At 38.4% G+C, this 144,179-nt stretch overlaps 2 protein-coding genes across 6 annotated transcripts; both read left to right on the top strand.

The window, feature by feature from the left end:
- The first annotated feature begins 40,419 nt into the window (after positions 1-40,419).
- On the top strand, positions 40,420-44,525 carry RIPPLY2 (ripply transcriptional repressor 2). The gene is made up of 3 exons (XM_036101033.2): positions 40,420-40,773; positions 41,086-41,150; positions 44,255-44,525. The coding sequence occupies exons 1-3, from the start codon at positions 40,420-40,422 to the stop codon at positions 44,400-44,402; spliced, it is 567 nt and encodes a 188-aa protein (XP_035956926.1). The 3' UTR covers positions 44,403-44,525.
- CYB5R4 (cytochrome b5 reductase 4) lies at positions 40,800-130,211 on the top strand. Of its 5 annotated transcripts, none has more exons than XM_036101010.2 (16): positions 40,800-41,047; positions 51,410-51,563; positions 71,400-71,500; positions 75,435-75,516; positions 84,214-84,243; positions 87,422-87,482; positions 89,101-89,158; positions 90,821-90,914; positions 92,963-92,995; positions 94,990-95,112; positions 110,876-111,016; positions 112,311-112,463; positions 115,225-115,375; positions 115,687-115,773; positions 125,029-125,193; positions 129,685-130,211. In XM_036101010.2, the coding sequence occupies exons 2-16, from the start codon at positions 51,437-51,439 to the stop codon at positions 129,737-129,739; spliced, it is 1,461 nt and encodes a 486-aa protein (XP_035956903.2). In that variant the 5' UTR covers positions 40,800-41,047; positions 51,410-51,436; the 3' UTR covers positions 129,740-130,211. The 5 variants fall into 5 exon arrangements, with proteins under 5 accessions (XP_035956903.2, XP_035956901.2, XP_077911160.1 ...); XM_036101008.2 differs by lacking the exon at positions 40,800-41,047 and adding an exon at positions 46,683-46,900; XM_078055034.1 differs by lacking the exons at positions 40,800-41,047; positions 84,214-84,243 and adding an exon at positions 46,683-46,900.
- Positions 130,212-144,179: the final 13,968 nt, after the last annotated feature.

The raw sequence follows: 144,179 nt of genomic DNA, 5'->3' as shown, positions 1-144,179 counted from the left end.
CCAACAACAGAATTTTTAGAAATGATTTCTTTATGGAGGCCTCACACATCAACCCACAAACTGAGGGATGATAAGGAACCCTTTAATATTTGGGTTCAAGCCTCAGCGGGGGCCCGGATTTAGAGTTTTAACGTAGGATGCCATCTGTATTACCTAATTATTTATTGACCTCTAATCATGTGTTATGTCCCAAAAGATCCTAAGCTTACAAAGGGTTAGAAATGTCTCCTCCTCCTCTTTCCATTTTGAATTCCCAGACAGTGCTCATTAAATAATGGATACTCAGTAAATATGTGCAGTTTAAATAATTAAAAGGTTTTTTTATAAAGTTTATTTTTTTAAAGATTTTATTTATTTATTTGAGAGAGAGAGAGCGAACAAGCAAGAGAGCACAAGCAGGGGAGCAGCAGAGGGAGAGGGAGAAGCAGGCTCCTGCTGAGCAGGGAACCCAACACAGGGCTCGACCCCAAGACCCCGAGATCATGACCTGAGCTGAAGGCAGATGCTTAACCGACTGAGCCACCCAGACATCCCTAAAAAATTTTTTTTAAACATTGAGAAAAATTCTATACATCTGTTTCTTGTCAGGGAATAGATTATGTTCAACCGTGTTTGCCTAAATAGACTTTACAAGCTTAGTACCTATTAAATTTCCAGGAACTCTTGAAACATGGGGAAAACTACTAAGATTTATGAAGATATTGACACACGCACAATACTCCAATTGTTTGGTCCTTCATTAAGATGAGAAAATCTGTCAAACACTACCATCTGCCACCAAAGAATCAGAAGATTTAAAAAAACACTCAAATTAAGTCAATTGATGACTCACAAAAGGGATACAAGTTGAAAAGGCAACACATTATATAATGACTAATAAAGTCTGAAACAATGGCAAAGCCGCAAGGGTAGGGGAGGAGGGGGAGGCCGGGGGAGGCCTGATGGTGATTATCCAGTTGCCATGTCACTGCCAAACTACAAGATAAGAAGATATAGAGGGAAGATGACTAAATTAACTATTCTCTTCCCTCATTATTACCAACCTCCTATTGCTGAGACACAGGAAAGTGTCTCCTTTCAGGAAGACTGCTTGTTGTGTTTCAATAATATGATTGTCCTTCCTTTCTAGGCTAAATCTGTACTCAAAGGTGGAGAAAAAGTGAAAAGGATTGAAACGCGCTGATTTACTCACAGAAACATAGTCACCCCCTAACAGAAGCGTGATGGTCTATGGTTGTTCACATTTTCTCAGGGGATAACCCAGCCCCGAACAAGAAAAATGCTCCTGACAAGAACTGGAGGCTGACATCTCATAACCCATACCCATATCCTGATTTCACAGGTAAGGAAACTAAGGCACAGAAAGGTTAAGTAATTTGCCCAAGATTACACTGGTTTCATGTCTCAACGAAAAATCTCTTCATTCTTACTATATGCTATTATTATACCACAGTGCATTTTAATGTATATTAAGGATATTCTGTTATAATAAAAATAGAATAATATGAATTAGTTATAATTGTATTATTCAAACATCAATAAGACACAGAAGTCAGTAAAAGTGAACCATTATGGGGCGCCTGGGTGGCTCAGTAGGTTGAACATCTGACTCTTGATTTTGGTTCAGTCATCATTTCAGGGTTGTGAGATCTTGAGCCCCGTGTCAGGCCCCAAACTCAGCGTGGAGTCTGCTTGAGATTCTCTCTCTCCCTCTGCCTCTCCCCCATTCCCCACTCGTGCACACACTCTCTCTTTCTCTCTCTCTCTAAATAAATAAAATTTGGGTGTTCTTTTTTTAAATCTTTTTAAAGATTTTATTTATTTATTTGAGACTGAGAGGGAAAGAAAGAGAGCATGAGTGGTGGGGAGGCACAGGGGGAGAGGGAGAAGAGACTTCCCGCTGAGTAAGGGAATCAGATGTGGGGCTTGATCCCAGGACCCTGAGATCATGACCTGAACCAAAGGCAGACGCTTAACTGACTGAGCCACCCAGGCGCTCCTGGATGTTCTTTCAAAAGAAAAAAAGAAAAAAACCGAACCATTATAATTACTTCAGTTTTTTCTAAAGATTTATTTATTTATTTATTTGAGAGAGAGAGTGCACCTGTGCAAGTGCATGGGGGGGGGGGGTGGAAGGAAAGAGAGAGAGAGAGAATCTTCAAGCAGACTCCCCTTTGAGTGTGGAGCCTGACATTGCCCATCCCAGGACCCTGAGATCATGACCTGAGCTGATTCAAGAGTCAGCCGCTTACCCAACTCAGCCACCCAGGCGCCCCAAATTACTTCAATTTTAATAAGAGAAACTGAAGCATAAGTAAACTATAACTGAGAGTCAGTGTAAAATAATGGCATCCTAACATATACACTAGTTCCCCCTTATTTGTGGTGGTTATGTTCTAAGACGCCAACTGGATGCCTGAAACCGTGGTTAGTACTGAGCCCTATATATGCTATATTTTTTCCTATACATACCTATGATAAAGTTTAATTCATAAATTAGGCACAGTAAGAGATTAACAGCAATAACTAGTAATAAAATAGAACAGTTATAGCAATATACTGTAATAAAAGTTATGTAAATGTGGTCTTTCTCTCAAAATATCTTATTGTACTGTACTCACCCTTCTTATGACGATGTGACATGATAAAATGCCTATGTGTTGAGATGAAGTGAGGTGAGTGACACCTGGGTTATGACGTAGCGTTAGGCTACTATTGGCCTTCTGATGATAAGTCAGGAGGATCATCTGTTTCCGGATGGCGATTGACCCTGGGTAACTGAAACCATGGAAATCGAAACCATGGGTAAGGCTGGACTATTGTATCCTGCTTTGTCTCTCAGGTGATCTCAGATTGTATAGAGTTTTACAATCAAGTGAAAAACCTTAACATACTTATGGATTTATCCATTTTTAACTTTAACTCATTTAAAAAGAAAAAGGGAAAGCAGTAACTACACTTGCTGTGAGCACAGCATAATGCAGAGAGTTGTGGAATCACTTTGTTGTACACCTGAAACTAATGTCACGTTTGTGTCAACTAGACTTCAATTTAAAAAAAAAGGGAAAAGGAAATAAAACATTTGAAACATTTATATTCTATTATTGCCAGAAATTCAAATCTAAAAATTTCATTTAGCACCTCAATTCAGAAAGTCTTGAAAGGTTATATAAGATTCACATCTGTAAAGTGCTTAGGAACATCTGGCACAAGTTATCTTTAAACAATTATTTATTTATTCATTTATTTTACAGAGAGAAAGAGAGAGAGAGAGAGAACACAAGTAGGCAGAGCAACAGGCAGAGAGAGAGGGAGAAGCAGGCTCCCTGCTGAGCAGGGAGCCCCATGCGGGGCTCGATCCCAGGACCCAGTCTACTTAACCAATTGAGCCACCCAGGTGCCCCAAAAGATTTGCTTTTAAATAAAACTCATATATTATAAGCCAGATTTGCAATAATCTCCAATCTTAGTTTGGCCTCCCACAGGAGCAGACCATAAGATAAGAATTTAAGTGCAGATAGTTTGTTAGGAGAAAGTTGTGACCAGAGGAGAGAGGGGACTTGAGACAGGGAAGGAAGGTAGCCAGTGCAGGGTGGGTGCATTAGGAAGCAGCCGTCTTCAGGGATGAGTGGAACCTAATCCCACCAGGGAGATCCTGATCATGCACCCCAGAAGGATGAGGGGGTTGGGACATTTACACACCTACTCCCATGAGTCATTGAATGAGGGCTGCTCTGGGGAGGGGCCACATCTCCGCCCTTCCTCAGGCCCTCCGTACGGGGAGGCACAGTGGTCTCCGAGAGCAAGTCCTTGGTGCAGCGTGGGCAACCGGCAGTCCAGCCAGTGTGCAGCTCCAGCACCTGCCCCCCCCTCCCACCCCCCCGCTCCATTCCACCTTCCACTCGGAAGGACATTTGTTTGTCTACAGATCTTTATATCCACACAGCACTTACTCTTGGAAATAATAAAAGATCAACTTATCCCACAAACTCCCAGCATGTGGGTTTGCGTGAGGGCTCCACAGAAGCAAATGTCCAGTGAGAAGATGCAGGCTCCCTGCTTGAAGCTGCTCTGATGATCAAGCACACAATGCCTTGCGTGGAATCATAGAGTACGGGTTAGTGGGAAGAGAGACGAGGACAAGAAGCCAAATCTACTGAGTATATATCACGGATCTAGGGTATCAAGCTGTCCTCTAGCAAGACTCTCTCCCTCCCAGTCCCAGGAGTAAAATGAGAGTTATTGTTGGGTCTTATGGTCACCCTTCTTACTTTCTCTAGTCATGAAACCCTAACATTCTGTGCGCCTCATAAATCCTTAATTTATGAGGCAAGGAGGTTTGTTGTCCAGAGAGAGATCAAGTGGTTTATCCTTGGTTCCAAACTGAGTTAATGGTTCAACTAGAGCTGGGACTGATTCCCCATGATCAAGGAGATGGCGGGATTCTGAGTAGGAAATCTGCTCTAACTCACCCACTCTCCTCTAAGGTGTACATATATTCCATTCTCACCCACCCTCTAATTTGTCTCATTCTTTTCTTTCTTTCACATAAAGCTTCCCAAATTGGCCAAATGGCCAAATGACCAGATAGATGTTTTTCTTCTTAGTGTTCTCACTTCATGGTGGCTATAGGTTATGACTTGCATGCCCTTTTTTAGGAATTAAAAAAGTGAGGCAATGAGATAAACTCATGGGATTAGAAGATGCAAAGAACATTTCTACCTGCTTGTACCATTTTTATTCAGCTGTATATCCACAAAAATAGGAAAATGGATTTATTTGTGTGTCTTATAATTTGCCCCAGTTCTTCCCATATTAAACTTTTCCTTAGAATACACTCTGATGTTTTGTCCTGAAACATCCTCATTCATTAACCAAACACTAATAATCAAAATTATTTAACCTTGAAAAATTAATTAAAAGGATTTACCAAGTTGGGAGAAAAAACATTCAAGAAAGAAATGTCATGTTTTAACAAGAAAAGGTGATAAAAAGTGGGAAATCACGTGCTCAAGTGAAGTGTGATTTTCACCCTCTTGGATGCCTGGCAGGATCGCTTAAAAGAGGAAAAAAAAAGGATCAACTATGTGATTTATATTTGCACGTTGAAATTTGTCCCTAGCTTGAAATCAGATCTCTGTGTTTACTCAGCCATACGATGGAATCACATTACTCCTCTGGCTCATGACTCACAAGAAACACTGGATGATTTTTAAACAGAAAAGAAAGCATAATACTCTTTTCTGAACATCCTGAGATATAAGGAGATAAAAGAAGGATAGAAAATGTCTTCCCACAGTCACCACTTGATAATCCTCGTCAAGTTCTGAAGACAGCAGAAATATTGACATTTTTCTCTGGTCTATGCAATGTGAAGTATGAAAAGATGCCGTTATGTCGTAAGTGGATTTGTTAGGATGTTTTCTTCTTGGCTATAACTCCAGGGTGTGTGTGTGTGTGTGTGTGTGTGTGGAAGAGAAAGGCAGGGGCATAGGACTGGGAAACCAAAACTTACAAATATCACTAGGTTTCTTATGCATTTCTCTTTTACATCTTCAGAGAGAAACATCATGAAGGTCTACAGTATAAAAACATATAGATTATAATGGCAGAATAACATACATTTCTGTAAAATATATGTATATATATATTTTGTAGAATACAACATATGCATACTACTGTGTTTTAATTGCATCAAGAATACTGGTATGCAGCAAACATTGACTGGATTTAGGGTTGCCAAGAAAATCCTGCCAGTTTAGGGTTTATTTATTTACTGTGCTTGGTTATTTAGTTGACGCTGTTTCAATTATTCATATAATGCTCTTGCTAATTTGATCTATAAAAATGTCTCTTTGTCTCTAGTCTGATGGACACTGGCTCTTAGGTATGTACTTAAAATAGAGATTGTATTTTATTTATACTCAAGCATGCTGTTCCTATAAAATGCTTCAACATTCAAGTCAGACAAAAGGATGAGCACCAAATCTTGATTTCCTAGTGAACATTCATGTCCTTCTTTTACATCCTAAACTGGAACTTGAGACTCAAGGAGTATGTAGGGAATTCAGATCCTTAAATATGAATAAAAAATTATGAAAAGATAATATCAACTTTATAGACATTTGCAAATGCCAGAAACATCTGGGAATAGTGGCAAATTACCTTAACTATTTCTAACAATGATCCAATTAGGTGGAAATTTTAATTAATGCCAGGAGAAAAAAGAACAAAAGTATGAGGTTATTCTGGCACTATGTAGCGACATTCTGATCTGCAAGTAGAAAATGTAGCATGCTCTTATCCTATACAAATACGATCTCCTGAACCTATAGAACAGAGTGATCCAGTAGAACTATGTGCAGTGGTGGAAATGTTCTACATCTGCTTTGTGCATCACAGTAGCCGTTATGTACTTGTGGCACCAGAAATGTAGCTAGTGCAATGGAGAGACTGAATTTTAAATTCTGTTTAATTTTAATTAATTTAAATTAAAATAGCCACAGGTGGCTAGTGGCTACCATATCATACAATATAATTCTAGGAGAAAAAGCTCATTTTTCAGCCTCAGAGAAAAATCATGGGGGTAGCAGAAATGAGATAAAATTAGAGATTTTGCTGACATCAATGGACATGGAGAAAATATTTGTAAGAGACACATCTGATAAAGAATTGTTACCGAAGGGGCTCCTGGGTGGCTCAGTCTTTAAGCGTCTGCCTTCGGCTCAGGTCATGATCCCAGGATCCTGGGATCGAGCCCCGCATCGAGCTCCCTGCTCAGCAGGAAGCCTGCTTCTCCCTCTCCCACTCCCCCTGCTTGTGTTCCCTCTCTCGCTGTCTCTCTGTCTGTCAGATAAATAAATAAAAACTTAAAAAAAAATTGTTACCGAAAATATACAGAGAACTCTCAAAACTCAACAATAAGGACACAAACAACCAGACTAAATGAAAAAAATGGGCCAAAGACTTTAACAGACACCTCACGAGAAATGGTATAGAGATGGCAAGTAAGCATATGAAAAGATACTCTACATCATATGTTAGCAGGGAAATGCAAATTAAAACAATAGTGAGATGCCACACACATCTATTAGAGTGGTCAAAAATCCAGAACACAGACAACACCAAATACTGGCGAGGATGAGGAACAACAGGAACTCTCATTCATTACTAGTGGGGAATTCCAAAATGGTACAACCACTTTGGAAGACAATTTGGCAGTTTCTTACAAAGCTAAACATACTCCTACCATATGATCCAGTAGTAGTACCACTTGGGATTTTCCCAAAGGAGTTGAAAACTTCCGTCCACACAAACACCTGCACACAGATATTTACAGCAGCTCTATTCATAATCGCCAAAACTTGGAAGCAACCAAGATGTCCTTCAGTAAGTGAATGGATAAAATCAATGGGTGTAATCTGAAAATATATTAAATTTTAAAGTAGGATCTAACTCTAAAGGTTTGGAGATCCTTTTAAAAACATTTTTTTTCAATTCAGCTTTGATTTCTCTAAGGAAGATTTTATCTCAGCTAAAGATTCTTTGAAACTCTCCTTTTATAGAGTTCTTTGGCACTCAATCAATTCTACTTCTACTCTTCTATTCCTTCTCAGTCTCCATTTCTGGTTCCTTGGTTCCTCTTTTTTTATATGCTTCCCATCTGGGGCTTTGTGCCCTGAGTCCTTAAGACTTCCCTTGTGGGGGGAAAAAGACTCTTCCCTTGATATCAGCTTGTTCTACTCAGTTTCTTCATTCACTTTTCACTCCCATAACTATGTTTTTGATTCCCAAACCAGCTTTTTGAGCCACAGACTTCACATTAGGCTACTTTATCCTAGCTACTAATTTTTTTTCTGCCTGAATGTTACACACAAACCTGACATCGGAGGATTTGGTTCAAAAACCTCTAATAATTTCTGACACTATTAGGCTCCAGGTCTATCATATTATATCCAAATTGATCTTGTCATTGACCTTTTTCCACATCTCACCTTCTGTGGATGGTAACACTATTCTTCCACTCTTGAGACTAGAAATACTGCTGTTTATAACATTATCTTTTCATTCATCCCCTGAAAGCAATTCAGTAACAAATCAGGCCCTCAAAATACCAATTCTTCCTCTGTAAATGTGTCTCATACTCCACCTGCTCTTCCTACAGGCCAGGCTGGAGGCTCAGGGTTCTAAGAGCTAAGGCAGCCTGGCCATGAGAATGAGAAGGGGGTTGGCCATGACTGTGTGATCAAAGCACAGGGCACTTGGGGTTCATGTTCCATGAATCAATGAGAGGTCAAGGCAGCAAGTCTATGGGAGAAGATTGACAACAACAATGAGAAACATGGGGAAGGTGTTATAGTGCAGAACCTATAAGACGGAGTAAGCAGGTTTGAGAGACAATGTCCAGAAAGAGTTCTAGAAACAACTGGATCTAAGGCAAAGGAACTTTTATTAATTTCTGTTAATGAATTCAGGGATAGGAAGGGAGCTGCTAAGATTAAAGAGCCTACTAGACTGGCTTCTTTCTTTTCCCTGATACACCACCCTAATCTAAGCCCTAATACCCCTATTATTACTTAATTACTTTATTACTGTTTTGTCTTAATTGTGTTATCTTTGGCAAGTTAGGAACCTCTCAGGGCCTCAGATGTTCATCTGTTAAAGTATTCACACCTATCTCATAGAGTTATTTGAGGATTAAATGTAGAACCCTTAGAACAGAGTCTGGCACCTAATAAATGCTAAATCATTGGCTATTGTTATTATAGTGTTATATTAATATTATTATTTCAAAACAGTTTTTTGACTGGTCCATCTATCCCCAGTCTCTATCACCTCCATCCTATCCTGCATTCAGTTTTGTAATCATTTTCTTCATGGTACTTCGTGTGGCCTTCTGTGGTTCCCAAATTACCTGATGGTCAGGCCCAAACTCCTCTGTCTATCATAACCTTCAATAATTGAGCCTCTCCCACTCAACATGACATCTCTTTGCACCCAGTGCTTTACCTCTCCTTTTTTCAGCATGACCTACTTCTTGTCTCCTACGGAAATCATGACCTTTCATACCACCTCACCTTTGTTTATGTTGCTCTCCCTCTCTAGAAGGATCTCCTTTCTTACCTTCTACTTGTCTCAGTTCTAACCACTTTCAGGGCCTAGCTCAAGTTGTATCTCTTCTACTATAACAGAAGTATTTTCTGTTGTACTTTTCCATAGTGTATGCCTAATAACATCAAGCAGAACACCTGGCACAATAGTAAGTGTTTGATAAATATTTCTATCTTAGTTATCCTTGCTCTAGTGCTCAACATCATAGATTTTATTTTATTTTAAAGATTTTATTTATTGATTTGAGAGAGAGAGAGAGACAGAGGGAGCACAGGCAAGGGGAGAGGCAGAGCCAGAGGGAGAAGTAGGCTCCCTGCGGAGCTGGGAGCCCAACATGGGGTTTGATCCCAGGACCTGGAGATCATGACCTGAGCCAAAGGCAGACACTTAATATCTGAGCCACCCAGGCGCCCCAACATCGTAGATTTTAGAACTTGCTATTGTTTGAGTGATAGTTTATGAATATACATTGTATCAATTTAGAAAACCTTCAGTTATATGCCATAGAAGATCACGTTAATGGAAGGTTAAACTCTAAGGATATTTATTGTGTGTTTCCAAAGTTTCATCAACAAGTCAAAAAACCCTTTGGTTTCACCATTCTCAGACTGTTGGATTTTCATCTATGTGCTTTTTGCTTCACCGTCACAAGATGGCTGCTGTAGCTCCAGGCATTTCATCTTCACATGAGTGTCCCAAGGTTAGAAGAAAGTACCAATGGCAAGTGTGTCATCCCTAATTAGAGAAGCTAGCAAAAAAAAAGTGTTCTGGGAAAGGAGAAAAGGGATGCCAAAATTGGCTTAAATAATTCATCACTTGGGGCAAGGCACATTGCTACTCAAACAAAACTGGAGTTCTGCTGTGAAAAAGAAAGAAATGCCTCTTGAGTAGGCATCGTGGTTAGTGTCTGCCCTTCTTTTGTATTTTTGTTCTCTACTGTTGTCTCCTACAGAAATAACGTCTTTATTCCCCAGGGTGCACAGTACGGTCTTGAAAACAGAGCAGCCACACAGCCAGTTAATTATTTGATTGTTGAATCTGTAACTGCTGTTCAGGGCATTCCCTAAGCCCTCACCTTCTGCCTTTTTTTTGATCCATTTCAGAGTCCCAAGCAGCTACCTATTTTGAAAGTAAGAAAGGTTCAACAAGCACAGTGTGAGCTACTAGACACATAAATTTAACATGCTTTTATGGATTCCTGCAGAAGCTCAGAAGCCAAAATACAAATTTTGAGAAGTTTTTTTGTTGCTCTCTGCCTGATGTAAACATTATGTGCTTAGCTGAGCTGGGAGTCCTTTAATTATCTTTTCAGGAAGCCTTGCTGAGAGTGTAGATCCGAAAGCGACCAACCAGAGCAGCCTCCTGACAGCCCATGCTCTAAAACAGGAGTCAACTCCAAATAATAGTCCCTTTCCTGCACATGATAGTATTTATCTGAGCACAAAGTAATTAACATCTCCAGCAAATAAAGTCTCTGATTGCATCATATGGTCTCAGCAACTCTCAGGTCGCCACCCATCTGGTTGCATTGATTTTGCCATTTGCCAGCATGTGGGTTTGTGTGTGTGTAGTCAGGGGGTGAGTGGCGGGGTGGGAGGAGTGGAGGACCATCAGGTGTTTGGAGTAACACGTTACCACATGTGCATGCTTAGGTTAGTAACATGGACCCAGTCCCTCTATCCCTCTGCTCAAGTAAGAAAGGGACAGATGCTCCTGGTCACATCACTCTTGGATTTAAACTCTGATACTGTTCTTTGCTCATTACCTCTGGAGAGCATCACAGGTTAGAAGAGATAAACGTTTTACGATTAATTGGAGGAAAAGCTATAGCCTAGCAAATTCCTCAGCTCAGAAAGAAAAATTCTACAGATCAGGGAAATAATGGCTGCACTGATTTTAAGCCATTGGGGAGAATGATACGTAGAAAGAGGAAAACAGATTGCTAAATAGACTCTGTCTACAAATGTATTCCTATATTATGCATATGCAGATTAATTTGCACACATGGCCTAAATATTGCAGTGGAAAGTGAAAAATTCCAAATGTTACCAGATTATTTGGTTGTATGACACTCTACACCAAGATGGTTTGGATCCAAAGTCTTCCTTTCAGCTGCTTTGAAAGTACATAAATGTGATAAACAAATCTGCATACGTGTAAGGAGAAGTGGCCCAATCTATACAAAAGTGAGTGCAGAAGCTAGGAAATATTCAGCTCAGGTTTTGGCTTGTCTGAAGTTGCTGATCAGAAAGCTGTCTTAAGATATCATTGAGTAAACATATAGATGACAGAGTAGCCATGTTACTGTAACTCATGAATGGTCATTCTGTAGATATGTTGAAACACAATAAAAGAAATATAATGGGCTATATATATTCCACACAAGCTAAACATAGTACTTGCAACAAATATCACTTAACAACTAATAAGTGTTGTAAATTGTATTCGTTATTTCAATATGCCTTTTTGTTTAATTTTGTTTTACACACACACACACACACACACACACACACACACAAAATGCCAACTCAAACTGGAATGAGCACTTGATATGCTCTCACAGGGGCTGTGATGATCTTGCTTTAATAGTAACAAATCCCCCAGGCTCACATGGGAGGTGTGGGGTGACTAGGAGGGGCAGAGAGGGAAATGATCAAAATGGTCCTCCACCCCACAGTGTTCAATCATGATTGCTCTTTGCTACTGTTAGCTGGACTCATTTTCTTAGACTCGATTAGCCCCTGCTAATGTTTCCACGGACAGGGACAGAGGGCGTTCGAACAATCAGCATAGTGGTTAGAGTGGAGGTGCTGGATGGGTTGAAAGCTGGCTCCACTAGGCTATAACTTGGGCGAGTTGCTTATCCTTTCAAAGTTGCTGTGAATTGGGGTAATAATAGTAACTGTCTCATAGGATTAAGGGCAGAGTGAATAAAATAATCATATAAATTGTTTTATTTAAAGATTTTATTTATTTATTTGTCAGCCAGAGAGAGAGAGAGAGATCATGAGCAAGGGGGAGGGTAGAGGGAGAAGAAGACTTCCTGCTGAGCAGGGAGCCCGATGCAGAACTCAATCCCAGGACCCTGGGATCATGACCTGAGCCGAAGGCAGACGCTTAACCGACTGAGCCATCCAGGCGTCCCAAAATTGTTCAGCCCATTGTAAGCCATATAAATGTTTATTATTATCATTATTATTATTGTTGTTGTTGTTGTTATTATTATTTCTGTTATAACTCGGGATAAAAGAGAGGGGTATTCCAGACATCATCCATTCACTCATTTCTTCCTTCAAAAGAAAAGCACCTTGATTGTTATATTGAGTGTCTATTGTATTGAGATAAGCATACTGCTTTGGGTGCAACACAAGATCCTGGTAAAATCTCACCTAGGTGAAATTTGCTTTTCAAATTTCTCACCTCCCTTTCAGCTGTCCTCCTCCAGAGTATTGTTTTCTCCCACTGCCCTGGTGATTAAGAGCCAATCACTGGAGTTCACCTTAACAGGCCAAACTGTCACCTCAGTCAGCCCCCACCAAATCTCCTGTGCAAAGTCCCATTTTTTTCAGATGCTTTTTTGGTAACTGGCTTAATTCTTGCTAAGATGTTAAATTTTCTGATCTGTCGGTACATAGTATTAACTCTTTCAGTTTATTATTCTGATGGTAGAGACATAGTACCTTATACAAAAGAGTCCTTCTGGTATGGAATTTCATGGTACAACGTGGGCTTATGGGGTAAAAACAGGGGCAGATAAGATGTTCAGCGCCTCTGAAATCAATTCTCACAGGAAGTTCTGTCTGTATGCAGGAATAGCTTGGTGGAAGGTAATGAGGCCCTGTCCCTATATAAGGGAGCATGCAGTTCAGTTGGAGATAAGAATTATACCAGTTAGACAATAATTCTACTAATAGAATAAAACTCAATGCACCAAATTACTAGATAATAACCGTCAGGTAATATTGTTCTGAGAATACATTAAAATGCCAAAATTATTTAGTAATCGCTGAATGTTTACTCTCAAAATACATTTTATTGTGACAAAATACCACATGTAACATAAAATTTACCATTGGTGACATTCAGTATATTCATAGTGACATGCAACCATCACCACTATCTAGTGCTGGAACACTTTCATCACCCCAAAAGGAAACCCTATGTCCAGGACACTCCCCATTCTTCCCTCCCACCAGTCCCTGGCAACTACTAATCTGCTTTTTATCTCTGTGGATTTGCCCACTCTGGATACTTCATATAAATTGACTCATATAACATGTTGCCTTTGGATCCACTTTCTTATATTTAGTATAATATTCTCAAGGTTTCATCCATATTGTAGCATGTATCAGTACTTCATTCCTTTTTATGGCTGAATAATATTCCATTGTATGGATAGACCACATTTTGTCTGTCCATTCATCAGTTGGTTGACGTTTAGATCGTTTCTGTGTTTTGGCTATTGGAAATAGTGCTTCTCTTTAAATATTCATGTTCAAGTTTTTGGGGGGCACTGTTTTCAGTTCTTTTGGGTATATACTCAGGAGTGGTATTACTGGGTCACATGATTTAACCATACTTGACTTGTTGAGGAACTGCTAAACTGTTTTTCAGTTTCCATTTTATATTGCCACCAGAAACATATGAGGGTTCTAATTTCTCCACATCCTCACCAACATTTGTTATTTTCAATTTTTTTTATATTAGCCTTCCTAAGTGGTATGAAGTAATATCTCACTGTGGTTTTGATTTGTATCTGCATAATGACTAATAATATTGAGAATCTTCTCATGTGCTTCTTGGTCTTTGTGATAGTATTTTAAATATCTTATCTCGGGGCACCTGGGTGGCTCAGTCTGTTGAGTGTCTGACTCTTGAGTTGGGCTCAGGTCATGATCTCAGGGTCATGAGATTGAACCTCACGTCTGGCTTTGTGCTCCATGTGGAGTCTGCTTACAATTCTCTCTCCCTCTGTCTCTGCCCCTCCCTCACTGTGAGCAGATGACTAAACTGAGGCTTTATAATTAAGATGAAATACATTGTCCAAAGTCATGGCAGAATCAGGTTCAAGGGATCTAAGGGAAATGAGCCTGGAAAATGATGGACTTGGGCTACTGAAGAGTATCTGGACCTCTTATGTTAAGAAAACCTTCCAGGGAAAGCACAATGCCCATTAAGGCATGTTGGGAGCAACTCACCCATGTGGCAGGTCAGTTGTCGAAGACAAGCCACACACAGCTGGGTTGCTGAGCCAGTTGTCAAATATGTTGCCCAAAGCAGTCAGCTTCCACAAAAGAGGCTTTGGGGAGCCTCCGTAGGCTGTTGGCAATTTTCCTTTCCATTTTGTTTCTCCTTATTAAAAAAAAGAAGTAGCCTGTCATAATTGCAGTGAGATCTAATTTCTTTCACAAAATGCCATTTTATTTGATTAACTAGAACATTGAGGTCAGGATATAAAAGATGAAGAAGTTAGACTTACATAACCCAATAGGAACAGAATCCAGACTTTATTTCAAAGAGCTTCTGATCACTTAGGATGTTCAAAGAACTTTGGAACAGGACAAGTGAATAAAGAACACATGCCCTGAAGCCAGTACTCTTTTAACCCATGGACTGACCAACTCGATAGCCCATGAGAAGAATGTCTGAGCATAGATGGATATGCCACAGGCTCGTCATGGCATGCCACGTGGCCCTGGCACCTGGTAAGACCTCACATGTATCTTGGTTAACTGCCCTGCCTCCTCTTTAGATTGTTCTGCCATTGGTTATGTAATTTGGAAATAAAGATAAATAACACACACATAGTAACGAGAGTTCCTACACAGTGCCCTTGATATAGTAGTTTCTAGGAAGAGCCCCCCCTGGTAAAAGATGCCTAAAGTCACATGGAGATTGAGCCAAATGAAAGGGAATTTTAAGTTCCAGTCTACTTGACCTCAAATACTGAATAATATTTTACTCTCTATGAGATGATATTAGAGTGATGTATAGCATGGCGTGGTAAATCAGTGAAGAGGGTCAAATATACACTTGGACTAGAGACACCAAAGGTTTAATGTCAATAACTTTCAAGTATATTGGCAAATCGTATCAATGGACAAAGCTTGCTGGTCCTGCTATGTGGGAGCACTGTATTCTCCCAGGTACTTGTGTGAGGAACACTTGTCTGTCATATGGCACCTGGGCCATGTGGGGTGTTTTCATTAGCACTCAGAGGCAGATCTCCAGAGCTTTCTGTTTACTTTAAAGGAAGTGCAAAGTATAAATGTTTACCAAATCTGAACTAGACTGCCTTTTTCCCAAATGAGTTTTGTTGTGATTTCTTTCTTAAATGTGTTTTATATAGAGAGAACAGTTTTGGAGAGAAAATAGTGAGAGTCACTGGATACCTTTTCTCCTATGATCTGAGCCTCTCAAGGAAAGATGAGGAAACTGGCAGGAATTTTCTTATCAACGACGGTGACTGTATAAATCACCCATATAAAGTATACAGAGTTATGTTTTTAAGAAATACTTAAGGCAAGTGTTTTAAAAAATTATCAACCCCCCCCCACCAGAATCTTCTGTCCTCATATTAAATAACATAAACAAAAACTCCCAGCAAAAGTAACATTTATGTAAAGACAAGGCATTAGTGAAAACAACAAGGGAGCATTTGCTGGTGCCAGGCCTGATATCTGGAGCATTTGTTGCCTGGAGAGTGTGGTGAGATAAAATGAGCTCTTTTATCCTCTGGATCCAAAATACAGACGCCTTAAATCCTGTGTTGGTGCAGAGCTTAATCAGAGTTGGAGTCGAACCGCGAAAGCACAGACTCTTGGTAACAAGATCTTTCTATACATGACTGGCTGGATGTTGCAGGTACAACCCAGCTGAATCTATTTGAATTCCCCTGATGTTGTAAAAATATTTATGGACCTTTCAAAAACCGTTATAGGTTTATTTGAGCTATGCGATTCCAAATTCAAAAAAACCCCAAGATATTCTACATTAAAAGCTAATGGAAAATTACAAGTAGACATTACTGACTTTTTAAAAAATCTTCTTTGCCCTAAAACAGACTTCACTAAGAGCAGTACACCACAGAAACACAGCTAATAGCTTATCTCTTTGCTGCTAGTCCTAAAGAACTATAGTAGGTTTTTCCCCTTTTACTTTTCATGTTATTTAGTTTAACTTCACTAGTTTTCCTGATAAGTGGAAAATCAGAACATTGCTGAAAAAGTGGAAAGTGTAGAAAATTATAAAAAAATAAAATCACCTATAATGGCAACCCCAGCTATCACAAAGTTTAATGTTTTGGTGTATTTTTCTAGTCTCTTGTCCATGTCGGTATGAGTATGTATGCACACCTAGATATTTGATTACCTCAAGCTGATTTCATACCTTAGATAGTCTTCGCCCCCAGTTTCACTGAATTATAAGGTGAGATTTTGATATGTCATTAAATATTCTTTGAGCATAAGATTTTAAATGGCTGCATGATATTATCCTTTAACGATATCTGTATTATTGAATAGATTGTTTTTAATTTCTTTTTTTTTTTAAGATTTTATTTATTTATTTGACAGAGAGAGACATAGTGAGAGAGGGAACACAAGCAGGGGGAGTGGGAGAGAGAGAAATAGATTCCCCACTGAGCCGGGAGCCCAACACGGGGCTCGATCCCAGGACCCTGGGATCGTGACCTGTGCCGAAGGCAGATGCTTTAACGACTGAGCCACCTAGGTGCCTCTATTGTTTTTAATTTCTGTTGTGAATGATTCATGATAAGTATTTTTCTACATAAATTTTTGATATGTAAATTATTTCCTTTCAATAGGTTCTAGAATTGGAATTGGCGAGTAAAATAGAAAAGTAAAACTTTTTTAAGGTTCAAACATATTTTGCCTTTATTGTTCTGAATTAGTGTGCCAATGTAAATTGTATAAACTCCCACCACCAGTGGAAAAAAATGTGCCTGTCTCTCACTACATTCTCATCCAGACTACTTAAGAGGGTTAGAAAATTAGTTTCCAGTTCGATGTGCCAGAAATAGCGCTTTGTTGTTGCTTTAGTTTGCTTTTCTTTAAAATTAGTTAAAATATACATTTAAAATTTTTGGTGAATGACAATTTGCGTATTTTCTTTGAAAAATTGTGCATTTTTGTTGACCATTTCTCTTTTTTTCTGTTAAGTTTTTCTTCAGTTTTTTTGTTTGTAAGTAAAAAACATGCCTGTTGTAAAAATTTAAACAAAATAGAATTATGAGCAATAAAAATGTGAAAATTACCTTCTACCCAATTACCTTCTACCCTTCTACATTTTTTTGCACATGCTTACAGACATTTGTTTTTACAAAATATGCCATTATACATATACACGTATGGGATTTTTTTAAGCATAAATTGCATCATTTGCTTTTTCACTTAAAAGCATGTCACCGATTTGTTTACTCTTCGGTACTGACGGTTATTCCTCATGTGTCGAAAAAACTCTGTTCTGAAGTAGCACAGTTTATTCCATTATTTCTTTACTTATGCACACCCTGTGCATATATTTGGATGCCCCTTGTGAGTAAGAGGCTCTGGCTTTTTTATGTATCTTCCCTCTAACCACATGTAAAATATGGACTACATTTTCCATTATGTGTCTTTCTCAAGGAAAAGGCTTCAGTCCTGCAGCTGAGAACACAGTTCTCACTAACAGTTAGAAGAGCCAAGGGCAAAATAAAGTGCTCTAATAGACACCATTCTCCATGCTCAGAAAGGACAGGGCAGAATTCCTGGAAAAGCTGCCGATGACAGCTGACAGCCTTCCCCCATGCTCACTCTGAAACCAGAGACTAGGAGCAGAGTTATTCATGGCTCTAGCCAAGGGAGAAGAAGGGTGAGTCACCATCCTGCAGCCTATCCTCTGGTGAACTGGTGGCTAAATTCTTGGAGCTCTAGAGCAGGTTGCCACTGGCCAGACCTAGGGCCTAGGCTGTCCGTTCCTAGTATAGGAACGAGTATATATGGCAACAAGCCTGTGCAGCTCTATGCAGCTGGTTTCTTCCTCTAGGAAATAGCTCAAAAGGCCAAATGAGGAAGAAGCTACCAGGCTCAGACCCATTTCACCCCTTGCCTCAGAGTGTTTTTATTTTAATTAATTTATTTATTTTAGAGAGAGACAGAGAGAGAGAGCGTGGGGCGGGGCAGAAGGAGAGGAAGAGAGAGACTCTCAAGCAGACTCCCCACCAAGTGGGGGCCCGATGCGGGGCTCTATCTCATGATCCTGAGATTATGACCTGAGCTGAAGCCAAAAGTCGGATGCTTCACCATCTGAGCCACCCAGGCGCGCTATGCCTCAGAGTGTTCTAATTGGACTGCCAGGAGAACAGGCACAGTCACCGGCCTGAGCTGTCTCAGGTGAGCATGGTGAGTGGATGCTGATATGCAGACCTATCATTCACAATACCTTACTCCTGGAGATCCTGGGAGTGGATCATAGAAAATCCATTCATTCAACAACCAAACATTTCTGAAGTGCCTCCATAATATTGGTTTCTGGAATCTTGTTGGGTAGCAGGGACACAATGATGAAGAACACATGATCTTTTCCTTCAAGGAGCTTGCTGTCTATTATAAAGATACAGATGTGAATGAATGACTATAATAACATATGCTTGGTGCTTGGCCAGAAGTGTATCCAGGGTGGCAGAGGCACAAAGGAGGAGGTGAGTTTTTCCTACTTAGGATGAGAAGACTAGAAAAAGCTTCCTGGAGCAGGTGCTATTGGAGCTTAGTGTTGCTCTTTAACATGGACTCCCTGTGCATCCCTGAAGCTATGTCTGACCCCAGAGCCAGGACCTAGCAATCATCAGCTAGAGTTCAACTGCTGAGCATGGCCACCTCCGTGCCCAGGATTTGGGGTAGGCTTATGCAGAAGGATTTTTAAACTAGAGACAATGGGTCTAAGCCTAGGAACATAGTGTGATCTCTCAGTGTCAAAAACCCAGCCCTCAGAAAGGACATGGATTTGAACCCACAGTGGGGTTTCACTTGGCCTTTATCTTTGTTCAGGTTTTCCCATAAGCAGACCCTGACACAAAGCAAAATCTTCAGGAAAGGCAGAGTGAGAAACAGATTTATTAGACAGAGTTTTGTGACAGCAGTATCTCCAGCTCCTCACAGGTCGGGGGAGGGGGCAGGGAAAAGCAGGGTCCACACCCAGGTGTGGATTCAAAAAGGCCTCGGTTCTACTGTCAAGATTAACAGTAAAGAGAGAACCAGAAATATGGTTTAGGATAAGAACCTGATCAAGGAGGGGCATTTCTCAAAGGTAACAAACACTTTCCGGTTTCATTTTATAAGGAAACTATTGTTATTAAGAATTTCATGGGCACCTAGGTGGCTCAGTCGGTTAAGTGTCCGGACTCTTGATTTCGGCTCAGCTCATGATCTCAGGGTAGTGAGATCGAGTCCTGCATTGGGCTGGGCATGGAGCCTGCTTGGGATTCTCTCTCTCCCTCTCTTTCCCCACTCGCTCTCGTGCATGTGTGCTCTCTCTCTCTCTCTCTAAAAAAAAAAATTTCAATAAGTTGGATCCTCATTACTAAAATGCATTCTATGTTTAAAATTAAATTTCAATCTATTAGCAAATTAAATTCAAATAATTGAATTTAATATTATGGAGCAAACATGCCATGGAGAGTGAAGTCTAGAATCTTTTACTTCTCACAGGAAGAGCACTACCACGCACCACTCATTTATCTGGGGACAGAAACCTCCAATTATAAAGTCAGCCTTGAGGCAGAGAGACATTCCTGAGGGGCCTGGAGCCCCTAGACCTTTCAGTCAGACCTTCACAGCCTGGAATATCCTCAGCCAAAATAGAGACAGGAGTGTTCATACCTGCTATGTTCTGGTTAGCTCAGTTCAACCCCTACCTCCTCATTGTGATCACTGGGGTTTTTAGAAAGCCATCCTGCTGAAGAGCACATCTAGGAAATGGTGACCCTGTTTGGAGGCAGCAGCAGACGATAGACCCCCTTATAGTTGAGACCACAGCTCAAATCCCAACACAGTCGTTTACCAGCTCTGGGACCTGCAGCTAAGTTGCTCAGCCTCCTGGTGCCAATTCCTCATCTGTAAAATGCAAATAAAATTACCATGAAAATACTGCCAGCCTCAGTCCTCAGGACTGTAAGACTGTAGATGGATTTGCTGTTGTGCAATGCTTCTTGCTCTTCCTGTAAATTCCGAAAGGGTCAGATTTCTACAGCAGCATGTCACCAAGTTTGTCTCCCTTGGATGACATAACACTAGGGAAGCCCCAAAATTTCTTCTGAGTTGTGTTTTCATAAACAGAGTTCCGATTTTTTAAGTGAGAAGTTTGGAAAGTTTTGCCCAAGATTGGTTCCTTAACAGCTGTGTCTAGATAATATAACCTGATGTTTGATGTTATGAGCTTATATCTCTTCATAATGTCTATACAAAACCTATCTTTCAACTAGATTTGACTTGTTAAAATCTAAGATTTTAAATTGCTTAAAATGTTCACTCAAAGAAATTAGTTAACTTCATTACATGAAACTTTGCTATGATTATTACATTGTCCTGAAGTCCTTGTACACTTTCCAGTTTACAAGAGATATTACCAAAATATACTCACAGATTTGGAAGATGAGGATGTGGACATCTTTGTTTATCTATAGGACTATCAAGAACCATTATGGGTTTCTACACAGTAGAATGACTTGGTCAGATTTTTATGTTAAAAGATAATGTCTGTAGGGTAGAGGCAAAGATTCTGGACAAGTCCAGGTGGATGCTGGTGAGGATCTGAACTGGGAAGGGCATAAGATCCAACGAGAAAAAGGGACATGGAATACTCGTAGTAGAATGTAAATATTCCATCACTCTGTGAAAATTTTACTATTCTATTCTTTCTCAACCTTTTCCTTGCTGAATTAGAGGGATGGAATGTAATTATTTCTTACCCTCTGGGAGTTCAAAGACCCAGCCTCCCATGCCCTTAGAGAAAGGGATTTGACTATTTTGGCTGCTTTTGATTTAGGCTCTAGATTTAATGAGTCATTGAGGTCTGTTATAAGTGAACATTCGGTATGGAAGGGATAAAGGGGCTGTGGGGATGGACAGACTGAAGAGAGGAGCAAGAAATGGACATACTATATGGGACCCCAGATGCCTAAGAATTTATCTGGAGGAAGTGGCCCAAGAAGGGAAAAGCCTACTGCTTAGAGAATGGGCCTGAGGAGGGATCTGGGTCCTCTTCTATCCTCTTCTATGACAGCCCAGCAATCACTGAGCAAGAACCTCTTGTAAGATAAGGCAGAGACAGTCCTGAGGCTGGGGCAGCAGTTACCCACACCTTGGATACACTGTATTTTTTTTTTTCTTTTTAAAATTAGAACAAACAGGATCCACATAAATGCTGCTTGCTGCTTTCACGGACCTAATCCCTGAAGCCAACTTTATTTTGACCCTGTAGTATGTGCTCTGTCTTAGCTTGAGTTACCCCCAGAGCAGAGCCTGAAACAAAGACCTGTGTGCAGGAGGTTTATTTAGCATGTGATCGCAGGGAGCAAGAGTAAGAGTAAGGGACCAGAAAGTATAAAGCAGGGAAGAAGAAAAAACTACTACAAGGATATTTTATCAGGTTATTTACTTACTGTGGGCAACTGAGGCTTGATCTCTCCAAGGCCTGCCGAGGAATGTATAGAGAGTTTCAGAACTGTCTACCAAATGATTTGACAGAGGGAGACATTGATTCATAAACTGTTGGCTGAGGGTGACCCCAGGAGGCAATAACTCTCCTGACTTCAGGGCTGTGCAGGGAGAGCATGCCTGGCAGTCGTCCATGGTGTCGGAACAGGTCGCAAAAGATGTTCAGGCATGCTGAGGGCAACGTGCCATCCGCATGAAGCCACTAGAAGCCCACACAGCAGTTTTCCAAAACCAAGGGTGCAAAAAGCAGTGAGGCTGAGAGGATGTGAGGCAGGGCCCAACAGGTGTCTGATACAGAGTCCCCTTCCCCAAATATCTTGATCTCTTCACGGAGAATTCTTAGGGGTAGCAATTCCTGGCTCTTATTTCCCATTTTCTAGAAGCCAAAAGTCAAAGATACAGATCTGTCTTCTGCCCGATGTAAGCTCACCTCATCAGTGAGTGGCTGACTCCGGGAGGCAGGCCGTACACACCAGAAGGTCCTGGCAGGGTCGAGTTCAGTTTCCCAAGGTTGTGACCAACTTGATAACGTCCCCTTGTAGTGGCTTGGGTCGGGTGAGGGACTTCCCAGAGAGTGCAGCACAGATGGGGGCCCGCTGAAGATCCTTCTTATGCAGCAGCCGGGTCCGCAGCAACATTCCCACCAGGCTGTTTCTGGGTGGTGGTCTGTATTCCCTACTTCCTGAGTCTCCTTGTTCTCACCATTCCTTCACTTGAATTCCAGCATCCCTTTGGGTCTATGAACCCCTGGTCCCCTTTCAATAAATTCCCTTTTCCTTAAAATAGCCACAGGCTGATAGAACAATCAGTGAACAAATAGAAGACAAGGTGGGGGTGGGGTGGGGTGGAGAAGTAACACCATTGCCCTCCCTAAACACACTAGAACTCATCACGTGACTCTGCCCTAATTTGTATAACAAACTACTGGATTCAATATCCAGGACATAATATATGTATTATGTGTACATGTATGCAATATGTATATTATGGCACCTATACGGCACAGGAGAATTCAATTGTCTCTAGAAACCAGCTCTTGCATAACTTGCTAGAGTTAACATTCATTAAGAAAAAAAGCCCTCTAATTTCTGCCTCAGCAGCTTATCAGTAAGAGTTGTATTAGAAGAAGAGTATACGCCCAATTTTATACTGACCTATAGATTGTTCTTGGTTCTGCTTCAGTCTAACTTAACCTTTAATGATATAATTAAAGAGGTATCAGGAAATATGGATTGAATACACACATTTGTCTCTCCTAACACCCTACTCAGATGATGGTGAAGGAATGCAAAAAGGCACACATGCTCAAGGGCAAAGGGAAAGAAAGTATGGAGGACTAGTCACTGAGTCATCAGTTTGAAGAAAGCTGACACCTGAACCAACAGTGGGAGAAGACAACACCCCAAAACAAGCTGACTCATGATGCAGAACCCTGGGCAGTCTCAAGAATTGGAGGCACCAGTTATCTTTGGAGACGAGGATGTAGGGTGATGCTGAAAACAGAAGAGTTAGCTGGAAGTCTATGTTTGCCGCAGTCAGACATCCCTTCCCCAGCATATGCACCAGGCAAATACCCCTCCCCGACCAGGGCTGAAGGCTGGAAAGGTCAGCCCTGACCAGCTCTAGATTTGAGGACAACGGGCATCACTGAGGTATGCGTGAGGCCCTATATTGACATGACGGGGGGTTAAATGTATCTATGACAAGGAAGCATCTTACATTCTAAAAACTTTAGATAGACTACAAATAATTAATCACCATGTTTCAAAATTTTTACTATCTTAGTGTCTAATTCAATATAACCTTTCTTAGCTATCATTTAAAAATACAACTTCAGGCCCTTGTAGGACCCAGTCCTGCCTTGCTTTTGGTAATACTCTGCTCTGGGAACAGGAGGAGTCCATAACCATGGTCCCCAGCCTAGGAAAGGAAAGCTGCCCTCAATACACCAGCCACCCAGATACTGTCCATTCTTGCGAGTACTTCCAGTGTTCAGCTCTGCTCATTGGTTCTTTATAACCCAGTGGTTATTGAGCACATTCTCTGGAGTTGAGTTGCTTGGGTTTGAACTTTGGCTCTGCTAGTTACCCACTAAGGGATCTTAGACAAAGTACTTAATTTCCTAGTGCCTCGGTTATTTTATGTAAAACAAATTTTTAAAATGCTTCCAACTCTTTGATGGTTATAAGATTTCGGGCTTTTCTATAAAAAACCACCCATCAAAATCACACTGTGCTCCAAGAGAGAATTTTAAGAACTTTCAGTCATGGAGTAAATATTTGTGCTACCTCAAAATTCATATGTTGAAATCCTAACCCCTCAATGTGCTGCTGTTAGGAAATGGGGCTTTGGGGAGGTGATTAGGTCATAAGATGGAGCCCTCAAGAATGGGATTAGTGCCGTTATAAAGGAGACCCCAGAGAGATCTCCAGCTCTTTCCTCAATGTGAGGCTACAGGAAGATGGCGGTCTGCAAATGGGAAGGAGGATCTCACCAGAACCTACCATGCTGGCACCCTGATCTTGGACTTCTAGCCTGCAGAACTGTAAGAAATACATTTCTATTGCTAATAAGCCACCCAGTCTTGGACAATTTGTCATAGAGGCCTAAACTAAGACACTTTGTTTATAAAACAATGGATTGCTTTATCTTTTTCATGCCCACAGACTTAAATATCAAACAGAATTCTGAATAATGGGATATCTGGATTTAAAAAAAATCAAAACACTATGGCCTAAAATGCCAATTAACACAGGTGGAAGGAAAGATGGAGCAAGAAAGTTGTCATTTTGAAACCATCATCATAGTAATTGATTTAGGCAAGAATCATCAGTGGATTCCAAAACCAGTGGTGAACATTTGGTGAGAAACAGGGTGTTTACATAGTCTTAGAGTATCTCCCCATAACTACTTATTAATTACAAAGGGAAAATAACTTCACAGTGGGGAAACCTGGCAGATACTACTTTAAGGAAATGATTAAGTTTAATATCACAATTAATGAGACAAAGTCATATCACGTACCACCTGTTAGGATGTCTTGCAAGATATAAAACATCACTACTGAATTATTCCCCCCAAATTAGCATAACTTGAATTAATCATGAAGAAATGTCAGATACCCTCAATTTGTGGAGCCTTCTGCAAAATAATTGGTCAGTGTTCTTAAAAAATGCTAAGGTCATGAAAGACAAAACAAGGCTGAGGGACTGCCACAGATCAAAGGGGACTAAAGAGACATGCAAACTAAATTCAGTGCATGATTCTGGATTGGATTCTAGGCTAGGAAAAGAAATACAGATATAAAAGGAATAATTGGGACAATTAGTGACATTTGAATATTGACGGGGGATTAGATAATAGTTATTGTATCAATGTAGAATTTCCTGATTTTTTTAATTGTGCTGTGGTTACGAAAGAAATTGTCCTTGATTTTAGCATATGCACACCAAAGTATTTAGGCATAAAGGAGCATGATGTCTGCAACTTACTCTTAAATAATTGAGAAAAAAAATCTGTGTGTGTGTGTGGGGGGGGGTGTATGCCAAGAAAACAGTAAATCAAGTGGGACAAAATGTTTAACAACTGGTGAACCTGGGTAAAGGGCATGCAATATAGGAGTCCTTGCAATCCTTATAAGTTTGAAATGATCCAATATTAAAGGTTATAAAAAAGTAAATATACTATAGCCAAAAGATTGCCTCCTGGATATAATATTCTACAGTTAGCATTCAGTGATTAAGGGTGATCCCAATAGACCAATTCATCCTGCTATCTCACCTTCGCAAACTTAGAGAAAACTTGCTTTCAAACTATACCCAGTGCTATGATTAAAAGCAAGATAGCTCCAGACTCCCAGAGTCCACTGAACTTGTAAGTATGAAGGAGAGAATCAACTGTTTTATGAATTATTCTTCTGATAAAATTTCTTGAAGGTAGTTTTAATCTGTACCTGTTACAGAAGAGTGTGACACAATCTGTTAGTTACCACCCCAATATCCATTCTTTCTTGGTAACAAACCTCCTGGTTTTTAGGTAGGGATAGGGTTGCTCACAATAAAAGCTGTGTTTCCTAGCTTTCCTTGCAGCGAGGTGTGGCTATGTGGCTAAATTCTGAACGAAGAGACTAAAAAAAATTATATAGCAACTTCCAAGACACCTCCTTAAAAGATGTCATTGGCCCTTTTATGCTTCTTCTTTGTCTCTTCTACCATAATATTACCTGGAGTATAGACTGATGCTTGGATTTCTAGCAGCTATCTTGCGCAACAAAGGCAAGGTTCATATCCTAGGGATGATGGCACAATGAGACGGAAGGAAACCATGTGGGTCCCTTATTAAAAAAGAGCTCTCACACATGGATAGCTCAGTTGGTTAAGTGGCCAACTCTTGATTTCAGCTCAGGTCATGATCTCAGGGTCATGAGATCGAGCCCCACATCAGGCTCTGCACTCAGTTTGGAGTCTGCTTGAGATTCTCTCTCTCCCTCTCCCTCTGCCCCTCCCCCCCACTAGCACTCTAAATAAATAAATAAACAAACAAATAAATGAAATCTTTAAAAAAAAAAAAAGCTACCATACCAACCCTGGAATATCTATCTAGTAAACTATTTTATATGAGAGAAAAAGATAAACATCCATTTTGCTTAAGTCACTGCTAATTCAAGTTTCTATTATGTATCATAAAACAAAAGGTATTTTTTTTCTTAAATAAGGGGCTGAGGACTGACTTAGACTAATAATTTCTATAAAGTTTTCAGGAAATGATTCACTTCATGAGGGTGGATCCCATCAATGTTTCTCTCTAGAGCCTAGCAGAGCCTTCATATAACTTCAGGTGATGAATTGTTCTGTGGATGAATGAAAATTCTTTTTGTTAAAATAACTCCAAAATGTTGCCTACAGCAATATTAGTAATTCATCCCAACTTGGTATTGTTTTGATTATTATAATTTGCTTCAAAGATCACATTAAATATTTTTCTTTCCCTATGAATCTTGGTCAATCCTTATCTAGTGTTCTAGCTTGTTGAAGACAGAATTTTATGACTATATTGTTTGCTTTCATGGCATTGTTCTTTAATGGATCATAAAGTAAAGGGAATTAGGCAACATAGGCTGAGTTATCCTATAGGCACAATTCCAAAATCTCACTAGTTTTAAACCACAAAGTTTACTTCAGCAGACGGTCCTGCTCCATATCTTTCTTAATCAGCTGATGGAATCCCCTCCATCCGGACAAGAGGGAAAGGAATGTGACAAATTGCTTATTTGTTCTTATGGCTTCAATCAGAAATAAGACATTTCACTTCCACTCATATATCACTGGCTAAAGAAGTCACATGGCCACACCTGACTTGAAGGGAAAGGAAGTGCATCCTGCTATGTATCCAGGATGAACATCCCAGAATTACTGGAGAACACTAATGATTATCAGACATGGTATTTCATAATTAATTCTGAGCCCACGTCTTCTCACTTTAGTCTTCTCCTGAATTTGTCTTCAGTAACTTTTTAAAAAGATTTTATTTATTTATTTGAGGGATAGAGAGAATGAGCTGTGGGGAAGGGCAGAGGAAGAAGGGGAAGCAGACTCCCCACTGAGTCTATCCCAGGATCCTGAGATCATGACCTGAGCTGAAGGCAGACACTTAACTGACTGAGCCACCCAGATGCCCTGGCCTTCAGTAATTTTTAAATGTAAGAAAAATTTGATTGGTAAATAGAATGGCCAGCTACATTTTTTATGATTATGGAAAGTAAAATTTTCCTGAGGAGATAGAGAATTAGCTCTAACTCTCCTAATCTGCCAGTGTTTGTTTGTAACTACGTGCTGATGAAAAACAAAACAACATGGCTTCTCAAAGTCTCGTCAGGTCAGTGTAGTCTATGTTACCTCAGATTGGTGGTTTATTAAGTGTGCAGGACTCCTAGGGAGTCTCTAGAATGGAGTTAAGCGTTCACAAAATGCTTCCTTTTCCAGACATATCTGTTTGAGACTGTATTTTCTCCATTCACTTCAATGAAGGCAACATATTGCAACAGATTGAATGCAGAACAGACTTGAGAATCCAGTCATCTTTTATTAAGCAAGACATTAAAGAAATCAGCAAAAGAAATTAGTTCTGGAAAATATAGTCATTTTTATATGAGTACATATTTCATGTTAATATGCAAGGGGTAATTGTTATTTTAAAGGAATTAATAAATACATAGTTTACAATTTGCTCAGTTTTAATTTTTAATAAAGTTAATATTGATAGATATAATCAACATAAGCTAAAGGTCTTTGGGGTCCTCAATAATTTTCATTTAACTTTTCATTTTGAAATAATTATTCTCAATAATTTTTAAGAATTTAAAGGGGTCCTGAGGCTAAAAGGCTTGTGAAAGTAAATTAAAGGAAACCTCATTTAAAATGGAGTCAGGAAGTCCTGGAGGGGGAGCTTTCCTACACTACCACTCTAGGTAAGAAGCATACCTTGCATTCCCCAATAGGAAGAAGCTTACTTTACCTAGGAGGCAGGAGGATAGAAGAATTTCTCCTGGCCTAGCAGCAGCTCAGCCAATGGGAAACCACCACACTCAGCCAATGAAAAGTTATAATAGACCTTCCAGCTTCCTCCTTTCCCCTATAAAAACAAGCCCTTCTCTTTTGTTTTCTGGACTTCTCCAGGGTTCACCGTAGTTTGCTTGTCTCAAATTGCAATTCTCTGCTATTCCCAAAGAAACTCATTTTGCTAGTAAAATAATTGGCTCTTTTGTGTTTTTAAAGGGCAACAGGCTTAAGAACCTGCTTGTTAAATTTCAGTGTAAACTTTCAAAAGACAGAACAACTAAATAGCATAGCACTTTTTCTACAATGAAGATTTTAAGGATCAGTGAGATAATTATAACAATTTGTATTTACCTACTCAAGGAGCACTGCATTGTGGAACCACATCCTATTGCTGGGAAGAATAGTTTGGCATGCCCATATTAAAATTTCAAATCAACTGCCTATTTGGATTACAAAAGAGTATGTTCAGTTAATCTATTGAATACTACCTGAAAATAGAACTAGTCACTGAATGAAGATACATGCAGCTACAAGTAACTAAAACACCTTTTCAGGGGGTAAAATTCAAATAAGAAAATTCACATTCTCATACCAAAAGTCCTGATGTTGGATATTTCCACAGATGGTTATCAAAATGTTCCCAGGATCTTTACCTCCTTCCAACCTGCTAGTTTCAGGATCTTAAACCCATATAAGCTTTCATGAGCCCCAAATCCTGGTATAAAAAGTAAATATAAGATTGAGAGGTAGAACATTGAGGACTGGTGTGTTTCCTCCCATCCTTTTCTTTTAGGCAGTAAGAAAGACTTTTCCCACAATCACTCTGCCACCATAGTACAGACTACTTTTTAAATATCATTGGTCAGAACTGGATCACATGACTGCCTAAACTAATCACCAGCAAGATCACATCATGATTCTCTCCTTGCGATTGAGGAAGACCCTAGTTTTTCCCAAAGCACTTGACCTCTTCATATCTGCACAAAATTGGGATTCTTTCAGCAAGAACGAGAGTGGGGGATCGGGAGCAGCTATGGGATAGGAAACCAGTAGGTTCTTGCACAGTCTTGACAACTGAAATGTCTCATTGTAGTAACCAAGATGATTATGGGATAACAGATAAAATTTAGACAAGTTTTATGCAGACCACACTTGTCTGTTTTTCCTATTTCAATTAATCAGTCATCACTGAGAGCCTAATGAATGCCTAGCAGCATTAAAGATAGACAAAGTCTCATTTTCTTATATCTTCACTGATAGTTCATTCTTAGCTTGTAACTTTCTGTAAATCGTCATATATATTTCATTCAGTAATAACAAAAAGTCAATTCTACTCAATTTCATACTACTAACTTTTGGTTTCCCTACTTAACTTATCATGCACATATTGCTGCTGCCATATTATACTATGACACCCTTTTTTTTTTTTTAAAGATTTTATTTATTTATTTGAGAGAGAGAGAATGAGAGAGAGTGAGTACGAGAGGGGGGAGGGTCAGAGGGAGAAGCAGACTCCCTGCTGAGCAGGGAGCCCGATGCAGGACTCGATCCAGGGACTCCAGGATCATGACCTGAGCCGAAGGCAGTCGCTTAACCAACTGAGCCACCCAGGCGCCCACTATGACACCTTTTAAACTTAATACTTTGGGCTTCCCATTAAACTGGGAGTCATTTACATATTTAAGGAAAATGAATTTCATTCTAGAATCTAAGTAACTAATAAAACTCAGAAACAAATACAGAAAAATACTATTCAATATATCTTTCCTTCTCTGGTACAACCCACACATCGGCTGTCTGGTCTCCCACTAATAGCATGAACCAACCAGAACAGGTAGGTATTTTCTGCTATGATTTTGTATGGTCTGGATATAGCAGAAATAATTTATAGATCATTTAGGAAATGGTCCTCTCTCATTTTTCATTCAAGGCTCAGCCTAAATGTCATCTCTTCCTAGACCTTCCCTGATTACCCTGCTTAAGAGAGGCTTCCTCCGATTACTTTGTATTAAATCCCTCTTCAATTCTGTCTATAGAACTCTTACAGATCTGTGATTATCTTCTTCATTTATTTATTTTCTGTTTTCCAGCCAGAATACAAGCACTATGAGAGCTGGAAATAAGACATGTTAGTCTTGTTCAAACTGTATGCTCAGTGTTTAATACAGTGCTTGGCAGACAGCGGCTGATCAATAAATGTTTAACTGAATTTAATTTTCTTTTCTGAATCATCTCTCTATTTTATGTTTCATTCTAAAAACAAAAATTAAAACTAAATCTTCATGTTTATCATATTTTGGCCACTGACATTTAATAATATAGGATATTAAAATTGTATAGTTAATGACATTTAACATAAAGTGTCAGATGTGACAAAACATGGTAAAATACAGTTTGTAATGAGAAGATCAATCTCCTTTAGTCAAGTGAATACATCTTTTACATACTGTATTTTTATTTTATATAATTTATTAGGTAGGAGAAATTAACCTATTTGGGGCTTGCATAGAAGTTTAGAAATGTCTAGAAGCAAAGCCATCAAGAACTCTGAATAGTTTACCTGTCCAAAGCTAAACTTCTGCAAATACTTTGTATCTTCAGTATACTTTGAATTGGAACCACCTTTCATAAACTCTCACTGTGGTTTTAATAATATACATCCAACTATAATATAAAGCATATTGTTTTTGGCCATTACATATTTACTTTACTGTTATTGTTAACCAAGTAATAAAGTTACTTAAGGAGCACAATGAAATCTGGCTGTTTTCAATGGAGATATTCCCATGTATGAGTGTGATTAGCACAGACTTGCTAAATCTCTCTCTCAGCCATCTGTGAGCACCTTCTTGGTTTAAAACAACACACGCTAGCTCTGCTCAGGTCTAAGTCAGTTTTACCACAACTGTTATCTTTATCTTAAACCTGGGAAGATCCTCAAATGCCTGAAGCTTGAAAATGCCACCTTTCACGAAGAATCTAATCTTCAAACTGAAAAAAGTTTCAGTTCAGCCTCTATGAAATCAATTATCTCAAGTAAGATTTTATTGGCATAAAGGGTTGACCATAGAAGTTTCAATCCAATTGTAAGGGGGAAAAAGAGTATTTTAGCTTACTAATAAGTTTAGAAGCCCTTCATGTGTTTAACTTTCTGATAATGCACAATAAAAATCCTAGTTACTTGAAAACATTTGCTTGCTCTTTAGTTCGATCTCAAATTGAAGTGATGCAAACGTTTCTTTTATAATGGCCTCAGTATGAGGGTCTGGCTCCTAACAAATCAGCAATAGTGGAGACTTTATGGACAGAGACCTGACAGATAGTTTGTCACTGCACTCAATAGTTTGGAAGCCTTAAGTCCTTATTGTAGACCCAGTACAATCTTTTCTAAAGATCTTATTCTGATCACCATGAATCAAAGCATCGATGTGGAGCCTTGCAGAGACTGCACTGCAATAAAACTACCTAGAACTGTCCAGAGGCCAGTGTAAATATAGCATATGCTTTAAAGCAAATTCCAAAGTTATAACAGACATTGTAACAACCACTTTTTCTATTCAAGATGCATTTTTTTAAAAACCCCAAATCAGAAACACCTCCAATAGGCTTGATTCTGACTGCAGTGTTTAGTTTCTCAAGCCTAGACTGAGAATGGTTAGGAATCAATACTTTAATGTCATATTTAAAGTTTTCATATTGAGCTATATTTTGCACACCATAAAATTCACCCATTTTTACTGAACAAGTTAATGACATTTAGTAAATTACAGAGTTGTGCAACTATCACTGTGATCCAATTTTAGAACATTTCTGTCACTCCAAAAAGATCCTCATACATATTGTGTGTAGAGTTTTGTATTGGATTTTTCACCATCTTTTTGCATGAAAGCATAATTACATAACTAAAATAAAATACCCCAAATAAGTAAGTTAATAAATTTGACTCTGTTGGCATTCAGACACAAATGAATAATTATGTTAGAAAGGAGCACACTTTATAAGTAGAGTCTTTTAAAAAGGAGTCTAGCTTATAAGGCATATGTTATAATTTTCCTTAAATAATATTCATAAAATCATGGATAAAAAAGGATGTGCATAAACTGAGACTGGCCCTGCTTTCATATAAGCAAAACTGACATTATAAAGGAGGCACATGGTGGCAATAGCATATGTGAGTCATTATATTCCCCTGATTCCTTCACACTTTGTTTCTCACCTTAGTCTCTAAGTGGAGACTAAGTCATACCTTAGTTGAGGTCATCCTGTCCATTGAAAAGGGTGGGGCAACATCAGGTCACATTCAAAATGGGAACCTAGTTCAAGCTCTAATTTATCTTTTCATTTAATATTATTTTCTGGATAATAGAGAAGCACGTACTCATTGTTTTTATGTGCTTTTGATTTTTTCCATCCATCCTCTCAAGGACCATTGCCTAGCATCCTTTCTCCAGGGTATGTTTCTCTTCTCTCATCTTATAGTCATATAAAAATCCCAAAATTAAAAAAAACAAACATGTTAGGTACACATGTTTACCATGTGTAAGGTGAGTTTATAATACTTTCTTTTTAGTTGAATGAATGAAGATTTTTATGTTTTTAATCCTAAAAGATTATGTATATCTGTCTGCCTCATTGGTATGTTATGAAGAACAGATTAATATGTTACATAAAGTACATATTTTAGAAATGGATAAATTCCTAGAAATGTACATCTACCAAGACTGAAACATGAAGAAATCAAAAATCTGAACAGGACAATTACTAGTAAGGAAATTCAATCAGTAATCAAAAACCTCCCAACAAATAAAGGTCCAGGAGCAGATGGCTTTACTGGTGAATTCTACCAAACATTCAAAGAAGAATTAATACCAATCTTTCTCAAACTCTCAGAAAATAGAAGAGGAAGGAACACTTCCAACTTCATTTTATGAGGCCAGCATTACCCTGATACCAAAATCAGACAAGGATCATATAAGAAGAGAAAATTACATACCAGTGTTCCTGATAGACATAGAGGCAACAATCCTCAACAGGATATTAAAAAACAGAATTCAAGCATACATTATAAGGATCATACACCATAACCAAGTGGGATTTATTCCAGGGATGCAAGGATGGCTCAACATCTATAAGTCAATCAACATGATATATAACATTAACAAAATGAAGGATCAAAGTTGTATCATCTCAACAGATTCAGGAAAAGTATTTGACAAAATTCAACATCCATTTATGATAAAAACTCTCAACAAAGTGGTTATAGAGGGAACATACCTCAACATAATAAAGGCCATATATGACAAGCCCATATCTAACATCACATTCAATGGTGTAAAGCTGAAAGCTTTTCCTCTAAGATCAGGAATAAGACAAGGATAACCACCCTTGCTGCTTTTATTCAACACAGAATTAGAAGTCTTAACCACAGTAATTAGGCAAGAAGAAATAAAAGATAACCAAAATGCAAAGGAAAAAATAAAAACTTCTCCATTTGAGGATGCCATGATATATAGAAAACCCTAAAGACTTTGCCAAAAAATGTTAGCTAATAAATGAATTCAGTAAAGTAGCAGGATACAAAATTAATACATAAAAATCAATTGGGTTTCTATACACTAATAACAAATTATCAGAAAGAGAAATTAAGAAAACATTCCCACTTACAAATGTATTAAAAAGATTACATTCTTAGGAATAAATTTAACGAAGGAGGTGAAAGATTTATACTCTGCAAACTTTAAGATACTGATGAAAGAAATTGAAAAAGACACAAATAAATGAGAAGATTCCGTGTTCATGGATTAAAAGAATTAATATTGTTAAAATGCTTATAATACTCAAAGCAATCTACAGAATTCAGAATTCAAAATTCCAATGGCATTTTTCACAGAAATCAAACAAACAACCCTAAAAGTTGTATGGAACCACAAAAGACCCTGAATAGCCAAAGTAAGCTTGAGAAAGAAGAACAAAGTTGGAGGCATCATGCTTCTTGATTTTAAACCATATTACAAAGCGTTACTCATCAATACAATATTGGCATAAACACATGCACATAGATCAATAGAAGAGAATAGAGAGCCCAGAAATAAACCCATGCATATATGGTCAATTAATGTATGACAAAGAGGCAAGAATATGCACTGGGAAAAGAACAGTCTCTTTAATAAATGATGTTGGGAAAACTGGACACACACATGCAAACTGGATCAATATCTCGCACCATACAAAAAAATCAACTCAAAATGGATTAAAGACTTGAGCATAAGATCTGAAAACATAAAACTCTTAGAAAAAACCCCTTAGGCTATAAGATCCTTGACATCAGTCTTCACAACGAGTTTTTTGGATCGGACTCTAAAATCAAAGACAACAAAAGCAAAAATAAACAAGTGGGACTACATCAAACTAGAGAGGAGGAAACCATCAACAAAATGAAAAGGCAGGGGCGCCTGGGTGGCTCAGTTGGTTAAGTGACTGTTTTCGGCTCAGGTCATGATCCTGGAGTCCCGGGATCGAGTCCCACATCGGGCTCCCTGCTCAGCGGGGAGTCTGCTTCTCCCTCTGACCCTCCTCCCTCTCATGCTCTCTGTCTCTCATTCTGTCTCTCGCAAATAAATAAAATCTTAAAAAAAAAAAAATGAAAAGGCAACCTACTGAATGAGAGAAAATATTTGCATAATACATCTGATAAGGTGCTAATATCCAAAATATATAAAGGACTCTTACAACTCAATAGCAAACAAGCCATTTAAGAAATGAGCAGAAGATCTGAATAGACATTTTTCCAAAGAAGATGTATCGATGGCCAGTAGGTAAATGAAAAGGTGCTCAACATCACTCATCATCAGGGAAATGAAAAACAAAACCACAATGAGATATCACCTCACACCTGCTAGAATGGCTATTATCAAAAACACAAGACATAGCAAATATCACTGAGGATGTGGAGAAAAGGATACACTTGTACACTGTTGGTGGGAATGCAAATTGGTGCAGACACTATGAAAAACAATATAGAAGTTCCTCAAGAAATAAAAAATAGAACTACCGTATGACCCAGCAATTGCATATCTAGGTTTTGTCCAAAGGAAACAAAAACACTGACTTGAAAAGGTATCTGTTACCCCCACTGCAGCATTATTTATAAAAGCTAAGACATGGAAACAATCTAATTATCTACAAATAGATGAATGGATAAAGAAAATGTAATATATATGTATATATATATCATGAAAAAGGAGAAAATTCTGACATTTGGGACAACGTGGATGGCACTTGAGGGCATTGTGCTAAATAAAATAGGTCCGAGAAAGACAAATAACATTTGATCTCACTTATATGAGGAATCTTTAAACAAACAAACAAGCCCAAACTCATAGATACCGAGAAGAGATGGGTGGTTGCCAGAAGTGGGGGATGGGTGTTCATGAAATGAATGAAGGTTGTCAAATGGTACAAACTTCCAGTTATAAAATAAACAAGTCCTGGGGATGTAATCTACAGCCTGGTGACTATAGTTATTAATAATCTTTTGTATAGGGACGCCTGGGTGGCTCAGTCGGTTAAGCGGCTGCCTTCGGCCCAGGTCATGATCCCAGGGTCCTGGGATCGAGTCCCACATCAGGCTCCTTGCTCAGCAGGGAACCTGCTTCTCCCTCTCTCTCCCTCTGCTTGTGCTCTCTCTGTCAAATAAATAAAACCTTTAAAAAAAATAATAATCTTTTGTATATTGAAAGTTGCTAATAGGGTAGATCTTAAAATCCCCATCACAAGAAAAAGAATTGTAACTATGTGTGGTGATAGACGTTAAACTAGACTTACTGTGATCATTATTTCATAATATATACACATATTGAATCATCGTGTTGTACACCTGAAACTAATATAATGTTAAATGTGAATTATATCTTAATAAAAAAGCACATGTTTTAAATGCACTAGTGGGACTCATATAGATTTCTAAATATAAATGTAACATGAATAAGTTATTTGATCTTGGCCACACTGGCAATGAGCTTCAGCATCTGTATAAATAGATGGAACAAATGGATAAATGTATAAATGGTCTAGTTCCAGCAATATATATTTCTACTTCTCAGTTTACTTGAATTTGATCAAATATACATTTTACCATATTTTTGTTAATTGGCTCTCCCTTACATTTTTTAAACATAGCTTAAAATTTGTTGAGAGCTTCCTATGTGTGAGGCTTTGTAGCAAGCATTCTATAAGTTTTATTTTATTTAGCCAACAATAATTCTAGGGCATTGAGACATGCATTATGTACATATCCATACTGATTTCGTTATCTGAAACAAACCATATCTCACTTTCCTGATGGGTAGATCATTATAGATCCTTAAGTATTAATTAGATTATTTTCCTACACAGTAACTTGTAGGAAAATTACAAGTTTTTTTTCACAATTTTAAGACAATTGATGTTCTCTCCGATTCATGTCTCATCATCCCATTACCCCCTCCTTCTTCATGCCAGATCTAGTCACCTTGATTAAACTTGCTTCTTGAGGAATCACTGATGCATACCCTCCAACTGCATGAGACTCCTCCCCACAGCTCCTGATCTCATTTCTTCTTTCCTCCTAGGGGACCTGGAGCATTGTCCAGTCCCCTTTCTCTAGAGATCTCTCCACTCCTGCCTCATCTCTTCATCTTATAAACATTCTTTTGCCCCTTGCACCCTAAAAACAAAACCCCTCTACTGACCCAACATTCCTTTTCTCTCTTTTTTCCTCTCAAAAAGGTAGTCTCAACTTACCGTTTTATTTTTCACCTCTACAGCTCAATTTACTGTAAAAAAAAAAAAAAAGCTTCTCTCTCCATATACTTGAGATGTTGTTAAAGTCACTTATGACCCCTGCTTGCCAAATTCAATGAACATGCATCCTTATTTTGTTTGACCCAGTGGTGGCACTTAATGCCCTAGGCCTTTCCTTTCTTGTTGGAACTCTTTCATTCCATGGTCCCACAACACCTGCTCTACAAATGCACCTTGTACTACCTTCATCATTCCTTTTCGGGGAGGTTTTGTTTTGCTTTGTTTTGTTTTGCATCTCTTCTCACTTCACAAGCAAATGTTGCTCTCCAGAGCTCTGTCCTTGGTCCTGTTCTCACGCTACAAAATTTCCTGGGAAAATGAATCAGTCCCTACAATTTTAAATTACTACTTCTTTTCTTATGATTCCCACATTTAAATATTTAGTCCTAAACTCTCTACTGAACTCTGAACTTCATATCTCTGATTGTCCTTTTGATAGCTTCCCCACCTACCTGTTACTAAGTCTTTAAAAATCTGTTAATTTTATTCCCTTCCCCCTGTTATGACAAATGGCATGGTTTCAGTGGAAAGAGGTTCCATCAGTTAGTATCCTTATGTGGAGATGACCTGAAGTAAATCCTACCCACCAAAAATGGAATACAGCATGAGTCAGAAATAAACCTCTATATTCTAAGGCAATGAGAGTTTGGAGTTCTTTTTTATTGCCGCATAGCCCAGCCTGACCTGACTGATTCAAGATCCAAAACCAAATTCATTATTTTTTTCCCTGAATAAAATAACCTAAAAGCATCTCACCTGCTCTTCCTCCTATATTCCCTGTTTTCTCTGTTTTTGTTTGAGCCATCACCATTTACCTAGTTAACCAGGTTAGAAACCTGGGAGCATATATAGACTCCACTTTCATGTCTCCCCACATTTTATGATTCAGGTAGTAGTATAGATTCTATTTCCTAAGTATCCCTCAAATATGTTCTTTCATTTCCATCCTTACTATACATCTTCTCATCACCTTTTGCCTGAACTATGACAATGATTTTGTAAATGATTTCCTTGCTTCCAGTATCAGCCTTCCCTAAATCTGTCTTCCATATGGCTGCCAGAGAGACTTTTATAAAATGTAAACTTTAGTGGTGCCTGGGTATCTCAGTCAGTTAAGTATCTGCCTTCAGCTCAGGTCATGATCCCAGAGTCCTGGGATCGAACCCCACATCAGGCTCCTTGTTAAATGGGCAGCCTGCTTCTCCCTCTCTCTCTACCTGCTACTCCCCCCCGCTTGTGCTCTCTCTCTTTGTCAAATAAATAAAATCTTTTTAAAACAGTGTAAACTTTGACCATTCCATTCTCCTGCTTAAAATATTTCACCAGTGCTTACAGAATAAATCCAAAATGCTTTATCATGGTATATTAGCCTCCTGTTAACCCAAGCCCTTCTCTCTCTTCAGCCACATCTCTGCTCCAGCAATCCCTACTCCTTAGAAGCACTGTTCCTTCCTTCTCTTTTCCCTCCTGCACCACACACACAAACTACACTATTTCTTGATCCTTCTAGAAATCCCAATTTAGGTTTCTTTTACTCTAAAAAGGTTTTCCTGGTTGTCCCAAATAGATTTATCAATTCCCTCCCTTGTACCACTTCGCTGGTTAAAATGTGCTTTTGCTATTGAATGTGGCACTTTTAAACACCTTTGCTTATGTGGCCGTTGTGATCACAATGACTGTAACCCTCTTGAGGATGGGGGTGGGGGGTGGGGGATATCTTATTCACCATTACCTCCCGAAAGCACAGTACTTAACCACATTACAGACACCTTAAAAGATGTTTATGAAACTGAAATGATGAACATTTCATCAGACAGCTTAACACTTGTTAAGGACTTACATTTTTTAAACATAGCTTAAAATTGTTGAGAGCTTCCTATGTGTGAGGCCTTGTAGCAAGCATTCTATAAGTTTTATTTTATTTAGCCAACAATAATTCTAGGACATTGAGACATGCATTAGGTACCTATCCTTACTGATTTCGTTATCTGAAACAAACCATATCTCACTTTCCTGATGGGTAGATCCTTAAGTATTAATTAGATTATTTTCCTACACAGTAACTGAATGGATAGCTGAGACACTATTACTTGCATTAAAAGCTTTTATCTACAACTGTTAAGTAGCTCAGCTCTATTATTTAAACCATTTGAAAAAAATTATGGCATTTATATATTATCTTTCCTATATATGTTTTCCAAGCATAACGCTTTTTACCAAGTTTAATGGATCTTTGTAATAAGTGAGGGTCAACTTAAATAAGAGAAACAGGGTCACGGAGAGGTTCACAACTGGTCCCATAACTTTTCAAGATTTCATTATCATTCTACACACACCCTGCCTCCACAAAATAATTTCTAATTATCACTGAGTGACAAAATGCCAAGTAGTGACTGAAGTGTATACATGAAATTCAAGACTTCTCTTCAGGGGACACTGGTAAGATGTTGAGGAAAATCACAAAGAGAGGAGAAAATAATATAGAGTTCTATGCCTAAATCACATGACTCCAATCTTCGGTTCTCGTGTCTGTTCAGTCTCGGTTCAGTCTTTTACCATTCACTTTTTTTTTTTTTAATCTACAAATAATACTAGGCAGAACCTAGTCTGTCAATACATTAACGAAAATTTCCTTTCGTAAGGAGTCTGTTCATTCACCCAGCTTTCATTCTGCCGGAAAGAGGAGTTAAGGCCATTCCTTTTAATTTAGTCCGCATCCCAGCTTTTAGCAGACGGGATGCAGAGCTTGTTGCATTGACCACATTCCAAAAAGCCTCGAGTCAAGCAATTACCAGCCACTTGGCCTTTTTGCAGAAATACACAAAACGTGTAGAATTGCTTAATTCTATCGCCTCCTAGACTCCTCACTTGGAAATTGGCTGCTCGGGCGAATGTTGTTTTTTCCCCCGCAGCCATGTGTCGAAGAGCGATTAACACTCGCTCAACAAAACCCATTCCCGGGCCATTTGCGAGCTGCACGCGTTCGCACCCGGGGTTCAGCCCGTTGCGCCTTCACGCGCAACCTTTTTGTTTATGCGGCTAGCTGGGGAGAGAGGGGCGGAGAGGGAGCGAACCTCTCAGTATGCAGCAGGCAGCCGGGGCTCTCTATATAAAGCTCGGGTCTCGGGTCTGGCGGAGCGAAGAGGCCCGGCTGGCCCGCGAGCTGGCAGCCGCCTTCTGCTCGGCCCCGCCGCGCCATGGAAACCGGGGAGCCCTCGGCGAGCGGAGCCGACGAGTGCGCGCGCTGCTGCCGCCGCTCGCCGCCCGCGGACCCCGACCGCCGGACGCAGCGCGAGGGCGCGGACTCCGGCGGCGGCGCCTCCCCCACCCCGGCCCTACCGCCCGCGCCTCCCCGGCTCCTCCCCTCCGCTCTCCGCCCCCCACCGGTCCCGGGTCCGTGCTCGGCTTCGGGCGGTCCTCCCGGGTCTGGGCTCCCGTCTCCTCTGCGCGCCTTGTGCCCCCCAGCCCGCAGACCCGCAGGCTTCTGGAGACCGTGGGTTGACGCCAGAGGCTACAAGGAGGAGGGGGCGCCGCAGCACTTGGCGGAGGCGGTGAGTGAGCCGAGCGCCTCGGGCCGCGCCTCCCCGGAGGGCAGATGAGCTACCCGGACAGGGTATGCCCTGCCCGAGGGAGACACGCGCCCGGCCTGCCCCTCGTTTAAGCTCGCGCCCGCCCGTGGCCCTACCGGAGGTCCTGATGCTGCGAGGGTGTCCTCCAGAGCCACGGACGCGCGGATCCGGCCAGGAGCGAGGCTGCGGAGAGCCCCGGGGGTCACATTCCCCGCGGGCGCGAGGAACACTAGACCGCTTTCCACCTTTCTAGAAGGTGAGTGATAACTGCGATTCATCTTCTTTCGTCCCCAGATGCCGGACGGCCCCGGGGTGACCGAAGCCTCAGGAAAGCTTTCCCAGTACAGACACCCAGTCAGGTGAGTGATAGGCCTCACGGAAGGTCTCCCGCTCCTCCAGCCCAGGGTAGAGTCGGGAATCGCAGCGCGTAGCTCCATGGCTGGCCTTGCAGTTCTCTCTGGGAAAGTCTGCCTTCACGGATCCCAGAGGTCTTTTACTCATCGAATTGATAAATGTAGCTCACGCTCTCACCTAAAAGAACTGTTAATCAGTGCCCACTCAGTAAACTCTTCAAGAGTATATTATAAAGAGGGAAAGTGGATGGCATCGTGAAAGTCGACCGGTGACATCTCGTGTCTGCAAACCAGTTTTGTGTTGTTTAATGCTAAAGGGTTCGAATGAAATTGACTTCACAGCAGGCAGAGTGTGTATGTTCTTACTCTCTTGCAAACCAGACGGAAGACGGGTGTTCATAGTTGCGGTTTTACAGCAAATCGAGCTTGACATGGAAGAAAAAATGGAGTGTAATGAAAATCCTAAAGATCACGAAGCTTCCTAAGAAGGGTCGAGGTTACTTGACATAACAATGAAGAGCTAGTTTATGGTTCCTAGCCACGGGTTGTCGGCCTTTCTGTAGAAATCTTTGTAGCTTTTATTCAGGTGAAAGGTTCATTCTGCAGTTTTCTTCAGAGAGCTGTGAAATACAGAGCGTATGATATTTGTATGTATATGTTTATAAATAGCTTGTAGAAGTCAATACATGCTGATTAATTTTCTACCTAGTGATGGACACAGGAAAAAAATAATCACACCCCATTGGCAAGTGTTACAATAGTTTAGTTTGGTCCGTATGTAAAGGACATGAAGTACCTAACTCTCCCTGAGGGAGCAGGGAAAGATCTGGGAAGTGTGTATGATAGGATGTGATTACATAGCTGAGGCTTGAAGTTAGCCAGATGGATGGTAGGTGGAGAAAAAGGGGACAGAAGAAATAGCATAGAGGGGATACAGAGTCATAGAACAACATGGCTCCCTATGGGAGCCTCAAGGAGCTGGAATTTGGGTGCATGAAGCTGTGGTCATTCTAGTAGGTAAGCCATAAGCCGGATCTTGTACACCTTGGTATAGAGTTTTGTTCTATTCCTGTATGTGGCATTGGAAACCCATGACCTTTATTCTGTGGATGGTATTGGGGGTTACTCAAAGGTAGTGTGATCAGATTTATGTTTCAGAAAAAGCACTAAGAAAATGGTATATAGGCTTAGTTAGAAAACTAAATGAAATTGGAAGTTACTGTAATTCAGGCAATATATGATAAAGAGCCATTCTAAGGTATTGGAAGTGTGGATGGGACTGGGTGAATTTGGGGAATGCTTAGATGACATAATAGATTAGGCTTATAATGTATTGTATATGGCAGGTAAAGAGGAGGTAAAAAGACAGAATGGCTTCCAAGTTTGTGGCAGATGACCAGATGAATGCTGTATTAACAGAGTGGAAATTAGGGCTTAAAACAGATTTGGGGAACAAGATAACGAGTCCAATTTTTCATTTATTGTATTTAATGTGCCTAGGGGGTATCCAAATGCATATGTCTAGTAAAGAGCTGCACGCACACACACTCACACACACACGCACGCACACACACACACACAGGTAAGGGGCCCAGAGTCAAGATCTTAAGTGGAAATACAGACAATTGGGAGTCTTCAGTAAATGAACAGTTGAAGAAATCATGTCAGTGGATCAGATCTTCCAGAAGAATGAGAGAGGAGAGATGATCACTCTTGATAAAACACTGGGGAAGGCCAATACCAACCTGTACACAGAGAAAAAGAGGTCCACAAAGGAGACTGAGAAGAATCACTCAGGACAGGGGAGAATTCAGGAAAGTATGAAGTCCCTGAAAGGAAAGTGGTCAGTCAGAGATTCTGGGCAGAGTGTGGTAACAATTAAACAACATTCTTTGGGTCTGACAGTTCTAGTTAAGCATTGGAAAATCATCTGTTTCCTGTATAAGAAATCCCTTTCTTTTCTGAACTACTGTAGCCATTTATTTGTAGTACTTTTAAGTTTATTTTATTTTTATTAATTTATGTCTTGAATACTGTTATTTCTTGAGGATAGAGACTAAGATTTTTTCATCTTTGAATTATGAGTTACATCTGGCACGAGATCACTAAAATATTTATTGAATGACTGAATTATTGATGGTTGCTTATTAAAGGCGCCAAAATTAAAACTTTTTTTGTCATTTGGCTAGAAACATTTATAAACTATATTGCCTACTTTTGTGCCTTTTAAAATTGAGTATACTGAACATAATGTAACCTTCTCTTTGTTAGAAGCACTTTGTTATAAATGGGTACGTGGGGCTAACTACCCTACACTAAAATGACTGCACTGTTATTGGTGAGTCAGCCATATCCTTCTTCTTTTCTTTTCTTTGGAGGAAAATAATAGAAGACCAGATGGCAAGATTAATATTTGTCAAAAATTTGAAATTCTGAGGTAATTGGGTTACATGTAAGTTGTGAAAAGCCAGCATTATTCTCAATATCCCAATACGGTATTTCCAGTTTTGTTGGATGGGGAAATGGGAGGGAGATGGGATCAAGGTTGGGGTCAGAGGAAGCCTTCCTATAGCCCTGGTGTGAGTGCATAGAAAAACTTTAAAATATTGCTTTTTGTACTCTTCTAAACTTACATTGTTAGCTACATCTGTAACTAACAGTTAAGCAAGATATCAGGTGATTTCTGCTTTTCTGGAAGGTGCATAATATATTGTTGTCTTTATAAAACTGGGTTTCAGAATTTTTAATGTAATGGTAGGATTCATTTTCCCCCCAAAGGAATTTGGAAATTGGAAGACAAACCATCTGTATATTGTGAGAATAAATATATTCATAATACCTAAAGTGATCTAAATATTTATCACACAGGGTTTCATGTGAATTTGTTTGATCCAATTTACAGCTTGGATAAAGACTTAAAATGATTAATTAGTTATTGATGCTTTGGCAAGTAGACTCCCATGACACCTGAGATAATAGCATTTTTAGACTATCTAAAGGCATACATCAATTGTTAAGTATGTGGAGCTCTTAGCATTTGAACATTTCATGAATATAAGGATTCTGAATGTGAAAAAAATAAAGCCTATTATGTTGTCTGCTTCTTTCAGACTATTTTGGCCCAAATCAAAGTGTTATGATTACTTATATCAAGAAGCAGAAGCTCTTCTGAAAAATTTTCCAATTCAAGCCACAATTTCATTTTATGAAGATTCTGATAGTGAAGATGATATTGAGGAGCTGATCTGTGAAAATTAACCTGATTAGTTACTTGCGATGACATTCAAAGCTTATAGGATTTAAATTTAGTGTACAAATGTATCATAATCCTTCATACTAATTTATTTGTATATAAATTATTAATAAAATGAAATATTTTGTAATTCTATAGTAGTTTGGCTTTTTTTACCCCTATGCTATAATTCAGTGTTGGAATTTAAAAATAAGTGCCATTTACAGATGTCTTGATTGGACTGTAAACATTTGGGGCTTACAAAAGATACTTTTGATCTCTTCATCAAATTACAAATTTAATTTTAGTTATAATTTTGCAAATATTTAGCTAAAACTTTGCAAAGAATGACAATATTTAATTTTCAAGACTGAATCTTGTAACATCTGGTATTTCCTACTGATCTCCGTTAGGTATTGTGTTGCTGATGAATATTTTTAGATAACGAAAAAAATCACCTTATGCTACCAATCACACAATATTATGTGTTTGCTAGCAGATTGTGAAAAACACTTTAAATCATTGTCCATAATTGAGAATGTCAATTAATGCCATGGCTATTAAATTTTAGGGATTTTTAATGAATGATGAATCAAGTAATATCACTTTAATACTCCTCTGCTGCCCTTAAATCTAGTAGTAAAATAGCATTTGTGTTCAATAATTAGAGCACTTCATTGAGGGATCCCCAGAATTTAAAAAGAAATGTTTAAGTGAGCACGACTTCTATGGAGTCTAAAAAAGGAGAGCCAAAAGTCTAGAATTTGATCTTTTTCTATTTCTGTCTAAGGGGGAGCTAAGACATTTGGCAGATACGAAACATTCTTCAACAGCATCACCTTCCTTTGTTCTGGCTCCTTGCTCCTGATATTGTCATGTACAGATTTTCTCATGGGAAGTGAAATAAGAAATTCTCTGATTAGTTTTTTAAAATGTAGACTTATAGAAGAATACATCACCATTTAATGACAGAGAAAAACAGGAGCACATTGCAAGGTAGAGGTAACCTAGACTATGGTCATGAGGTTCTTTAGCTCAAATGCAGTCTCCCAATAAGCATTTTCATTGCAAATGTTTCTTAGTACCCCAGAATCATGATGGGTAGAGGTGAAGGTCAGAGATGGTTACCTGGCTAAGAAATGCCTCTTACTTGAATGGCTACATAGGTCACACGCTTTTCCTTCTAATTGAAAGGATACTACAAACATTGATTTACAGGCACTTTAAGGACAAGGCAGTTGAAACAGAGCAAGTTTAAATCATGTGTCAGAGTCAGGAAAAGTTAGTAATGGCGGGTGGACAGGGAGAGTTATTTAGAACTGTATTTCTTCTGAAAACTTTCCCTTCACTGGATTCTACACTCAGGATGTGTGTGTTCCCCAAGGGCTATGCAAAAAACCCACCAGGTCACCAATCTGGACCTTGATCATTAGGGACTTGTTTTTAGCTGCACAGTATTTGAGCTTCTTTCAATATGTCGGAATAGTATGACAAGCCACTGCCATTTTTTGGGTGCCTACTATTAACCAGGCACTGTACTAGGTAGTTTACATATGACATCTCATTTAATTCTTACTGAAACCTAAATCCATTAGGCAGAGGGGGAAAATGAGACTTTGAGATACTGAAATAACTTGTGTAAGTCTGCTCATTTATTAAGTGCAGAGATGGCATTCAAACTAAACCTATCTGACAAACATAACTCTTCGTCACTACATCTGGGGATGGGCTGTATCTGTACACAATTCCCTGTAGCTTTCAGCAAAGACAAGAAGTTAGATGAGGAGGAAGAACTTGTGAGTGGGTGAATGGAGCAGGAGACTTTACTAGCTTCTTTGACTCGTTTGTCATTAGCGGGGGTTCTTAAAGGTGAAGCTTCACCTCATAAGAGTGGCTGTGGCTGTTTGCATTTGACGCCTTAACTCTTAAAAGTTCTCTTTCCTGTACAGCCGGATGCTTTAGAGGAGAGAGTTTCAGAGAAATCAAAATGCTTTGATAGTGTTATTTTATTCCATATTTCAAGCCGTGTGAAGGTGGGGCATAACAACAGACACTTGTGTTCTGGGTTAAGAGGAGTCTAAAAGAATTTATGCTCAGATTCTGTCAGCACCACGGCTAAGGAACAGCTTCGCTCTGTCTTTAATCCTAACACGGAATAGCTGTCACCTCACTGCGGTGCTGAAATTCAGGGTGCAGGGCTAATGCAGCACGCGTACTTGGGTCTGGTTCCTCCCCTCCGGCCCTGCGTTCGTCCCGTTGGCTCCGCCCCCCGCGGCCTCGACGTGCTGCGTCATGGCGCGCCTCACCCTCGGCGACCCCGGAAGTGGGTCGGGGGCTTGGCCTCTGCCCGGCCTCGGAGCCGGAGCGGGAGGTGTTACCCTGGAGGGGTAGAACTGAGCGATCCTGTCCGGCGGCGGACCCCGGGCAAGGCCCGGGCCAGGGGCCCAGGATGCTGAACGTCCCTTCCCAGTCTTTCCCGGCCCCCAGCTCGCAGCAGCGCGTCGCCTCCGGGGGGCGTAGCAAGGTAAGTGGATGACACCGTGCGTCTTGTTCAGCTCGCCTCCCGCCGGCGTTCCGTACTACCGAACGGTCCATTCTCTCTTTCGGCCCCCTCTTCCACCTCTTGTCCTCATCTCTAGCCTTCGTTATTCCTGCCCTAGCTAGCGATCTCTTTCCCCGGCCGTTTGCAGTCCTCTCTCTCACCTACTAGCCCCTCCCCCCTCATCCTCTTTTCCGGTTCTGGGAAGTCTTTTCCCGCGAATTAAATTGAGTTGTATATGACAGGGCCAGCACCGTGCTTTTGCCGTTATCATAGGTACTCAGTATTAGCTTCCTTCCCTCAGTCTCTCCTCGTCTCCGGTCTTTTGTTCTGCACTTTCCGGAAGGAGTTGTGAGTGATGTGGGTTCCCTAGGAGAAGGGAAAGGTTGGGCAGTAGTGACATTGACCGGTGACCATCCTCCAAAGGTGGGGACTCCCAGAGCTAGGGAAGATGGGGGGAGCGAGAACAAATGTCTACAGTCCTCCGGTGGGTTTACGGACACCTCTCTAAGTCATACTGGCTTTCTTCCTCTGGTACCTGTTTTATCACACTGTCTTTTCTATTGACATCACTTGCTGACTTTGAAGCTAATATAATACTCTCACTTTTTGTTGAACATAGTTACTGTTAGCAACAGGTGGAATACAAATGTATTTTATATTTATAAAATTTAATAAAATTGTCTCCTGTGCAGTTATTCGTTAGTTCCTCATTCTGTAAGTTCATCTTCATGTTTTGTTCAGGTTTTGTTTTTGAAACTTCCACCTACTTGGACCACTCCGCCCAAACCCCCATTTCTGGACTCTTGGGTGTTAGCATGATTTAGGATCTTCACTGACTTTTTTTTCTCTCTCCACTTAAACTTGAAGTTGACTCTAGATCAGAATTATGGATTCAGGGATCTGTAGCTTTCATTAGCTTTTCAGAAGTCTGTAACTCCAACTATAATAATAATAAAGCTGAGATTTATTCAGTGCTTACGGTATGTATGTATGTTAGTGTTCTGAGTGCTTCATGTGTAGTGTATTAACTCATTTAATCTTTACAGTAATCCCACAAAGTGGTTGCTTTTGTTATCTCTATATCACAGAAAAGAAAACTGGTTAAGAAATGTTGCTTTGGACCCTAAAAGTTTGATGTGATGTGACTCTGGCTGTGATATTTCATTTATTGCTCCATAGCTCCATATATCATCCAGTCATCTAATCATCTGTCCCCTCCTTCTTGATGTTTGACCTTTTCTGTCCTTGAACTAAATGCTTGGCTAAATAGTATAGTCTTTCTGGAGAAAGAATCTCTGAATTAAAATATAAGAGTTGCTGGCCTTCTGTACTAAAACTACAAACCACGTTCTCAGCATCCTTTTAAAGGAGAAAGCTCAGGGGCGCCTGGGTGGCTCAGTCGTTAAGCGTCTGCCTTCAGCTCAGGTCCTGATCCCGGGGTCCTGGGATCGAGCCCCACATCGGGCTCCCTGCTCAGTGGGAAGCCTGCTTCTCCCTCTCCCACTCCCCTTGCTTGTGTTCCCTCTCTTGCTGTCTCTCTCTCTGTCAAATAAATAAATAAAATCTTTAAAAAAAAAAAATAAAGGAGAAAGCTCAGAGGCAAAAACAAAAGGTCCACAGGCGGTGATGGCAAAGGTGAGTCTTCGGGTCTAAACAGAGAACAAAATTCAGTTATTGCACAATTCAAAGGGAAACTGAGACTTTCCCCCCCTTTATGAAATGAGGTAATCTTGCACGTATCAGAACCTGATTCAGGATTGTATGAAATGGGTAGAGATTGAAAAAATAGAAGCTAGTTGGGGAGGTTATATATCATAATAGTTAAAAGCATAGACTTTTTTTTTTTTTTTTTGTGAAATTTTTTTTTTTTTTTTTTTTTTTAAAGATTTTATTTATTTATTTGACAGAGAGAGAGAGATAGCGAGAGCAGGAACACAAGCAGGGGGAGTGGGAGAGGGAGAAGCAGGCTTCCTGCCGAGCAGGGAGCCCGATGTGGGACTCGATCCCAGGACCCTGGGATCATGACCTGAGCCGAAGGCAGACGCTTAACGACTGAGCCACCCAGGCGCCCCCAAAGCATAGACTTTTGAGTGAGAAAGACCCAGATTCTTTTCCCAACTCCCATGACTAAGTCTCTGAGTCTCAGTTTTCTCAGGTGTAAAAGAGAATAACAGTACCCATTTTATAGGGCCATTCACAGGATTAAATGAGATAATGTTTCTCTTAGCACAGTCTTGGTATGTGGTAAGCACTCATGTGTTACTTGCCCTTAGACTTTTATTCGGATTCCATGGATTGTTGTGTGATTGTTGTGTAAAGTCCTGAACACAGTGTCTGGTGCAGAGTATGCATTCTATATATGATAGCTAGTATTATTTCTACTAATACTAGTAAGTAAATATTTTTTGAGAACCTCCCATATGCTGAAGATATGGTCTCTGTTTCCAAGGAGTTTAGTCTAATAGGCTGCACACACTAATAAATAGTTATAAATGTGGTAAGTGCTATAACTGTGTGTTATGACCACAGAGAGGCTGGGGTCAGAGAAGGCTTCTGGAGGAGGTAGTGTCTGTGAGAGAGAGAGAGGGAGGGAATTGGGCCAGGCCAAGGAGGAGGTATTTCATAGCAATCAAGGAATCAGTTCCCATTTAGCTAAAGCATTTAATAGGAAGGAGCAAAAATTAAAACTCAGAGCTAGTGAGGTAAACTATGACCAGATATAAAGGGCCTGGTAAACCACTCTAGGGAATTTAGAGACATTATTATAAGATAGTGTGGGGGGCGCCTGGGTGGCTCAGTCGGTTAAGCAGCTGCCTTTGGCTCAGGTCATGGTCCCGGGGTCCTGGGATCCAGCCCTGCATCGGGGTCCCTGCTCAGCGGGGAGTCTGCTTCTCCCTCTCCCTCCTCCCCTGCTTGTGCTCGCTCTCTCTCTCTCACTCACTCTCTCTCTCTCTCAAATAAATAAATGAAAATCTTAAAAAAAAATAAAGTAGTGTGGGGAGCCACTGAAGGAGGGAGGGCCCATGGTTAGATTTGAGTTTTCAGAAGATTATGCATTAACTACCCAGTGGATTATGGAATCCACATAAATAAGAGAGATGAATGATTTTGGTTTGGGATGGGAATGATCATATTCTCGTACTTTACTTCATTTATTGGGACCAAGAGACCTAGAGAGTTTCAGGGATGGTAAGAATGGGATGATGTAACTGGTAGGAAGGAATGTGAAATTGTAGTGATACCACAGACCTATTAACTTGGTTATTTTGGGGGTAAATGAATGCCTACAATAGACAAGATTCCAGAAAGTGAGCTATATAAATATCTTAGTCTATTCAGTCTGTTATAACAGAGAACCGTTTGGACAGTAGCTCAATCCCTTTACCAGATCTTCTTTGCAGGGTAGGCAGACTTTTCTGCAAAGGCCCAGATAATGAGGATGTGGGGAAAAATGGCAGAAAGGATGAGGGAGCTCTTTGAGGCCTTTTTAATGAGGGCTTTAGTAGCATTCATGAAGGCTCTACCTTTATGATTTAATCACCTACCAAAGACCTTACTTCCTAATACCATCGCATTGGAGGTTAGGATTTCAACTTGAATTTTGGAGAGGCACAAACATTCAGTCTGTAGCAATATATTTCTTCGCACGTGCCTTCTTTTACATTAAACATTCCTCTGGTACTATGTTACAAACTAGTTATACAAGTTGAGACAGTAGCTCAATCCCTTTACCAGATCTTCTTTGCAGGGGTAGGCAGACTTTTCTGCAAAGGGCCAGATAATAAATATTTTTGGCTTTGAGGGCCACATGACAATTGAGTCTCTTCACCACCACCAGCACCACAACGTGTGAAAATGATTCTAAGCTCCAGGGTGATACAGAAACAGGCATGGGCCAGTTTGCCAAACCCTTCCCTAGAGTGTTAGAGTTTTTTTTATTTTCCATTATTTGAGAACTTTTGTTTCTTAGTGAATTCTTAGAAAACAGATTGCTGCCTTGTGATTTCTAATGTTCTGTGTATATTGACAATCCAGAAAATCAACTTTAGCTGGCCATTTATATTTTCTTCTATTCAATCTCTTGTGATTTTTAAGGGAAAGAAATTTTGGTCCAAGTTGGTAAGTGACTCCAACATATTAGTGACAGATCAGAGCCAGGACCAAAATTTGTTTTCTGCCTCCAGGTTCAATACTGTTCTTGTTTTATTAGATACCATTATGGTGAACGTTTGTGTGACAGAATTTCTAAGCCCTACCTCATAGTTCATGTATTTTATATTGTTCTATTTATAATTCTAATACAGCAGAGATGATTTTGACAACCACCTAAAGCTGTAAAAAAAAAAAATTGTAGAATTGTTAGATTTGAGTTTTCTTCTCTTTTTGAAAGAATAAGAGTAGTGTGCAGCCTGCGGAGAAACAGCAGGTGGGGCAGGGAGAAGCAGCTGACTCAAAGAAGCCACATTGAATTCTTCTCTGTTCCTTTTTTAGGTCCCTCTAAAACAGGGCAGAAGTCTTATGGATTGGATTCGCCTCACCAAAAGTGGAAAGGATCTAACGGGATTAAGAGGCAGGTTAATTGAAGTAACTGAAGAAGAACTTAAAAAACACAACAAAAAAGACGATTGTTGGATATGCATAAGAGGTACGTGGTATTTATTACGTACTGCAAAAAGTTTTGGCTGGGCTTTCTAGTTGTAATGTCATATGACCTCATGGTCCTGTTATTTGGTGATATGATTCACAAGTAGATAACAAAAATATGCCTTATGCTGGACTACAAAGTATATAATTCTGAATTTCAACAGTATTTCTTTCTTAGGTAACTGTTTACATAGCATACCCGCACTGTACTCCCTTAGAAAGAAAGCAAGTGTTTGCTGGGTGGTTATTCAGTAACACTCTAGCTTATATATAATCATGTCCCACCTTAGTGCCTTATAACAGAATCGCTTTGAATGGGAGAAATTGTTCTGCCAGAAAAAATGTCTCTGAGAACCGAAAGTAAATCAGAAAGCCTGTGTTTAAGCCAAATCTTAAGTTCTCACATGAAGCAATTTTTATTATTTAATGTAAATTTCTTAGCAATATTAATGACCTGATTTTTGTAGCCCATAGCAAATTAGAAGCACCAAACTAGAAATGAGTGGGCTGGAGAGAGTGAGCAGAGATACAGGAAAGTGGCTGATAAAAGCAGACCTCGTGGTAATCAACAACCTCGCATCTCAGAGGGGAACGAAAGCAGTTAAGGGCATGGGAATGTACAGTGGGCTTCCGGAGCAATGTCATTGAGCCATCCAGACATGGTTAAATATGCCCGCTATCTTTAAAGTGTCGGCTTGTTGGTCATTGGTGTTACACAATTGTAATTTTATCATTGTATAGTTATGGTATATTGTCAGTTATCCTGATTACACTGTGACCTGTATGAGGGCAGAGACCATGTCGTGTCATACTGTTCTGTCCTTGGTGCCTGGCACATAGACATCATCAATATGTGTTGTTTGTTGAATGAATTCGCTTAACATTTTTAAAAAGTTTTGTTACTTAAAGAGCTGTGTGGTTATCATAGTAGATTGGTGATGTGATAAATGGAAAGATATCAGTTTGCTAGGGATGCCCAAACAAAATAGCACAAACTAGGTGGCTTAAACTACAGATAATTATTGTCCCACCATTCTGGAGGTTAAAGTCTGAGATCAAGGTGCCTTTTTCATAAGGCTGTGAAAAAGAAAAATGTCTGTGTCTCTCACCTAGCTTCTGCTGGTTTGCTACCAATCTTTGAAGTTGCTTGGCTTGTAGAAGCATCACCCCAGTCTGCCTTCAGCTTCACATTGCATTCTCCCTGTGTACTTGTCTGGGTCCAAATTTCCTATTTTTACAAGGACCCCAGTCATATTAGATTAGGACCCTACCCTACTCTAGAATGACCTCATCTAATTATATCTGCATTGACCCTATATCCAAATAGGTCATGTTCTGAAGTATTGGTGGGTAGGACTTCAACATATGAATTTGGGGGTTATGCAGTTCAACCCATAACAGACACAGTTAGAGTGTGAAATTTTTTTCAGTGGCAAAGGGGGTGGACTCTTCAGCAGGTGATGACATAGCTTGTTCTGAGACAGAAGAACAGCTGCTCAAGTCCCCAAAGTTTCTCAGGGAAATACAGCTGTGGATAGTACCCATAAGCTGGAATGAGGATTCTGCTAGGTGCAAAAAACTCCTTTTGCTATTTTATTTTATTTATTTTTTAAAAATTTTTAAAAATTTATTTGAGAGAAAGAGCGAGAGCGCGCATGCGTGTGCACGAGGGGGGAAGGGCAGAGGGAGAGGGAGAGAGACAGACTCACCGCTGAGTGTGGAGCCTGACATGGGGTGCCATCTCATGACCCTGAGATCATGACCTGAGCCAAAATCCAGAGTTGGCCACTTAACTAACTGAGCCACCCAGGCGCCCCTCCTTTTGCCATTCTATAGGGTTTTGAATACCCTCCTTGCTCTTTCTCCATGCTGCCCACCTGTTTTACCAGGTGTAAGTATAATGACCGCCACACTCTGCCTGAGTGTTTTCTGCTAGACTGGGTGAAGTGGAGGTCAGTGTGCAGGAGAATCTCTCAGCTGGTCCAGGCTGTAGGCGTGTGAGTTCTGTTTCTACAGCCACTTCTCCAGAAAACTCACTTATATGAACCCTTTGTGTCTTAGTTATGTTAGATCAATGAGGCATTAATATAACACAGTCACACTTCATTATTCATTTGGTGTATTGATGGAGATAAGGGACTAGTGTGCTATGTTTCAAAAGTAATACGTACACTGCTCCCAGTTATATATCTCCTATAAGGATTGAATGCATGGCACCTCTTTCTGGTAAGGTCGTCGATTTAAGGATAAATTTGTTTAAAGTCTCTATTACTCTGTTAGTAATAAGGCTTTTTTCCCCTTTGCAAAAAGTTAAGTGTGTCTTTTTTTTCCCCTTTTTGACGAGTTCAGTTTTTATTATCAAGAGCACTCAATTTAGGTGGTGCTCTTTGAGCTTCCCCTCTAGTAGGAGAGGATAAATGACTGACAGGTGGACACATCTGAGTGAAGTGCCGTAAGAAGCTATAAAGAAAGTGACATCAGATTGGAGGGAGGGAGACATGTGGGTTAGAAAAATCAGGGACACTGTTGTGGTAGTGATAGCTTGGAAGCTGAGGACAGGTTTTCATCAGAAAATAAGGAGGAGGTACATCAAAGTGGAGGGAAAAGCCTAACCTACAGATGCAGAAAGGCTTGAGAAACATTCTGGAACTTACTGTTGGACAGTTATAAAGCAGACTAGAAAGGTATGCTAGGTCAGATCGTAAAGGACCTTGAAAGCCAGGCTGAGAAATGTGTCCTTAATTTAGATGGCAGTATGAGCTCTAAGAGGTATATGAATGTGGGGACATTGTGATCAGAGTATGCCTTGGAAACATTAGTCTGGTGGTGGGTGTAGTGAATTAAATGGGACAAAAAACATTTAGCTCGTTACAGAAGTTCAGGTGGTATTAGGGGAACCAGGATGTTGACAAAGACAGTAGAAAGTAGGATGAATGTGAGACAAACAGATTAAACAGATTACTGGTAATTTCTGAGACAGTTATAATTTAAAGTAAGCGTGTGACTAAATGTTATTGTCTTTTTCTTATTGTTCTAATTTAAAATATAAATGATATCTTCTTAAAAGGGGAATGTATGCCAAATTTAGCTTTGAATGTCAGAGATAATGCTTGGGCCCAATTTTTAATCAAAGCTATACCATAGGGAAACATGGTATCATGGTATCATTTTTCCCCCCTTGATAAAATATTAAATTCTTCATTTGTCTAACAATTGCCCCATATTTAGATCTGTTCCAATTTCAGCTGATCGGGTTAAAGTAGACACAATTAGTTTTAGTATTTTTTTTTAAGAAATCTTAGAAAATATACCTTTGGTATGGGTTTTTATGGCTAATATGGGAATTATTTTCTTTTTTTGAGTATATATTAGTATTTATGCACATGTTCAGGTGTGTTGAGTCCAGTTACATTCCTAAAAATGATGGTATAAAAAGAACACTTGGCTGGCAGCAGTTCACTTAATCACCATTTTCTGTGAAGTATGTAATTACTGTAATGCAGTAGGAGGTAATTGGAACGTTGAAGGAACGGATAGGAATGATAATGCTTTTTTAAAAATCTTGTTGAATTTACCATTAACGCAAACTTTTGTAGTTTTCTCCGTTATTGCTGTTTCTTGAGAACTAAAGGTGATTTACAAACATGTGAAACTTTGAGCAAACATCTGAATCACTCATCTGTGAAAGCTCCATAGAGCCTAGATCAGACTTTGTTTCCCCTGTGGTATATTTTATTGTAGGATGTAGTCAGTGTGGGTAATGATATATTAAGTCATGAAATCATTTTTTGGCAGCATGGTATACAGCCTTTGATCTCAGTGAGAGTGAGGGTGAGTGTATACTCAGTCATTTGAATGAATGGTATTTAGAAAAAGTTGATAACCCTCAGTAGACTGGCTGCTCTGTTAAAAAAATTGATGGGATTTGGGGCACCTGGGTGGCTCAGTCAGTTACGAGTCTGAGTCTTGGTTTTGGTTCAGGTCATGATCACAGGGTCCTGAGATTAAGACCCTGGGTTGGGCTCTGTGCTCAGCGGGAAGTCTGAGCCTGTGCCCTCTCTCTCTCAAATAAATAAATAAATAAATAAAATCTTAAAAATTTATCACATTAAGTTGCTCATAAGGGATTTAATGGATTTCATTTATAACTTAGAAATAAACATGCTTTGATTTCTCCTAATGCTGATTATCTTACACTAGTAAATTGAAGAGGCTTGCTTGAGATCACTGTAAAAGTGACTTCAAATGGGTCCATACCTTTTGTGTTTCATTAGTATTTAGAATATCTTGGGACACCTGGGTGGCTCAGTCGGTTGAGTGTCCAGCTCTTGATTTCAGCTCAGGTCATGATCTCAGGATCCTGGGATGGAGCCCTGCCTATGCTCCATGCTGGGTGTGGAACCTGCTTGGGATTCTCTCCCTCCCTTCCCCTCTGCTCCTCCCCACCGTGCACTCTCTCTCTCTCTCTCTCTCTTTTAAAAAAAAAATAAAAGAGGGGAACCTGGGTGGCTTAGTCAGTTAAGCATCTGCCTTCAGCTCAGGTCATGATCCCAGGGTCCTGGGATCGAGCCCTACATCAAGCTCTCTGCTCAGCAAGGAGCCCGCTTCTCCCTCTCCCTCTGCGCCTACCCCCACTCGTGTTCTCTCTCACTCGCTCTGCTCTCTGTCTCAAATAAATAAATAAATCTTAAAAAAAAAAAAGAAGAAAATCTTGGTAAATTGAGTCCGAGAAGTAGTATTTAGTCCTATTATATTTCTAGTCCAGCTTCCTAGATTTCTAGATATATTTACAGTAAACGTTTTTTAAATTTTACTTTGTAGGGTGGTAGTGTAAATTTTTGTGCATACAGTCAATCCTCATTATTCGTGAATTGCAAATTTGCAAATTTGCCTACTCACTAAAATTGCTTTATAACCCCAGAAATCAATACTCAACAGTGCTTTCATAGTCCTTTGCAGACATGAGCAGCGCAGGGAAGAATGTGTTTGGCCCAAGCACACATTCCTACTTGAGGTTAACAAGGCGATGCTCTGCCTTCCGATTTCTGCTCTCATACATGTAAAGATGTGTCTTTCTTGAGGTCTTTTTAGTGCCATGTTTTTCATATTTTGTGCTTTTTGTTGGTGTTTTGGTTTAAAGTGGCCCCCAAGCATAGTGCTGAAGGCTATGATGTGCCTCACAGAGAAAATATGTATGTTAGATAAGCTTTGTTCCGGCACGAGTTCAGTGCTGTTGGCTGTGAATTAAACGCTCATGAAGCAGCAATACATATTGACTAAGGTGTCTTTAAACAGAAATACACCTTAAGCACCACGGTTATGTATTATTTGACAAAAATGTGACCAGAGGCTTACAGGAACCTAACGCTGCCTTTTCCCCAAGGAGCAATGGTTCAGTATTTGCTAATTCAGTGTTCACAGTGACTTTGGAGAACATAACTGCTGGGAGAAAAGAGAATCGACTAGGCTGTTTTTTATTTATACTCCAGAAATAAAGTAAGTTTTATACTTTTTGGGTTAGATTCAAGTCCACCAAGAACAGAGCTGATTTTTCCAATAGTAAGCTCTTTTCTTTAGGTCCCCTTAGCTCCTTGCTTCACTTTTATTTTGAGAAACTGCAATATTATTTGTCTCTAGCAGAGAAACTTTTTTCTTCTAAGAACAGCTTTTCAAATTTGGGACTAACTTTTTAATTTATAATGAAATGTATTGTCATAGCTGTGCAGGGTGTATCTGAACAATACTGTACTATTATCACAGGTAGCTCAGCTCTTCTGTACACAGTCCACTTTGTGTATGGTCCTCATTACTTCTCGGCAGCAGATTTCTGAACACCTCTCTTCTGCTATTGCTTGCTTGCTTAGGAAATACAAATCAACATTTTTTTACAGCTACATTTCCCCTTACTCACTCATTTCTAATCTGATCTGTAGGTTTTCACATTGCCTGTTTTCCGCTCTGAAATGCAGATAATCTCATCCTTGTCGATTTTATTCATTCTATCCTGCTGACATCCAAGACGATTTGCTTTTACTGTCATTATCTCCTAAATTGTCAATCTTTTCCTTGCTTTTGTTGTTTTTAAGTTTTCTTCTTTCTGTCCCTCCCTCTCATCCACTAAAAATTCGGTAGAGGAAGAGAACAGGTGGTTTTGGGGCCTCATCTGACCCACAGGGGTTTTGTTTGGTTGACACAGCATTTTACAAACTTCAGCCAATGTTTTGAAATTTTTTTCTTTGTGGGAATGTTTTTGATAATAAATTTAATTTTAAAAAAAGGTACAGGCTTTTCAAATTTTCTTTTGTTCTTATGCCAATTTTTGCAAGTTATGTTTTTTCAGTGAATTTGTTCATTTTAATCTCAGTTATTGACCATATTGATATAAAGTTGTTTACAACATTCCCTTATTACATCTTTAGTGTCTTTAGGTTCTATAGTGATATACCCTGTTGCAGTCCAGATACTGCTAATTTTTGGCTTCTTTTTTTTTTCTTGATCAGTCTTACTAGAAGTTTATCAATTTTATTAACTTTTGTTTTTGATTTTTGTTGCTTGTCCATTTTCTATTTCATTAATTTCTACTCCTATCATAGTTAGGAAGGTGCTTATTTTAAGACTCTTTTTCCTGCAGTATTGGCATCAATATATTTATGGCGATAATTTGTAGTCACTCTTGTTATATTCTTGAATTACCCCATTCTAAGCTTTTAAGCTTAAACTATTACAGTATACTTTCTCCTGTTTTATTATATTCAACTCTGGATTGAATCCTGTTTAGCATTTGTGTGTTATTCATTTTGAGTGCCATACGTAAATTAATTCATTAAGAAATTACCATGGGGTGCCTATTACTTGTAGTTCTTTTTTATGTTAATTAACAATCATATAGGATATCCTTCTGGGACAGTTTTTATTTCTAGTAATTTAATGAAACATAGCTTTTGTTTTTTTTGTTACCCGTGTGTAGTTGTCATTCATAAAAAATAGAGAAGATAGTTTTGAACTTTTCCTCTATCTTGGTTCACTCATTTAATCAATATTTCTTATCATGTACTCTCCCAGGTTCTGGGGATAACATGGAAATATAAAACAGAGATGGCTTTTGATTTTAGGGAATTTACAATACAGTGGGGAGCACAAAGCATTAATCAGGTCTGACAGGTATTGTGAAGGAGAGGTACGCTGTGCTGAGTGAGGACTACAGAGATGGAGCTGAGATCTGAAAGCTAAACAAGAGTTAACTAGGTGAAGAGGAATGGGAATGGCACTCTAGGCTCTGGGAAGAAGCACGTGCAGAGGCTGGGTGGTGTGATTGTGTGAGAGAGAGATCACATGCACATGTGGAGGTGTTCACCATGAGTAGAAGGTGCTTAAAGTTAGTGATTTCTGTTTTCTTTCTTCTCTCCTCTTGTATTAGAAAGACACTTTTTTTTTTTTTAAGATTTTATTTATTTATTTGAGAGAGAATGAGAGCATGAGCAGGGTTAGGGGCAGAGGGAGAAGCAGACTCCCCGCGGAGCAGGGAGCCTGATGCGGGACTTGATCCCAGGACCTGAGCCAAAGGCAGATGCTTAACCCTCTGAGCCACCCAGACACCCAAGACACATTCTTTTCAAAGATTACTCTTTCTAAGATATTTTCTTAACTACGGCTCATCTCTGTGTGTGCTCTTGCCAGTCCTCTCCAGCCTCCTCATGACCTTGGGCAGTTGCCCATCCAGCACTATTTAACACCCTTCAGTTCTTTGCTTTCTTTCTGCCAACAGTTTCTTCCTTTAACTTCCTCATGACTTTGGCCCTCTTGGACTGTGTTTCTTCCCCTGGGCTTTCTTCCTTAGCACTTGGTGTTGGACTTCTGTTAGAACAGCTATAACATTTTTTGGCCATTTTTAATATTTTTCCTATTTAAATTGAGTTTGGGGATACTAATATACTGCTTCTCTCCCTACCCCTAGCTTCCAGCACAGGGCGTGGCTCCTGGTTAGTGTTCAGTAAATGTACCTCGAATCATTTGTATATTTTGATATGTGTAGGAGTTTTAAACCATGGTATTGTTTTATTATTTCACAGAATAGTAACCAGTTGAGAAACTTGATATTTGATGTTTCCAGATTATTGGCCCCTGGAGTTCCTTAATCAGTTTGAAACTTTGTTATTTCTGGATAGTTTTCTTATATAGATTCATGGTCCATTATTGAGTTTTGAGCCCCACTTCAAAATGTATTAGTATTTCCATTAAACTGCTTTTTATAGTTTCTGTTTCTGTGATGATATTTCCTCTCTGTTAAATGTCATCCACATTTTCTGCTAGATTTTTTAAAGATATTAATTATAGGGGCGCCTGGGTGGCTCAGTCGTTAAGCGTCTGCATTTGGCTCAGGTCGTGATTTCAGGGTCCTGGGGATCGAGCCCAGCTTCGGGCTCCCTGCTCCACAAGAAGCCTGCTTCTCCCTCTCCCACTCCCCCTGCTTGTGTTCCCTCTCTCGCTGTCTCTCTCTCTGTCAAATAAATAAATAAAAATCTATAAAAAAAAGATATAGTTATTTTAGTATCCCTGTATAATAGTTCTAACATATACACCATCTTCAAGTCTGGTTGTGTTGTTTTTTATTGTTTTTCTGTCTTGACAATGGGTTTTTTGTCTTTTTTTTTTTCAGTGTGACTTGTAATGTTTGATTGAATGTCACATATTGCATAAGGTGCACAGTAAAACCTGAGGTATTTACACTTAGAAACGAGTACACTTTTTCTGGCAGACAATTAGATTGAGTCAGTCTGGGTAGTAGTTGAGCTGGTTTTGGGGTGTATTGTTGCTATTGTTACCATCAGTATACCTCAGACGTCAAACTCCTCCCACAGTGGGTTGCTGCTAACTTGTTTGTGTGGGTCCCGCAGCGGTAGAGGATTTTCTCCTTGTTCCTGTTGCACTCTTAGCTGACAGCTTGACTTACATAGCTGTGTAGAGTCTCCTTCCATGCTCCCAGCTGCTCTTGCTGGTTACTTGGTGCAAGACTTGTGGTGGAGGCAGAAGGGGTTTTGCAATTTTCCTGTTTGAGCCTCAGTCTCAGGGAGCTCCTGTGAACTTGAGCCCCAGAGGCTGAACTTTTTTAGGGCTTGTGTCACTTCCCCAGTGGAAATTATCTTCTGCCTCATCCTCAGTGCACGATCTAGAATGCCAGCAGGTTTTTTGTCTCTCCCCAACCTCCTCCCCTCCTGACAGTGGAGCTTTGCCTTGCCCTGCTTCTCTTCCAGCACTAGAAGAGCTCTATTTTGTATCAGCACAGAGTGTGGGCATGAGTGGGCTTTCTGTCCCTCCCCCAGTGTTGATCTTGCATTTGCCTGGTGTCAGACCAGAGTGAAGGAGGATGTGTGTTTCCTTCCCTTTCCAGCAGCAGCTAACTTCTGCCTGGTATCAATGCCGGAACTCAAGAATGAGAGGCTTTACTGTACCTTCCCAAGCAAACGGACAACTTTTGCTGCACGTGAGGGTTCAGTCTGAAGCACGGATGAATTTCTTGCTTCTGCCCCACCAGTAGCTGATAATCACCTTGTGTTTGGGCAGTCTGAAAGTGTGCATAGACTTCTTGGTACTCCTGCTTTACCCTCATATCTTGGAGCAGGCATTACACACCAGTATCAGCAATATTACTTTCTCAGCTCTGCCCTGCTTGTACTTCTCATGAGCATCTCTTGAGGTGGGAAACTGAAAAAGCAATTTGTGAGTGGGTACAGAATCCTGTGTCTGAGGCCTTCAGGGTTCTAAATTGGCATGAGTGCACATTTGGCCCTTAAAGAGTGTTAAAACTTCAGTTCTTTTATAGCGATGTCTCTTTTTCCCGTGCTCTATCAAAGATGAAACAATTCATGAGTCTCACCTCCTCAGAGGGGCTAATCACTCTGGAGTTTAGATTATTGGTTGCCTTATGACCTCACTTTCCAGATGGGCTCAAAAACTTATGGTTTTTATGGATTGTCTGGCTTTTTCTTTTTTTTGGTTTTATTTTTAAAACATTTTATTTATTTGAGAGAGAGAAACAGAGAGAGCACAACCAGGGAGAGGGACAGAGGAAGAGGGACAAGCAGACTCCCTGCTGACCGCAGAGCCCTATGTGGGGCTCGAGGTGGGGCCCATCCCAGGACCCTGAGATCATGACCTGAGCCAAAGTTAGACACATAACCAACTGAGCCACCCAGGCACCCCTGGCTTTTTCTTTTTGTTAAGGGTAGGAACAAATATTTTTTGTGGTTTTCTACTTCTGAAGTTCATTATTATATCTTGGAGCTAATCTTTGCAGCTGACTTATTTTGGAAAATAAATAATCAAAGCACAAGGACATACTTGCTCCCCCTTCCCCCAAGTAATTAATAGCAAGGCAGTCAAGTGCTGGTTGGTAGCTGTCACTGGTAGACCTAAGGCATAGGCAGACAGAGGGAAATGATCCCATAGAATAGGGATAACTAATCTTTTAGAGAGAGGGTGTCTTGCTTAATATTGATATAAATTGTAAATCCACTTTAACTATATAGTAAATGTGGCTGTTGCTAATGATGTTTTGTTATTGTTCTCCCTAGGAGAGGTTTGTGATTTTTTTTCAAAATATTTAGAGTGTAACTGATTCCTCAGGCTGTTGGTTAATTTTTAATGCTTTTACTGATCAATTTCCTTTTAAATCAATTTCCTAGTTAAATGTCAGGGCTGTTTTTCCTAATACTAATGTCACATAAGATGATCTTTGATAATTATGCCCTGTTGATGTTCTGAAGTGCACAGAGGCCTTTATCACATCCTATTTAAATTTTCCCATGCAGACTGAGGCATTCAGTTCAGATTGTCTTGGCTCTTTTGTAAATTGGACTCACCATCATTGAGGTAGTTTGGTGGAGTTAGAAGCTCCAAGTTGTATTCACGACAGTTGTTACCTCGCTCTTTTCTAGTTTCTCTGAGGCAGTGCTGGTCTCATTTTTCATCTTTTTCTTTTTAAAATTGTGCACCAGAGGTTGGCAATTTAAGTTGCTTAGATACTAATCTTAATTTTAGAGGCTTTCTTCAAATGTCTGTCCTTTTATTTTGAGAGTGATGGACCAGAGAGCTAAATGGAAGCTCCGTGTGTGGGCAGAACTCTTTTATGCATTGGTTTGGCTGCGCTGGCAGGTGTCCCCAACCGACTGTATGCAAGTCTTTTGGGCTGGAATCCTCCCCATCATCTGCAAATAAGTGTTCTGAGGGTTATTTAGGAAATGGGAGCTGCTGGGATGGTGGTGGTAGGAGGTGGATCTTAACGTTTTGACATGTAAGCTTTTGCTTCTGGATTTTAGTTCAAGCCTCTCCCCACTCCCAAGTGTGTTTCCTTTGGTATAATGTTTCTCTGGTTCATCCTCTCTAGAGAATAAGCCTGCACTTCCTGCAGGGTTGGGAAGGGGCTGGTTGCTTGGTAGTGTAGGATGGGGGAGGGGATTTAAGGCTCATATTGCTGCTTCAATTGAATTCAAGATCTTCCTGCCCCCTAACTTCAGAACTACCTGGAATCTCTGATTCTTACACTTTGGGCGGGGTGGGGGTGGAGGGGATGGGTTCTCTTGCACACACTGGGTTTTTATAGGTTCCCCTCCAGCTTTCACAGGGTCTATTTCACCTTTCTTCATTCTGCTAAGAATGTTCACTCATCCATTTGGCTTTCAGGCTTCCAGAACTTTATTGCTGTCGTCTCTTCTTCTGATTTCTGTGTCTTTTTGGTTTTATGTGTTATTTATCTTTTACAGTCATTTTAGAAACTTTTCAGGAGTATAAGAGACGAATGCTTTTAATCCTGAAATCCTAAGGTACTCTTACTGTCCAGCACTTAGTTGGGTATAGGATTAACTCAAGTAAACTGGTTAAAGTTAAGTATATATACTAGATATCCCTAGAACAATTACTTTAAAAATAATGCGAGGAGGTATAGCTAAAAAGTCAATAGATAAAATGAAATTCTAAAAATATTTTGTTAACCCAAAAGAAGGCAGGGAGAGAGGAATAGAGAGACACAGATAGAAAACTTGGAAGAAGAAAAAGAAAATTTGAGGGTAAGGATGAAGACTAGATAAAATGGTAGCTCTAAATTCAGCCACATCAATAATTAAGTGTAAATGGACCAGTCATTTGAATTGAAAGATACAGATTGTGTGATTGTGCATCGGGACCTAACTACATGATGGTTATAAGGAAGAGATACACTGTATTTATTTGTTTTCGTTTGTTTATTTTGCAGTGTTTTATATAATTATTTGTCTTTGGTTTTACATTTCCAGTCAAAACATTGGTTTCCAAAGTTACTTAGGTCGATTCCTTTTCTTTGTTTCTTTTTTCTAAAATTGAAGTATAATTACATACAGTGGTATATTAGTTTCAGATGTATAATATAATGATTCAGCAATTCTATACAGTATTCACTGCTCAACACTGTATGTGTACTCTTAATCCCCTTTATCTAATTCACCCATCCCCCAATCCACCTCCTCTCTGGCAACCACCAATTTATTCTCTGTATTTAAGAGTCAGGGTTGCTTTGTGGTTTTTTTTTTGCCTCTTTTTTTTCTTTGTTTGTTCATTTGTTTTGTTTCTTAAATTCCACATATGAGTGAAATCATATGGTATTTGTCTGTCTGATTTATTTCACTTAGCATAATACCCTCTAGGTTCATCCATGTTTTTGCAAATGGCAAGATCTCATTCTTTTTTTTGTGGGTGACTAATATGCCAATATGTATATATACCACATCTTTATCCATTCATTAGTCGATGGACACTTGGATTGCTTCCATATCTTGGCTATTGTAAATAATGCTGTAATAAAGGTAGGGGTGTACATGTCTTTTCAAATTAGTGTTTTTGTTTTCTTTGGGTAGATACCCAGTAGTGGAATTACTGGATTATATGGTATTTCTACTTTTAATTTTTTTTGAGGAACCTTCCTACTGTTTTCCAGAGTGGCTACACCAATTTGTATTCCCACCAACAGTGCATGAGGGTTCCTTTTTTTCCACATCCTTGCCAACACTTGTTATTTCTTGTGTTTTTGATTTTAGCCATTCTGACAGGTGTGAGGTGATTTCTTATTGTAGTTTCGATTTGATATTTGCATTTTTCTGATGACGAGTGATGTTGAGCATGTTTTCATGTGTCTGTTGGCCATTTGTGTGTCTTTGTAGAAATGTCTATTTAGGTGCTCTGTAGAAGGGATACACTTTAAATATAAATACACAGATAGGATGAAAGTATATGTGTAAGAAAATGTATACTATCTAGACAGTAAGTATAACAAGGTTGGCCTATATTAATATTAGATAAAGTATATTACCAAAGACAAAGAATCTTACTAGAAATAAAGACATTTCATAATGTTAAAAGAGTCAGTTCATTATGAAGACTGTTTATGCTTTATAACAAAGCTTCAAAATACATGAAGCAAACATTCATAGTATTGAAAGGTAGAATTAAAATCCACAGTTATTGTTGCATGTTTTAACACCCTGTCTCAGCAGTTGATAGAAGTAGATAAATATCAGTAGACTTAAAATTAATGTGCTATTTCTTTACTGAACACAAGATGGCAAAGTGGTCACAGTCCTTGCAAAAATGGACCTGTACATTTGAATACAGTAAAATATGCTATGATTTTATTGTGTGTACACACCTTTTTCCTTCATTGATTTTAGAGCCAACAAAATGAACAGTAGTGAATAGTGAAATAAATAGGAATACTACAATGTAGTTGCATAATACTTGATGTGTACATGATAGGCATTAAATAAATTGTTGTTGAGTGAATATAATGTGGGGCTTTAGAGTTAAATTTCTGTTTGAATTTTAAACAAAAATTAATTTTGAATCTGATTATAAAAATTGTATAAAACTACAAAAATTTGAGTACAAAAAATACTTATAGCAATAGTTGTCAAACTTTTTTGGCTTTAAGATCTCTTTACTCTTGTAAAAATTATTGTTGACCCCAAGGAGCTTTTGTTTATGATGGTTTTATCTATTGATGTTTTTGCCTTTCAGAAATAGAAATTATGAAATTTGAAGAGGCAGCTCTTTCTGCCCACAGGTCCTGTCGCTGTGCTTTAATAAAACCAAGATTTTATTTATTTATTTATTTGAGAGTGAGAGAGAGAGCGCACGAGCATGTGAGTAGGAGGAGGGAGAATATCCCAAGCCAACTCCATGCTGAGTGTGGAGCCTGACTTGGGGCTTGATCTCATGACCCTGCAATCATGACCTGAGCTGAAATCAAGAGTATGATGTTCGGGGCCCCTGGGCGGCTCAGTCGTTAAGCATCTGCCTTCAGCTGAGGTCATGATCCCGGGATCCTGGGATCAAGCCCCGCATCGGGCTACCTGCTCTGCGGGAAGCCTGCTTCTCCCTCTCCCACTCCCCCTGCTTGTGTTCCCTCTCTTGCTGTGTCTCTCTGTCAAATAAAAATAAATAAAAAATCTTAAAAAAAAAAAAGTCTGATGTTCAACTGACTAAGCCACCCAGGTGCCCCAATAAAACCACCTTAAAAAAAAAAAAAGACATTAAAGAATATTTTTAAATTAACTTTAAAATAAAAACAATAAACTCACCATATGTTATCACAAATAATAGATATTTTTTATGAAAAGTAACTGTATTTTCCAAAACAAAAAAATAGAGAAGTGGCATTGTTTTACATTTTGGCAAATATCTTTTTTTATATATATATTTTTTAATTTATTTATTCAACAGAGAGAGAGAGAGAAGCGAGAGAGGGAATACAAGCAGGGGGAGTGGGAGAGGGAGAAGCAGGCTTCCCACTGAGCAGGGAGCCCGATGCGGGGCTCGATCCCAGGACCCTGGGATCATGACCTGAGCCGAAGGCAGCCGCTTAACGACTGAGCCACCCAGGCGGCCCTTGGCAAATATCTTTAAAGTGTGACTTCATAGGTGACAGTTGTATGCTTGTGTCACCTTCTGCACTTCATACACTTGTGGAAGAAAGATTTTTAAAAAGGCAGATGACATCTTGTTAGTATTACTACAAAAATGTTTTGGCCTTGGACCACCCACCAAAAGACTTTTAAGCTCCCTCAGGAAGCTCTGGATCATGCTTTGACAATCTCTGACGTAAAATAGAACAAAGAAAATGACAAATTATCAATGCGTGTGTGGCCTCAAACCATGGGGATGCAGTTCACTCCTTATCAGTGGGCTGTTACAGTTCACATGTAGTTACTTAACCTGAAAAATTGTGGGAGCCTCATCTGGGAGATAGATTACTAGGTATAAATGTCACTTGAGGCTTACATTGTGGTGTCAGATGTAGAGCTGGGGTTGAGAATGACTTGGAGCTTACTGCAATCCAGTTGTGAGTTCAGTTATCTGAGATAAGTGATTCAGGTTCTGTGGTTGGGAAAAGGCTTTTTCTGTCTATGGGAAGTTGGAGTGGTGACTGAAAAAGAGTGCTCTGAAATTGGAAGCTTCCCACATTGCTGCTGGGAATAGAAAACATTCTGGCAGTTCCTCAAAAGGTTAAACATAAATTGTATATGACCCAGCAGATTTACTTCTATGTATAGACTCAAAATAAATAAAAATATATGTCCACACAAAAATGTGTACATGAATGTTCACAGCAGCATTATTCCTAATAACCCCAAAGTGGAAACAACTTAAATGTCAATAAACTGACGAACAGATAAACAACGTGTGCTCTATCCACGCATGGAATATTACTCAGCCATAAAAAGGAATGATGTATTGACACATGCTACAACATGGATGAACCTTGAAAATATTATACTCAGTGAAAGAAGGCAAATAAAAGACCCTATATCGTATGCTTCCATTTATATGAAATGCCCCAAATTTGCTAGTCTCAAGAGACAGAACATACATTCGTGGTAACTTAGGGCTGGGGAGGATGGTAGGAATGTTGCCTGAAGAAGGTTTTTGCAGATTGTTAAATCATACTATCTGTCGTGTGGTCAGTGACCCCTATACAGGGACTCGTGTTCCTCACAATATCAACATCAAAAACTCAAAGGGGCTTTTTCCTTTTTAAAGAAGTAAGGCGTCTCCTTTTGTTTGTTTCTTTTTAACACTTTTTAAGATCAGATAATGCAACCAGTGTTAGTAGTGTCTCTTTTTAGCCTTGGCTTCTAGGGAATTCAGGATGACATTTAATGCTCAGTCATAGTAACATTGTTAGTTGGGTTAGGCGACTGGTATATTTTCTTTTGCACGTTTTGTTGTGGGTTTTTAAAATTTTTACACACAAATATTCTGTTGTAAGATGCCTTAGTCTTTAGCAGTAGCAGTTAGGGTTTAAATTACAACAAATATAAAAAGTATATGTGAAAAACTAGGGGCAGCATTTACGAAGATGGAGAAGAGTTCTTTGTGTGTAAAATGGCAACATTAGTTTTTAGGTATAAAAATGATATTGATCCTTGAACTAAGTCTTTAAATAAGCAGTGAGCTCCTAGACGCTGGTACTCTTCAAGCAGATGCTGGATGATGGTCTGTCTGTAGATCTTAGAGAGGTAAGTCCTGTACTGGATCAGAAATCAGACTAAAAATTGCCTTTAGAGTTCTCCCAGTCTTAAGACGCTATCATTCAGTGATTGAATTGGCAGTATAAGTTTCTGATGATACAAAGCACTAAGTGGTAATTTTAAATTGAGTAATTTTTATTCTAAGAACTTATTTGAGAGCTCAGAGTTCCAGACATATAACATAAGAGATAATTTAGTTTGGAAATACTAGAACAGGTACTACCAGTACATTACATAAAGAACTCAGTGTAGCTGTTGTTCTGAATGTGTGCTTTCAGTTGCACTGCAGCTCAGCTAGGATGAATTAGCTAAAATATGTACCCCTGAATATTGCTAGGGCATTTAAAAAGTGTTGTCTTTAAACATTAGAGTAGATGTTCCTAATAAAACTGTTGTATTTTAATTTAATAAGTTGTTCTTATTTATTTATTTATTTTTTCAGTTACACTGAGATATAATTGACATATAACACTTTATAAGTTCAGGGTGTATAACGTTATGATTGGTATGTCTGTATATTGTAAAATTAACTTGCTCTTCTTAACAGTACTCAGTCAATCCTTGTATCTACTCCTGGTCAGAATTAAAAAAAAATAAAATATCAGGATGGGTAGGTAAGATGGGTGGATGGGTGGATGGATAGATAGAGTGATTGACTGATCAGTAGATATTCTCCCTAACTGCCCCCTCTGCAACTGAAGGTGACCCATGTAAATGATCTAAAGCACCAGTTGGGCTGTGACCAGAGGATCTTGGTCACAGCAGTTTTGTGCCATTCAAGGTTGGTGTTTTATGAATCTCTTCCTGCCCATTTTTGTTCTTAATGTCATTATTAGGATTTAGGTTTTACAGAATTCATTAATAGCCTAACATTAAGTTGAGATTATGTCTGTGGGTCCCTAAATACCATGTATTTATATTTAATGGGCAATCGGTTGTACAAATCTGTGATACTTGAGCAACTAGAGCTGTAGGAAGAAGTTAATTGTGTCATTGCAAAATTTAGAAAGATGCAAGCAAAATTAGTTTCAAAAACCAGGTGGTAAGAATCCGTGGAAGGCTCTAGGCTAGAGATTACTGTCCAAAAACCATGTATAGTACAAGTAGAATACAATGAAGCATGAAAGAAAAGCATAAAGTTAGGTTCTTTGCATTTGTTTTCTTCTGCCACATTCAAGTTTTAGTTTTAGGAAATGCTTTTGAAAAGGGAAAAGGAAGGAGATAAGATAGAGGAAGAAAAAGAGAGAAGAAAGAGCCTCTGCACCAGAGGAAAAACATCAGTTGCATTTTGGGAGCTGGGTTTATGTCTCATAATTAACAAGTTACTAAAACTACCAAGTGTGGTTGGATCTAACATTTCTTGGACTGAGACACTTACAGTCTCAATTCCTTACAGTGGGGGATTTTATAGGCATTCCTAGTTTTGTCCATTTGAAGAGCATGGAAGCTGTTCAGGTCTGGAGTGAGAATATGAGAGGATAAGGGTCAATCTAAAGGGTTGAGAGGTCGAAGAGAACACATGTGGGATGTTCTAGGCTTTATATGCTGATTATGGATAACTGGCAAAGCTCCCTGTTTATCTTTCTGCCAGTTGCTGAAATATGAAATTCTATCACAGAAGGTTCATGATTGTGTGTTGTAAGTTTCATGTTCTTGAGAAACTCCAGTTGAGGTTTGGTGGCCAAGCAGGTTTGGAATTCCAAGTAAGGCATTCTATCTTAAAAACAAAAACAAAAACAAAACCCAAAAAAACAACCTATTGGGAATAATTCTGACTCTAATCATTACCTCTGGCATTTGTGGTCTGTGGATTTTAAGCATTAAACAATAGGAAAAATTCCTTCCAAATTTGGTAGAGAAGGTGGATAGGGAAGAGAAAGGAGAGAACTCCACCAGTCGTTTTGTTTGTTTGTTTTTCCTCAGACTTACTTGGAGGACTGCTAAAAGAGATTTTGTGAATTTACTTCTTTTTGTTGCCTAAATTGCTTTTAAGCCATCTTATAAAGAAATCTACCTGGTTGGTTAGTCTCTAAAATTAAACTTGTGGAAAAACTATACAATACCTTTTTGGGCCTGAAATCCAGTCTCTTCTTTCCTCCCAAGATTATCATATAGGATGAAAATTTTAAGTTACCTAAAGTTATTTAAATTCATGGAAGTCATAACATAAGGAGAGAATAGTCAGGATATAAGAAAACCAGGTGATCTCATTGTACCTTGAGGTGTCTTCAGGGCTGGATTTGTCTATTGTCTAGTTTTCAAGTAAAGGATTAAAAAGCAATTCATTTCCTTGGGAAGGCTATTCATTGAGCAAATTTTCCTCCATTTGTTGTTCCCTATTCTTTTTTTTTTTTAAATAAAGATATATTTAAATGTATGAACAGATGAGATACATGTTTGGAGAAGATAAAAGGATTATTAAGATCTCAGCAAGAATCTTTGTTCCTTGGACAACTGCAGAGAAGGATTGTGCTTGCTTTCTCAGGGCATGCCTCAGTGGCCCAGTCACCCTTGCTTGCCCAGCGGTCGCTGAGATGATCAGACACATGGGTGACGGTTTGATTCTTTTTCATCAGATTTTCCTACCAGGGCAGTAGAGGGTGATGGAGTAGAGAGAGAGAACTTTTAAAAATCATGAACAGTGTTTCATTATTTGTGTTAAGGAGGCAGTTCGCTCTAGGTTTTTCGGATATCTGCCCATCTTACAAACAGAAACACTCACTGTCTTTGTTCTGGACAGTCTTTTCAGGGATGCTGGCATAGTAAACCACCTTGGGTAGTAGAACTCGAGACTCCCTCTGGAGTAAAGGACAGGCTTGCCTACTGTTTGGTATAATAAAGATGATGTCTCCCCCCAGAACAAAGGGCACCCACCCACTTCCTGCCTACTCTAAAAACTTCGGCTTGCCTATACTCGGAGTTCTCCTCCTGTCATACAGCACAGTAGTGCACAGGTAGTATGTGGCCCTCTTCACATAGGTCTGTAGGAATCGGGGTTCAGGGAACTCATGCAAATGCTGATATTGTAGCTACTGCTAGTGATATGAGTACTAAATTATCCTTTGCGTCTGACGTTTTCTGCCCAGGACCCATGAAACTGGCGGGCTAACTTGTTTGCTTGTGAGTCTGATGAAATCTGAGAGCCTTGATGTACTTAATACTTTGAAATAATAAATGATTTGTTAAATAGGAGGTATTTGAAAAGATTTATTGGAGCTTACATTTCTAGTTTGTACAACTTTTAAGAAGTTCATTTAGGATATTATTTGCCCTTGCTTTGATAGGGTTTGTTTATAATGTCAGCCCATATATGGAGTATCATCCTGGTGGAGAAGACGAACTAATGAGAGCAGCAGGATCCGATGGCACTGACCTCTTCGATCAGGTAAGGTGGTGAAGGTAATCATGAGTATTACAGTGGAAGAGTTCTCTTAGATTTAGCAGTGTGATAGTTGTAGTCAAAAAAGAAAATAGCTGTACAAATTTCACATGTGTTGGCTTGAATTTTGAAATGTAGGAAGATGCTCATAAGTAACAACTGTTTGTTTAATTTGCCTTTGAATTATTTCACTGTAATTTTAGAGCTGGTTTCAAATCTGTATCTGGGCATCTACTGTCAAGTGCTTGCTGTCTCCTCTGCTGACAGCTGTTTACTCAGTTTTGATTGATTCTGATGATGATGATGATGATTGGGTCATGGGAGGCAGTAACAATTAGAAGAAAGAACAAGACACTTAGCTTCTCTGTGCTTAGTTTTTTCTTGTTTGGGAATGTTAAATAACCGGCCTGTCTTGCTATACTGAATCTGCATACATGTAGAAAGTTAGATGATTAGTGAATAGAAAAATCTATTTTTCCTAGAGTGGTAGCAGAGATTTTATATGTATATTTCAAAAGATATTTAAATTAGTCATCTTTCCCCTTACATTTCCCCTTACATTTACTAAAAACAAACATTAGCTCTTGTACTACTTAAAAGTTACATAGAGTATCTTAACTACTATCAATAGGCTGAACTGTTATTTTGAAACAACAATCTTGAGAAGAACAGAAATTTGCCTTTGTCTCACATATGCTTTATTTTGTATTTTAGTGATGATGATCCATGTTGTGGTACGGGGATTTTAATACCATTTGAGATAGTGGAATGAGATTGGGTTATTTTTAGAGTTGACTTCTTTTTTTTTTTTCTTTAAGATTATTTATTAGAGCACGAGTGGGCAGAGGGGCAGAGGGAGAGAATCCTCAAGCAGACTCTCTGCTGAGCACGGAGCCCAACGTGCTCCATCTCACGACCCTGAGATCACGACCTGAGCTGAAACCAAGAGTCAGATGCTCAACCGACTGAGCCACCCAGGTGCCCCGAGTTGACTCCTGAACAAATATAATTTGATTTCTGTTCCTCCTACCTTCTCATCTATTTTAGGATTTATTTTTTGACCAGGTTGCCAGAAATACAGTTTATTTTATATTTAAATGTACTGAGGTGCATCTGCTTAAATAGCAGAATCCCATTTGCTGTTAATGTTCTTCGTGGGTTGGAAGAAAGTCATGTTTGGCCATTGGTCATAATAGCATTCTCCTGGGGAGGTTCTTATTGCTGATTTAAGGCAAATTCCCATTGTCATTTGGTATTTGTTATTATCTAGCAATGCAAGCTAAATAGAAAAGTTTGGGAATATTTGTGTGAAAAATTGTCTGCCATACTTTTTTCTTTTATCTATTCTGTAACCTAGATTTTACTGGAAACTCTTCTTGTGGAAGAGTATATTCAGCCTCAGGAGGTTACAGAGGTGATCTCAGGGTCATGAGGTTATATGGACCTTATTTAAGTAAACCTTATTTAGGTTTTGGAGAAGTCACAAGAACTGCTATGTTGTTAAATTCTTTAGCAGTTTAAACAGTATGTTAGTTACCAGATTGCTGCATTCCCCTTGGCTTTAACAGGACCAGTGATGTTTATTTAAGACTTTTACTTACCACAGAAGTAAACAACTTTATATTCTAGAAACTGTGGGGAAGCTTCTATCTTTAAATATTTGAGAATTTATTCAGGGCTAGTATTTGAGTTGTACAAAGAATATTAAGTAATCTTTTTACTGTCAGATTTCTGTCTCTACTTTGGATCCTGCTTCTGACCTCTTGTTTTTTATTTCCAAATGCTGTTGGGCAATTTGATTACCCATAGGCACTTCAACTTGTTTTGCCTTCAAATAATATCAACTCATCTTCTTCCCTTTTATTCCTCCTCTGTTTCCTGTTTCTGGTAATGGGGACTTGAAGCCACTTGAGTAATCTTTGCCTTCCTCATTGTGCACCAGTATCCAGTCACTGGTGAAATCCCTTGATGCGGTCTTTAAACATTACATCCTTTTCTCTCTTCCCACTGCCTTAGATGAAGTCATTATCACCTTCTCTGGCCCTGCTATTTTAATACTGCCCTGATACTTTTGCCTTTAGTACCAATGTAAATAACATGACAGCTGGATGAGTATTGTTTAAGACAGTCATCTTAGCACCTTGTTCTACAACTCTTTAGAGGTGCACCATTGACAGTGGGATAAATTGAAAGTCCTTAGCATGGCCTTTGAGGCCTTAAAAGACTGTATTAAGGCAAATATTTTCAACATGCATTTTGCTTTGAGCGAACTGAAGTGCTTTGAGCAAGTGCTTCCATGATTAACAAACCTCATACTTTTGCCTCCTTGAGTATCTTTCTCCTTCATTTATCTATATAATTCTACCCAACGCTATAGCCCCAGGGATATTGCTTTACATATCATTGGATGTTCCATAAATATTTGGTAAATGGGATTTACCAATTTCTGTTAATAAATGAGTGCCCATTTATAATTACATATTATGTATTTGCTATTTCAGTATATATTTATTTACTTAGGAGCATACACAAAGATTCTCGTGTCAGTATTATTTGACCTGATTATTTATTTTACTGATGGTCTAATATTTTATTGAATAATATATTAGTTTTCCTTTACTGGTCTTTTACATTTGGACATCTAGATTATTTCCAATATTTTGCTAATATAAATAGTGCTATGATGAATATCCTGGTATCTGCATCTTTCTGTATGTGTGAGTATTTTCTCAGGTAAATTCATGAATTACTCAGTGAAAGAGCTGCATATTTTTAGGCTTTTAATGTATATTGAGAAGGTGTCTCCAGAGGATATTTAAATTTAATTCCTACCGGTGAGTCTGGCAACAAAAATTGTCAGTTGTTTTCCTTGAAGTGACAGTCTCAATCTGTTCATTTTCATGAAAATGTCTGTCAGATACCCAAGTCTGAATAACCAGTTTGTTTATCAGTCTTTTTTTTCTTTTACTTATAAAGAGCCTTCTGAGACAAAAGCTCACTTCAGTTTGCAAATCAAGTAATTACCCTGGTTGTTGCCTATGTGGCTCAGGTGGTTAAGCATCTGCCTTCAGCTCAGGTCATGATCCCAGGGTCCTGGGATTGAGTCCCATGTTGGGCTCCCTGCTGAGCGGGAGCCAGCTCTTCCCTCTGCCTGCCGCGCTCCCCCCCGCCCCGCTTGTGCTCTGTCTCACTCTCAAATAAAATCTTTAAACAAAAAAAATAATTACCTTGGTGTTTTTCCTCAAGGTGACCATCTTACTTTGCAGCAGAAATGTTTTTGAAAACATTTACACAGCATGTAAACAAGACCTACACTCAAGCATTGAGGTTTAAGAAAATTGTTTTCTTCTACTTCATGAAAGATATTCTTTTTTTTTTTTTTTTTTAAAGTAGGCTCCACGTGAAGCGTGGAGCCCAATGCAGGGCTTGAACTCTTGACCCTGAGATCAAGAGTCAGATGCTCAACTGACTGAGCCATCCAGGTGCCTCTTCATGAAGGATATTCTTAAATGAAACCAATCCCCCCTGACCTCCATGGATATGTGATGGTGAAGAATACTAAGATTGAGACTGCTGCCTTGATTCGTGCCAACATGCAAGCAGTTTCACCCACCATTGCTTTTTCCACATCAGTGCAAGTGTCAACATCGGTGAAAAAGGCAAATAACATCTCAGTATTATTATGAGACTAATTGAGACCTCATGGATATCTGAAAGGCTGTCAAGAACCTCCAGAGGTCTGTAGACAACACTTAGAGAACATTGTTCTAAAGAATCCCTATGTATGCTGCCTTCCTGTCACTCCCTTATTGGCTAATTGAATCTGCTTCTTAGTTTTTTCAGAGCACTATAAGAATGGTTAGTTTTGCTGCGACTAAAATTAGAGCATCTCATGGAGTTAGAGTCATGTTGCTTTTCTTTCATTTATATCCCGTACTAGGTTCATCGTTGGGTGAATTACGAATCCATGCTGAAAGAATGCCTGGTTGGCAGAATGGCCATTAAGCCTGCTGTTCCTAAAGGTAAGTGGTGCCGGTGCTAACCCGCAGTGACCTGTGACACGCATGTACTTTTTTTTTACTTAGATTTCAACAGAGAGATTTAAATAAATCACTGTATTGTTCTTATTTTTCACTGGCCTCTTGGTCTAGCCCTGTAAAGATTTTACTTTAGTTCTTTAGAATGAAGCAATGACATTACCTTAAAATTTTGACATGTTTTGAGGGAACACCCATAGTGTGAGGAATGAGCATTATGGAAGTGAACCAACTTTATTTACTCCTTATATAGTTTTCATTAGTCTTTTATTCTGTCATTATATAGATCAGCCAGAACGTTTGGTTAGAGTTGACTTTTAGACTAGTTTTTTAGAATTTCTCTTTGAATATGCAATATATTCACATGACTCAAAAATCAGAAGATATAACAACTTATACAGTGAAATTTTTCCTTCCAGCTTTGTCTCCCATTTGCCTTGAACCTTCTCCCTCCTTTAGTATGGAAAACCCATGTTCTGATTTTAAGGTACTTTTAAAATACATTGATTTCTTCCCCTTACCTTGTGACCTGACTCTATAATCTGTATGGTGTTGGAGGTCACCTCTTTACCTCCTAAGCTTATTTCAGAAGAGCACCCTCTGAAAATTTTAGGTTTCGCAATTCTTTACTATGGAAGGAATGGTAGTCATTTCTTTTGAATAACTCCTGACTTTGATACTCAAATTAGGAATAAATTGGCTTGTTTGACCTGAGTCAAACAAATTAGTTCAGTGAGTTTTGTAATTCAAGGCTTTGTTGCCAGAGGCCTCCATCAGCAGTAGGGAAATAGCACAGGCATACCTAGACTTGAACCCTAGCTCCATGGCCTATTGGCCATGCCTTCTTTGGGCCAGTTTCTACCTTTGAGCCTCAGTTTTAATCTGTACAGTGATACATAGGGTTAAGAACTAACATGAATAAAGTTCCTTTCACTGTGACTGTAATAGATCCTCAAAAAGGATTATTTTTTTTCTTCCCATTGTTACAGAACAAAAAAGCAATATGTGTATATACCAAAAGCATACTAGTCTGACCTTTAGTGTGTAGAAATTCTTGTAAACCCATTTACTTTGTAAAGCAGTTCCTTTCTCCTTTTAATTGACTGCGAAGTTCACTGATTCACTGCCAACAGGAGACATGATGTTAACTGTAGTTTCTAAATGACTACTTTTACCTCATCCTGACTGTTGTTTATCTCATTTACATAATCTGGTACTAGCGGTCGTGTGTTCTTCTGTGTTACCATTCAGGGTAATCAGAAAGTATGGCAGGCTCCTTAGGCTTTTAGTCCACAGGAGACATGAAGTTAGTAAAAGGACTTTTCTGGTTTCCTTCCTCCTTTCTGGAAATGGAAGACAGATCATCCTCAAAATGCTTCACCAATACAACAAATACCATTTAAAATAAGCAGATTAGTTCAAAAAGAAATCTCCAGATATTTCCCCATACAAAAAGGGTAAGTAGAAGCAGCAATCCAGGGTGATAAGCTACCTCTGTTTCCCTCCAGCAGTTATCTAGATATTAGGAACTTAAGAGCCACACTGGAATTTTAATGGTCACACGGGATGAAAGACCAGATCGTGGGTCTGTAAAGGCAGGGAGTTGGAACTGAGACTGCTGCCTATGGCTTGGACTCTTGGAGGTCTATATGATCAGTGAATGGGAAAGCTAAAAAAAAAAAAAAAAAAAAGTCCAACAACAAGGAAGATATTAGGTTATCTTGTTCTTTATCTTAGGTTCTCTGACCTTGTTTATGAGGTGATGGGGGAGAGGAAAGAGAGACTTCCTCTGAGAATTTGTAACCACAGCCCTGCCTACATGAGAACTGGGAATTCAAATATATTCCACCTTTGTGGTCTCAGAAACCTCAAACCAAAAAATAAAATGGCCTCTCATTAGTGGTTTCCCAGGCTGTTTGGCAGAGGTAGATACAGATTTTTAATGGTGAAACACACTTTCAACCTAAAACCCTCAAGATTTCCACAGGTACACATCAGATAATTATTAGTACACACTAAAAAATTAGACAACATGAGGAAGCAGGTCAGCAGAAAAGAGCAGATTTTCACCCCCAGGACTTCATTATTCATATACAGAATAAAAATAATTATATTTGCAATATATTTCAAAGAATTATCTTTAAAAGAAATGTATTAGTAACAAGTAGAAAGCAAGATTAAAAATAATCATATTGAATTAAAAAAAATAAAAACAAATAGAACTTCTAGAAATGAAAAATAGAGCTGCTGAAAACTACATAGCACAAATAGCCAAAGAGCTCAGTGAACTGCAAGATTGAGCAGCAGAAATTATACAGAATGTGGCATAGAGAAATAAAAGGGTAGACAAATAGTCACGAGACGCGGGGGATCTGACACTTGTAATCAGATTTCCAGAAATAAGTGGTAGTGAGAAGGAAGGAGGAAGAGGCAACATGTGAAGGGATAGTGGCTAAGAATTTTCCAGATGTCATTGATGTCATAAATCCTCAAATTCAGCTAGTTCAGCAATTCCAAACAAGATAAATAAAAAGAAATCCATGCATAGACTCTTTGTAGTAAAACTGCAGAACACTAAAGACAATGAGGAGATAACCGAAACAGCCGCGAGAGACAGATGTGCCAACAAAGCAGTGCCTGCTGAATTGAATGCTAACTCGTTTAATTTATTAGCTGTTACTGCTTATTTACCAGAACAACAGTAGAAGCCAGAAAACAATAGAACAGTATCCTAAAAATGCTGAGAGAAAATAATTGGCAACTTAAAATCATCCAGTAACAATGAGGATAAAATATAGGTAGTTAAGACAAGGAAGAAAAATAAAACAACAACCATGAAACCAAAATCAGGAGGGTTTGAGCGGTCTAGGAAATAGGCTTTCTAATTAAATCCTAATCAGAAAGAAGTGAAAACTGTAATGAGTGTTCTCTCTCCTCCTCCTCCTCCTGGCTCAGGGGAGTGCAAACACATTTCTTACTGAGAAAGAGATATGGAGTCAGGTATTATGTATTCGTAAATCAAAAGTTTCCTTTTAACACTGTCCCCAGCCCTGATGCTGATTACTGAGGCAGCAGAGGACCTACAGAAAGAGGACACTAACATGGGCTCAAGTCCCATCTCTGCCACTCATAAGCTGTTACGTTCTTTGGCATCAGTGAACAGATCTGAACGTTTTTCCTTGACAGTAAAATGGGGCTTAAGCACGAAACATCCTAACGTCCTTGTGAGGATTCAGGGAAGTCCTGTTTGCGGAGCACCTAGCGCAGGAGAAGCTGCGGGCCCAGAGATGCTGGAGATAGTGGTTGCTGCTATCCTAGCTCCCTTCGCCCCTCCACTCCTGCAGGACTGAGGCTGCTTACCTTTTCTAGTCCTTTTTTTGTATCCCTACAGTTACTAGGTATAAGCTAGCACGGACTGGTGTGTTTCACCTGAAAGATGGTTCGGTTTCTGTGAAAACCAAAGTGTTCTCATTCCTGTTGCCATGGTATAAGAGCTGAGGGCTGTGAATCTGTGTTTCGCTATAAAGCCCTTTTGGAGCATCTGGGTTTTGCTAGGGCGAGGCCAGAAGCAGGTACTGATGAGACAACTTGCAAAGCATTAGGAAGCAGACAAGAATTTCACAAATCAGGAAGATGTTAACTGCAAGTAAGGGGATCAGGTTTGTTTGTTTTTTAACAGTAGAGACTTAAGATGTACCAAGATGCAGTTTGAACTCCAGGCTAACCAGCAGGAGTAGAGCATATAAAAAGGGACAGAGTAACTAAAGAGAAAGATCTAATGTGTCAGAAATAAGGAATGTTCATGATAATTAAGGTGAAGTACCATTTTAATGTAAGGACCGCTTGTGCCTTTGGGCAGGGATTGATCATTGAACTCAGCTGGCCTTATTGATAGAAACTACTAGATTGGGATAACTGTGTAGTTGTCCAAACTGGGGCAGTTCTGAGTATGCAAGGAGGCTCTGTTCATAATTGTGCTGGATGACAGGGGATAAACTGTGACTCTGGCAAACCAGAGCATGTGTTCACACTGCAAGTAGAACTTGCAACTTCTAGATGAGATGGGGACAGAGGATGAAAACAGATGAAGTAGGAGTAGAGAGTGAAGCCAGAGATGAGGTGGGAACAGTAGGTGGAGAGAGACTATTGCCGGCATGAGGATTTGTGGGGGGGGAGATGGGGTGACAGGGGCTACACCGAAGAGGAATTTTATGCATGGGCTTCTTTCAGTACAAGATCCCTGGCACCCTCTTTTAGGTAGGTGGCCTGCCAGACCCCAAAGCAAGGGAATCCAGAATCCAGGCATTTTATGGGCATCCCTACAGTTGGGCAGTTCTGGAAGAAAAGTTTTCAGTTTATCTGGTGGTTTCTAGTGTAGCAGTGGCGAAATGCATATGCAGGAGCTAACAGCATCAGAATATAAAGCATAATACTAGTGGGGGCGCCTGGGGGGCTCAGTCGGTTAAGTGTCTGCCTTTGGCTCAGGTCATGGTCCCGGGGTCCTGGGATCAAGTCCTGCATCGGGCTCAGCAGGGAGCCTGCTTCTCCCTCTGCTTCTGCCTCCCCCCCTCCCCCCGTCTCTCTCATTAATAAATTAATAAAATCTTTAAAAAAAACCAAACACAATACTAGTGGATCCTTATCAAGGGAAGAATCTGGTTTTTTTTAATAATCCTTTGTTTAAAAAGCATTATGGTTTGTATTGTGCTTTAGAAAGATATCAATAATGAATAAAAGGAGAAACTTTGCTTGCAAAGGTAAAGCTTCAGTTCTTGATTACTTATTTATGTGGAACACTTCATTCTCTGGCAAAGATGAAAAATGTTCTTGCTTTTTGCCCTTATTTTAATCCTTTGCTGCCATTATTGTAGACACACACCACCTGTGGTTCTTGAATGCTAGAATGTGCCTCCTCCAAATATAGATGTGTTAAAAGTGTAAAATACTGCATTTCAAGACTTAGTTGAAAAAAAAGAATGTAAAATGTCTCATAAATTTTACATTGATTACATGTTGAAATGATAATGTTCTGGATATATTGTGTTAAGTAGAAATATATTATTAGAATTAATTTAACCTGTTCCTTTTTATTTTGTTAATGTGGTTATTAGAGAATTTAAAATTATGCTTGTGGCTTGCATTATATTTCTTTTGGGCAGCACTGTTCTAGACCATAAGTATACTTTAAAAAATTTTAATGGAAGTCATATTTTAAAAATAGTCATATTGCCAATGGCATAGGGCAGTGTCAGAAATGTTTCTTCTTAATTTCTCATTACTTTATCATGGTTTCTAATACTTTTATGTTTTTCATTTTCACACCCACCCACTCAAGCAGTTACTGACTATAAAGCACTTGGAACCATAGATCAGTAGACTACTAGAGATGAAAGAGGATTTAGAAGCTGTTCTAACACCTTCACTTTAAAAGTGAAGCTACTATATGTTAACTAATTGGAATTTTTCCCCCTCCCATCCCCCCCCCTTTTTTTAGCTACCCGGAATTTCAATAGAAAGTTGAAACAAAAAAAATTTTTTTAAATTTTAAATAAAAATAAAAGTGAAGATACTGAGGTTTATATGTATATGTACCTTACTTAAAAGCTGTAGTTATTCAACTGGAGAATCCTGCCATTTAAAGAACTCATGGATGCCTCTTTTTTGTAAGGCAGAGAATCACCTCATAAAAGTTACCCACTTTTGCGCATATATATATATATATATATATATATATATTTATATTTATATTTACATATGCCAATATTTATATATGCCAAAATCAACAGGGGTTGATTTTGCTCCTCAAGAGAGCAATGTCTGGAGACATTTTCGTTGTCGCAACTAAACTAGATGCTACTTGCATTCTGGTGGGTAGAGGAGAGGACAGTGATGCTCTGAATATCCTACAGGCACAGGATAGACCCCCACAACAGAGAATTATCCACCCCAAAATTATCCAGCAGAGTGCACAGGATAGACCCCCGCAACGGAGAATTATCCAGCCCAAAATTATCTAACCCAAAATCCAGAGAAGAGAAAATAAGAAGAGAAGATGAGGTTTGTAGCTTCATGATAAATGTAAAACATTCAAATATAAATGCTCAGCATTTGTCTTCCTAGAATGCTTTTCTTCAGGGCCTTGTGACAAATGCCTGCATGTTTTCAAAACATAGCTAAAATATTACCTCCTCAATGGAGTCCTTTCAAATTCCTTCCAAGTAGAGATGCCCTTCTCTATGCTTCTATACCTAACCTTCTACATACCTCTTTTAAAGCATTATCATATTGTGTGTATTCAAAAGAACGTATCAACATTTCATTTTTAATTCTGTTTATTTAATTTATTTGAATAAATAATGCATTCACATGATTCAAGCATGAGAAGTGCCCTTGTCATACTTGTCTCCCATCTACTTGTTTACCCTCCCCTACACACACAAAGGTAACCATGTTACTACTCTCATTATGAATCTTTCCAAATTTATGGGTAATTTTAGTAATTCAGTAAGCAAACTGAATATATATTTGTATTTTCCTAACTTTTTATCAAAATGGGTTCATATTCTACCAATATCTCTATTAAGATGCTGATCAATAAATATTTATTAAAAGAAGGAGCATACTGGTAAAACAGGATTTTTCTTTCTTTATCCCAGAGGGGTCCTCCCTGGCTCCACTCAACAGAGGTAATCTAGATTGGGGTCACAATGAAAAATTCTCATCCACTCTCTTACCAAAAAAGAGTAGAGTGTAGTCTATAAATTGCAGTGCTAGTTTTCAAAATGACTCTGATCTCTCCAGAAAGCAGAAATTCTTACCAGAGTAATGCAGTTTAACCAACATTGTGAGAAAACACAAAATCTTCTGGCCATGGAGCACGCTAAAATGATGGGATTAATTATCGAGATGGAATATCAGATTTCTTGTCAGTCTCATGTGACTAACATGATTCAGATGTAAATGTGCTTAATAACACAAAATTGTCTCTTATTTCTATGTCTCAGTTTTTTTAAAAGAGTTGCAAAAGACTAGTAGAGTTTTTAAATGTAATTTAGATTGTTTAAGTAGATTTCTTCCTACTGGTAATTGTTGTATAAAAAAAAAAAAAGATTCAGGGAAAAAATTACCTATTTGGTAGGATCCAGAAAGTTCTGACAGGTTCAATCAATTCACATCAGGCAGAAGGTAAGTCATATAAGATAAATGTACACTTCCCCCTAGAAACAAATTACCTGGGGCAGTTTTTCAAAATCAGTGATCCTCTTAGATGAAAACAAATTGTTTTACTTGATAAATGAGATTCCTCAAACTGCCAACTATGTGGTGCACTGAAAATAGATTTAATTTACTTCTATCTGTGAGTTTGTTGTTTGTTCTAAAATAAAACAATCACAACTGCAGTAGGAAAGACAGATGAAACACACTGATGAAAGTAAGTGATCAAGCAGGGACATTGATGATCCCTTGCGAACTGTAATGACTAGATTTTTACTTGGCACTTGATAAACAAAGCTCATTTTGAGGTATAATTTAAATGATTTTTAGGTCTTCTGTCTTTTGGAAGTATTAACAATAGCAATGGCATAGTAAGAAATATGATGCTGAGTTTCAGAAGATGAAGTCCAATCTTGGCTTTGTTCCTGAAGAGCTATGGGTTTCATTCAAGTCCTTGACCTCTGGTTTTCAGTCTTAAATGAGGGGATCAGATCCAAATTATCAGATAATTTGCTGTATGTGGTTAAGATCCCTTTCAGCTATGAAATTATTTCAGTAAAATAAAGAAAATAAAAACAGTAGTCATCTGGCTTCCTAAATCATGATTATTTTATGATAGTTGGGTGAAATGGAGGTAATTATGAGATCTCTGATTGATTGAAAATCAGAACATAAAAAATTTGAAAGCTTTCATTTAAGTAGTTTAGTTTCTTTTTCTGTGAAACAAGTTCACCTTAACAATTGATATCTGTCAGTTTATTATTTGGATATTTTGTTGGCTTGTCATTCTTTCTTTTTTTTTTTTTTTAACTCTGTTAACTTGCTGAGGGTTTTATTTTGACCATATGGTGTGGCACTTGTGGTGATCAAAATACAATGTAGATTGAGTTGGCTGCCATCCTGAAAGAAAATACCTGTTAAATTTTCCTGGGTTGTAACACTAATTGTAGTGCATTGCATATGCAAGTGAAAGTCTTATATTTTAATAATTTTGCCATTTAAATTTGGAGTAACAATAATCATTTTAAGTACTGACCTAGATAAGAAAGATAATAAAGTGTCTTTCTTTGGGTTGTTAACATGTATGTTTTATTTATAAAGTATAATATAATAAATTCTGGATACTTTTGACTACTTTAGAATACGATAACCTGGACAAAACTTGGGTTTTTGTATGCTTTCTAAAGAAATTAACCAAGATATTAGAAAAAAATGTTCAAAGAAGTAGAAAAAACCTCAGTGAAGTGGGAGATAAACACCTGGAGAAAAAATAGGCCTAGTAATTTTCAGAGATGATGCTTCCTTATTTCAAACATAGGCCATCTATTTATTAGCCTTGTTTTTCTCTTCAGACCTTGAAAGAAAGCCCTTCAAAAACAGGGCTGTTATCTTCAAATATAATATTAACTGATACTCTCTTTGATTATAGTATTCTTACCTGGCTTTTTTTTCTAAATCACTGTACAGACTATCGTGAAGAAAAGAAAGTCTTAAATGGTAAGTCATATATGTTTATGGTAAAAAAATGGATCATATTCACATGAGTTAAGTTACCGTCACATACAAAATTGCTTTACAGAATTATTTGGGGTAGTATTTCGATATTTTTTTTATACAAAAGATGTCTTCACTTGCCTTAGAGGATTTGGCAGAACATTTTAGATCCCTTATTCCAGCCATTACTCTTACAGTAAGTAAGTAGTCTCTCCTGTAACATCCCTGAACATGTGTTCATCTGCCCGCAGCTTGAATATTTGTAGTGATGAGGAGTTCTACCCACAGAAGCAAGATTGAGCAAGTCACATCCCTCCGGCATGGAGCTCAACACCAGTGTTTTCATATAGATGCTGAGTAGCCTATTAAACTTCTTTACCAGTCTCAGCAGCTCTGGCTTCTTCAGCCATTCAGTTTGACTCAGAATTATAGCTGCCAATGTCCACCGTGCACCTACTCCCCTGCCCCCGACGCCCGCCATCCACAAAAACCAAAATAAGTATGGTGTAGGGGTCAGTATTGACTCTTAGGAAATGCCTGGGGCTACTCCGATTGCACTATTTTATAGGGTTTTTTCTCCATATTTGTAAAGGAAACTTATAGAAATATAGCTACAATCTAGATTGCCAAATTACCTTTTCTTTTTTCACTTGAGAAAATAGACTATATTGTAGACTTACTTGTTGCAGTTTGTGATGTAATACCAGAAGCTTTTTGTCTGATAGTGTAGCACTGCTTTCAGTGAAGGACTGATCTTAGGTTTCATCTGATGATTGACTCTTTTGTGATACTAGGCATACAATCTTCGCTTAAAGATTCATTACTGATGGACTGGGCATTTCCATTCCCACCACATATGACTTCCAGAACCTTTACTTTCCTATCGCCCTCCTCTGGATGCACTGTATTTAACTAATACCTTGGTTCAAGATGGTCTTGAGAATGGAATATTAACATTTCACAAGTGATCTGGCCAGCACAGTTACCTATTATGATCTTGGATTCTCTAAGATTGTAATATTTATATTTATTAGCTGTTTCTCGTATTTGGCTCATTTAAGTCTATGTGGTAAGTCTGTGTATTTGCAGATGTGATGTCTGCCTGCAATGTCATTATTCAAACAGCTTTTTAAATCCTGAGTGAGGTAAACTGCTATGGTAGTCTGCTAGAGAACTGATCCCTTCAAATTAACATCAGTCATCAAGCAGCACTTTTGGGGAGGAGAATGTTCATTTAGTCCGCTAACTTTAATTAACTGTTTTACTCAACCCCATATTCACCACAGATTCCTTCAGCTTTTCTAGAAGGATATTATATATAAGATGTTTTGTTTTGCTTGGTAAATGTTGAAATCAAGACACATTCCACAGCCTATGACATTATTCTGTTCTAAAAAGTTATATTTGTATGACACCATATAGTTTTTTAGAAGGTGTGGAAATCAGCTCATTTGCTTTCTCATGAGATTGCAGGGCAGATTTCTTTACTAGTTTGAATTCGAGGAAGCAGAAATGGTGGTTTTTGTAAGATCACAGTGCTGACACCTCAAGTCCAGATTTCTTGGTCCTAATCAGGTCCTAATAAGATCAAAATTGACTAACAATCTGTGAATCCTGTTGATAGCTTTTTCTTATACAAATTGTTAGATTGTGATGCATTTGTTTTTTATTTATATATCTATAAGTCCTCTAAAAGATAAATGACATTAATCTCTTAGTAAAATATCTTTCCAGTGATTTTCAAATACTTTGATAAGATTATCTTTTCTTATTTTTTGTCATTTTAGACAAAAATACATTTTAATTATTATAGTCCTGTTGTTATACTTTTAGTTTTCTAGTAAAGCATTCTTCTTTAGGGTTCACCACTAGTTAGTTCATAACTTTGGCTTTGTTATGTCACATCTCTGAGACTTCCTTTGTTTATCTGAAAGTTAATTGAGTTACATAGGAAGAGATGGAAACTGAGTACAAGGCTTGAGCTCAGGACTGATGGTCAGCCTCATCCCCCAAAATATGGCTTGCATTTAAGTTGGGTTTAAACAGAAGCTTCTTGGCCAGAAAGAATCCTGGAAACCTCTAAACTAGCCTGTCTGAAAGGTGCCTCTACTCTCTGACTTTATATAATTACTATGACTTCTAATGTGAGAATTCTAAGACTCACCAGAGACTAAACATAAAATTTGTTTTCCTGCAGAGTTTGAGGAATAGAAATGTAATTGATACGGTGATTTTCAAAAGTCTTTTAGCAGCAGTCCTCCTTTTTTCCAAACTGAACCTTACAGGTAACAAACAATGCACTCCTGTTGTGGGAGGGAAATACTTAATGCTTCCAGAATCTCCAGAGCTCTTCCACATCTCAGAGTTTTCATTTGAAAATCACAGTTTTAGTGGGCTTTTAAAATGCTGTGTTGACGCATGCCCACAAGAATGACTAAGATGGAAAAAGACAACACCATGTGTCATTGAGGTTGTGGAGCATCTGGAACTCAGACGTTTCTGGTAAAAAAGTGTAAATCGGTACAACCACTTTGGAAAAGCATTTAGCAGCATCTACTAAAGCTGAACATACACATAGCTTATAAACTTACCAGAAATGTGGATATACGTTCTTTAAGAATGTACACGTACATATACAAGAATGTTTATAACAGTGCTATTTGTGTCTAATAGCCAAAAACTGGAAACAACCCAAATGTCCATCAACAGGAGAATGTATAAATTCTCGTATATTTATACAATGTAGTAATGCTTAGTAATAAAAAGGAACAAACTACTGTTGCATTCAACAGCAGGGGTAAAATCTCAGAAACCTCCAGGTTTGACTTACTGCTTACTATCAATCATGCTTATTTGATGTAAGGCCTGTAATGCAGGACAAAAAAAGCCAGACCAAAAGAGAAAATATCTTATGATTACATTTTATAAAGGTCAAATATAGGCAAAAACTAATGATGCTAGAAGTCAGAATAATGGGTACCCTTGGAGGAGAGGTGGTGATTAGAAGGGGGCATAGGATGGGTGCTAACTACAAGGGTATGTTTTACTTTATGAAAATTCATTACGTAGTACATCTATGATTTGTGTCCTTTTATGACATTTTAATACCTTTACTAAAAAGCAAAAAAAGATAAATATGCTTTCTAGATGAACTGTAGCTCTTTTGTTTTTCTTTGTGAAGGCATGCTTCCCAAGAGCCAAGTGTCAGATACACTTGCCAAAGAAGGTCCTGGTTCTCCAAGGTATGCATTCTTGTTTTGCTTTTTTAAAGCTAAATCAGTTCTACACCAAAACATACACATTAAAAAAAAATAAACAGCTCTGACTTTGAGTTATTGCCTACTATATTAATCATGCATCTTTGACACAAGAACTGTAGTGTCCCATTTATCAGGCATTGTTGGAGAATGAGCTGTTTTCTGCAAATGTGAATTTTTAGTATAACTGAAGTTTGATCCAATTTAAAAACCATTGTGTTTAAATCTTTGTGTTTAAAAAAAACTTTAAACTTAAAAAACTTCAAAAATATTTTTAACTTTAAAAAACTATTCAAAAATTTTATTTTCTGATTATAAAGTATACATTCATGGTAGAAAACTTGAAAAATACAGAGAAATACAAAAAGCAGGTGATAAAATCAGTCATAACCTATCAACTCTAGATATATACTTAATATTTGGTTTATTCTACCCAGTTTGATTCGTATAACACCTATTTCTGTGTTATTCTATTTTGATAATACTGGCATTGCAATGTATTCTGTGAGCAATTTCCTATGTCATTAAATATTCTGCAAAAGCATTTTTTTGTCTGCCTTCCATCATATGACCATACCATAATTTATTCAACTACTATATTCTGTTTTTAAAGTGTACTGCACAGCAGCTGTCTTAGTATATTATTTGATCCATATGTATTTTTGTTAATGTTAACATTTCAGATGCCTTCAGGGTTATGATTATTCTTTGTGATTTTTTTCTCTTTCTGCCTTTCTCTCTACCACCAGCCCGTAACAGCAGCATCCTGCTATGTTTGTTAAATCTATTTAAGTATTTCATATACAGTTTTAACTGAAGGGCACGAGGAAACCTCTAGGATTTACCTGTGGGTGTCCTTATGTATGTAATAAGTGCAAAAACAGTATCAGTTTGATGAACACCTATTACAAAACGAAGTTTTACCTTAAGTTTTCCTGTTGAACCATTAAAAGACCTTGATTAATTAATATCTTGAATAATTTGTGACAGGGAGGAGTGAAGGTAATAAGTATGTAGATTTTATCATGCTTCTTAAGAAAATATGTTGTGTTACTGATAAAAGATTTTAGTAGAATGTAACCTTTCTAAAAAGTATCTTATCAAGGGGCGCCTAGGTGGCTCAGTCGGTTAAGCGTCTGCCTTCAGCTCAGGTCCTGATCCTGGGATCAAGCCCCGCATCGGGCTCCCTGCTCGGTGGGAAACCTGCTTCTCCCTCTCCCACTCCCCCTGCTTGTGTTCCCTCTTCGCTGTGTCTCTCTCTGTCAAATAAATAAAATCTTAAAAAAAAAAAAAGTATCTTATCAAGGGGATATTGTTTGTTTTAATCCAAGTTGGAATACATGCGAGTATAGGTATTTTAAATTCAGAAATAATTACCACCTATATAATGGTAGACACCCCCCCCATTATTTAGAAAAAAGTTTCCCTAGAGAAATATATTTCTTACTGTAGATTTTAAGCCATATATTTAAAATCATATACTTATGTTAAGTTATATTGTATATTTTTAAACCATATATATTTTTAAATCATATATTTAATGATTTAATATATTTAGTACAAGATTGTCAATGTAATTATTCCTTCTTTTAATATTTTACAGCTATGACTGGTTCCAGACAGACTCGTTAGTCACCATTGTCATATATACTAAACAGAAGGTAAACTTTAAAATCAGAAAAAAAGTAAATGCTCAACAAATGTTAGCTATTTTCTAAGCACCCTTATATTAACTTATTTACTCACAGAAACTCCATGGAGTAGCTTAAATAATTTACCCAATGCCACACAGTAAGTGGCAGGTCTAGCATTTTAAACCCAGACAGGCTGGCTCCAGAGTATATACTCTTAACAACCGTGCTGTAGCCTCGTTAAAAAAGCTAGACTAGGAAATATATTATATACTTTGTGTGTGTGTGTTTTAAGCATGGATAACAAAAGTGAGAATCCCGGTTAACTTTATTGTAAGAACTAATTTCCTGCACATAAATTGGGATTTGAGAGACAGTAGAGACTGTATTACTGTGGCTAACTAAGCTTGAACCACTAATGGGATTCAGATGCCCTCTTGAAACTAAAATTAAGGAGACAGTTGATTTACTAAGTACTTATTGAACTCCTTCTTTATTTGCAACACTATTTAAGAATTCAGGGATCTAATGATGAGCCACATATGTAGATACTTGGCTTTCATGGGACTTACAGTCTGGGAAATCAGATAAATACACAGACAACGTATAACATCTCCAAATAGATCCTTCAGCAACTGGCAAGGTTCCCACACTTGAGGAACCATGTAAATTTAAAGACAAGTTCTGGCAGCTAGGAATTCCTGAGACTGCATGCTGTGATTTCCCCTGACTGTAGCAGCGTGGAATGACCAGGCTCTCTGCCTGATTACAGCCCAAAGGGCCAGAGGCACTGCCTGAACCCTTTCCACTCCCTCTTGTTAGTGTCTCCTCCTCATCATGCAGTCCAAAACCAAGAGGGCACAGCCTAGGGAGGTTGGGGTCTACTCCTGTTGGTAATATCAGTGAGGCACGGGGGATGAATGACTGAGGGAAGGGGGAAGATTTCTATGTGCAATAATGTGCTCAGTGTATGGTATAAATGATAGGTGCCAAGGCTATGTAGAAATTAGAGATATCTAAAAATTTGTTAGTGAATTTTTCTTATAAGCTGAAGTCAGAGGTTGTGTAATTTGCCCAGCATCATGTAATAGTAGAAAGATTAAAATAAGCATACATATCTTGATTGCTGGTCTGATTCTAATTTTTTCCAAATTATTTATTCAACAAATATTTATTGAGCACCTACTAGGTACTAAGCAATATTCTAGATAGTCCCATACATTTAGAGCTTAGAGACGAGTAGGTGAGGTAGATATTAAGCAGAGACAAATGTATAATTAAAATTGCACTATGTGGGGGCACCTGGGTGGCTCAGTCGTTAAGCGTCTGCCTGCGGCTCGGGTCATGATCCCAGGGTCCTGGGATCAAGTTCCGCATCGGGCTTCTGGCTCAGCGGGAAGCCTGCTTCTCCCTCTCCCACTCCCCCTGCTTGTGTTCCCTCTCTCGCTGTCTCTCTTTCTCTCTCTCTGTCAAATAAATAAATAAAATCTTTAAAAAAAAAAAATTGCACTATGTGATTTGAAGGAGAACTGGGTCGTATGAGAAAAAAACAGGATTAACTACCTTTACTCATCTTGTGAATTCTATAAAGAAGTGCCATATGAACATCCATGGATCATCTTAAAAGTATAATTGTAGAAATTTGGGGAAAATTTTACTTTTTAATCTTTCTCTTTTTGCTTTCTGTTCAAGGATATTAACTTAGACTCAGTAATAGTTGATCATCAGGATGATTCCTTTAGAGCAGAAACAATTATCAAGGATTATTCATATATTATACATATGGGTAAGTACTTTATATTAATGGAAACAACTCCAGTTTCCTTTAAGGTTGGCAATAACTTGGTCTACAGTCTAGGTAGCTATAATATTTTTATCTGATATTGTCAATTGGTTTGTCACTTTTGATCAATTTCTATTCTGTTTTTTCTTTATACTGATGATAGAGCTAGGAAATGGCAGCATGACCTCATTTTTCCCAAGTTTAAATAATTGGATGCAGTCAAAATCAGTCATAATATGAAATATTTGTTTTCCTGGCTTTGTTAAGTGTCTTTTACTTGACACCTACAAACAAATCTCTGGAGGCCTGTCACGTGCTCCTACCAAGCAGCCATCCCGAAGTGCTAGTTCCATGGACCTGGTTTTTGCCGGCTCTGTCATGGGAAGTCAGAGGCTGCAGCATGGACCGTAAGGTTGTGTTGTATTCCTCAGCCGCCTGTTCCTTCATGACGAGAGATCAACTATACAATCACTTCTGTCTGCTTTGAGAAATGAGAGATCAGAAGAAAGAAACCAGGAACTAAAATCTGGAATCAAAAGTACCAGACTCTTAATCTGCTTTTCATCCAAATGACACTAGGATTTCACCCTTTTCTTCTCTAATGAAGCTGATGTTACTCTAGTTAGAAGGTAGAAATGAAGCAATAAAAACAACAACAATAACAAGAAAATTGTGTTTTAAGCAGGCGTTCTTATATGAAGAACATATCATTTACTTTTGCAAAACAGAGACTGATTCCCCAGACATCAGCTGACTCAGGATTCTGTTCACTGCTTTATTGTATTAATGAAGTATCTTTTGTCTTGAATTTGATCAGAGTTGATAAATGTTTTTTCTTTCCTATTTTCTCCATTCAGTAGATTAATCAAACTAGAACCTTAAACTTTTCTTCTAGAAATAATTTGTCCTATTTTTTCTTAGCATAAGATCTAACACATAGGGAGGGGTGCCTGGGTGGCTCAATCAGTTAAGTGTCTCACTTTGGCTCAGGTCATGATCTCAAGGTCCTGGAATCGAGCCCTTCATCTGGCTCCCCACTCTTTAGGGGAGTCTGCTTCTCGCTGCCCGCTGCCCCTCCCCCTGCCTGTGCCCTTTCTCTCTCTCATAAATAAAATCTTAAAAGAAAATAAAAGATCTAATGTATATTGCCTCTTAGGGGAGAGTTTTAACCAAACACTCAGATGTCTAGAAAAGTATACGTTACTCATTAGCACTGCATGATTTTTCTTTAAGTAAAACCTCTGTGCCACCATCTATTATGTTTCAAATACTTTATGGCTAATTTTGTTCCCACTATAGCTAACAATATGTAACACACAATACAAAAGAAACAAAAATTCCACAGTCAAAAAATATGACACTGTTGGATGCTGATATTGGATCGGAAAGACTAAAATAATGTAGAATTGTAAGTTCCAGATAACCATATTAACACAGTGAAGTTTAGAGCCGATGTCTGTAAAAACATTTCTTGCATCTCTCTCCCCCTTCTGGAATGCAGTTTCCGTAACGGCAGTGGTTTTTCTCTTTCATTAACTGTTGTATCGATAATGCCTAGAAAGTAACACATAGATACTCAGTAATTTTCTTTCAATAGCTGAATAAATATTCAACCTTAGAGAACAGTAAGAAAGAGAAAACGGAGCCAGAGCCAAGCCTGGCCTGTACGCACACCTGTACCTGTGCGCACAGTAGAGCATGCGCGCCGCAGGTGCTGCATCCCTACCTACCCTGCTCCCTTCTTGGCTTGTAAGTTTGTCATTCTGGGACCATGCTTTGGACTAGTGTGGTTACCCACTTGTGGGCAACTGGGGATTTGCTCTTTAGTAGGGAGAGAAATTGAAAAGTTGAAAGCCTGTATGGATTTATGTTTAAACAGTTGGACATTTGGGTTGTGTACAGTTTTTTTCTCCTGGCTATCAGAATATGTTTTACTTATCTTGAGAGATTTGAAATAGTGCATGTAAGAACTGTTTAGATGATCTTACATGGTGTTCATAGACTGTGTGAATTGAAGTTGGATTTTAACTAGACTTATTTTTCTTTCCTAGGGCTAAGTCATGAAATTCAAGAAGATTTTTCTGGTAAGCTACCAAAAAATAATTATGTGTATATATACACCTACATATATACATACATAGGAAGAGAGGGAGAGAGAAAGAGAAAATCAGCATTTGTCTCATTTTTCATATGTAGATTTTCATATTGCAAAACAAAGATGTGACATTTTCTGTATAAACAAATACATTAATTTTTTATAAATATGTTCTTCTCCCTCTGGTTTCAGGTTTTTTCTCCGTTTTTTCTTTCTCCTTGTTCCTTTCATCTTTTTATCCTTTCCTTTTTCTCTCCTAATTTTCTTCTAAAATTCTTGTCTTCTTTCCGTTCTTCCTTCCTTCCTTGTCTCTGCCCTCCTCTTGACATGCAATTTGTAGAAATATACTAGACCAGACAAATTTTTCTTAGGCATATATATATAAATGTGTAATGTTCACAGAGCATATTAAGTTATGAATATTGCTGCATATAAAAGTACAATGTGGATTTCACAAAGCTGTTTAACAACAGAAGATTCATAGAATAGTAGTTTCTTGTTTTTTTGTCTTTTGTTTTTAGCTCTATTGATGTGTAATTGACAAAATTATAATAGATTTAATTGCATGATGATTTGATATATGTATACATTGTAAAAAGATTCCCACAATCAAGTTAACACATCCATCACCTCACATATTTCCTTTTTGCGTGTGAGACTGCTGTCTTAGCAAATTGGAATTATACAATATTATCAACGGAGTTACCACGGTTGTACATTAGGTCCTCAGACTTATTCATGTCTTAACTGAAAGTTTGTACCCTTTTGTCATCCTCTCCCCATCCCTTACCCCGCCCCCGCCCCCCACCAGCCCGGCAACCGCCATTCTACTCTCTTTTTAATGAGTACGTGACTTTTTTTTTCTTTAAAGATACTACATATAAGTGATACCATGCAGTATTATCTTCTCTGTCTGGCTTATTTCATTTAGCATAAAGCCTCCGGGTTCATATGTTCTTGCAAATGGAAGGATTTCTTTCTTTTTTTTTTTTAGGCTGAATTATATTTCATTATATAGCTATAGATATATAGAGATATATACACACATATATGTGTAAATGTGTATATTTAAAAATATATATATGTAATTTCTTGTTTTAAAGTACTGTCAGAATACCTTACACTGGTTCTGTGCTTTCTCTTTCCTATATATGGTAGCAAGCTCTGTAAATTGTATAAATTAAAATCAAGGACCATGTTTCTGTATTGGTTAAGCTTCAAATCAGTGCTCATTGAAATGAATGTATTTGACTATCTTAAAAAGTTATTGTTAAATTGCTGTTGAATTATGTGTTTACCTTGAGGAATGAATAGATTGTTTCTAAAGACAAACTGAAATATACTTTAGATCCTTAAAAGCATATTCAGTTCATAAACTTTAACCAGTATATAAAAGTCTGTATTTTGTTATTATACCCATATATTCTGAACTCAGTCAAAAATTAAAAGATACCCTAAAAGGTCTTTAATTATTTAAGATTCATATGTACTTTATAATGATTCATGCGGCTTTTTCTTTGTTTACTCGGTTCAGTATTGATCTACTAAATTTATTCATAAGAACCCCTCAGATCCCAATTAAGAAATGGAAGAGTATAAATTAAATTTGCTTTTATAGGTCCACTCAATGACTAATTTGTATATGTTAGCTCCCTCCTTTTTTTTTTTTTTAAAGCTATGTGTTAAGTACTTGCCATGGCCGTATTTGAGCTTGTATGAAAACTAGCAATACATGTTAGTTTGGCCCTTGATAAATTAGTTTGAAAAAAGTTAATTTGATTCATAAAATAAAATAAGCTGGATTTAATATCATTTAAGGCATAAACAATTTTGACGAATATGTATAGAGTCTTCTCTTACTAATAATGATCCTTGTTATTTGTATCAGATCAGGACATTTGTATTGTTTGAGAAAGACTGATTTTAAAGTAATGTGTTATATTTAGTTTCAATGAATACAAATGGAATTTATCTTCTTTTTAGTGCGGGTTGTTGAGAATGTGGGAAAAATAGAGATTGTCCTAAAGAAAAAAGAGGATACTTCTTGGAAACGTCTTGGTCACCCCCTAGAGAATCATAATTTACTTATTCCAAAGAAAGATACAGGTATGCTGCGCTATTATTTTGTGTCCTGTGTTCATGAAATTGTTGTGTCAGTGGTGCAATTGTACCAGAGTTTGGAAGGCTATTTTGGGAGGGGCCAGAGGGCCCTTCTATCTCCCTGTAAGAAGTTGTAAAAGGACATTGTATCTGTTTTCCTCCTTTTATCAAATTGAGATATGATTGACATATAATATTCTAGTTTCTGGTATATAACAATGATTTGATATTTATAGACTTTGTGAAATGATCATCACAGTAAGTCTAGTTAACATCCATCACTGTACAGTCACAAAAACTTTTTTTTCTTGTGATGAGCTCTTTTAAAATCTGCTTTCTTAGCAACTTTCAAATATTCATTACTGTATTATTAACTGTAATCACCATGCAGTATGTTATGTCCCCATGATTTATTTATTTTATATCTGGAAGTTTGTACCTTTTAACCCTCTTCACATATTTTGCCCACCCCACCACCTCCACCTCTGCCAACCATCAGTCTGTTTTCTGTATCTATGAGCTTGGGTTTATTTGTTTTGTTTCGTTTTTTTAGATTCCATATGTAAGTGAGATCATACAGTATTCGTCTCTCTGTGTCTGACTTGTTTCACTTAGCATAATATCCTCGAGCCATCCATGTTGTTGCAAGTGGCAGGCCTTTATTCTTTTTTAAAATAGCTGTATCTGTATATACATACATACCATATCTTCTTTATCCATTCATTTATCAGTGGACACTTAGGTTGCTTCCATATCTTGGCTACTGTACATAATGCTGCGATGAACATGGAGGTACACATATATTTCCAAATTAGTGTCTTCGTTTTCTTCAAATACCCAGAAGTGGCATACTGGATCATACGGTACTTCTATTTTTAATTTTCTGAGAAACCTCCATGCTGTTTCCCATAGTGGCTGCACCAATTTACATTCCCTCCAGCAGTGCATAACAATACCCTTTTCTCCGCATCTTTGCCAACACTTGTGATTTCTTGTCCTTTTGATAGCCATTCTCACAGGTGTGAGGTGATATAGCTCATTGTGGTTTTAATTTACATTTCCCTGGTGGTTAGCAATGTTGAGCACCTTTTCATGTACTTATTGGCCATCTGTATGTCCTCTTTGGAAAAATGTCTCTTTGGGTCCTTTGAATTTTGTTTTTAGATTTTTAATCTATTTTTTAATCGATTGTGTTTTTGCTATTGAGTTGTATGAGTTTTTTTTATGTATTTTGGATATTAACCTTTTATCAGATATAAGATTTGCAAATATTTTCTCCCATTCAGGTTTCCTTTTCATTTTGTTGATGGTTTTCTTTTTTCTTTTTTAATTTTTTATTTAAATTCAATTTAGTTAACATATAGTGTGTTATTAGTTTCAGGGGTAGCATTTAGTGATTCATCAGTTGCATATAACATCCAGTGCTCATTACATCAAGTGCCCTCCTTAATGTCCATCACCCAATTATCCCATTTCCCCCACCCACCTCCCCTCCAGCAACCCTCAGTTTGTTTCCTATAGTTAAGAGTCTCTTATGGTTTGCCTCCCTCTCTATTTTCATCTTATTTTATTTTCCTTCTCTTCCCCTATGTTCATCTGTTTTGTTTCTTAAATTCCACATATGAGTGAAATCATATGGTATTTGTCTTTCTCAGACTGACTTATATTGCTTAGCATAATGTCCTGTTGTTCCATCCGTGTCATTGCAAATGACTAGCTTTCATTCTTTTTGATGGCTGAGTAATATTCCATTACACACACACACACACACACACACACACACACACCTTCTTCATCTGTTCATCTATTGATGAATAATATCTGGGCTCTTTCCATTTTTTGGCTATTGTAAATATTGCTGCTATAAACGATAGGGTGTGTGTGCCCCTTTGAAACTCTATGTTTGTATCCTTTGGATAAATACCCAGTAGTGCAATTGCTGGGTCAAAGGGCAGCTCTATTTTTAACTTCTTGAGGATCCTCCATACCGTTTTCCAGAGTGGCTGTACCAGTTTGCATTCCCACCAATGTAAGAGGGTTCCCCTTTCTCCACATCCTCGCCAACATCTGAGTTGTTAATTTTAACCATTCTGACCAGTGTGAGGTGGTATCTCATTGTGGTTTTGATTTGTATTTCCCTGATACCAAGTGATGCTGAGCATTTTTTCATGTGTCTGTTGGCCATTGTATTTCTTCTTTGGAGAAATGTCTGTTCATGTCTTCTGCCCATTTCTTGACTGGATTATTTGTTTTTTTGGTGTTGAGTTTGTTGCAAATATTGTTGATGGTTTTCTTTTCCATGTAGAAGCTTTTTAGTTTGATGTAGTGTCCCACTTTATTTTTGCTTTTGTTGCCTTTGATTTTGATGTCCAAAAAATCATTGCTAGGATCAACGTCAAGGAGCTTACCATCTGTTTTCTTCTAGGAGTGGGTGGTTTCAGGTCTTACATTCATGTCTTTAATCTACTTTAATTTTTGTGTATGGTATAAGATAATAAGCTATTTTCATTATTTTGCCTGTTGTGTCCTATTTTCCTAGCACCATTTATTTGAAGGGACTGTCCTTTCCCCATTGTATATATTCTTGCATCTTTTGTCATAAATTATATAATCAGTTGACATGTATATATATATATATATCAATATGGGTTTATTTCTGGGTTCTCTGTTCTGTTTTATTGATCTATATGTCTGTTTTTATGGCTACTATACTGTTTTGCTTACTATAGCTTTGTGGTATAGTTTGAAAACTGGGAGTATGGTACCTCCAGCTTTGTTCATTATCAGGATTGCTTTGGCTATTTGAGGGTTTTCTGATTCCATACAAATTTTAGGATTAATTATTTTAGTTCTGTGAAACATGCTATTGGTATTTTGATAGTGATTACACTGAATCTGTAGATTCCTTTAGGTAGTATGGACATTTTTTTAAAACAATATTCATGGGTTCCTACAATTCATTAGCACAGTATTTTTTTCCATTTATTTGTCATCTTCAGTTTCTTCCATCTGTATCTTATAGCTTTCAGAGTACAGGTTTTTCACCTCCTTGGTTAAATTTATTCCTAGGTATTTTATTCTTTTTGATACAATTGTAAATGAGATTGTTTTCTTAATTTCTCTTTCTGATAGTTCATTATTAGTGTATAGAAATGCAACAGATTTTTTTGTGTATTGATTTCATATACTGCAACTTCATTTATCATTTCTAACAGCTTTTTGGTGGAGTCTTTAGGGTTTTTTTCTATATAATATTATATCATCTGCAAATAGTGACAGTTTTACTTCTTCCTTTCTAATTTGATGCTTTTTATTTCTTTTTCTTTCCTAATTACTGTGACTGGGACTTCCAGTATTATACTGAATAAAAGTGGTGAGAGGGGCATCCTTGTCTTGTTCCTGATCAGCTTTCTACCATTGAGGATGATGTTAACTATGGCCTTGTTATTCACAACCTTTATTACATTGAGGTGTGTTCCCTCTCTACCCACTTTGTTAAAAGTTTGTGTCATAAATGGGTGTTGAATTTTGTCAAATGCTTTTTCTGCATCTATTGAGATGATCATATGATTTCTATCTTCCATTTATTAATGTAGTATATCACATTCATTGATGTGTGGGTGTTGAACCATTCCTGTGTCCCTAGGATAAATCCTTCTTGATCATGGTGTATGATCCTTTTAATGTATTGTTGAGTCCAGTTGGTTGATATTTTGTTGAGGATTTTTACATTTATGTTCATCAAGGTATTGGCCTGTAACTTTACTTTGAATGTTTGGTAGAATTCACTAGTGAAGCCATCTGGTCTTGGACTTTTGTTTGTTGGGAGGTTTTTACTCACTGATTCAATCCTTTCTAATAATTGGTCATTGAGGTTTTCTATTTTTTCATGGTTTGGTCTTGAAAGATTGTATGTTTCCAGGAATTTATCTGCTTCCTCTAGGTTGTTCAATTTGTTGATGTATAATTGTTCATAGAATTCTTTTATGATCCTTTATATTTCTGTGGTACCAGTTGTAACATCTTCTCTTTTGTTTCTGATTTTATTTATTTGAGCCCTATTTTTTTTCTTGGTGGGTCTAGCTAAAGGTTAGTCAATTCTATTTATCTAATCGTGGTACCAACTCTTAGTTTCATTCATCTCTTTTATTGTCTTATTAGTCTCTGTTTCATTTATTTCCACTCTGATCCTTAATATTTTCTTCCCTCTATTAACTTAGTGCTTCATTTGTTCTTCTTTTTCTCATTCTTTGAGATGTGAAGCTAGGTTGTTTATTTGAGATTTTTTTGTTTATTGAGGTAGGTATTTAGCACTATGAACTTCCTCTTAGAACTGCTTTTGCTGTGTCCCATAAATTTTGATATGTTGTATTTCCTTTTCATTTGTCTCAAAGTTTTTTTGATTTCTTCTTTGATTTCTTTGTTGATCCATTGGTTGTTCAAGCGCACTGTTTAATCTCCACACATTTGTGAATTTTTCACTTTTCTTGTGATTGATTTCTAGTTTCATACCATTATAGTGGGAAAAGATGTTTGATATGATTTTAATCTTCTTAAATGTATTAAACTTGTTTTGTGATCTAACATATGTTCTTTCCTGGAGAATGTTCCTTGTGCACTTGAGAAGAATGTGTATTCTGTTACTTACTCTTGGGTAGAATGTTCTGTGTTTATCCTATTAAGTCAGTCTGGTCTGTTGTGTCATTTAAGGCCAGTGTTTCCTTACTGATTTCCTTCCTGGTATAAGTGGGATATTAAAGTCCCTTACAATTACTATATTGTCAGTTTCTCCCATTAGGTCTATTAATATTTGGTTGATATATTTGGGTACTCTAGCCTCTGTTGGGTACATAAGTATTTACAAATGTTATATCCTCTTGTTGGATTGATCCCTTTATCATTATGTTATAATGCCTTCTTTGTCTCTGATTACAGTCCTTGTTTAAAGTCTATTTTGTGTGATATAATATAGCTAACCCAGCTTTCTTTGGGTTTCCATTCTCATGGAATATCTTTTTTCATCCCATTGCTTTCCATTTGTGTGTCTCCTCACAAAGTGAGGAGTCTCTTGTAAGCTGTATATAGATGGGTCCTGTTTTTTAATTCATTCAGCTACTCTATGTCTTTTGACTGGAGGATTTAGTTCATTTACATTTAAAGTGATTATTGATAGAAATGTGCTTTTTGCCATCTTGTTAATTGTTTTCTGGCTGTTTTGTAGTTCTCTGTTCCTTTCTTCTTCTCTTGCTCTCTCCTGAGATTTGATGACTTTCTTTAGTGTTACTCTTCGGATTCCTTTTTTGTTACTTTTCATGTATCTACTGTAGGTTTTTGCTTTATGATTACCATGAGGCTTACATATAAAAATCTATATTTGTAATGGTCTATTTTAAGTTGATAGCAACTTAAGTTTGAATGCATTCTACAGCTCTACATTTTTACTCTTTCCCTACACCCACGTTTTATGTTTTTGATGTCACATTTAATAAGAACCTTTTTCTTGTGTAAACTTTAAATAATTATTGTAGTTATAGTTGTTTTTATCACTTTTGTCATTAACCTTCATATTAGCTTTATAAATGATTAATCTACTACCTTTACCATATATTTACCTTTACCAATGAAATTTATACTTTCATGTATTTTCTTGTTACTAATTAGTGCCCTTTCTTTTCAGCTTAATGAAGTACCTCTAACATTTCTTGTAAGACTGGTTTAGGGTGATGAACTCCTTTAGCTTTTACTTGTTTGGAAAACTCTTTTGTTTTTAATAGAGATTAAATTTCAGCCTCTGATATCTAATATTTAGACATTACAGTTATTAGATAGTGATATCTGAATGGGGAAGCCCACTTGTGCTTAGACTGTTGTTCAACCATTTACTCTTTCAGGTTCCTTTTTATAAAAGGTGCACAACCAAGTTTATTTTTTTAAATTTTATTTTATTATGTTATGTTAGTCACCATACATCATTAGTGTTTGATGTAGTGTTCCATGATTCATTGTTTTTGTATAACACCCAGTGCTCCATGCAGTACGTGCCCTTCTTAATACCCATCACTAGTCTAACCCATCCCCCCACACCTTCCCCTCTAAAACACCTCAGTTTGTTTCTCGGAGTCCATAGTCTTTCATGGTTCATCTCCCCCTCCGAATTCCCCCAACCAAGTTTAAGTTTATACCTTGTATGCACATCTAATTTTTTTATATTAAAGGAGACGTGTGTATTTTTTTTCTGCTTATCTAAACCATTGTCTCAGTTTATTTCTAAAGGATGGAATCCATTTCCTTCTTCATTTCATTTCTTCATTCATTTCCCTTTTTCCTTTATTTTTTTAGGTTTTTAATGTTAGTATAACATTTATAGAAAGGGATGAATATTATAAGTGTTCTACCCAATGAATTTTCACATGGTAAATGTACACTATCTTTTTGGAAATTGGCAGGACTTGCTCTTTGAAATTTCACAATTTGATATGCCTTAATTTGGGTCTGTTTTCATTTTTCATGTTGGCTCTTTCTCCTTTGTGCTATCTTTTCGTTATGGAAACTTAGGACCTTCAGTTCTGAGAAATATTGATTTTCCTTCTCTTCATAGTCTGTTTTTGCTGTCTAGAAGTATTCTTATTTTAAACCTTTTAAACTTCTGAATAGCTCTTTTTTTCTCTTATTTTCAATTTTGCCCTTTTCTATTTTTTGAGTGATTTCTTTAGCTGTGTCTTTCAGCTCTTCTACTGAGTTACTCATTTCTGCTCTCATATTTTTAACTCCTAAGAACTCTTGATTTCTGTTCCTTTGTTTTATCATCCTATTCTTTTTTTTCTTAAGAGAGGGAGAGAGGGGCAGGCAGGGGCAGAGGGAGAGAAAGAATCTTAAGTAGGCACCATGCCCAGCATGAAGCCCCACACAGGTCTCCATCTCACAACCCTGAGATCATGACCTGAGGTGAAATCAAGAGTTGGATGCTTAACCAACTAAACCACCCAGGTGCCCCTAGCATCCTATTCTTAATAGCCTCTCTTATCTTTTTTTTTTTTTAAAGATTTTATTCATTTATTTGACAGAGAGAGAGAGCACAGATAGAGCGGCAGGCAGAGGGAGAGGGAGAAGCAGGCCCCCCGCTGTGCAGTGAGCCCAATGCGGGGCTCCATCTCAGGGCCCTGGGATCATGACCTGAGCCAAAGGCAGATGCTTAACCGACTGAGCCACTCAGGCGCCCCAGCCTCTCTTATCTTTTAATTACTGATAGAGCTTTTGTGTTTCCCTCTCCCTGTGTAACCTGTGTCCCCAAAGTTTGTTTTAGTCTTTCATGTTAGATGCTTTCTTTGAAGGTCTGCTCATCCTTGACTATCTGCTCATATTTCTGGGAGTGGAACTCTAAAAACTGCTCAGAAATGTTGTGCATGTGGGTGTGACTTATTGACAGTAATGTTAACTATATGGGTGGATTGTTTCCTAGTTCCCGAGTTAAATGCCAGTATTTTGTCAGAGTCTCGAGAGTGGACAGTCTCCTACTTTGCACCCAGAATTTCAGAAGTCCAATACAGCATACTGTATTAGTTGCTAAGGCTGCCATAACAAAGTACCAGACTGGGTGGCCTGATAACAGAAATTTATTTTCTCAATCTAGAGGCCAGAAGTCCAAGATCAAGGTGTTGGCAAAGTTAGTTCCGTCTGATGCTTCTGTCCTTGGCTTGTAGGTGGCCATCTTCATATTATCTTCCCTCTGGGTGTCTGTGCCCCTGATTGCCTCTTTTTACAAAGTTATCAATCATATTGGATTAGGGATCACTCCCACTAATGACCTTATTTTCACTTTTTAAAAGAACCTGTCTCCAAGTAGTCACATTGTGAGGTACTGGGGGTTACAGCTTCAACATAGGAAAATTGAGGGGAACACAATTCAGCCTATAACATATACCCAATCCAGAGACCCTTTGTTTTACCCACTCTAGAGAGTACACTTCTAATGTTTTCCCGGAATAGGAGAGGGTCAGTCATGTGGCTATGTTAAGTAGGGGGAAGACTTCAGAAAAGGTGAGGGGTGGGAGCATCTAGATTTCTTAAATGAACTTTCACCCAGAAAGTGGTTGTTCAGCTACACCTTCACTCTGATTCCAGATATAACTGGTCCTGCCAATTTCTGAGCCTTCAGGGATTTTTTTGTTACAAGTGAGTCAAATCTTGGTTTTCTTTACTTCTAATTTAAGATCAGCATTATTGAGTCTGCTGAGTCAGTTACCAGTCATTTCTTTGCCTTGTCAGCTCCTAAAGTTTTGTTGCTTTTTCTTATTTCCATTCTTTCTGTGCTTGCAGGCTTATGCCTTAAAAAACAACCAAAGACACACACACACACCCCTTTGCTATTATTTTAGGGGAGTTAGAAGGAATTAACTGCATGTATTCACTTTAGCATCTTTAAATATTTAAAATTATTATAAATATTTTAAAAATTACAAAGTTATATTTGTGGATAATATTTAATTTCAGAAAAGTTATCAGGTAGCATTATTTTGGGTAGACATTGTGAGTAGAAAGCTGTTTTAGGCACTGTGTTAATTATTTTCCCAATTGAAAGAACATACACTGACATGAGACTGAAGAATACTTTTTTATAAAGCGACAGACTAACAAGAGCAAGTTCTGTAGTACAGACTGAGCATATTCCAAGGTAACCCCAAGCAAACAGATGTGGATGAGTTTTATTGTGAGTGACTCCCTGAAAGAGGTGAATTTCAAGCAATGTTGTGAAAATAACTTTCAAACAAATAACAAGAAACTATGAAGGGTTTTCCAGGAAGAGCTTCAAATTGTTACTAGGTACTTATTGTGCCAGCATTTTGCAGGTTGTAGAGAAAGAAAAATGTAAGCCACAAGTGGGGAAAGGTCCAAATAGAATTCTTTTATGGGAGCAGAGGTCTGAATTTTGCGGTATTAGGAAGGGAGAGAGAACATAGAGGAATAATAGTGTGATCCAGCAGATCAGAAGAAAATAGATAAAAGACAGTAAGAATGAAAAGAGATATTATTAAAGTGAAATCTCTTGCCCTGATATTGTCTATCTAGTGATTGAAAAATCATAGCAGACCAGATAAAAGCCAAGTCCAAGAAATAAATGATACTAAGAATAAAGGGTGACCTCCATTTGGAAATTGTTAAAATGAGCATCACTCAGGTTTTCTCAGTAATTTCCCAAGGCTTTCCCTGAACTCTTTTGTCTCTGCCATAAATTTCTGCTTGAGTCATGAACCACCACAGTTAGTTTTAGCTTTCTTGTCTGAAATTAAAGCAATGCAGGTATTTTTCATTGAATTGGGTTTTCCACTTTGGAAAATGACTCAGAGTTTAGGGGATGTGTTTACTTATGTGACTGAATTAGCAAAGATAATTTCTTCTTTGTTCTTTTCACTCCTTAACTCATGACAGAAATTGTCAATTAGTCACTAACAAAGCTGAATACTTACATCATCAAATTATTACAATTAAGTTGCTGTCAGTAATGTCAAATGTTTACAGTCCATCACATGGTCCTGGGTTTTCAGTATATTAAAATTACTGACTCTTACAATACTAGCATGCTGATTTACTCTTATTAAAATTTCTTAGCTAAATGAAGTTTGTTTGAAAATAAGCATGTAGGGGCGCCTGGGTGGCTCAGTCGTTAAAGTGTCTGCCTTCAGCTCAGGTCATGATCCCAAGGTCCTGGGATCGAGCCCCACATCAGGCTCCCTGCTTGGCGGGGGGCCTGCTTCTCCCTCTCCTACTCCCCCTGCTTGTGTTCCGTCTCTCACTGTGTGTCTCTCTCTATCAAGTAAGTAAATAAAATCTTTAAAAAAAAAAAAAAATAAGCGTGTAAATCTAAAACTTTTAATGTGATACCTTCTCATGGCAAATCTAGAATTTACTTACACAAAAGATTAAAATAAAGCAAAGAACATAATTAGAGAAGAGAAACTACTTCATTTTAACCTTTAATCCAAATGCAATAGTATCAGTGGAACTAGACTACCATTTTTAAGTTGGATGCTTCCCATTTTCTCCCCCAGAGGTGACGATTATGAGTGAATAGTGTGTGTGTGTGTGTGTGTGTGTGTGTGTGATGGCTGAGGACCTTGTTTGTCTATTAAGGGTCAGCAACTGATAGGTAATTGGGTTACTCTTTCTGCAGCCAACCTAAAATTTTATTTTAATTGCAGTTGCCTTTACTGTGGGGCCTTTGATCATGAGACAGTTAGTTTTACAGATTTGCCAACAAACACCTCAGTAAATGAACATCAGGATACAAAATTGTAAAGAAGAGTTTAAAAAATTTTGTCACAATTTTGATGTCAGCAGCCACTTATAAACCTTTATGCTAAATATATGTATTGAATCTGTAACTTTACTCTTTTTAATCTAAGTTGAACTACATGAAATTGTTGATATTTTACTATTTTTAACCTAGGAAGCTGACAGTTTTGCACGGTTTGACCTATACTTTCATAATGGCTTCTTAAATGCAGATAACACACACACACACACACACACACACACACACACACCCCGAGGTGTACTGTCTGTACTCGTAAATGTGCTTGTGGACACACTCTAAGCAATCCTTTAATTGAGCCTTTCTGTAGGGCCCATGATTCTGCAGGCAAGCTGCTTGCTCACCATGGACTAGACCATCTTGCAGGTGTAAGAAGAGCCAGCCCACACCTCTCCCCAATCTTTGCCTATACATCCATGTTTCTTTGCTGCCTAAAATAAGCATTCAAAATTACTAGAAATGAAGAAGTACTGCAAGTAGCAAAGAAAAACTTCCCTGTGCTTTGTTCTCTTCAGTTCTCTCCTCTGCCCGGCACGCGTGAAGTTGTTGCATACTCAGTAACCATACAATGCTTTGGCATTCTTGCTGTCTTTTTTCGTCTCTGTTAGAATGGCCCAAATGTGAAATCTGAAGAAACACAGAGTAGATGGGGCAGACTAACTGAGTAAGAAATTATTTACTGAATTAAAAGATAAAATGGAAGAAGTTTAAAACCTTAGAATTCAGGTGATTCAGGCACTTGAATATACAGTGTTGGCTGCATTATTAGTTACAGAACAAGAGAGGAAAGGTGATAGGTATAGAGGTGTTCAAATTTAGTGACAGTCTTGCTAAATGGTGTGTTGGTCTAAGACTCCATTGAATCTAGTCTTGGAGAAAGAGCTGCCTTTCTCCTATGTTTAACTCCACAAAATCCTCACCTTGAAAGATTCAGTTCCCATCAGTCTGAGGTAGTAAAACATCTTTATAACTTTAAGAATATTTTTAACAATAGCTAAAACAAAAAGGAACCTGTGCTTTACTGTTGATTTGATAATACTAATTTAACAATTATGTATGAGAATTCTCAGTCTTTGAGCATTCTCTTTCATTGTGTTTTATTCTAATATATGAATAGACATGTATCCACAGTTATTTATCATCCTTAGTGTTTGAAGACAAGTTGTGGATGTATTCTTTTTTTTTTTTTTTTAAGAGAGAGAGAGAGAGAATGGGGTGGGAGGGACAGAAAGAGAATCTTGAGCAGACTTCACACCCAGCACAGAGGCCAACGTGGGGCTTGATCTCACGACCCTGAGATCATGATCTGAGCCAAAATCAAGAGTCAGATGCTTAACTGACTGAACCACCCAGGCAGCCTGTGTGTTCTTATTCATATATACAGAGTGGTTTGAGTGAGGATATTTAAACTACTAGAGATTAAGTGGAAGCTTTATCAAAATTAGTGAAAAGCCTCAATAATTTTTTAAAAACAACAAAATAAGTGCAGTTATGTAATTCTTTTAAGAGTAATATTCCAACTTTGTTGTATCTTCAGTATAGGAAGATGTTCTAATAACTTCATAAGTTTGAATTATTTTATCAGTAGTCAAAATGTTAAACATTTGTACAGTGCTTGAAAATAGTTTATACTCAAGTGTTCTGGACATCATCCCTGCAGTCAGGTTCATTGCTCATCAAGATCACTGTCTTGGTAGAAATAGCTAGCAAGGCTAAATCATCCTGGCCCCTGCTATGTGAACTCTGACAGATTCTGAGTGGAATGTCTATTGTATTGAATGGCTGTAGGTTGTGTTTTTTTCTGTGTGGATATATCTAGGTATGTACATAAATATGTTTTTAACTATTATAGATGTTAGTATGTTTGGGGTTGTCTCTTTTCCATGGACTGCATTTTTAAGTGTGTGGTCCCACTAATTGGTTGCCCTACATTGGTTCAGGAAGATCTTGGAGGAATAAATGAGTAAAGGTAGATTGCAAATTAGGAGGTAAGTAAATGACATTTAGGTGATCAAAAGTAGTAATGAGTGCTAAGAAAAAGTGCGGTTGATGAGAATAGTAGAGAATGGGAATATTCAAGAAGAGATATACCTGGGATGAATCTTGACTTGCTGAACTGATTCCTTAATCTGTACATTAAATAGTTAGTAGGAAGTTGTAAAGGATGGAGGGATAATCTATAAGTATTTGTGCTTGAACTGCCATGGTTAGAACAGGGAGGAAGACACCAAACCATAAGCCAGTCTAGAACAGTGGCTTCTCACTTTTTGAACAAAGCCGATGAACTGGAACAAGAAACTCTAATCCCATCTTGCCTCTTCCCACATCTTCTCGAGCTGCTCTGTGACCTTGCACAAGCTATTTAACTTCTCTAAGCCTCTGTTTCCAGTAGGGAAAGTAAGAGTGGATAGGTGCTTTAAAAGTGTACTAAGTTCAAGTAGGAGTTGAAGACCAGATGGAAGGCAGTGTGGACTCGTAACCAGGGTTCTCTTTGTGTTCTCTCTCCCACTGAAGACTTAGTCTAGACTCGAGCCTTGTGAAATTCTGTTCTTTAGAAGGAAAAATACAGTTTCTTTTCAGCCAGAAGAAAAGAGTATGCCCAAATTAATCATATTATCCTTACTATTTCAGTATTACCCTGAGTAATATCATATGTATGTTATTAAGAGAAGTTAGGTGTTTGGGACAGAAATTTTTCTGTCTTATGCTTCTCTTTCACCATCTTATATTTATTTCAGTTTCTCATTTTCTTGTATAATTATTTATGCTTACAAAGCCAAAAACCTGACACTTAAATAATGGCACTGTGCAGCCTGAAGTAGCCAGCGTGTCTCCTTCCGGTCTTTTCTCATATATTTCACGGCCATCTGTCTGTGCCGTCTCTCTCCTCGGTGTAATTAAAAGATGAAAACTGTCTTTAGTGTTTCCTAAACTTTTAGAACCTGGATGTTCTTTGAAATTATGGCAGACTTATAGGCAAGATGTTGAAATTATCTTTTGGGTGTTAAATAGCAAGAATACTCTATGAACTTAAAAAGAAGTGTCCATAAATTACTGTAACCCGGGCTTTCATTGTGTTTGAAATATAATTGAGGAGATGCATACCTCCTGCAGCAAATCCTTTCTGGCAAATGCTAGAGTTGAAATTGTCAAGTCAGAACATGAACCTTTTCAGCCAGCAGTAACGTTTTCAGAAGGGCATGCATTCAATGTCATTGTAAGAGAGCACTAAAGACCCTCAGACCCTGCCCTGGACTCCAGACTTAGAGAACTCCTCCTCTCTTCTGGTCACGCCCCTCCCACAGGATGAGAAGTATGCAAGGCCAAGAAATGTCCACCTCAGTTCACCCTCTTTCCTTCAACAACTGCATGCTAGGTATCTGGAACCCAGAATTCCTGCTCAAATGGCCCCATCTCCCCTTGCATTCAAGGAGTGGCCAAGGCTGTTTATGAGGAAAGCAAGAGGATGAACTTAAACATATGGGCTGATATGTCCACACCTGCATAAAGCTCCACTCAGTATCAGGCAGAGCCTGAGGTGAGAGAAGAAGGGGGTGGCGGGGGGGCTCTCATCCCTCTGCCATCTTCCTGCATAGAACTCTGAGGAGTTCAAGAATCCTGAATTTGAACCTAACCTTCTAGGACATTTTGAAGGTATATTTCAAGGTACAGCAAAGAACATATTTTATTTAACTGTTATTCATCTGATTTATAACTTTTACATGTTTAGACATACAGTATGTGGGTCTCTGATTGTGTTCTCACTCTGGGTCCCAGAAAGGAAGGGACGAGGAGATCATTTGAACCTTCATTTCTCCTTCTAGATGAGCCTATGTCCATTGATCCTTTGTCAGTCTAATACTGGATTAGGTGTTCTAGGATAACTTTACAGTGATTCCTTTAGCTGTAATCTGGTCTGAGCTATGCCTTGGCACTAGAATGAGGTGACTTCAGTAATGCCCCTTGGTTTTGGTGTGTTATGCTGCACTCTAAATTTATGTGTGTACTGAGCTACCAGGGAGGCAGGTGGAAAGATTTAGTGACCAGGGTCTTTAGGGCCCTAAGGGCCAAGGGAAGAAGAGAAGTTGGATGAAACCATGCCCAAAATTGATTTCTTAGGATTATAAGTGAATTTTAGTTTTCCACAAACCATTGATTATTAAGTGTTGGGCCTTCACTTTTCCTATAATCTGGAGTAAATCTGTGCTTACTTAAATATTTTTAGGTTAAAAAAAAAAGTGAGAATAATTAGGTTAAGAAATACATTATCAGAGTTGATTCCTTTCCATCTCTGTAAATGCTGTTTTGTAAGACAGGAAATAACAAAACAAACCAGTATCATTAGTCTAGTCTGGCATGCTGTTTATGTCCACAAGAGTTTTGTAAGTGAAAATATTAATGTTTTCAGAATTTCTATAACAAGTTCTTCTAACTTAAATAGTATTCTCTTGCTCTGTATACAAATAATACATATTTCCTGAGCTTGGGATATTAATTTTAAATATTTTCAGTACTTATGGAAACAGTTTGTTCCTTTTTATTTATTTGTATATTAGTAGCACAAACTGGGAATTTTCATTTTTCACTTAAATTAATTTTCCAGGTAATGAAAACTTACGCCCTTAAACATAAAATTTTATTTTTTTTGTTTTAATCATTTCTTGACAGTTAAAATGTTCTATAATTGGGGCGCCTGGGTGGCTCAGTTGTTAAGCATCTGCCTTCGGCTCAGGTCATGATCCCGGGGTCCTGGGATCGAGCCCCGCATCGGGCTCCTTGCTCTGCGGGAAGCCTGCTTCTCCCTCTCCCACTCCCCCTGCTTGTGTTCCTTCTCTCGCTGTGTCTCTCGCTGTCAAATAAATAAATAAAATCTTTAAAAAAAAAAAAATAAAATGTTCTATAATTTATACACAACATAAAGAAAGAGTGTTTATTTTTCCTGCGTTTATCAAAATTATTTCATAGTACTAATATTGTTAAACCTTAAATACTTGAATTTTAAGACCACGCTGTAAGAAAAGACTTTAGAATGTAGATTTCTTGATTATCAAATATTTTTCACATCTGTAATGTAGTTATATAGCTGTGAGTAATCGGCTTAAAAGATGAAATTATTTAAAAAGTGAATTTATGAAGAAATAAATTAGGTTTTAACTTCTTAAAATGTAATGCTTTTACTATGCTATAATTAGATATGAGGAAATAAGACTCACTTAATAGTTTGTTTTTCAACCTACAGAAGTACTGGCAGGTTTTAGAAAATAGGTATCTCAGGAAATAAAATGAAATTCCAACTGTAAGATTTTCAGACTACTGATGAATTTTTAAAGTGCGTAGGCATTTTAGTGAATTTCAAGCTTGTGAAAGTGTTGAAGCTGAATCTGTGCTTTCACTTAGCGGGTCTGGTGTTACTTCTTACTTAATTTACTCATCGATAAGAGAAAATGAATCGCTTTCTAGGTTTGTACTACAGAAAGTGCCAGTTAATTTCCAAGGAAGGCGTTACTCATGATACGAAGCTTTTCTGCCTGATGCTACCACCAAGCACTCATCTTCAGGTGCCAGTTGGGCAACATGTTTACCTCAAGCTAACTATTACAGGTAAGGTAATAGAGGCTTTGGGGAAACATTTTCTTTATTTAAAAGCAGTTCCAAATCAGTACTAACCTTTTGGGAAGTACCCGTTTAGGTTCTTAATACATGTTTCTGGCAGCTGAGTGGGTGATAGCCCAGTTCTAGGTTTGTAGATGCAGCGTTCCAACGTGTTGGAGCCACGTCTGCTTGTGTCATTATAGAGTTGAATTTATAAAATTCAAAAGGAGTGCATGATTATAAATGATTTCCTTCCATCTGCCACCGGGATAAGCAGCTCTATAAAGATACTCCTTACTGGGAATTTTTCCCCTCGTTTTCATCCTGAAGTTACCTTATGTACTTGTTTTAAATGCTCTTCTTAGCCACGTCTAACATTTTCTTGGCCTTTCAAAGCTGCAGAAGGCCACATTCTCACATCAGTTCTCAGTGTTTCCCGCAGTCAGTCTAGCCAACTGCCAGCCAGGACTTGGTCGGTACAACATACCACCACAGCTCTAGGAAGTTCCTCCCTTCATCGTCACCAGTGCCAGGTGTCATTCAATAGCTGGTATGCTCCCCAGCGCAGTTACTGTCAATGGATTAGAATTTACAGGTAGATTAATTCTGTATATGTCAAGGAGCCACGTAGAAAATGTTGGTCTTTTCAATTGTGGTGACTCCTCTTTCTATGGAATTTGGCTAGCTAAAAATATAACATGAATTCTTATTAAATTTATCCTGTTTTTTTTAATATTATATTCTTAGAGCTAGTTGGATTAATATTTTTTCCTTCAGTTGCCAAAGTAACATATTTTAAAACATTAAAACAATTCAAAATATATAAAGTAAAGTGAAATTCTTCCCTTTCTCAACCCAAATGATCCCCGTGGCCATCAGTAACCATTGTTAAAAATTTGGTACATAATTAAAATTATTATGTAAGTACTTTCTTATATCTCTGTGTAAACTTTTGATGCCTTTTTTTTGTAGCCCATTACAAAGTTTATATCCTGATAGAACAGATGGTTGTCTAAGTTTATTACCATAAATCCCTATCATCTTATGCCACACTTAATAAAAATACATTGTTTATATGATGTGTAAAGTATTGATTTGTGTAAATTATTTCGGCATGCATAGGCTTGGGATATATTTACACACACACACATACTATATATAGAAAATATACTTAGAATTATATATACATTAGATGTACAGTTTTAAATATGTACTGATAGCATCATAAAATCAGTATGTTTGATCATTATTCAGAGCTTTGGAGATTTTTAGAATGGAATTTCTTTGTCATGACTTTTTCTAGGTACTGAAATTGTGAAGCCATATACACCTGTATGTGATTTCTTACTCTCAGAGTTCAAGGAACCGGTTCTTCTCAACAATAAATACATCTACTTTTTGATCAAAATCTATCCTGCTGGACTCTTCACACCAGAGCTTGATCATCTTCATATTGGTTAGTATTCGTTTTTTAACCTCATTTGTGTTCTAGATTGGATCACATGTTACATACACTGTCTTCTAGTTATCTACATGTGGGAGTCCATGAAATAATGAAATTCAACATGTCTACAACTGAAGTCATGTTCTCTTTGTCCCACCCAACCTATCCTTACTCCCACATTCCTCATTTTTATTATTTACAGCATCACTGTTCGTCCTGGACCCAGTCTGCAGGCTTGAGTCATTCTTGACTCCATTTTTGCCCTCCCAGTCCTGTCTGCCACTAAGTTCTAGTCACTTTTTACTCATTCTTTTCTATCCCTTCTGCCACCCTCTCAGACTTCATCATTTCTCTCATGACCTCTGTCTCTCTCAGTTGCCTCTAACTGTGTCTTTCTCTTTCTGTTTATCTGCATCTCCAAACTACCCTGAGGATAGATTTAATCAGGTTGTTCTGCAGCTTTGAAACTTCTGATGCGTGTCCATTACTTAACTGATTAAGTCCTCTGCATGTCATTATGTCAGCACAGACTTTCCTGATCTCTCCAGCTTCATCTCTCCATGTAACTACTTGTGTGAATACTACTCAGAGTTCCACAAGTTTATCATCCTCATTCATAGGTACATGCAGGTGCCTCATGTAGGAGGCACCTGCATGTACCTTTCTCTACCTGTCAGGTAGCCTTTTTTTTTTTAAAGACCAAAACAAAATATCATGTCCTTTATGAAGCCTCCTTTCTCCTGAACCCCTCAGTAACTAACACTTTGTTCATAGCTCTAGGATAGGAATAAATAACATTCCTTCTTTACAGAACTTTGAGTTTGAGGGTAAAGATTGTGTTATCTTTGTAGTTCCCATACCTAGCATGGCAATTGGCACATAATAGGGTCTCAATAAATGTACTTTGAAAGAACTAATAAAAAGACTATAATGACATCTATTAAGATGTCAAGACCCCTGTTCCTGTTTCTGTTCCTTTTTCTGCATCTGCAACTTTTCACTGCCTTTTGTTTAACAGTAAAAGTGCTCTTCCCATTTCTAACACAGCTTTAGCAGTAACATCAAGTACCAGTGAAGTAGGTCACTAAAATTTGGAAATAAAGAAAATTTGTTGCATTTTGAAAGTTAAGCCAGTCTTTACATGATGGATGTGATTAGTCCTCTTTGATTACATAAATCAAAATACTGAATATAAATGTGAACCTAAAGAATCTTGGAATGCCTGCAAATCTAGGGAAGGTGACTATCATCTTGTGGTAGACTGACGCATGATTGTAATATAGCATGTGGAAACTGAACCCATATTATTATACCCTATTTATAGAGATTGTGTGAACAGAGCAGGGTGGAGAATTAGCCTGGAGCATGGAAAAGGAAAGCCCAAAGAACAAGATCAGTGTTTTTTCAGCTTCATCCAGGGGAGCTAGACATAGCGCAAGTACTTGTGTCACTTAGAGGGTGACATACTGGCTTGGTAGTGATAACTCATGAAGCCTCATCACGGCCTACATGAGCTGCCCTATGAAACTATCCACTTCTTTGTTTCAATTCCATGTTCACCAAGCAACTCTTTTATGATTATTTTGGCCTTCCAAATGTTCTGATACTGGGAATGAGATGCCTCAGGTGGGGTATGTAAGGTTCAGGTCGCTAGGTGCAGATAGCCTTCTGTAAGTCAATTGCTGTTCTGGTAGGCCTACTTTAATATCTCGTGAACTCGATTAAAATCAGGTCCCTTGCCGAGCCTAATCAGTTTTCTGACATTGGAAAGACTGGACTGCTGACAAAATTCTCAAGTTAGCCTCATTCTTTGAGGCATCTCCAGTAAACAGCCAGCTTACTTTTTCGTGAAGATATTCTGATCTTATGGTCCTTTTGAACTAGAACAGGGAGCTTCTGTTCCTTTCCAATACTTAATTCATCAGTTACTGCAAGATTCTTACTATCCTGCTATGGACAAGAAGGAAAATTTATGAGCATTGAAAAAAAATAAAGTATTTGAAATTGTTTTAAAAATGTTTAACTTTATTTTTTTTATTTTAAAAATTACATTGGAAATTTCTGAAATGTCCTAAAGGCAGTTCTCTTATATGAGTGGTACATAGTGATTATATCAAATGCACTGCAAATGATTTTTTGCAAATATTCTTATTCTAGATTGAGAAGTCACATGCTCTAAGTACAGTTTCTGGTCTTTGTTTTTATAGGCATTAAATTCAGAACAGCTGTTGTTTTAATCATAGGTTTTTTTCAAAGATTTGATGGAGGTGACATTAGCACATTTACTAACATGTGACTGTAGAATACATTGCTATTTCAATTTTCTCTCCTAGTTTTATTGCTCTGGCTATGAATCAATACGAAAGTAGTGAGTTATATATTCTCCACCTTGTACTGTGCAAGGCAGGTATACATGGACTTTACTTTTGAGGTGCTTATAATTTAGTTTAGCAATCAGTTCTTTACTGATAACTTATACTTAAATACTTGTCAGTACTTTGTAAATTAGAGACTCCAGATGGTTTGGGAAAATAATTATGGGAAATGAGTATAATAAAGCCTCATTATTAATTTGGTTAGAATGACGTAATCCGAGTATACTTGGGGGCTTAATGAGTATTCCCAAAACTCCTTATACATTTTAAAGACTAAGCTGTAGTCTGAAAGTTATACATTCACCCTGTTACTCATCAGTGTTCTGAATTCAAGTAGCTTAACCTCCATTTCCCTGATTTTTTTTTTTTTCTGATTTAGTTTGTATTTCATTGTTTAGGAGATTTTGTTTCCGTAAGCAATCCTGAGGGCAATTTTAAAATATCCCAGTTCCGAGAATTAGAAGATCTCTTTTTATTGGCAGCTGGAACAGGCTTCACACCAATGGTTAAAATACTGAATTATGCTTTGACTAACATACCCGGTCTCAGGTATGTAATTTTATCTTTAATTACTGTCCTTTGTGAGGCTGTTAGATTAGTATGAGGTGTTCTAAATTAATTAAATACTCAGTGGACCTTAATAGACATATTCTCATTCCCTCATTTACCATTTCTTACCCGATGCCCTCCAGTCCTAGCTGTTTTACTAACTTGATTCTTTTATTTTTGATACTTTTGGTTACCTAATTGGCACTAAAAAAACATTTCATGCCACTTTACGTTTAGACTTTTCCTTTCATGCGTGTGTTTAATGTAATCGAAATAGTTCTTTTTGAGTTGTTGTTGTTTTTTCTTTTAAGGAAAGTGAAGCTGATGTTCTTCAATAAAACAGAGGATGATATAATTTGGAGAAGCCAGTTGGAGAAATTAGCATTTAAAGATAAAAGGTATTAAACTGGTGTTAGCTCTGCATTTCAATATTCAAAAATGTGTAGTCAGTCTAGGCCTTATCTTCTTTGATTGGAGTTTTTAATTGGCCAGGAAGCTCCTTCAAAGACAAAATAAGCTAATCAGTAATTCTTTCAATGTAAGCAATGTTAATTCCCTTCCCCCAAAGAAATACTTTCAATAAGATTAATATGACATCATATATGTATCAATAAAATATATACTGGGCTTTACGTTTGTGTGACTTATACTGAGTTGGGTTTCATTGAAAATGACATAGTATAGCCAATTTGATAATTCAAGATTTTCTTGTTATAGTGGGTACAAATCAAATAAATGTGATGAGATGGACTAAGCAAAAATAAGTATTTTTCTTTAGTACAGGATTTCTTAGAGCCTTTAATATGCTAATGTCCATTGTGACTTCAAGATGGGGGCTTCCTTATACATTGTTAAGATTTTAAGATTTTCTTTATTTTTGTCTATTTACATTAACACTGATTAATGGCTGTGGTCCTCAGTGCACACCTTGGAAACTGCTGGGATAGGCAGTAGAGAAAAGCTTGAGTCAGGCCAAACTGTGGTAAAATGAAAGAGCATGGAAATCTGTTTCATTAAAAAAAGCCCTAGCACAGCCAGCTGAAATAAGATGATTGAAATGGCCGTGTGCCCCATGTGCCCTAAACAGATTTAAAAGCGGTAGGAAATTTTAAAGGAATTGTTTAGAAGAGTGAATTGGACTAGCTGTCATACTTTCTAAAGCATTTCTAGAGCTATTTTTAAGAAATTCGGGGCTCTATAAGGACTTCACACAAAATATATGAAGTAAATACGCTGAGGATCGTACAGTACAGATAAAATTCTAGGCCTTTTGAAAGTTAGAGTTAAAGACGTCAGAAACTCAGCTGTTCAGGGGCTCCGTTTCTTGTGCATACTTTCTGAGCATCCTAGCTAAGGGAATGCTTGGCCACCTCTGGATTTTCCTCCATCCTCCTCTTCCTTCTCTCTTCATAAATAACATTCACAAGTTAAGGACGACCCGAACTTATTTATCCTTGAAGTATTTAGTCTTCTTACATACTTAAACATAAACCTCTAAGAGCATTTACTATTATTTTGGTAGTTATATGGCAGTTTAGAGCATGGTTTAGAGAAATACAAATTCCTGGGTTTACAAGTGTCTTTTCTGCTGTTTTCAAAGTGGAAAATTAGAAGCAGCATGTATCAAAAAGCCTAAAGCCCTAATTTTGAGTTTTCATTCTGCTCTTCACTAGCTTGGAACTTACTCAGAAATTACTTAGCTCTTTGGGCCTCTTTATCTTCAAAATAAAATAATGACATATTTCCTGTTTACTTCATAAGGCTGTAATGTGAGGATTAGAGAAGATTGTATAACTGCCTTGAAAACTGGGAAGCCCTACCTCAAGATATTTGAATTGTGGTTTAGAAGAACTCTACCTACCTGTGTTTTGTTTCTGTATTAACTGTGTGAGCTCCTGTTTTCCTAACCAAATATTTAAAATAATTTAAACAGCATAGCTAGGCTTTTTAACTTTAGGTTTTTAAAAAAAGTATTTCTGGCAGTGTTTTGACAAATTTATTTTTTAAGATCGTTTCCTTGTACAAGAAGATGCATTTACCATTATTTGAATGAACAGACATTGTCCATTTAGTCTTCCAATAGGAGTTAAACTTGATTTAAGAAGTATTTGGTATAAAGAAATGTGTTGACAGCCTCTGAATATACAGTGTGTTTCATTTCATTTCGTTTTGTTTTAGTCTACATAATTTGGGTTGGTGGATTACATAAGCTGGAGTGTTGAAGGTGAGGCAAGACCCCTTTTTCACATCTGGGTGACTGGTCTAACTGGTGCCTTGCAGAGAGAAGTGCTAGTGTTCTGACTTCTGGCCTGCCTTTATCCTCCCTCTTCTCCTTCTTTCTCTTCTTGCTCTCCGTTCTCACTCCTGTGTGTGCTCTCTCTCTCTCTCCCTTTCTCTCTCTCCCCTCACTGACCTCCTCCTTCCTCTTCTCGGAGACATAGCTGTCCTTGCATGAGGTACTCTGTTGGCGCTGACGTCTAACGTTGTATAACGTATGCTCCCTGGAGACTCCTGTTGGGCCCTCTCTGGAAAACAGAAAGGCTGTGCTTGTATAGATGGCTTTGGAGTGTTTGTCAGCAATGTTACCATATTCTGAGGCTGTATGAGAAAGCTAGCCATAAAAGTTTGTAGGTGGGTTTTGTAGCACTATTGATTATTGAGTCTCATACAAAAAAGGAAAGTAAAAGTTGAGATTTAATATAAGGTTATTTTAGTTAGTCACATCTGTATTTCAGTTAGCATTTAAGGCTTCGGTTTTTCCATTTGTAGAATAGGGATATCAATACCTACATCATAGAATTGTTTGGTCAATAAGGTAGTGTATATGTAAGTGCCAAGCCCAGAATTAGCGTATTTGTAACATTCATTCACTGAATACATGTGAGCTTCTACCATGTGCCTGTATACAGGGGTACGACAGTGAACAAGATACTACTGTGTTGGTTTATTTTCTAATGCAGTCCATGGAATGTATCTCTTCATTTACCCCCATTGCTAAACAATAGAATTGTGCAAAACACAGGTATATCATAAGCACTTTTTTTGGGATATTTCTATTTCAATCAAATTTCCATTAAGTATAAAATTTTTTTTTGTTTTTAAAGATTTTATTTATTTGACAGAGAGAGACACAGTGAGAGAGGGAACACAAGCAGGGGGAGTGGGAGAGGGAGAAGCAGGCCTCCCGTGCGTGGAGCAGGGAGCCCAATGCGGGGCTCGATCCCAGGACCCTGGGATCATGACCCAAGCCAAAGGCAGACGCTTAACGACTGAGCCACCCAGGCGCCCCTCCATTAAGTATAAAATTTGAGCAGAAAAGAGCTTAGTTGAATTTTGTTCAAGTATGTTATTACACTTGACTCTTAACTCCAGTAGTTAAGACTCCATTCACAACATTTCAGATCTAGCAAAATCTCACACATTTATTTTTCTTAAGAAAATTGAGAGAAAACAGAAGGCAAATATGTATAGTAGTAGATGTAGCTAATTACTATGTAAACTGGAATGCAAATTAAATTTCACTTATCTTTCTCTTGACTACTGAACGGTGTTATGTATGAGGTCCCATCCCAGCAGAATGCCCTAGCTGTGTGAGTTCTCAGCTTTTGCAGAATGATTTTTGAGGGGTGGGATAGCTTGACAACGAGATTGTCTTCTGGGCAACATTTTGTAATATATAAATGTAACAAATGTTTTCCTTTACTTTCAGAGCAGTCATTTTTGGAGAAAATAACCTTTTTTTAGTAAAGCTATCTGTCTCTCTCTGACACACAAACACGTGTGCACGTATACACACTCATCTTTTTGTTTTGCATTTTTTAAACAATGTAGTCATACTGACTATATGTTTTATAACTATATTTTCTACTTAGTGTATTATGCCTATTCTGTGTATGGAATACTTTAAACCAGTGGTTCTCCATCTGGAGTAATTTTTGCTGCCACCTCAACTCCCCCCACCCTGTCCCCACCTCCCGCCATGACTTCAGCAGAACTGAACAACATTTGTCTGAGAACATTTTTTTATCCTCACCACGGAGGGCATCTAGTTAGTAGAGGCCAGGAAGGCTGCTAACTTCCTACAGCACACAGGACAGCCTCTCGCTACAAAGAAATATCCATCCCCAAATGGCAGTAGTGCCAGTTGGGAAAACCTGCACTGTACCATGACTTTTCATAGCTGCGTTATATTCAGTCATGTAAGCGTACCATGATTTATTTAACTAATCCCCTGCTGTTTGGCATAGTGATCAGAAGTTGTTCCGTACCTCTCTATACAGGATAAAAATTCATCAGAAGAATCATGAGATCAGAGAATACCAAGGCTATTGATATATTTTGACAAATAGCCTCTAGCAAGGTAAAGTACCCAGCACAGAATATTGTACCCTGCACACTTAATATGTTAGTGTCCTTATTTTTCCTTTAGAAAGGATGAGGTTAATGTTTAGGGCATAAGGGAAAGAGAAAGGGAAAGGGATTCCAAGCAGCAAAGGAGTGGGGCACAAAGGACAGGGGATTGTGTACCCCGTTATAGGCACCAGTGGATCACATGCATCACTTCAGATGTCTCTGTGCTCACTATTTGCAAAACATACTTAATGTTGGGAAAAGATGCAGAGTGAGTAAGAATACCCTAGTGGTGCAGAAGTTCTGAGGGTCAGCAGCAACTATAAGGTCTGTACCTTGAGAGGAACAAATCCTGTGTTACAGAGGTCTAAGAAGAGGAAAGAGTGGATCTGTTTTTCTGAGGGTGGGGATGGCAAAGCTTCAGTGGAAGAAGGGGCTTTGGAGTTGGGCTTTGGGAAGCAATTAGCATTTCTGTGAACAGCAAAAGGAATTTGGGTAACAGGATTTTAGGAGCAAAAAACCACGAGGGCCAGTATGTTGAGTGATTCAGCATTTAGCAAAAGAGCACAGTCCAGTTTCATTGGACTATATACGGTGCATGATGGAGAACAATGTGAAATAACTGCAAAAATAAAACCATTAATTAGATCTATTTAGAAGGAATCTTAGTGGTGATCACTTTGAATCTTCTTGTTTTGCAGCCGAAGAAACAGGGTAGATTAAAATCAGGGAATGGAAGACCTTAAGTATAATTCATATATCAAATAAGTGTGTACAAAGTGGGCATGGAAAGCTCCAGCCACATGGAAAGGAAGCTCATCTCCCTTTATTACTGACAGGCTCTGTAGATAATGACTGGCTCTGTTTCTGTACTCTGATTTCCGCATCAGGACTAGCAGTGTTTCAGTCCACTTGAGATAGCAAAAGCTGATGACTTCAGAGGCACAAGTAAATTGAAAAATGTGCCCGAGCCCCTTTTTCTCTAGCCTGTGGTGTGCTCAGATATGTGGGCCCCTAATCTGGACCCTTAAGCACTCTGTTCCTCCCAGATGTCCCTCAAATGGTGTGTTTCTTGGAATGTGTTTTTTGAAATATTCATGTGTTCCCCTTTAAAGGGCTCTGTGAATAAAAAGTTTGAGAAAGAATGTATACTATATTACCTTCTTGAAGATTTGCTGGAAATTAGCATATTCAAGGTTTTGAGAAATTTTGAAGAAATGTATTTAACTTTTCTTAACCCAGTAGTCCCAAACTCATTTGATAGGTTAGCCTTTTCTCATGGATTAGCATTAACATCAAGAAGAACACTAGTATTTCATCAGATTCGTTTTGAGAAGTGTTTCCATAATATATATATTTTATCAAATTTTAATCCCTAGCTGTTTATTCTGTGAGTTTAGTTTGTGAGTTTTCCTGTGAGCAAATAGCAAGTCTTCTTGCTGTTTCTGGTATTTTTTATTAAGTTTTTAATTTTGATTCCAGTATAGTTAACATGTTCTGTTAGTTTCAGGTGTAGAGTATAGTGATTCAGCAATTCTGTACATGACTCAGTGCTCATCATAAGTGCACTCCTTAATCCCCATCACCTAGTTCACCCATCTCCACCCACCTCCCCTCTGATAACCACCTGTTGTTCTCTATAGTTAAGTGTTAGCTTCTTGGTTCGTCTCACTCTCTCTTCTTCTTCTTGTTTTTTTTTAAAAACCTTTTTTTTTTTTTAAAGATTTTATTTATTTATTTGAGAGAGAGAGAATGAGAGAGAGCGAGTACATGAGAGGGGGGAGGGTCAGAGAGAGAAGCAGACTCCCTGCTGAGCAGGGAGCCCGATGCGGGACTCGATCCAGGGACTCCAGGATCATGACCTGAGCCGAAGGCAGTCGCTTAACCAACTGAGCCACCCAGGCGCCCTCACTCTCTCTTCTTTTTTCCTTTGCTCATTTGTTTTGTTTCTTAAATTCTGTGTATGAGTGAAATCATATGATATTATTCAGCCACAAAAAAGAATGAAATCTTGCCATTTGCAACAACACGGATGGAGTTGTATAATGGCAAACAAAATAGAGAAAATAGAGAAAGACAAATACCATATAATCTAATATTTTTCTTTATCTAGAGAAATCTAGGCCCTGGATACCCTGAAATACTATTCTCTGGGCAGTGACAAATCACAGAAGCTTTGTAAGCAGAAAGTTTTGAGATGGGATATGGGTTTTTAGGAGAACTAATACAGCAGTGATGTGTCAGATAGATTCGGGCTGAGGGCATTAGGGCAGTATTTTAGACAAGAGATCTAAGGGCTTGATGTGGAGTTGTGGCAGTAAAATGGGAAGGTAGGGGACGTGTGTAAGAAATGTGAAGGAGGTAGGTTTCAGAAGCTGATTGGCTGAAGGAGGAGGACCTCGGTTGTTGGATGACTGCGGGCTCTGCATAAGATTTAGACTGAATGAATACATTTGTATGTCAAGATTTGTCATCTCAGATCATTATCAGTCTACTCTAAAAGAACTTTTTTCACAAGCATATTTACTTCCACTGACATTTAGAACACACAGGCCTTTTCTAGAAGCAGGTCTATTTTCTCTCTCTTCACTCTCTTTTTTTGTTGCTTTGCACTTTATGGATTACCTAATTTATTTTCAGGTAACGTTTTCAAGAGTTCTAGTCCTTCCCTGCATTTTGAAATCATAGGGCAGGAAGGAATTTCAGAACATTTACCCTTATGCCTCAAGGCTATAATTGTTTCAGATGGTAAGTTGGCCTTTCAGAATAATCCAGAAGAGAGGATTCCATAGTAACCATCTGTGTCTTGATTGGGTAAAAAGGAGTCCCTCTTTTAACTATTCTTGAGTCTTAACTTGGCATGGCTTCTACTCCAGTGTAAGCTCTTCTAGTCCTATAAAGGGGATAAGCAAGGTAGCAGCCTCTTTACAATATCCCTAAAAATTGCATCCATGTGGCTGTTCACTTTTTCCATTGAGTGCCCAAAAGTTATGGCCAAGGGACCATTGTGTGAATAAATGTGAAATGCATGAGAAGTTTACATCATTTATGTAAGGATCTCAGTTATTTACCACCCTTTAGTAGATGCCTGCAGAAAGTATGCCAATGATAGGCTTTATTTTTTAAACATCTCAGTAAAGGAAAATTATGAATTTTTTCAGATGAGAGGGACACCACTATTGATTTATATATCTTCGCAGTTTTGTTCCAGTGACAGACTTGTTGGAAATAGAGCCAGAGGAGACACTTTTTTATTTTTAATTTAGCAAGGCAGTTGCTATATTTTATCCAGTTGTCTATGTGTAATTGGAAATGTCTTAAGATAGTAGTTCTGCACCTGCTTTTGGGTCTCCCTTGATAATCTGTTCAAAGGTTATATGGATCTTCCCAGAAAAATGTACTTACGAATTCACGTACATTTTTTAATGTGATTTCATAGATGCCAACATATGACTTTTGTTCTTCTAAGTGCAGTTTTTATTTTTGATCAGTATGGCTTCTTTATAAATACATTTCTTTATTCATTCATCAGGTATTCTTGCACACTTACCTCAAGCCAAGCCTGGGTCCAGTATTAAATAAGGCAGGCAAGGATCCTGCCCTCATGGAGCAGTAAACAAATACGATATTCTAGAATTACCTAAAACTATCTTAATTTTACATGCTAGCAAGGAAAAATCAGTTAGTGAAAGAAAGTCTTTGGGGAAGCTCTTTTGTACAGAGTAGATTAGAGTGCTGCTAAAACTACATGGGAGCCTCAGAGGTAAGAAATAAACATAATTCTACAGGGTTCTTAAATATAAAATCAGAGTATTAGTATAGGGATCACAGAGTTCTCCTACCTTGTCCTACAAATGGACGAATAAGACCTAGAGGCTGGCATCTGGGTGAGAGCTAGGACCGGTTTTCTCACCCCCAGCAGGCACTCTGAGTTGGTCCACTGTGCTTCGTGCCAGTTTTTGGGAACCATAACTCGGCTGCAGCACAGCGATGTGAGGGGCGCAGCACCAACCCCATCTTGTTTCCATTCTGGTCCTTGGCCCCCCAGGCGCCCTCACAAGGGAAACTGTTCACGTCTGCTTTTTCTTAAGATTGACATTAATGGATGATTCATTTCTGCTAGTCTTGAGAAAATATCTCAGTTATTCACTGGAAATGGTAGAAAATCATTTGATCTGATGCTACTAAAAATGGTAAGAATTGTGTTTGCTACATCGGAGAGCAGGTACAACATGAAATTTTTTATTTACTGTGATTCTTTACCAGCAGTTCACTCAACAGATTACAGAACTATGGGGAAAAAATGGCCTGTAGTTACATTGTGAAACTTGGTTTGATGTTCTTCTTTCTCATTTTAATTCTGTATCTTTCCTTTTTCTTTCATATGTGTGGTTTCTTAGTACTTGAGTGACTCCTGGGTGTTGGCTGCTAGGGATGCATTGACAGCCAAAGCAAACATGGCCCTTGTTCTCATGGAGCTCATGATCTAACGGGGAAGGTGGACATTCATAGAATAGTCATCTTGATGACCACATATTTACAAGCTGAAGAAAAGGGAAAGAAAGACATTTCTCCAACACATGTAACAAAGGGCTGATGGGCTGCAGTGCTTCCCCCTGTGGAAATGATGCTTGAGCTAAGAAGTGATGAGTGGGGCATGGTAGAAGCATTGACAGAAAGAAAGAGGATGGGCAGCATGTGAAGACTGAGACAAGTAGGGTTTGGTGAGGGTGTGCCTATGGGGGGTGACGCAGAAAAGGTCCCCAGGATAAATCCCAGGCTCCTGGCTTTGGCAACCAAGTTCTATGTCACCATTCACAAGGATAACATCAGGTGTGGGGTAGGGAGGTAATAAGTTGAGGTTGAAGCGGTTGAGACAGCAATAGTAAGAAGTCAAATAGGCTCTCTTGGGTCTGGAACTCATTGGAGAGGTTCGGGTTGGAGATTAAAATGTACATGTCATTAAATTGCTCTGTACTGTGATTTATACAAGCAGATTATTAATAGAAATGTGGAGTTCTCTGAGATCCCTTGGAACTCTCTATCTAGTGAATTCAGTAAATAATGCCAGATTACTCTTCTTATCCATAGCAAAAGCTAATCCTTAGTAAATATGGATTTACCTGTATGTTTTTGTTAAATCTTTGCTTCCAATCTTTTCTAGTGCTTTTCTAGCAAGTGTATCAATCTTAATGTATTAAATTGTTCTCTAGGGGGAAAAAGGAAAACATTTTCATGAACTTGAAACATGCTAATAATATGTTTAAAATAATAGACTTTTAAAAAATATTTCTTTTCTCTAGATTTGATGTTGAATTTGTTCTCTCAGCACCTACTTCTGAATGGAATGGCAAACGGGGATACATTTCACCAGCTCTTCTTTCTCAATTTTTGAAAAGAAGTTTAGACAACTCCAGAGTCCTCATCTGCATTTGTGGACCAACACCATTCACAGAACAAGGAATAAGGTGAGTAGCAATGTGGTAGGGAAAAGAATACTCTATGCAAATCTTCCATAAAAAGCAATTGACTTAGCCCTCTGTTCTTCCCATTCATACAAACCGACACTGCAATAGTCTGTTACAGCCTAAGAAAATAGTAAAGTTTTTAACCTTCATGCAGGAAGGAGGTTGGAGGCCAGGTTTATGCATGGAGTTAGATGTGAGTGATGATTTCTGCTAATGACCCGCAGTATGGATACATATTCACAAGTTTGGTGCCACAATCTTAGGTGGGACATTGGATTCAACCTCTTCTTCCACCAAAGCTTTATAACATATAGGAATTAATAAGCACTGTTCATCTCATTGTAGCTTTTGACTTTTCTTCATTCTCTGCAACTAGGCAAAAGCTAGTAAATTACAGTGATTGAAAACCAGACAGTAAGACAGAAGGAGAGGCTGGAACATAAATAAGCAAAGACTAAGAGTTGACTCTGGATAATGAAACATCAGTGGTGGTGTTCATCTTATTTGAAATTAACCTTGCTCTGATTTAAATCTAAAATGACACTTTAAAATAGCCCAGTGATGGGTATTAAGGAGGGCACATACTGCATGGAGCGCTAGGTGTTATATGCAAACAATGAATCATGGAACACTACATCAAAAACTAATGATATACTGTATGGTGACATAACATAACATAACATAACATAAATAAATAAATAATAAAAATAAAATAAATAAAAATAAAATATTTCGTTAAATGTAGCCACTATTGGGTGTCTAGGTGATTTTAAAATATGACTGCCTTAAATGCCCTGTTTTTCTTTGTTTTTGATATATGACTAAACCTGACATTTTCCTGGATAGTTTTCTCTCTTGCTTTTTTATTTTTAATTTTAATTAAGAAAAAGATTGACCTCGGGGCGCCTGGGTAGCTCAGTTGGTTAAACCACTGCCTTCGGCTCAGGTCATGATTCCAGAGTCCTGGGATCAAGCCCCGCATCAGGCTCCCTGCTCATGCAGGAAGCCTGCTTCTCCCTCTGCCTGCCGCTCCCCCTGCTTGTGCTCTTTCTCTCTTTCTCTCTCTCTTGCTATCTCTCTCTCTGTGTCAAATAAATAAATAAAATCTTAAAAAAAAAAAAAAAGATTGACCTCAATAAATAAAGACGTTGAGAAATGTTTCTTTCCATGTTGCATTTTAAAAGCATTTTAATTAAATTTAAGTGTATTTCTGGATTTTAATACCTTCAGAAATGTTCTTTTGTTTAAGTACTCTCAAAATTTTTTAAAAATACTACAATTTAAACTCTTAATCTTTCAAAGTTAAAACAAAACTATTAAAATTATAGTGAAGACTAACAATATGGTTTGAAGTAAAATACTTTTTCAAAAAGAAAAAGGCTAAGAGCTACATTCTTCAATTTTATTGACACTGCTATTTTAGATGTATCTTAATGCTTGCTTTATAGATTGCAGCATAATAATCCTTTGAAATAATGGGAATCATAAACTCTTCAGCATTGAAAGAGACTGTCTTTAAGGCCACATAGCACAATTAACTGACTGAGGAAGAATCCCTTGTCCAGCCTCCTAAAGAAGTGGGTTGTTTTCTCCCATGAATGATGGGCTATTTGTGGGTTCTTCCTTCTCGTTCTCATTCCGTGCAAGGCTTAGCCCACTTCCTTGCACACTGGAGCCTCGGTGTGTGTGGAATTGAATAGAAGGGAGCCAAGATCCTAGTATGTCTGCATTTTTAAAATTGACTATAATCTCTACAGCTTTAGTTTCTCAGCGTTACCTCAGGGCTAATCTTTCCGTGCTGCACTAGCTGGCTTGCCTAGGATTGCTCAGGAGTGTTACTGATCATCATCTATGGATCCCTGCTTTTGCTCACCTTCGAACATGCTGCATGGAGTTGCCTTGTGAGCTGTAGCCTGATTCACATCAGTACAGGCACACCTCGTTTCAGTGCTGCTCTTCACTTGATTGTGCTTCGCAGATACTGCATTTTTTTTTTTAACATATCGAAGGTTGGTGGCAACCCTGCATCGAGCAAGTCCATCGGTGCTATTTTCCCAACAGCATTTTCTCACTTTGTGTCTCATTTTAGTAATTCTCACAATATTTCACCCTTCTTCATTATTACTACATTTGTTACAGTGATCTACAATCAATGATTACAACTTGCCGGGAGCTCAGATGATGGTTAGCATTTTTTAGCAGTAAAGTATTGTTTAATTAAATAAGGCAGGCAGAGATCTTTTACATTTTTTTTTAGACATAATGCCATTGCATTTTTTTTTTTAGACATAATGACATTGCACACTTACTAGACTATAGTGTAAAAATAACTTTTATATGCATTGGAAAACAAAAAATTCATTTGACTTGCCCTCTTGCAATATTTGCTTTATTGCAGTGGTCTGGAACTGAATCCACAATATCTCTGAAGAGTGCCTGTACTTGCAATTCATAACATCTGCCCTTGTGACATCTAATTTAAGACTCTCATTTCTTTGATTTCCTTGCCTTGACCATCTTAATGGATGTGGTGTATCTCTTACTTGGCAGTTACTTGGATCTCTTACTATATCATAGTTTTTGCTGTCCTGAAAAATGACTCTGTGATGCGCACTCCCTAAGGCCCTCCAAAGTTAATCTCATGTCTGCTATGTATGTATAACCATATCAAACATACTCTCCATATTTGGTGAAAATTTGTTAAATTTGTATGATATGATAACAGAGAAAGACTCAGAAATGGATTTTATTTTAATATAAAGAGCAAGATAATTACTTGCTCAGTAAAGGTGCTTTCGTTTACTAAATACCCACTTGTTTATTACCTAGATAAATAAAACAGTCTCTGCTCTCGAGGCCCACCCTATCTAGTGGTGGAAACAGTTGCACACACTGGTAACTAAAATACGACTCAGAATATCATAAACACTCTTAGGAGAGGTAAAAACGAAGTGTTATGAAAATTCAGGAAGAGGCAATTTACTTCTACCTAGGGGTAGTGTATTGGAGAGAGAGGAGCTGCATGCTCAGAAAGACCTGTTCTCTGAGTGATGGCCAAAATATTGCCAGTCAGAGGAGGTGGAGAAGGGTAGGGTAGGCAGAGGAACAGCAGACACTTTGAGGATGCAGGTATTCAAAAGACGAGACTGGCGTGGCCAGTGTGAAGCCACAAGTGAGCGTGGCTGGAAAGGTGGGATGAGTTCAGCCAGGGAGAGGCTTGACTGTTGCACCAAGTTGGCCCTGGGGCTCCTATGCCGTACTGTTATTTTGTCTGAATATGTGTGTATGTCTAAGCTGCTAACTTGAATCTGAATCCCAGCTCTACCACTCACAGTCATCTTGCAATCACTAATCGGGTGTCCTAGAGCCAATTACTTAACCTTTCCAAGCTTTAGTGCACTCGTCTGTACAAGGGAATAAATAATAATGTTTAGGCATGTGAAATGCTTAGCACAGTGACTACATAGAGTGAGTACTAAACAAATGTTTTTGTTTTCAGCAAAATTTTTTGTTATTTATAACATACAGTGTTATGTTAGTTTCATGCATACAATATAATGATTCAGCATTTCTGTACATTACTCAGTGTTCATCACAATAAGTGTACTCTTGATCCCCTTTATCTATGTCATCTCATCCCCACTGGCAACCCCCGATTTGTTCTTCGTATTCAAGAGTCTGTTTTTTTTTTTTCTTTTTTGTTTGTTCATTTTGTTTCTTAAACTCCACATGAGTGAAATCATATGGAATCATATGCTTGTCTTGTTCAGTTTAGGAGAATGAAGATAGAATGCTAGGAGGATCAACTCCTTACTTTGAAAACTGGTGAATAAAGGGGGGAAAATATCACGCATTTATTCTGCCTTTTCTGTATGAGCTATACTACTGAGTAACTACATAATAAATTAGCAGAAGTTTGTTTTTCTCTATAGAATTCCTTAGCTGATAAGTAAAGAATTATAGTAGGTGTCAGCAACTTTAGTCCCTAATGAACTAATGGATGTGTACGTAGATCACCAATGGTTGTTAGCATTCAAAAAGAGAGGCAGTCAGGTATTATGTGCTATAAAGTACACCATAAAGATGCAGCAAAATGAAGTCTCTGGGAGGCTCAACACATAGAAATCTGATTTTGTCAACAAAGAAATTGCAGGACAAAGAGAGAGAAGGGATATTGTAGCTCAAAAGATACCTAAAAGACATCAGCCAATCACAATGGGTAGACTTTAAATTGGCATTAAACAAACTTAAAAATTATGGCATCTATTAGACAATTGAAAATTTGAACACTGACTAGATATTTGATGATATCAAGAAATGATTATTAGTTTTTTAGAAGTGATAATTGTGGGGTTTTTTTTTTTTTTTAGAAAGTACATGCTAAGCGGGGAAAATGAAAAAATACTGTGTTTATGATGGTAAACTTTGATCTTACTTCTTTATTTTTAAACATTTTCCCAAAGAAACATGTCCTTTGTATTTGTTTTTCAGGTTGCTGCATGATCTGAACTTTTCCAAAGATGAGATCCATAGTTTTACAGCATAATGAAGAGCTGTCATTGTCCTTTATTCAACTGTTTTGTCTAAATTTGTGATTACTTAGGATTTTTTAAGAGCACATTTTTGTACATACTAACTAAAAGGTCAGCTAGAATCCAGGTTTCAGTTTCTTCAATGAAATCAACTGTTCTTTCAGTATAGATGACTTGTTGACTTTATTTTGTACCATAACTTATTTTACTACTGATCTCTGACCTGGAATCTATCATGGCAACAAGTCCATACAGGAATCTTTTGTGATGAGTCACAAACTTCCTTACCATTTAAAGTGTATCACTGTTCTACAGTAAGCTCTTGTGTTTTATGACATGATAAAGTAAATGATCATTTTGATCACATTTCTATGCCGTAAAATGTCTTATTAGCAATACAGATTAAATTTTACATTGCACTGTTAACTCAGGAAATGATCGTTTATGTCCTTGTATTACTATTAAAACATGGAATGTTATAACTTATTAAGTGATCCATTTTGTGTGTGAGTGTGTGAGTGTGTGTGTGTGTGTGTGTGGCACTGATACAGAGTAGAATAAAAGTATAAGTACTTTTTAATTCTTGTGGTGGAAATGTGTTTGAGTGCAACAATATCCCCCCTGTGTCTAAGGGGAATTTAAAAGGCAACAATATAAGATTCTGGAGACACTTCACATAGGCAGTTTTGAATTAGATGTGTCAGAGAGTGGAAGAGAATCTTAACAACTCTTTTGATTCCTAGCCAAAATTAGAGGTGTCAGGAAGGATCATGAAAGTGTAGCATCTGGTCCTATGACCTAAAATAATCATTTGGTGCTTTGGAATGGGTTAAACTGTAGTTCTTTTTGAGCCCATCTAGAGGCACACTGTGTCCTAAATGCTACCTTTCCCGGCTGTTTCCCGCACACCTGGCAGTTCAGCAGGGCGCCCTCCTGCGCTCTGCTGTGTGGGCGATTTATTCCCCCCCCCCCCCCCCCCCCGGCCCGCCTCCGCTGCTGCCTGCAGCTTTCAAGTACCTTCCCTGACTGGGATTTAGCAAAGGACATCAAGAAAAGTTACTGTGTCAGGGAATCAAAGAAAGACATGTGTCATCTGATCTCACTGATATGAGGAATTCTTAATCTCAGGAAACAAACTGAGGGCTGCTGGAGTGGCGGGGGGGGTTGGGAGGGATGGGGTGGCTGGGTGATAGACATTGGGGAGGGTATGTGCTATGGTGAGAGCTGTGAATTGTGTAAGACTGCTGAATCACAGATCTGTACCTCTGAAACAAATAATATATTATATGTTAAAAAAAAAAAAAAAGAAGATAGCAGGAAGGGAAAAATGGGGGAAATTGGAGGGGGAGACGAACCATGAGAGACTATGGAGAAACAAACTGAGGGTTCTAGAGGGGAGGGGGATGGGGGATGGGTTAGCCTGGTGATGGGTATTAAAGAGGGCACATACTGCACGGAGCACTGGGTGTTATATGCAAACAATGAATCATGGAACACTACATCAAAAACTAATGATGTATGGTAATTAACATAACATAATAAAATTAAAAAAAAAGAAAAGTCACTGTGAGCTTTCCATGAGGAAACTGTTGAATGCACAGGTGGCTGCTGCAGGAGCTGAGATTTTTCCATGTTACTCAATAAGCAGCCCTGTTTTCACAGAAAGGGGGGGGTAGGAGGAGTCTCCAATTTCCCTGAAAATGATGTTAGAAATAGCTAAAGCTTCACTGAATGCGGTTCTCAAGAGGAACACAGCATTCACCTTCCTGACATGACAAACCCCCAGCTGGTGAGGCCGCGCGTGTGCGGATGGCTGGCGGACCCATCTCCCGTGCCTCCTTCTGCGGCCTGTTGCGCCCACCTCATCATTCGCTGGGCCTGGCAGGACCGAGCTGTCCTGGCTGCCAGTGCTCACTGGGGGCGAACGGGAACATTCTGTAGCTTCTGCCTCCCTCCGAGAGAGATCGCAAACTCTGGGCACACCTTTTTTGTAGTTTATTAGTAAATATATCCATCAGTTCCGCCTCAGCCAACAGTTTTCTCATCTTTTCTAACTTTTTTCTCTCCAGTCCTTTTCTAATCACCTCAAACACACAAAATCCTCTATTACTCTCTATATGTATCTCTTCCTCATTCCTCTTCTTACTGTATTTTAAAGCAAAAGGAAATCCATAAGCATTTTCTGGACCTATATGTTAACTATTCCCAAATTGGAGTCTCTGAGGATCACTGAGCTTCACTTTTCCATATCCAGGCACCTCCTGGATGCCACGTGGATGTTCCACAAAGCTCCCCCATACTCAGCTCCCACCGTGGGCCTCTCACCCCAAGTCCCCTTCTCTTGCATTCTTAGAATCACCGGGACTACCTTCCACCTATCCGGCTCTTCCAGAACCATTCAGTCTGGGTAGCTCTTCAACCTGACTTCATACCAGCTAGCCCTGCCCTATCATCCCTCAACTGAAGTAGGACAGTATCCTGGTTACAGTCTTAATCTCACTGAAATCCATTCTCCACTCGTCTTCTAGAAGGCCCTGGAGAGAAAATCCCCTACATAGAGCTTCAGGCTCCCATTGTATGCAGCCATATACTGAGAGGCATTGGTGGGAGTATAGATTGTAACTTTTTTTTGATCAGGGTACTCCAAGATTCCTACATCACATGTTTGCAATGAGGAAAGAGAATTATATTCAAAGTCACTTTTGCTTGCTTGCTTCTTTAAAAAAAAAAGTGTGTTTATGTATGAGTTTTCTATTGCTGCCAGAACAGTTTCATGGCTGAGCAGTCTGAGCATAAGGGGCCTCAGCTGGGTCCTCTGCTGAAGGCCTCACAAGGCTGAAATCAGGCTGTCCGCTGGGCTGCGCTCTTCCCTGGAGGCTCTGGGAAAGATTGTGTTTCCAGGCTCATTGAGGTTGTTGGCCGAATTCAATTCCTTGCAGTTGTAGGATGGAGTTCCCAGCTGTCAGCTGGGGGCCAGTCTTTGCTTGTAAAAGATGCCCACGTTCCTTCTCATGCGGTCTATGCGGCCCCTCCAGCCCGGGCCGGTCCAGTCCCTCTTAGGTTCACATCTCACCCACTTTCCCTTCCGCTACATCTTTTGCCCTAGCTGGAGAAAGTTTGGTGCTTTTAAAGGCTCACGTGATTCAAGTGGGCCTGCCCACATAATCCAGAATAATCTCCCAATCGTAAAATCTGTTGCTACGGCTGCAAAGTCTTTTGCCATTTAATGTAACATGTTCAGAATTTGCAGGTGTTAGGGCATTGACTTTAGGGGGAAACATTCTGCCTTCTACAGCCTACAGAGAACAGAGAGAAACTTGTTCAAGGTAAGATCATAGTGTTCTGTCTAGATATTGTTATGGGCTCTCACTTTTTACCTTAATGTGACAGAATGTGAGGGGAGTGCGCGGCGCTCCCGTATTCCAGAATGCTCAGCTTCATCATGCTGACAAAGGCTCCAACTTCCTCTGCGACCCACTACCTTTGCCCCGTAAGCTTGCCGTTTGGGGCTCTCCCTACTGATGAGCCAGATGAACCAGACTCTGGTCTACAATATTTAAAATTCTGACTAAGAACTTGAAAAGTAAGACCTTAACCAGGCCCAGTCTCTTGGTTTCTTTTCTGCTTTGCTCTTCACGGTGAGTTCTTTTCACCCCGGGTTGCCAGTTTGGCAGACCTCAAATCAGGGCTAGGGTGATCTGTCTAAAATGCAAAAATATGTTTTCCTTCCTGGTTAAGGTTCTCTTCTGCCGCCCAGTCACCAGTCACGGAGTGGAGGCTCTGCCTTGGGGGCAACACACCAAGCTTGGGGTCCTCCTGGTGAGGTAATGGCTCCCTATGAGGCAAGCCGAGGGCACCTTAGGCTGCCACCTCCATCCCTCCCCCAAGCACTCAGCTCTTAGGGTGAGGCGTCGCTCACAGAGTCTCGCTCGCTATTCCCCAGAACGGTCTCCGTCCCCAGAAATTCATGTCCAGATCTTTCTGTGGATTTTACTTTCACTTGGATGAGTAACTAGAAGTTCAACTGCTGGGTCACATGGTAACTATATATTTAACTTAAAAAAAAAACCCTGTTTTAGGGGTGCCTGGGTGGCCCAGTCAGTTAAGCGTCTGACTCTTGATTTTGGCTCAGGTTTTGATCTCAGGGTCCTGGGATCGAGCCCCTCATCTGGCTCCCCGCTCAGCGGGGAAGGGGGTCTGCTTGTCTCCCTCTTCTGCCCCTCCCCTTGCTTGCACCCTCTCTCTCCCTCTCTCTCGAATATTTATTTATTTATTTATTTATTTATTTTTTAAAGATTTTATTTATTTATTTGAGAGAGAGAGAACGAGAGACAGAGAGCATGAGAGGGAGGAGGGTCAGAGGGAGAAGCAGACTCCCCGCCGAGCAGGGAGCCTGATGTGGGACTCGATCCCGGGACTCCAGGACCATGACCTGAGCCGAAGGCAGTCGCTTAACCAACTGAGCCACCCAGGCGCCCTCGAATATTTATAATGATTTTTTTTTTTTTTTTTTAAGACTCCATCTATTTATTTGACAGAGAGAGAGATAGCTAGAGCAGGAACACAAGCAGGGGGAGTGGGAGAGGGAGAAGCAGGCTTCCCGCCGAGCAGGGAGCCCGATGCGGGACTCGATCCCAGGACCCTGGGATCATGACCTGAGCCGAAGGCAGACGCTTAACGACTGAGCCACCCAGGCGCCCCTCTCTCGAATATTTAAAAAAAAAAAAAAAAAAAGTTTTATTCTGTATATATTTCTATGTCTAATGTAGAGACAACCATTTACTAGATGATTGTGTTTTTGAATATATTGTTTCAACTTTTAAGAAAATGCCAGGATTTTCTCCCCCAAAGTATTTGTGCCATTTTACATACAGTGTTGTATGAGACTCTGGTTTGTTCTACGTCCTCACCAACATTGAATTATTAGTCTTTTAAATTGTAGTGTGTAGTGGTATCTTGCTGTGGTTTCAATTTGCATTTGTCTGATGTCTAATGATGTTGAACATATTATCATGTGCTTATTGGCCATTGGTATATTGTCTTTTGTAGGGTGTCTGTTTAAATCTGCCCATTTTTAAATTGGATTGTTTTCTTGTTACTGAGTTGTAAGCATTCTTTCTGTACCCTATGCACAAGCTTTTAGCAGATATGTTTTGCAAGTATTTTCTTCCACTGCGTGACAGCAAATAACACGGGCCCCCACAGCTATTAGAGCTTAGGGCAAAATCAAGCTTAGAGACATTGAGATTTGATCAAAATAAAAACGTTAAATAAATAAGAGTACAGGAGGCAGCTGTGAAGTTGATCTGTGAATGCCTGAAATTTTAGGAGGAGAACTGTAGCAGCAGAATTGGGGGAACATTCTAGAGGGGCCAAGCTGAGGGGCAGGCAGCTGAGGACAAGTAGGGCCATGATTCAGCACCTGCGATTCTGCTTCACTGGGAAACACTTTAAATATTGAGTGTCGTAACTCTGCCGCCGTGAAGGCAAATAGAAACCATACACGATTCCTGTAAGCTTGGCCGTTAGGAAGAACAAACCATTTACACGGAGTACATTTTGTCCATTGCTTTGTAGCAACTGGACTCTCGGAGGTAAATCTGAAAATGAGCTGGCAACATTTTTCCTCCAATTCAAAGAGCTTAGGTTCTGAGTTGGGAATTTCTAATCAGCCAAGTCAGCCCGTGGTGATTAGAACAGGGAAGGGAGTGTTTTCATTTGTGGTGGTGGCTGAAGCAGCCTGCATAGACTTCATTACAATTCCATTTCCTCTCATTTAGAGCATGCTGAGGAAAGCATTTAATTCTGCTCTGCAATTGCTCTTTAAATATGTCTAAGGGAAGAGGCTGCTGAAAATTTTAGTAAAATATATTCAGGTGTTTGTCATGCTGAGGATTTTCCACTTTCTGAGCAAGTTAATATTTATACAAGAAATGTCACAAGGCAGTTCTCAGAGTAGCCACATTCTTGTGCCATTTAGAAAAAAAAAAATCACAAATCATTACACATTTAGATTTTCATCATTACCTTTCCTATGTTAAGTGTGGCATTTTTAAATATACTCATAATTTAAAATCTTAAATGTATTATCCTAAGCCTTTGATGAAGTGGAAATTCTGTCCAATAAACCTTTAGAAGAAGGTATTCTCCCTCACACAGTTAGGGAGTGGCAAAGGAAACCAAAGACAGGGTCCTCTGTGCTCACGGGGGTTTCAGGAAGAACACAGCACAAGATGGGGCCCCTGGGTGGCTCAGTCAGTTAGGCATCTGCCTTCAGCTCAGGTCATGGTCCCAGGGTCCTGGGATCGAGTCCCACATCCGGCTCCCCGCTCAGTGGAGAGCCTGCTTCTCTCTCTCCCTCGGCTGCTACCCCTGCTTGTGTGGTCTCTCTCTCTGTCAAATAAATGAATAAAATCTTAAAAAAGAAAACATAACACAAGAGTCAAAAGTAACATTGCAGATACCATCAGCTCGCTCATAACCAAACCCTGGAGCTCTGCCCCACTGAGCTGGACTGACTCCCTGGAAAGACCACTCTGTCCCAGGAGCCCCATCGTACCAGCTTGGGGTGCAGAGGAAGGCCTTAAATTTGTGTACTGCATGAGGTTTTCTGTGAGATGCAGAACAATATTCTTGTGGGAGGTGTATTCACCCTTAAAAGTTTTTTTTGTTCTGTTGGTCATGAAATCTTAAATAATAATAGCTAATATTTATATAGTGCTTTTCAATTGACAAAGCAACTTCCAACAACACAGGGGTGCTGGTAAATGTTTAACAACCAGTCTCAAAGCAAACAAAGAAAAAACCCTGAAATGTAGAAATTGCCAATTTCTGTGGTATAAATCCTTCCACTAAGGTCAGTTTCAAATGCGAGGTGACTGGATGTGGGTTTGGGAAGAGATGGGCACCATTGGGGCTCTGCCCAGAGGGTAACAGTCTCAGGGAAGTTACAGACCTGGCACTGTGCATGTTTTCATTTAACTCAGACAAATTTAATGAGGTTTTGTGATGCTTAAAGAAGCTAAGTTATGAATTGGAAGTGGTAGAGCCAGGACTAGAATGCAGGTGGTCTCATTAGCTCGCCCGAGGTCACGCAACTGGTGGGAGCTACCTCAGGGCTTCAGAACGAGGTCTGATAGGGGGCCTCACTTCTCAGAAGCTCTGTCAATCTTGTTTTCCTTATGGTCAGTTCTAGAAACTGTGAGGAGTACTTATTTTATCCGTACTTGTTTAAAAATTATTCGTAAGTGAGACAGAAACATAATGGCTACTCTGGGAGGGGCAAAAGGAAAGTATAGAGAAGGCTCTGGACCCCACTCTGTCCCTGATTGGCTGGTTGGGTTTGGGAAACTGACTTAGCCTCCTGGTGCTGTGTTTGTCTCACATAACACAGGGGATGATTTGTATCTTGTACAGAGTAGGTGCTTAATAAATGTCAGCCACCAATACTATCTAAAATCCTTCTGGCTTTTTACGTACTTGACAAAACAAAGAAGCTGAGCTATTCAGAGGAAAGCTCACAAGTTCAGAAACACAGGGAGTAATTACTTAATGGACAGTTTATGAACCATTGCTATCTCTTGCACGAGCTGTATGTGATGAGTCCTTATAAACATGTTACAGTTTTGATAAACATTAGGGTTTGATGCCAGTGCTTCCTTATCTTTTTAATAAAAATCAAATATATCAGACACACAAAAAGGTAGAAAGAAAATGTAATGAACAGGCAAGTATTGTTCACCTAGCTTGAGAAACAAAGCATTTAAATATTGTTGGAAGAGATTCCTGGGGACCACCCCATGATTCCATTTTCATCTATACCACTCCCAGAGTTACTATTATTCTGAATTTTGTATTCATCCTTCCCATGCATGTCTTTTTTTAAATTAAGATTTTAATTCCATATAGATAACATACAGTGTTATATTAGTTTCTGGTGTACAATATAGTGATTCTACAATTCTATACATTATTCAGTGCTCATCATTACTGTATTCTTAATCCCCTTCACCTCTTTAACCCCTCCCCCCACCCACCTCCCCTCTAGTAACCATCAGTTTGTTTTCTATAGTAAAGAGTCTGTTTCTTGGCTTGCCTCTTTCTCTCTCTTTCTCTCTCTTTGCTCATTTGTTCTGTTTCTTAAATTCCACATGAGTGAAATCATATGGTATTTGTCTTTCTCTGACTTATTTCACTTAGCATAATACTCTCTAGCTCCATCCATGTTGTTGCAAATGGCAAGATTTCATCATTTTTCATGGCTAAATAATATTCCATTGTGTATAGATATGTGTGTGTATACACACACACACACACATATATACCACATCTTCTTTATCCTTTCATCTGTCAGTGGACACATGGGCTGCTTGCATAATTTGGCTATTGTAAATAATGCTGCAATACACATAGGGGTGCATGTATCCATTTGAATTAGTGTTTTTGTATTGGGGGGGTAAATTGTATGGTAGTTCTATTTTCAACTTTTTGAGGGACCTCCATACTGTTTTTGCCCGATGGCTACACCAATCAACATTCCCACTAATAATGCACAAGGGTTACTTTTTCTCCACATCCTCACCAACACTTGTTTCTTGTGTTGTTAATTTTAGCCATTCTGACAAGTGAGAGGTGATATCTCATTGTAGTTTTGGTTTGCATTTCTCTGATGATGAATGATGTTGAGCATCTTTTCATGGGTCTGTTGGCTGGCCATCTGTATGTCCGTTCATGTCTTCTCATTTTTTAAGAGGAAGGATAAAAATCATATGATGATTTCAGTAGATACAGAAAAAGCATTTGACAAAATACAACATCCATTCATGATAAAAACCCTCAACAAAGTAGGTCTAAAGGGAGCATACATCGGGGCCTTATATGAAAAACCCACAGCCAACATCCTACTCCATGGTAAAAAAACTGAGAGCCTTTCTTGTCAGAAACAAGACAAGACAAGGATGTCCACTCTCACCACTTTGATTCAACGTAATACTGAAAGCCCTAGCCATGGTGATCAGACAACAAAAAGAAATAAAATGCATCCAAATTGGTAACGAAGAAGTAAAACTTTCACTATTTGTAGATGACACGATGCTACATATAGAAAATAGAAATATTAATATAGAAAATCCTAAAGACCATCAAAAAACCACTAGAACTGATAAATGAATTCAGTAAAGTTGCAGGATACAAATTCAATATGCAGAAATCTGTTGCATTTCTATACACTAATAATGAAGCAGCAGAAATAGACATTAAGAAAACAATCCCAGGAATGGTTTGTTTTAGGAATAAACCTAACCAAAGAGGTGAAAGATCTGTACTCTGAAAACTATAAAACACTGATGAAAGAAATTGAAGATGACTCAAGAAATGGAAAGACATTCCATGCTCATGGATTGGAAGAACCAGTATTGTTAAAATGTCTACGCTACCCAAAGCAATCTACACATTTAATGCAGTCTCTATCAAAATACCAGCAGCATTTTTCACAGAACTAGAACAAACAATCTTACAATTTGTAAGGAACCACAGAAGACCCAGAATAGCCAAAGCAATCTTGAAAAAGAAAAACAAAAGTGGAGGTATCACAATTCCAGATTTAAGTTATCTTACAAAGCTGTAGTAATCAAAACAGTATGGCACAAAAAGAGACAGATCAATGGACCAGAATAGAAAACCCAGAAATAAACCCACAATTATATGGTCAATCACTCTCTGACAAAGGAGGAAAGAATATACAATGAGAAAAGGACAGTTTGTTTAATAGATGGTTGGGGAAACCGGACAGTAACATTTAAAAGAATGAAACTGGACCACTTTTTTACACCATACACAAAAATAAACCACAATGGATTAAAAACCTACATGTGAGATCTGAAACCATAAAAATCCTTGAAGAGAGCACAGGCAGTCATTTCTCTGACATCAGTCACAGTAACATCTTTCTATATAGGTCTCCTGAGCCAAGGGAAATAAAAGCAAAAATAAATTATTGGTACTTCATCAAATAAAAAGCTTCTGCTCAGTGCAGGAAACAATCAACAAAACTAAAAGTCAACTGACTGAATGGGAGAAGGCCTTTGCAAATGATGTATCCAATAAAGGGTTAGTATCCAAAATACATTTTTTAAAAAACCCATGTACAGGGACACTTGGGTGGCTCAGATGGTTAAGCGTCTGCCTTCAGCTCAGCTCATGATCTCAGGGTCCTGGAATCGAGCCTCCCATCGAGCTCTCGGCTCAGTGGGGAGTCTGCTTCTCCCTCTCCCACTCTCCCTCTGTGCTCTCTCTCTCTCTCAAATAAATAAATAAAATCTTTTAAAAAATGATGTATGTCTTTATACTTTTGCTATTTATGTACATAATCCCAAACAATATCCCATGGAACATAATTATCTCTTATGTTTTAAAACTTCATGTGAATAATATTGTGTGTGATCTTCTGCTACTTGCTTTTTTTTTTTTTTTTAAAGATTTTATTTATTTGACAGAGAGAGACACAGTGAGAGAGGGAACACAAGCAGCGGGAGTGGGAGAGGGAGAAGCAGGCTTCCCGCTGAGCAGGGAGCCCCATGTGGGGCTTGATCCCAGGACCCCAGGACCCCAGGATCATGACCTGAGCCGAAGGCAGACGCTTAATGACTGAGCCATCCAGGTGCCCCTACTTGCTTTGTTTTAATAGCATGGTTTAGGGGATTAATGCATGTTGATGGATGTGGAAATAGTTCATTCATTTTAACCATGACATAGTATTCCATTATTGTATTAATCTATAACATTTAAAAAATCCATTCTTTTATTGATAGACATTTAATTGGTTTCCAAGTTTTTACCATCCCCAAATGGTTAATATTCTTGTACATGTCACCTTATTCATAAATGTGAGCATTTTCTCTGGAATTCATACCTTGGAGTAGAATTTCTAGGTCACAGAAGGTGTGTGCACCTTCAGTTTTACCAAGGAAGACACTCCATTTTCAAACTTAGCTGTGTCCGTTTCCCTGCTCACTGCCAGAGTATGAGAGTTGTCTTCGATCCATATCCTTAAAATGCTTTTTAATGGTCTAACTTTAGAAGTATTCCAGGGGCACCTGGGTGGCTCAGTTGGTTAAGCATCTGCCTTCCGCTCAGGTCATGATCCCAGGGTCCTGGGATCGAGTCCCGCATTGGGCTCCCTGCTCAGCGGGAGGCCTGCTTCTCCCTCTGCCTGGTGCTCTCCCTGCTTTGTGCTCTCTCTCTTTCTGACAAATAGATAAATAAAATCTTAAAAAAAAAATTCCAGATCTGCTGGATATGAAATGGACTCAGTCTAGCTTTAATATGCAACCCCCTGACCTGTTGGGCATTTATTTACCTGTTTGCTGTCAGATCCTTATTCAGCCTTTCCCTCCTCTATCCTGGAGGGAGCTCATCTCTGAAAAACATTTCCCAAGGTCCCTTGCCGACTGGCTGCCATTTTCATTTAGCAAATGGGAAGCACAGGTAGGAGATTGAAGGGGAGAAGCCAGGCTCTTTCTCCCCATCTACTCTGCTTCTGGTGGGGTCTCCAGCAGTGCTTTATGTCCCTCACTATCCCAGCTCCCTTTGTCCCATCCCCATCACGGCTGCAACTCTGCCCAATGGCCCCTTTTCCCTTCAGTGACTGCTGGGCAGCCTGAGCCCCTGGATTCTGAGAACACAATCTCTTTTCTCTCCCACCTAGGATCTCCTGCAGTTAGTCTCCTGGTTGTCTTACCCTTTAGTTTTCAAAGCCTCTACTAAATTTGAGTAGTATTTTTCATATCCTTAAAAAATCCTTTTCTACCCAGGAATTTGTATTTGTTTTTTACTTTTATATAAGTTGTGCATTTCACATTTCATGTTCACACATAACTTTGTTCTTCACATTTCAGGTATTCAGCTCATGTGAAATGGATTTTCATATGTGGTGTGATATAGAGGTCCAATCCTTATTTTTCTCCTATGTGTAGCCAGTTTTCCTAGAATCAGTGGTCTGCCGGGTTGCCTCGTACCAACTCATGCGAGTCCATCGCTAGATCCTCAGGAATTTTGTTAGCTGGTTGTTAAACACATCACTGGCTGGTAGCGGTCATGGTGGGAATATCTCACCACAGCAGTGGGCAAACACTGCAGCTGAACTCCCCCTCCAACCCTGGGGAAACTCTTCTTTAACGTCCTAGCACTCCACTGCACAGAACTCTTTATCGAGAACCTTATTGTACAGTGCAAATTTTCAGGTTGAAGGTGATAACTCCATAGTGGTTATGGAATTGGTTTTGTGGGTTGCAACAGGAATTATATTTTTAACAAAATGGGATGAATAGGAAATACCAGAATGCATGGCACATAGAAATTGTAACTCTTTTTCTTGAATATTCTGTTTTAGTTGTCTGTATATATTCACATATGTACACATCACTGTTTGGTTTGCGATATAAAATGCACTTGTTATTTAAATTTTTAATTTTTTTATTGAAATATAACATACAACGTTATATTACTTTCAGGTGTACAACATTGATTCAACAATTCTATATATTACTCAGTGCTCATCACACTGTAGTCACCGTCTGTCACCATGTTATTAACAAAATTATTGACTATATTTCTTATGCTGTACTTTTCATCTCCATGACTTATTTTATAACTCAAAGTTTGTACCTCTTAATCCCCTTTATCTATTTTACCCATCCCCACGCCCACCTCCCCTCTGGCAACAACCAGTTTGTTCTCTGTATTTGAAGAGTCTGTCTTTGGTTTGCTTCTTTGTTCATTTGGTTTGTTTTTTAGATTTCACAGATAAGTGAAATAATATGATATTTCTCTTTTTCTGTCTGACATTTCACTTAGCATAATATCCTCTAGGTCTATCCATGTTGCCACAAAACACAAGGTCTCATTCTTTTTTATGGCTGAGTAATATTCCATCGGATGGATGGATAGATAGATAGATTTAGATATACATTACATATCCTCTTTATTCATCTATTAATGGACCCTTGATTTGCTTCCATATCTTGACTATTGTAAATAATGCTGAAATAAACATATGGGTGCAGCTTTCTTTTCGAATTAGTGTTTTTGTTTTCTTTGGGTAAATACCCAAGAGTGGAATTACTGTATTGTATGGTATTTTTATTTTTAATTTTTTGAGGAAACTCCATACTGTTTCCCACAGTGGCTTCAACCAGTGTTCAGTCCCACCAATAGTGCATGAGTGTTTCTTTTTCTCCACATCCTACCAATACTTGTTATTTCTTCTCTTTTTAATTCTAGCCATTCTGACAGGTGTAAGGTGATATCCACTGTGGTTTGGATTTGCATTTCCCTGATTGATTAGTGACATTGAGCATCTATCATGTATCTATTGGCCATCTCTATGTTTTGTTTTGTTTTGAAAAATGTCTATTCAGATCCTCTGCCCATTTTTTAACAGGATTATTTGCTTTTTTGGTGTTGAGTTATGTAAGTTCCTTATATATTTTGGATATTAATCTATATCATTTGCAAATATCTTCTACTCAGTAGGTTGCCTTTTTGTTTTATTAATGATTTCCTTTGTTGTGCAAAAGCTTTTTATTTTACAGTAGTCCCAATAGTTTAATTTTGCTTTTATTTTCCTTGTCTAGAGAGACCTATCTAGAAAAATGTTGCTAAGGCTGATGTCAAAAAGATCACTGCCTATGTTTTCTTCCAGCAGTTTTATGTTTTCAGGTCTCACATTTAGGTTTTTAATCCATTTTGAGATATTATCATGTAAGGTATAAAACAGTGGTCCAGGTTCATTCTTTTGCATCCAGTTTTCCCAGCACCATTTGTTGAAGAGACTGTTTTTTTCCCCCATTGCATATTCCTACCTCTTTTGTCATAGATTAGTTGACCATATAAACACGGGTTTATTCCTGGGCTTTCTACTTGTTCTATTGATCTACGTGTCAATTTTTATTGTGCCAGTACCATATTGTTTTGATTACTATAGCTTTGTAATAAAACTTGAAATCTGGAATTTTCTCCAGCTTTGTTCTTTCTTCTCAAGATTGCTTTAACTATTTGAGGTCTTTTGTGATTCCTTACAAATTTTAGGATTATTTATTTTAGTTCTGTGAAAAATGCTATTGGTATTTTGATAGAAATTGCATTAAATCTGTAGATTGCTTTGGGTAGTGTGGACATTTTAACAGTATTTGTTCTTTCAATCCAAGAGCATGGAATGTCTTTCCATTCATTTGTGTCATCTTCAACTTCTTTCATCAATGTTTTATAGTTTTCAGAGTATAGGTCTTCTACCTCCTTGGTTAAGTTTATTTCTAGGTATCTTTTTTTTTTTTGGTGCAATTGTAAATAGGATTGTTTCTTAATTTCTCTTTCTGCTACTTTGTTATTAGTGTATAGAAATACAACAGGTTTCTGTATATTAATTTTGTATCCTGCAAATTTACTGAATACATTTAT

Source organism: Halichoerus grypus, chromosome 9, assembly GCF_964656455.1.
Source record: "Halichoerus grypus chromosome 9, mHalGry1.hap1.1, whole genome shotgun sequence".
Taxonomy (NCBI): domain Eukaryota; kingdom Metazoa; phylum Chordata; class Mammalia; order Carnivora; family Phocidae; genus Halichoerus; species Halichoerus grypus.
Note: the sequence above shows the minus strand (reverse complement) of the source record. Positions and strands in the feature narration are given on the sequence as shown.

What these genes read in the sequence shown, in the direction of transcription:
- RIPPLY2 (XM_036101033.2), top strand. Translation starts at nt 40,420, where the DNA reads ATGGAAACCGGGGAGCCCTCGGCGAGCGGAGCCGACGAGTGCGCGCGC. An exon ending in CGCAGCACTTGGCGGAGGCG is followed by an intron (nt 40,774 to 41,085) that starts GTGAGTGAGCCG and finishes TTTCGTCCCCAG; the next exon opens with ATGCCGGACGGCCCCGGGGT. An exon ending in CAGTACAGACACCCAGTCAG is followed by an intron (nt 41,151 to 44,254) that starts GTGAGTGATAGG and finishes TGCTTCTTTCAG; the next exon opens with ACTATTTTGGCCCAAATCAA.
- CYB5R4 (XM_036101008.2), top strand. Translation starts at nt 46,826, where the DNA reads ATGCTGAACGTCCCTTCCCAGTCTTTCCCGGCCCCCAGCTCGCAGCAG. An exon ending in GCACTGACCTCTTCGATCAG is followed by an intron (nt 71,501 to 75,434) that starts GTAAGGTGGTGA and finishes ATCCCGTACTAG; the next exon opens with GTTCATCGTTGGGTGAATTA. An exon ending in AGAAAAGAAAGTCTTAAATG is followed by an intron (nt 84,244 to 87,421) that starts GTAAGTCATATA and finishes TTCTTTGTGAAG; the next exon opens with GCATGCTTCCCAAGAGCCAA.